Raw genomic sequence first — 141,225 nt, forward strand, 5'->3', positions numbered from 1 at the left:
CAAATTCACCATTTTATTTTCTAAGCCCCAGATTCCTTACCCTCAACCCAGAACTTTTCCCTAAATATTTTCTACTCTGTCACATACCTTTGAAACTTAGTTTACGGCAAAGTAAACCAGAAATACGAGCAAAGGGTTGCGAAATGATTAATGACAGTGCTAGTAATGTTTTTTGATGCAGCAAGAGGATGCATTTATTTAATAGAATCCTAATGTTTTTTGGACTCAAATCAATTTTGTACTAAGCAGATTTTTACTGAACTGTGTCAATATAATTTGGTAACAGCACCTCAAAAGTAAAAACATTCCTTAACGGTCAAAAAAACAAATATAGGAAATATCTGGAGATTTTTAAAAAGTGGAAAAAATGAACAGAGAGCCAAGAAGCTTCTAAGGCACACATCCCCCAGTGTAACACGTGCACGGTAGCTGAACTTCCTTCTCTCTGGCTGAGGCTGGCTCTCCCCCTCAGTCAGCACATGGGCAGGGCTCCTCTGAATGTCACATTGACAGACCTTCTCTGGAGCTAGGCAGATGGGGACCCGTTTCTTTTGTTATTCCATCCTTCTCACTGGCTGTTTCTTTTGTTATTCCATCCTTCTCACTGGCTGCCAGTTTGTGGTGTCGTGGCACACTCCTTGAAGGTGCCTGCAGGAGACCAGGTTTTTTCCCTCATGGAATGCTTCAACTCCAACTCTAAGAGCCCAGGGTTGTGTACATGGCATCTGGGACTTTGGTGACTTCTCCACTCCTTGCCCACTTGACATTTATTCATTCATTCAACTGATATTTATTAAGCCACAGAACTGCCTGGCTCTGTGTTGAGCGCTGGGGATATGATGGTGAGCAGGACCCAAACTCTGCCCTCACACCATCCACAGACAACTAAAACGGCGACTACAACGAAGTGAGATATGTGCTATGAGAAAAACGGGGCTCCTGCAGCTCTCAAGCCAGACTGGAGTGGGGTGTTCAGTGAAGACTTCCTGGAGGGAGAGGCTTCTAAGCTGAGACCTGAAGAAGAAGCTGGTGTTAGCCAGGTGAATGAGGAGGAAAAGAAAAGCGTTCCAGGCAGAAGGAAAAGCATGTGCAAAGAAAACTGAGAGGACAGAAAAGAGCTTGGTGCTTCAAGGAAGCTAAATCGCACAGTCAGGGCATGGGGTGGGGGGCAGGGGTGTTCTTTCTCACTCTAGAGCCACAAGTGACTTAGAGTGAGATGCCCTGATGTAAATCAGAGCCTCGCGGGGTTAGATTATACATGTAAGTCCTAAGTATTTCAGCAGCTCAATGGAAATCAGTTTGAGATTGCCTTTACCGTACAAATGTTTATTGTACATCCCTGATGAATAAGATGCTTGTAAAGAGGATGAGAGGTTCAGGCTGGGGGGAGGGGAGAGCCTGAGGGGAGTATAGTGTCACAGTCTCCAAGGGGAGCTGGGAATAGCAAAGGGGTGCTTGTTTGCAAGCCAGAAGGAGAGCAGAACAGGACCAAACAAAAATCCAATGATCCCTCCTGGGCCTGAGGAAGAAGGCGCAGGGGGAGCTGTATTCAAAATGCTAGGATGTTTATTAATAATCACTATGATTCCAAAAAAACCTGGAAGCAACCTCAAGGTCCCTCCAGAGGAGACTTGTTAAATGAGAAATGCACAGTTCTGAATACTATGCAGACATTCAAAAGACCAAGTCCATATGTGCAGGTATGGAAGGATCTCCAAGATATCTATGGAATGTCTGCTGTGTGCGCTGAGCTAGATGCTAGGGTCACAGCAGTGTAGGAGACAGTGTCTGCCCCCCTGGAGAGATCCTCATCTCCACACCTTTATCTTGGCCCTTTGTTATCTGCCTCACCAGCCTCTCCTCATGTCCCACTTCTCTAGGATCTGCTGTGTCTGAAGACTAGTGGTCTTTGCAGGTCTTTTCCTTGGAACATTGATTCTCTCTCCACCTCTGCCTCCCCAATCTTTTGCCTGACCAAACCCTCCTTGGCCTTGAGGTCCTTGACTTAAGGAGTTGGGATTCAGTGGTGCCAAGAACTGTGTGACACAAGTCTACAACTTTTCTCCCAGTTTGCACCTCTGAAAGGCCTAGTTGTCCCCTGTTGTTCCTTTCATTCCCTCAGTATTTTTGCCGGTTGATTTGTCTAAGCATATTCCAGAATCTTTTTATCAAGTTCTATATGGCATCCTGCTGGTATTTTAATTGGAATGATGTTAAATCTGTAAATTTACATGGGGAAATTTTTTTCATTCTTGCTATATTTGGCTTTCCCATTCAGAAACTTGGTATCACTTTCCATTTATTCACGTCTTTTGTTCTCTATTTGTGGCTTATAATTTTTATATTTATTGAAGTCTCTATATCTAGCACTGTGCTAATACCCAGTGACTTCCTGTGGTGTCTCTTTTTTGATATCACCTCTGGCATGAAATGTGTCATTTTCCTGTATCAGTTCTCCAACACTAACTGAGTGTCCAACAATTCGATTCTGACACCCAGAGTTAGTGCAGACCCCCACAGGTTAAGGGCTTAGTCCCACAAGACTTACCCTCATTCAGATGCCAACTGCAAATAGGGATCCCAGTCTACCCACACTTCTTCCTGGCTGGCTACAAATTTGGGGGTTCCTATAGACTGAATGTTTATATACCCCCCAAAATTCATGTGTTGAAACCTAACCCCCAATGTGACAGTATTAGGAAGTAGGGCTTTGGGAGGTGATTACGTCATAAGGGTAGAACCCTCATGAATAGGATTAGGACTTTTATAAAAGAGGCCTCAGAAGGGCCAGCCCTGTGGCATGGTGATTAAGTTCATGCGCTCCAATTTGGTGGCCTGGGTTCACAGGTTTGGATCCCAGGTGCCAACCTACACCACTTGTCAGCCATGCTGAGGCAGCGACCCACATACAAAATAGAGGAAGATTGGCATGGATGTTAGCTCAAGGCTAGTCTTCCTCAAGCAAAAAAGAGGCAGATTGGCAACAGATGTTAGCTCAGGGAGAATTTTCCTCACCAAAAAAAGAGGCCTCAGAGAGCACCCTCGCCCCTTCCACCATGTGAGGACACAGTGAGAAGATGGCAGTCTATGAACCAGGAAGTGGGCCCTCACCACAACCTGACCATGCTGGCACCTGATCTTGGACTTCCAGCCTCCAGAACTGTGGGGAATAAATTTCTGTTGTTTATTTATTTTTATTTTTTATTATTTTTTTGAGGAAAATTATCCCAGAGCTAACATCTGCTGCCAATCCTCCTCTTTTTGCTGAGGAAGACTGGCCCTGAGCTAACATCTGTGCCCGTCTTCCTCTACTTTCTATGTGGGATGCCTGCCACAGCATGGCTTGAGAAGCAGTGCATAGGTCTGCACCCAGGATCTGAACTGGCAAACCCCAGGCCGCTAAAGCGGAGCATGTGAACTTAACTGCTGCGCCACTAGCCTGGCCCCAAATTTCTGTTGCTTATAAGCCAGCCAGTCTATGGTATTCTGTCATAGCAGCCTGAACAGACTAAGACAGGAGTCATCAGCATGGAGATGGTATTTAAAGTCATAAAAATGGAGACCATGAGAAGTGGCCCGGAGTCTGAGGTCTGGGACACTCCTTCCTTAGAGGTCACGGAGAAGAGGTGGAACAAGCAGATGAAGCTAAGGAGGAGCAGCCAGTGAGATAGGAGAAGACTGGTGGAGTCCTGGGGGTCCTGGAAGCCAAGCGAAGAGCGCACTTCAGAGAGGAGGAGAGCAACTGTGACAAATACATCAATGGAGAGTGCTGAGAACTGGCCACTGGATTTAGCAGCATGGCAGTCACTGGTGACCTTGATAAGCTGTTTTGGTGGAATGAATTGAAGAGAGAATGGGGGTGTCTTAGTCTGTTCAGGCTGCTATAACAAAACACCATATACTGGGTGGCTTGTAAACAACAGAAATTTATTTCTCACGGTTCTGAATTGGAAACAGTGAGTACAGACAACTCTTTGGAGGAGAGCTGAGATGTGGTGGTAGCTAGAGGAGAATGTATAGTCAAGGGAGGCATTTTTTAAAGATGGAGAACATTGCAGCAGGTCTGTACACTGATGGGAACAATCCAGTAGATGGGAAATTGATGATGCAAGAGAGGGAGAAGAGACAATCACGGGAGTGAGAGGAGATGGATTCAGTGCCGAGGATATGGCCTTAGACAGGAGCATGAACGGTTCATGCCTGGTAACTGGAGGGGAGGCAGAGTGTGTGCATACAGAGCGGGGTGGGTGGTTGGGTGGTTGGATGGGTAGAGGTGATGGTGGGAATGAAGAGAACTGCATTAAAAAATAAAGTAGATCTATATGTTGTGACAGGAAAAACGTAGAATCATCCCATTTTGGTAAAAAGAAAGAAAAAAACGATTACAGTATATGCTTTAAAAATAATCTAATTTTAACAGTTGTTATCTTTGAGTTGCAAGATTACCAGAAACTTTCTTTTCCAGATTCTAAATTTCTGCATTGTTTGACCTTTATATGATGAGTACCTATTACTTCTGAAAGTGGAATAAAATAAAGATTATTTTTAACTTTGAAGAATGTTCATCAGAACAAAACATTGTTACAATATTGAAGAATTGGAAACAACTCATGTCCAATGATAAGAGATTGTTTCAAAAAGTTATGGACTGTTAAGCAGCTATTGAAAAATTATGTTGTAGAAGGCTTTTTAAAGACATGGACAAGCAGGTAATGAAAATGATACATACAGTGTAATAGGTGTCATATATATGGTATAGGTATATGATATAGGTATCATACATATATATACATATGCATAGAAAAAAGACTCGATGTATTTAGGGCAAAATATTAAGAATTGTTCTCTCCATACAGTTAATATTTAGAATCTATTCTTTGTGTTTTTCTGTATCTTCTACTGTGTACATATTATTTTTATAATTTTTAATATAAAATGGATGTCAGGAAAGAAAACCAATTGGTTAAAAACTCTGTAAATATTTCCCATATGTAATGGCTGTGACATTGACACTGAGAGCCTCAGTTGGCTGCACGAATTGCATTATTTTACTTTATAGCCTGGTGGTAAAGGGCCCATAAATCCAGGAGGGTTATTTATATGAACTCAGATAGAAAATAGTCACAGAGGCTCTGGCCAGAGCCACCTGGCACCCCTGCTAATTAAATAATATCTTGGAGCTTCTAGGGGGACGTGCCTCCTGGAAGAAACAGATTTTCATGTCCAGCCTTAAGCTCTGACTTTGAGATGCCCAGATGACAAGTTTGGAGGTACCAAGGGTTCAGCTCTTACGGAGAGAGAAGGATAACCCCCTGCCCTGGAGAGAACTGGGCCTCTGCAAACGTGTTTAAAATGGAGGAACTGAGAGACTGAGGCAAAGGGGCAACACTCAAGAACTTCCTCACTGGTGTCCCAGCTGCCGCACTGGGCCCCCTTGGCCCACTGTCCTCAGTGACCCTCTGATCATGTGATCCTCATCTGTAGTCTTTCAGGGCCACTGGTGGCCTCAGGATGAGTCTATGTGTCTTAACCAGGCTCACAAGGCCCTGAAGGTCTGGCTGCTGCCCACCCCTCCAGCCTCATCTCTCCTCCCCCAGATCACTTTTGTGGAGCCAAGCTGTTCTTCCTTCAGCTGTCAACCTCCTTCCAGTCTTCAGGCCTTTGAGTATGCTGTTCCTTCCACCTGAGAAGCTCCCTGAATTTCCCCTTAGCCTAGGTTCCTACTCCTTTAGATTGCTGCTCAAATGTGACTTTCCAGGAAAGCCTTCTCTGCCTCCCAGGCTAGGGCAGTGCCCCCATTAAAAGCTCTCCTACTGGGGCTGGCCCCATGGCACAGCGGCTAAGTTCATACGTTCTGCTTCTTGGCTGCCTGGGGTTTGCTGATTCGGATCCCGGGTGCAGACATGACACCACTTGGCAAAAGCCATGCTGTGGTAGGCGTCCCATGTATAAAGTGGAGGAAGATGGGCATGGATGTTAGCTCAGGGCCAGTCTTCCTCAGCAAAAAGAGGAAGATTGGCAGTAGTTTAGCTGAGGGCTAATCTTCCTCAAAAAAAATAAAAAAATAAAAAAGCTCTCATACCAGCCCCCCTTCCCTGTCATTTCATTTGCCACAACTGTAATCACATCATTGTGTGCATCTTGTTCAATGCCCACCTCCTCCACACACAAAATATAAACTCCATTAGGATGGGAGCCATATCTCACTTTAATGTCCCTAGTGCCTAGATGGGGGCCTTGTACTGAGTAGGTGCTCAATGATATGTGTTGAAACAGTGAATAAGTGACTAAGAGGCAGGGCAGGAACTCTCAATGTTTATCCTCTAAGTGGCCAAAGCACTTAGGCAGGAAAAATTAAATAAGTAATGGAGCGTCTCTTGGGCAAGTGCCAAAGGATGTACATCTCTGTACCTAGCACCTAGCTCAGGGCCTGGCCCTCTGAGTAAAGGCTCAGTGAATGCTGACAGCTGAATAAGCATTACCTCTTCCATCTAGACGTACTCCTCCCTCAGTGGTGATCTCATCCAGTCCCATGGCTTTAAATGTCATCTGTGATCTGATGACTCCCCAAATTATAGCTCTAACCTGGACCTCTTCCCAGAACTCGTATATCCAACTGCATATCTGACACCTCCACTTGGAATGTCTAATAGGCATCTCAAACCTAACATGGCCAAAACAGAAACAAAACTTTTTGGTTCTGTTTTGGCCAGCCTTCCTCAACCCAATCTATTCTTCTCATTGTTTAGGCCACAGGTCTTGGAGTCATGCTTGACTCCTCTCTTTCCCCTGCACCTTGCCTTCAATTAATCAGCAAATCTGTCAGCTCCACCTTCAGAAGATATCAAGACTCCAACCACAGGGCCGGCCCGGTGGCACAGCGGTTAAATTCACATATTCCGCTTTGGCAGCCCAGGGTTCACTGGTTCGGATCCCAGGTGTGGATATGGCACTGCTTGGCTAGCCACGCTGTGGCAGGCGTCCCACATATAAAAAAGTAGATGAAGATGAGCATGGATGTTAGCTCAGGGCCAGTCTTCCTCAGCAAAAAGAGGAGGATTGGCAGCAGATGTTAGCTCCGGCCTAATCTTCCTTAAAAAAAAAAAAAAAGAATCCAGCCACCTCTCATCTTACCTCTGCCTGGTCCAAGCCACCATCACCTCTTGCCTGGACTGTTGCAACAGCCTCTAACTGACTGTCTGCTCCCACCAGCTTCCCCATACCCTATCCTCCACCTGGTAGCCAGGTCATCAAGTCTTGGCTCAAACGGCATCCGCCCAGAGAGGCCTGCCCAGAAACAAGACCTGCCCCCTGCTTTGCCCCCATTCCCCCTGCCCCGGTCACCCTTGGTTCTCTTATTCTACTTAATTTTTATCCATTGCACTTATCAGGGTCTGACATATTTTTGCTTATTATCTTTATTCTCCTACTAGAATATAAATTCCATGAAGAAGGGACTCTGTCTGTTTTGTTCTCTTGTGCATCCCTAATAGGGTTGTGGTCACCAATCACTATGTGTGGGGAAGAGGGGTTTTCCCTCATACCAACAAGTAATGCTCTGGACACCAGCTGAGTGTCCTACAGTTCACCTCAATTCTGCCACTATGTACCCAGAGATAGCATCAGATTCTATAGGTTAAGGGTTCAGTCCTACAAGACTGCCCCACTCACTCCATTTCAGATGCCAGTCACAAGCCCAGCTTGTTACCTGTGCTTCTGATCAACTGTCTATAAATTAGAGGCTCCTCGATGCCCTCCTTGGGTTCAATTAATTTGCTAGAGCAACCCACAGAACTCAGAGAAACATTTTACTTACCAGATCACCAGTTTACTATGAAAGGATATAACTCAGGAACAGCCAGATGGAAGAGATGCATAGGGCAAGGTATGTGAAAGGGCACAGAGCTTCCAGGCCCTCTCCAAGCATGCCAGTCTCCCCACATCTCCACGTGTTCACCAACCTGGAAGTTCTCTGCACCCTGTTCTTTGGAGGTTTTTATGGAGGCTTCATGACGTAGGTATGATTGATTAAGTCACTGGCCATTGGTGATTGAACTCAGTCTCCAGCCCCTCTTCCCTCTCCGGAGGTCAGGGGTGGGACTGAAAGTTCCAACCCTCTAATCACATGATTGGTTCCACTGGCAACCAGCTCCCATCCTTAGAGGCTTTCCAAAAGTCACATTATTAACATAAACCCAGTTGTGGTAGAAAGGGGCTTGTTATGAGTAAAAAACACCCATTTCACCTTAATGGCTCTGAAGGGATTTTAGGAACTGAGGAAAAGAGACTAAATACTATGACAAAAGATGCTCTCCTTGCTCTTATCACTCAGGAAATTCCAAGGGTTTTGGGAGCTGTGTACCAGGAACCAGGACGAAGACCAAATATATATATTTCTTTCTTTTTTTTTTTTTTTTTAAGGAAGATTAGCCCTGAGGTAACATCCACTGCCAATCCTCCTCTTTTTGTTGAGGAAGATTGGCCCTGAGTTAACATCCATGCCCATCTTCCTCTATTTTATAAGTGGGATGCCTGCCACAGCATGGCTTGTTAAGCAGTGTGTAGGTCCGTGTCTGGGATCTGAACCGGCAAACCCTGGGCTGCAGAAGTCTTAACTGCTAGCCACTGGCCTGGCCCCCATAATATATATTGCTTATTATCAATCACAATATCACAATCCTGAGCACCTGGAACAGTGAGTGACACCTAGTTCTCTCTCAAAAATCTTTCAGCAATCGTGAATGAAACTCTGAATGAACTTCTGAGTTCCAAAGAGTCAGGTTTTCTCCTAGTCAGTGATTAAGAGTGGAGATGCCAGAAATTAGATACCAACTACCTGTCCCTTTGTCTGGAGCCCTAGAATAATTGAGATTTAACTCAGGGACACTTTGCATCTAATTAAAGAGTGACACCGAGGTCGCCTAGTGAGTCAAAGGGGACTCAGCTTCTAGAGCAGACTCACGTCCTGCCTCTTTGTCCACATTGGAGGGAGCTTGTTCTATAAGTGTTGGACCTCCCATCCTTGTGTCTGTAAGTAGGCCTGCCTCTCTTGTGGTCTTTACATGGGGCTGTGAGTTTGGCATCTGTCACATTCAGACTCAGTCTAGATTTTTTAGGGCAGTGGCTCTCCAGTGGGGGTGATTTCACCCTCCAGGGGATGTTTGGCGCTGTCTGCAGACATTTTTGATTGACAAGTGGGTATGAGGTGCAATTCGCATCTAGTGGGTAGAAGCTAGGGATGCTGTTAAATATCCTCCAATGCAAAAGATGGGCCCTCACAACAAAAAACTTTCTGGCCTGAAAGCTTAGTGCCAAGGTTGAAAACTCCTGATTTAGGGTAACATGCATGCTCATTGACTTTTGCCATGTGCCAAGTCCTGCACTACATACTTTATATGCAACATCTCAATCTCCAAATTGTCCCTGAGAAGCAAGGACTATTGCAATCCTATCTTTACAAAAGAGAGGTGGACTCGCTTACCAAAGGTCACATGCCTTAGGAGGGGCAGAGTCAGGATGCACACCCTGGCCTCAAAGTCTGTACTTTTAGCCTCTGCTCTGGGTTGCTCTGCCCACTGACTGGGAGCTGAGGCGGGGCCTGCTTGGGCTCTGCATGTGCCTGAATATATCTGCTGCCCCTATGGACAGAAGGCTGAGCAATGAGCCTTCAGAGGTGTCTGTCCACTCAGTTGAGGCTTGGCTATTGGCCAGAGGGGAGATTTTTCTTCCCGAGTTGTCCCAGCCTCTCACCTCACTCTCCCTGCACTGCAGTATAGTACTTGGCTCCAAAGCTCAGTTCCCCTGCCAACCCCAGGCTAGTGCCAGCCCTTCTCTGTGGGGAGGAAGCTTCTGGATTCGGACCTAGGCCTTGTGCACTCTCCCATTGAGCCCCTCCTTTCTGGGGAGCCCCTCCTTTCTTGAATCAACTCTGGGGGTTGCAAGGTCACATTTCACACTTCCTTTCAGATAAGGGAAGGCTGGAGCTGCTAGTTTGGTGACAGAACTCGTGGTCCAAGAAAGGGCTTGAGGTCCCAGAAAATCTTGAAAAGTAATTGCTGGTCAGGGCTGGGAGCAGCGCAATCCTGGGCCAGTGGTGGGGTGGAGGTGGAGCAGGCTGTGGTTATTTCTAGGCTGTTTGCGGGGGGCTAGTGCTCCACGCCTTGCGAGGAATCCCTCAGCCTGCTTACAAACAATTCCAGGGAGTTTTCTGAAGGCCCTGGGAAAATCTGATGGCTAAGGTACAAGGTATTTTGTCCAGAGAAGACCAAGAAAGTCAACGACTAATCTAGGGTCAAGTTTGAAAGGAAGCAATGCTGAATTAGCTTGAAATATCCATCCTTTCATCCATCCATCCATCCATCCATCCATCCATCCATCCATCCAACATATATTTAGGGTACTCTTGCCAGAGGCCAGGGATGTTTAGAGTCTCCAGGAAAATGCATCAGCTCCCTTTGTCTGGGGAAGCGGGACAACTCAGAGGTTCCAACTACTATGTGGGACTGTGGAATCAGACAGACCAGAGCTCAAATTCCAGCTCTATCATTTCCTAGAAGTGTGATTTTAGGCAAGGGATTTTACGTCTCCAAACCTCATTTTCTTCATCTGTGTAATGGAGAGACCAGCTGTTCTTGAAATCCCCCTCATAGAGTTGTGAGAGGTCAGTGAGATCATGTGTCCCAAATGCCTGGCACACGGTAAGGTCTCAGTACACAACAGCAATAGCTACCTTTTTTTGGAACTTGGCTAGGTCTTTAGATGCATTGTTTAATATAATCCTTCCCACCACCCTATAATGAAGGAATTATTTCCATTTAAAAATCAAGAACCTGCCCTTCTGAGAGATTAACTAACTAGTAAGAGGTCACACAACTGAGGTTTTTTCCAGGTCTGTCTGATTCTAAAGCCTATGCTCTCAGAAATTGTGCCTCCCCCAATATGATTTCCCGTGGTCAGAATAGGAAATGCATGTTTTCAGGCTCAGAAGGGTTTTCAAGCACATTTAGCCACTAGGAGTGGAATAGATTGAGTTGCCTAGATATGTAATGCTCTGGAACCCCAGATAGGCCAATTCAGTGGGACCTGGTGAAGGAATCTTACATTCATTCCAGGAGCCTGGGGTATTCTAGAGCAATTTCTTTTTCTGCTTTTTCTCCCCAAATCCCCCCAGTATATAGTTGTATATTTTGTTGTGAGTCCTTCTTGTTGTGACATGCGGGACGCCGCCTCAGCATGGCCTGATGAGCAGTGCCGTGTCTGTGTCCAGGATTTGAACCAGTGAAACCCTGGGCCGCCAAAGCGGAGTGCACGAACTTAACCATTCAGCCACGGGGCCGGCCCCTAGAGCAATTGTTCTTTATTTTCCTTGGGTTCTGAACCCCTTTGTGAATCCGATGAAAGCTATAGATCTTCTCCCTGGAAAAATGCCTGTGAGTGCAACACACATTTTATGCATGATTCCAGAGGGCTTGTGAAACCTCTGAAATCCATCCATGGGCCCCCTTTAAGAACCCTCCTCTAAGGGCCAGCCCCGTGGTGCAGCAGTTAAGTTCACAAGTTTCACTTTGGTGGCCCAGGGTTCACTGGTTCGGATCCTGGGTGAGGACCTATGCACCGCTTGTCAAGCCATGCTGTCCCACATATAAAATAGAGGAAGATGGGCACAGATGTTAGCTCAGGGCTAATCTTCCTCAAAAAAAAAAAAAAAAGAACCCTCCTCTAGGGCAGCATTTCTCAAGTGTGGGACACATCAGCAGTTCAGCAGTTCAACGAGATCAGTTCAGCAATATGAGGACAAAACTATATTTATTTCTATTTTATAGTTATCTTCTATTTATGACAAATGAGACGGTTTTCCATTTATGGTGATGATATATCATCAAGGAAATTTAATTAAAGAAGAATATTGAATAAGTAATAGTAAAGATAGGGTGCAGGTATGGCAAAAATCATGAGGATGATTTAGGAAACTTTAGGGTTTCTGCTTGGTGGAGTCTTAGTGAGTTTACTTTAGCGTCATCTGAACTTCCAGAAGATGCTGGAAATGACCTATTCTTGGGCTCTCTAAATCTGATGGGATGGTTCTGATCAACCAAGAACACTACTGAGGGGCCAGCCCTGTGGCCAAGTGGTTAAGTTTGCATGCTCCGCTTTGGTAGCCCCGGGTTTGCTGATTCGGATCCTGGACGCAGATCTATGCACTCCTCTTCAGGCCATGCTGAGGCAGCGTCCCACATAGAAGAGCTAGAATGACCTACAACTAGGATATACAACTATGTACTGGGGCTTTAGGGAGGAAAGAAAAAAGAGGAAGATGGGCAACAGCTCAGGGCCAATCTCTCTCACCAAAAAAAAAAAAAAAAGCTACTAAGTCTCCATTTTCTCCCCTTCCCATAGAATGCCCCTTGTGCCAACAATGAGCTGATAAGCTGAATCTTCCCTGCTGCCAATCAAAACTACACCAGATATTGTCTTCGTGCAGCTCTAAGTGCAGGCATTTTGGGGCTGTACCCATTCATTTATTCAGCATTCATTCAGCAAACACTATGTGCCAAGTGGCAAGCAGAGGACATGCTCCATTTACTCCCAGAAAGTATGAAATCCCTGCCACCCAAGGATAAAGCAATCTGTCTGATGTGATGGAAAGACGGTAGATTTGGAGTCAGACCAGGACCTTAGAAATCAGGCTCCATAACTAAATCACTGTGTATCATGGACACGTCCCTTCTCTTCTATGGTGTTTTTTTTCTGACACCACTGTTTTTTTGTTTGTTTGTTTTTCTAACACCAAATACTTATTTTTCCACACTAATTCTCCATTCTCCAACAACAACTGGATGTCCAACAATTCAATTCACTTCTGACCTTGACTCCCAGAGTTAGTGCAGACTCCACAGGCTAAGGGCTCAGTCCCACAAGACTGCCCCCACTGCAGATGCCAGCTGCAAATGGGGTTCCCAAGCTACTCTCACTTTGCCCAGTTGACTACAAATTTGGGGGTTCCCACCACCACCTCCTCAGTTCCGATAATTATCTGGAATGACTCACAGAACTTAGGAAAGTACTCTACTTACTATTACGGATTTATTATAAAGGATGCAACTCAGGAACAGCCAAATGGGAGAGATGCATAACACAAGGTATCAGGGTGGAGATGGCACAGTTTCTATGACCTCTTTGGGTGCACCACCCTCACAGCACCTCAAGGTTTTGGGCTTTTTATGGAGATTTCATTACGTAGGCATAGCCACTGGTGACTGAACTCGATATCCAGCCCCCTCCCCTCCCAGGAGGTCAGGAGATGGGGGGGATGAGGGAAGGGGACATGGGTGAGGATAGAGGGTTAACAGTTTCAACTCTCTAATCACATGGTTGGTTCCTCTGCCGAACAGCTTTCTAGATATCTGAAGCTACTTAGCCCCCTTCACCCTAAAGAGTCACCTGATTAGCATAAACTCAGGTGTAGTTCATAGGGGTTCATTATGAACAACAAAAGACGCTCTCATCACTCAGGAAATTCCAAGGGTTTTAAGAGCTCTGTGCCAGGAACACTGGATAAAGACCAAGTATATATTTTTTGATTACACTATACCTTCCTTGAGCCTGTCTTCTGGTTATAAAAAGAGGGTATTCAACTGGATAAGAGGTTGCAAACTGGAGGCCGATAGGCCATATCTAGACTGCACTCTGTTTTAAAAAATGAATTTGTAACCAACATTTAAAAATTATGTTTCTCATAGAAATAATCCAGATTTCTGATCTCTCCTGAAAATCAGAAGATCTAGCAACACTAGGTCAGCATTCCCAAATGGCAACATCTGCCTGCACCTTTAAAAGGGCTTTTCTATTTGCCATAGTCCCCACCATTCCCTATTGTACCACCTACCTCGCCTGACTCATTAACGTTACCTCCTGGGCCCCTGTATTTCTAAAGTCCTTTCAAACCCCCAAACCTATGATACTAGAAGGATTAGGTTATTGTCAACTACAAGCTCCTTGAGGATGGGGCTGTAACAAATTCTAGATAGAGATATATATATATATTTTTTTTTTTTTTTTGAGGAAGAGTAGCCCTGAGCTAACTACTGCCGATCCTCCTCTTTCTTTTTTTGCTGAGGAAGACTGGCCCTGAGCTAACATCTGTGCCCATCTTCCTCTACTTTTTTTTATATGTGGGACGCCTACCACAGCATGGTGCTTGCCGAGCAGTGCCATGTCTGCATCCGGGATCCGAACCAGAGAACCCCGGGCCGCCAAGAAGCAGAACACGCGAACTTAACCGCTGCACCACTGGGCCAGCCCTAGATATATATTTCAAGCATCCAAGTGCTGCACAGTACATTTCTCTGATAATTAGGGAATACTTATTGCCTGCCCCACTGTGGGATAAATAGATAGGAAATGAGAAATGATTCTGCAGAAATAAGTGATAAAGGAATGAAAGAGGCAGAAAAGTTTTTGGCACCTAGAAATAATATCTCCAAAGGGTCTTTGGGGGTTAAACATAGGCCAGAAAGTCATGGGTTTCTGATAATGCTCTTTTTTCACATTTAAATAAAATTAGGGTCAAGATCTAGTTTAGATGAGCAGTGAAAACACAGGAGATGCTAAGGAAGGCAGGTGCTACAAATGGAGAAAAACCTATAGGCATTTATCAAACAAAATCCTATTATCTGTTAGAAAACCTTAACATCATCCCATTCCACTCCTTTTCTTCAAAATTGTAAATAAGAAAAAGGCACACTGTCTACTCAACTAAATGTATTAAGGTAGTATTGAAGGGAATGGATTTTTTTTAATTAAGATTTTATTTTTTTCCTTTTTCTCCCCAAAGCCCCCAGGTACATAGTTGCATATTCTTAGTTGTGGGTCCTTCTAGTTGTGGCATGTGGGACGCTGCCTCAGCGTGGTTTGATGAGCAGTGCCATGTCCGTGCCCAGGATTCGAACTGCAGCGGAGCGCGCGAACTTAACCACTCGGCCACGGGGCCAGCCCCTTGAAGGGAATGGATTTAAAGGTCATCCAGACCTGGCACTTACTCGTTTATTAACAGCATGACCTTCTGAAGGTAAATTTCCTAATCTGTACAATGGGGATATAAAATCCGGTATTTTTTAATTCAATGCATGTTTGATTCAATACGTACCATGCGGCAGACACTGAATTAGATGCTGAAGATGCAGCAGTGAACAAGACAGGCAGGGACAGATAGACAATAACCAAGCAAATAAATCCATGAGATAATTCCTCTGAAGGAATAAATAAGGCAAGTACCATGGAGGAAATAAAAGTGTTGTTGTAGAGAGTAATTGAAAGGTGGTGGGAGAGGGCAAGTGGAGATGGGAGTGCAGGGAAGGTGGCATTTGAGCTAAAATCTAAGTGAGCGGACAGCGATGCCAAGAGGGAGAGAGGAGGGAGGGGTCCCAGGCACACTGTTGTGTGGAATAACTGATGAACACAAAGCACTTGGTGGTAAGAAACCACTCAGTAAACAGCTGTTATTCTTATGACCCTATTCACCTTACTCTCAGCTCCTCTGTTTAAATAAGAAGCTGGCCAAATCATAGATCAGAGGGATATATATATATGTATACACACACACACACACACACACACATATATATGAAAAGTAAAGGTCCCCAAGAGATTCAGGATTCAGGTTCTGGCATCACCAGTAGATTCCGCAGCTCTGAGTGGTACACCCAAGTCAGGCAGAAGCACTAATTAGCCTCACTCCTGCTGCCAACCCAACTTCTTCCTCAGGAGCCACATCATACGGAACTAATTTAACTCCTTACACCACCAATCCCGCCATGAGTAACCTGGAACTAGGAAAAGCCTCTGAATTTGATTCAATTGATATGCATATGTTGTACCTGAGCTGCTTCTTATTCCGCCTATTTAAAAAAAATTTTATTGCTTTTCTCCCCAAACCCCCCCAGTACATAGTTGTGTATTTTAGTTGTGGGTTCTTCTAGTTGTGGCATGTGGGACGCTGCCTCAGCGTGGCCTGGCGAGCGGTGCCACGTCTGAGTCCAGGATCTGAACCAGTGAAACCCTGGGCCGTGGCAGTGGAGCATCGGAACTTAACCACTAGGCCACAAGGCCAGCCCCAAGACCCTCTTTTTTAACCACTTAGTGGTTAGCCTCCCTAAGCCAGAGGAAATACCTTTGAGGGATGCCTTTCTATACATCAGGGCACCTCTGCCGAGAGATAAACCCCCAACCAAGAAACTCCTACACAGGAAAGTCTGCCTCATCGGAGCAGGAAGCCCCACCCTGGGCACACACCCAGGATCAGGACTCCCCAATCCACCCAGAGGGCCCTCCACCCCCTTAACTTAAAGGAGGTCTGTATTGCCCAGCAGGGAGACCCCCACTCGGGGATAATCCCTTAATTCATAAGGAAACCTTCTCCCATTCCTGAAGATTCCCCCAATATTTCAGAAGAGGACTGGCTACATAATTTGCGGGGCCCAATGCAAAATGAAAATGTGGATCCCTTGTTAAAAAAAATTAAGAATTTCAAGAATGAGACAGTAGAGCCTGAAGCCAAGCCCCAGGGCCCCTCTACTGAGACTTCAGTGGTCGCTTGCCCCTGAAGCTGCCCTGGCTTCAGAGATACCCTTTCAGTGAAGGGATGGGCCACCTTAGTCAGAATCTGTAAATCCTTCCGACCCGGGGTGGAGGTGGGGGGGTGCGTAAGGCTCCCAACTTCCTAAGACTACCCTTGTTCGAGAACACAGTCTGGGACAACATCCGTAAATTTGAAATCACTTCCCCTGGCTCGGGCAGAAGCTCCCCTCTGAGGCTCTGCCTTGGGGGTCTGTGGGCCTCACCGTCTCTCCGCGTGCGGCCCGTTGCCTGGGCAACCGACGCCGCGAGCGGTGCATTGTGGTCTGCAACAAAATGCAGCAGAAAGATCCTGAGGGAACTATTGAGTCCGTCGACCAATGGAAGAGTCCTGGGAGCTGCGTTGAGCCAATGGGGACGCTCGATGGGGGCGGGGCCGGCGGGAGCAGGGCGGGGCCTAGGCGCTAGGCGGCGGCGGCGGGCTTGGGGCTCCTTAGATGCGCCACGGCCTCGGTAGCGACGGACGCTCCTGCTGGGTCTGAGCCTTGCCAGCCCCTCCCCCAGGAGACCGTCGCAGTCGGCCAGCCCCTGCTCCGCGGTGAGACACTCGAGGGCTCCGGGGGCTTCGCAATTTGGTTTCGTCCCCCGCCGGACTTCCCCCGCTGTTCGGTCCGCGCGGCTCGCGCCTTCTGGGGCGGGGGGCGTCGTCCCAGGGGGGCGTGGGGCGGGCGGGCGGGGCGCCCCGGGGGAGCTGGCGCCTCGCAGGCGCAGCCCGCGCCCCAACTCCTCACTCCTCTTCTGGGCGTCGCCCTGCAGGTAACCATGTGCGACCGAAAGGCCGTGATCAAAAATGCCGACATGTCGGAGGAGATGCAGCAGGACTCGGTGGAGTGTGCTACTCAGGCGCTGGAGAAATACAACATAGAGAAGGACATTGCGGCCCATATTAAGAAGGTGAGGACGGGGCGCGGGCCGTTTGCGCGCAGCCGAGGCGAGTTACAACTTAGTTCTTTCTCTCCCATCCTGCGTCCCCAGAGCGCCTGGCGGAGATCCTTGGGGGCTCGCGAGGCAGCTCCGGGGGATAGAGGTTTCCAGAAAGGACGCAGATGAATTTTGCGCTCTTCTTGGGCAGACCAGACCCTGGGCGCCCGAAGTTGTTTTATTACCCAGGTCTGCGGGGGAAAACGCCACCTAGCAACGGTTTCTAGGATCGGGGAGCAGCGGTTCCCCCTTCTGCAGGATTCCTGCGCTGAGGATCCATCTGGGTGTTCCGGAGGGGGCGCTGCGTGGGTGTTTCCAGCCGGGCCGGAGGGAGATCTTGCCAGCCTTCCAGTGGGGATTTTAATCTGCAGTTGAGGGAAAGTGGGTGGTGGTGGTGGTTGAGGGCTGGGGTGGGGGCTTGGTAAATGGCACTCTGTAGAAACCTGGCAGGACTGCCAACTTCTCCGAGCCTTGTGTTCTGGAAGGGAAGGAAGCTGGCAGCCTAAGCCGTGGGAGGGTTCCAGTTGAGAATGGGAAGATGAAAGACTTAAGATGGAATAGAGATGCCTTTTTTGAGCAACGCAGCAGTGCGTTCGTCTGGCTTGTGAGAATGTTATTCCCCTTAATAGATCTAAAAGACGTTCACGCTGCATACAATATGAGTAGCCAAATTTTGCGTAATTCACAAGAGAGACATGTAAGAATTTTATAGAGAAAGATTAGCTTCGGCTCCTGTCTGTGGTCAGCTAGTGAAGAAATTAACACAGACATTCTAGTCCCCAGAGCCCCTTGGGGTGGGGAAAATAGGGCAAAGTTGTTCCTGCAATTTGCTCTCTTTGTGGACCAGTTAGTAGACAAGCACCATCAGGACAGATGTGGACAGGAGGACTATTGAAATCATAATTAATAAAATTTGACCAGGTGGCTCAGATTTTGCTTCCGGCATTCTTAAAGGAACAGTGGAATACCAAGTATCTTGTCCCCTTAAATTTTGATCCACAATAGTTTAGGTGCTAATTGAGGTTTTGTCCTTTTGGAAGTCTTTCGTTTTCAGTGATACTGGAGTGCAGTTAAGGAATTAGTTATAATGGGGAATTTGGGGCTTAAATATCATTTTCTTGGATTTTGGGGCCTATGATATACAGTAGGAGGATAGTTAGTTTACACATAAGAACATGATAAACTACAGTTGTTGGTCACCTGCTGTCAATGAATAAGATTACAGAAGTTAGGAAGGTGAAATTACCATGATAACAAAGCACCCTGTCTTTGAGGCTGCCCTTTCTGCCCTTTATTTACTTGCCCAGCCCCCATTCCCAGCTTAGCTCAGATTGCACGTATGTTTGCATTAATGCACTATGTAGGCGACTTGGAGCTTGGGAGCATTCTTTCATTCTAAGAATTTGCAGATGCTAACGTTCCTCCTTTCTGCCCCTACAGGCTCTGCTTCTCTAGGAGGCAAACTCTGACTTCTGGTTTAGCACTAAAATTCTAGTGTTTTTTTTTCTTCCCCACCCCTAGGAGTTTGACAAGAAGTACAACCCCACCTGGCACTGCATTGTGGGGAGGAACTTCGGTAGTTACGTGACACATGAAACCAAACACTTCATCTACTTCTACCTGGGCCAAGTGGCCATTCTGCTGTTCAAATCTGGTTAAAAGCATGGACTGTGCCACACACCCAGTGATCCATCCAAAAACAAGGACTGCAGCCTAAATTCCAAATACCAGAGACTGAAATCTTCAGCCTTGCCTAAGGGAACAACCTCAATCTTTGAACCTTTATTGTGTTGTTTTGTACAGGGTATTCTCTGTACTAATTTGTTGTGGTTATAAAACAACTAGCAAAACAGCTTACATTTGTATTTATTTTCTATTCCATACCTCTCTGCCCCATGTTTTTTCTCCTCAAAATCCATTCCTCACAAAAAAAATAAATCTGTTGGAGAAGTGTGTGTTACGATTTGTTCAAATCTAGGGTTCAAGATGGCCTATCGTTTGATCTTGACTAGGTTAGTGGGGCTGAGTCCTTGATGTTTCTGTGGGATATAACAGCCTATTAAGTAGTCTTGAGTCTTTAATTCTTAGCCATCCTGCAACTGTTGTGCATGGAAGAATACTCAGAAGTGCATGTCATGCGTGGCAGAGAAACTTGGATTAAACCTTACTCCTAATCTGACAAATACTATCTTTAAGTGCTCATTTTGTTAAAAGATGTTGCTATAGAATGTTTTGGGCCTTAAGCCTCAGGTGGTGCTGATAAATGTGTACTAGAACTCCTTTAAGCTTTCTATGGCTGTAAATTGGAAGTAAGCTGACAGGGTTGGGCTAATGAGAAATTTGCTGGCCTCTAGGCTATTCCCCCTCCCCTGCCTTGCCTCTAAGGAAACTAAAGATTAAAGGTGATCTTAAAAGGGAAAAAGTTTTTGAGCAGCAGCCCTCCATGTGTTTCTAATAAAAGTCTTTGCAGGAATTTAAACTTGTAAGCCTGCTGTGCTGTGCTTTAACTAGCTGTGGTCAGAAACCCAATTAACAATTAACATGTGAATTGAAGCTTTCATTAAAAGACCCAATTAAAGCCATGGATAAGTAACCTTCATTAAAGGTTTCCTGCTATCAATTTGAGGAAGACAAGTCTTTTCTATAAAGAAAAGCAATATGGCAGACTTGGCTTTTGTAGGTAGAAAGGAAATATTCCAGAGGCTGAAACAACCCTCACACATCTTGGGAAGTTACAAGGTCCTGGCTTTCTAGTTTCCCTATATTTTCAGTGTTCATGCGAGGTAAGGTTTTTTGTTTTTGACTTTGGATTCTAGGAGACACAATTAGGATTTCTGAGCAGCCAGGCTACCGTTAAACAGAGGGTGTGATACGTTTGAACTGATAGATGATGACTCCATCTTAAGAGCAGCATTAGGTCTGTAACGTCTTTGAAGGATTATTTTTCTTTACCAGAACTTGGGGTTTTAGGAGTCCTGGTGAAGTTGAGCTGTTAGGAGTGTGAAAATTTCAGGGTAGAGAGGCAAAAATTGTTTTACTGTTGACTGTGGCAGTTAAAATGGGAGAAGAGTTTTTCCCGTTTTCTGCAGAACTGTGGAACACTAGGCTGCAACTGGGGTGATTTAGGTATGTATTTATATAAGCAGACTGAAAATATTCCCGTAATTCATTTTTTCTCTCTCTCTTTCCCCTCTTTAGTGATCTGGCTCTCTTTCTATTTGAAGCCCAACAGGAATTTGGCCTCCAAAGCTATCAATCTTGTCCAGTTAGCCCTACTAACTGGAGAGACTATCCAAACAGATAGGCTCCAGCACATCCTAGAGCGGATTTCACTCCCCCAACAGCTGGACCTTGGGGGTTCTAATTTGATCAGGCCCATATCTACTGCCAGGAAGTGGCAGCTTTTAACTATTTTATTCTTTGATTCGGATGTAGAAAAACCACATTGCCACGGAGATGGGATTGGGTTGATGGTTTATGAAGTTCTTTCCAATGCCTGCACCTTGTTAATTTCAAAGGCCAAATGGCTCCAGCTGGCTAAAAACAAAATATAAGCTGAAAGTTTTTCTAAGGTTTAGCATTTTATCAGCTGTTGTTGAGACAGTTGTATATAGATGTATCTGGAAGCTTTTCAATGACAGGGCAAGATGTGAGTGAAGGTACATAAATGACCCCTACTGAGCTGGGCCAAGAGGCAGCATATATGAAGCCTTTTCAAATAGCCTTGAACTAAGTTATTGACAGTTAAACTACCAGCCAACTCAGGTTGATTTCTGTTATTTTTTAGGCCCCTCAAAAACCTTAAGCTTCATACATACTCAAAATATTTATGGCATCATTTTAACATCAAATAGTGGACTGTATTAGGGAGACCAGCTCTGCCCAGCTCTGCCCCTGAGTATTGAGGGGGTTAGGCTAGATAAATAGTTTTCAAACTTTTTTTTCGCTATAAAACCTTTCTTTGAGGGCCAGCCCTGTGGCCCAGTGGTTAAAGTTCCGCACGCACTGCTTTGGTGGCCCGGGTTCGCAGGTTCGGATCCTGAGTGCAGACCTACTCCACTCATCAGCCATGCCGTAGAGGCATCCCACATACAAAACAGAGGAAGACTGGCACAGATGGTAGCTTAGGGCTCATCTTCCTCAGCAAAAATGAGAAGGATTGGTGGTCCATGTTAGGGTGAATCTTCCTCACAAAAAAACCCACCTTTTATTCAAATGCAAGCTAACAAGGAAGCTCTATATATGACATGAAAGCAGAAGTTTGCACATTTATTCTTTCAACAAGGATTTGTTGAGTTGTTTTCTTCGTAACAGGCACTGAGAACACAATAGTGGCTTTTGGTAGAAGAGGACTGAATGAATGATGATAAAAATGTATTTCTTTCACCTCCCTCAAGGAAAAATGACAAATGCCACACAAATTGTAAACTCATGTAGTGGTTCGGTGCATAATTCTAGTTGGGATTGTTAGCCCTCTGATTTGGGCCTTGGCTTTTGGCCCCTGACTTAGTCCTGGGCTGAAAGGTGGACTCAGGTACAGCTGGGAAGTTTTCTGATTCAAATCATCATTGGGTTCAAATGATTGATTATCCCTCTGGAAGGCAGCACCAGCAGAGAAGCTACAAAGACACTTTAAAACTGAGCTTTAGCGCTGGTTTTACCTTAACAGCACACTGCACAGCCAAGAAAAATTAGGAGTGGAGCAAAAAATAGAGACCAAATACCTCTGGGAGAAGGCCCGAAGCAGCTCCTAAGGAAAGCTGCAATAAAGTGACAGGAATTTGTTTTTTCCACTTTGAGACTGGTGACATCAGAACATGAGTTCAAGGCACATATCCTTAAGAGGAGATGTTCTGCCGCTGGTCTCACTAGCCAGATTATCCGTCAGCTCCAGGCTTTTGACAGGATGTGACTGGTTCACGCTCAGCTCCAGGATCTTAAAAGAGTTACAGTTTGAAGCCAGAATGAATGGCCACGATGCCTGATGTTAGACTTTCATAGGTCACCTTCTGAAAACCTGCATCTTCTATCATCTCCTTGAACTCCTCCTAAAACACACAGAAAGATAAGCAAGGGTCACCTGCATTTCAGCTTTAGGGCCTCTGTTGTAAGCAACAGAAATTTTGTACCTGAGAGGGGAACTGTCGGATACTCTCTACAAGGTATTGGTAGGACTTCCAGTCTCCTGCGATGACCTCTCCCAGGACAGGAATGACCTGGAAGCTATACAGATCATAAAGCCTAAACAAAAAGGCAAAAGATTAATATTAGAACATGCCCCTTGATAAGAAGTAAGGGCTAAGCCTGGGGTCATAAACTCAGATGCCTGTAGGGGTCAAGCAAGTACCTGAAATGCAGTGTGCCAGGTGCAAGATGAATAGAGAGTGTTGAGGATGTGGTGACGGGTGCAGTTAGGAAGTACCATAAAAGTGGAAGAGGGACAGCTGCTGCTCAGCACTGACTATCGCCATGTGAGAATATAAGCTCACTCAGGGTTGCCATAGATCTGATTTCTCAAGTGAAACTGGAAATCCAGATTTTTATGTAAAATTTCCTGATTTTTAAATATGGACATCTATATCAATTTCTTAAAATACCATGAGTCAAACAAAATACATATGTGGGCTGACTTAGCCTCTGGTTACTGGTTTGAGATGCTTTGGACCTAAGTGTTGTCATTCAGAACTGGCTGATCCTTGACGTGGCACTGTCCCTTGGGGACTCTGGGACTCTGAACAATGAGGTTCATGCTTATAGCTTACTGGCTGTTTTCCATCCATTTTGGGAAACTCTTGGCTAGACAATGAGAATAAAGCCCTGTTAACAATGCCAACCTGGATATGAGGGGATTGTTCACTTGGCTAAACTCCAGACAGAGAAACCGTCCTCCTGGTTTCAGGACCCGGTGGGCTTCCTGGAGTGCCTGAGCAAGACAAGGAACAACAGAACACACTCCTCAGCAGACCTCACTCAGTTCTGTGAGGCGACACAGCTTTAGCTTCTGTGGGCATTTAAAAAACTATCATTTCCCATAGAGCCTTGTTCACTCTCAGTTGGGAAGCATTAACAGTACAAATAACCCTGCAATATCCTAAATTTTTATTTTTTTATTTTATTTATTTTTTTTTGAGGAAGATTAGCCCTGAGCTAACATCTGCTGCCAATCCTCCTCTTTTTGCTGAGGAAGACTGGCCCTGAGCTAACATCGTGCCCATCTTCCTCTACTTTATATGTGGGACGCCTACCACAGCATGGCGTGCCAAGTGGTGCCACGTCCGCACTCGGGATCCGAACCGGCGAACCCCGGGCCGCCGAAGTGGAACGTGTGAACTTAACTGCTGCACTACCGGGCTGGCCCCAATATCCTTAATTTTTTAGGCATTCTGTTGCCCATGAAGAGAAGGCGACTGGGAGTAATCTAAACTGATTCAGATTGGTACAATGCCTGTGGTAGGCAAGTTTAGAATGACTTATTGAAATCACAATGGATATCTTCTTTGACCCAGCAATTTTACTTCAAGGAATCTATCTTAAAGAAATGCTTCCACTGTGGAAATAACATGTATATGGGTTATTCACTACAGCACTATTTGAACAACACAAGATTAGAAACATCTTAACCGTTCAAGAGACGGGTTAAATTATGGAATATATCTATACCAATGGAATCTATGCACCTATTTAAAAAAGGAAGAGCCAGTGCTCTTTATGTACTGACATGGAAAAATCACCAAGATATATTTTTAAGGAAAAAAAGCAATGGGAAAAATGTTTCATATGCTAATATTTGTATAAAAAAAGAAAAGAAAAACATTGAATATGCACAAAACATCTTTGCAAAGATATGCAAGAACTTGATGACTGAAGGGAGAGGAGGCACTGATGGTTGGGACACAACGGGGGGGAGGCAGACTTTCACCTTTTGTACCTTTTGAACTTTGACCCTATTCTGAATTTTTTTTTTAATTAAAAGAAATAATAAACTGGCTACAGACACAGGACAGGTCATAAAAACCAAGCTAAAGAGCATCATAAAGAATGTTGCACCCAAAGCAGAGGAACCAGGTAACTGGAGTCTTCAAGTGCTTTGGACAGAATGGTAAAGTAGAAATAAAGAAGCGCTGCGTCAGATTAAGAGCTGAACATTCCCTTCTCCCTACAGAGGGACCATGACTCCAGCTACCTTCTGCTAAAATAGGGTTTGAGTGCCTTTTTCTGTGCTGGCCTCAGAAATGCCTCTGATCTTCTGCAAACTCCCACGGGGTCAGACGGCTTCATGAGTGAGAGGAAACAGTTGAAATGCCAGAGCAAGGCTGACAGTCTCAAAGATGTAAATGCCACCCTAAGCAACAAAGGCTTCTATGGGGATCTGCTTTGTGGTTTTGGTCTTTTTCAATTTTGTGACTAGGAAAATTGGCAGCTTAAAGGATTGAGGCACCTACGCCTCGAGCAGTCATTCTACTCAAAAGCTGGGCCCAGAGAAGCATCTCTCCTTCCTTCCTCATTCACTGTGGAGCTGCCCCAGGAGAACTAACATCCTGAGAGTCACACAAGCTGAAGATGCAGCTACTCGTACCCGATCAATGTGTGTGACATTGCGGATCCCAAAGGCAATGGTGTAAACATCAAACTTGTCATCATCAAAGGGCAGTTCTTCAGCATCTCCCAATACCCAAGCAAGTCCTGAAAGAGAAAATCAGTTCTGGTCTCAGTCTGGGTAGCAGTCTCTTCTGCATCCAGCAAATTGTCAAACATGAGGAGGGGGTCGTGGGAACCCCTGAATTTGTAGTCAGCCAGGCAGAAGTGTGTGCAGCCTGGACACCCCATTTGCAGCTGGCTTCTGAAGTCTTGTGGCTCTGAGCCCTCAAACCTGTCGAATCTGAGGCCAACTCTGGATAGTAAGAGAATTGAACTGACCTGTTGGACACCTAGTTGGCGTGGGAGAACCGGAAAACTATTTGGTGCGGGGCAAATACCACACATGTGGTATCAGAAAACATCACACACCTGTCTTCTCCATGGGATTCCTGGCCATGGTCTTCACAGTGTCCTCCAGTCCTGAGAACTTGAAGCTGGTGTCCTTTAAGTTTAGCAGGAAGTCCTTCCCCCAAGGCTCTCAGAGTAGAACTTGCTGCATACTTAGTTATGCCTCCCTTCAAACAATTTTTATCTAAGTGTTTTGTGTAGAGCACTGTGGTTAAGGGTGGTTAAGGTCCTGGGGTGAGGCTGCCTGGATTCTAATTCCACCTGCACCATTTATTAGCTGTGTAATCTTGAATAAATGACTTTGTCTCAGTTTTCTCATCTGTAAAATGGAGTTAATACTAGTACCTACTTCAGAGGGTCATTAGAAGTATTCTGAGTACAGAATTTAGCACAGTTATATTGGTTCTGTTGGAGTCACAGAGAATCCAAGTGTCTAGGCCCCAAGTGTGGTCATGAATTCAGAAAACACCCAAGGGAGCCCCCCATCAGAGTGACTCTGTCCTCTAAGGATCCTGATTCAGCTTTAACATTATTCACTTGCAGTGAATGAGACATAAAATAGGATATAGAAGGTAGGCTCTATAGAGGAAGGTAAATGAAAATAACCTTCCTGGAAAGCAAATTACTGGTATTTAACAAGAATCTTAAACATAAACATACCCTTTGACCCAGCTATTTGGTTTTTGGGAGGAGGACATTGATGACATCATCTTAATTACTGCTTACTGAGCCCCTGAGGGCAGGGTTTGTGTTACCACTTTACATACATTATATTATCACATCCTCATACCAACTCCCTGAGACAGCTGTCATTATGACCCTCACGTTTCAGGTGAACAAACTTGAGTATCAGAAAGGTTAAAGTAGGGGCTGGCCCTGTGGCCGAGTGGTTAAGTTCCCGCACTCCCCTGTGGCAGCCCAGGGTTTTGGTGGTTCGGATCCTGGGCACCGACGCAGCACCGCACATCAGGCCATGCTGAGGCGGCATCCCACATGCGACAACTAGAAGGACCCACAACTAAAAGTACACAACTATGTGCCGGGGGGGGGCTTTGGGGAGAAAAAGGAAAAATTAAGATCTTCAAAGAAAAAAAAAAGAAAGGTTAAAGTAGCTTGCCCAAGGTCACACCGATGGATTGGAACTCAGGTAGTTTTATCCCAGAGCTTGTGTTTTTAACAGCTATGCTACCTCCTATTACAAGGTGGTTATTATTTTCTCCATTTTATAGATATGGTAACTGAGATCTAGAGAGTTTCAACACTTGTCCAAGGTTATACTGTCAGTAAAAAAATTAATGAACGCATGCAAAAAATTTATAAATAAGGATGTCACAATGTTGTGCTATATGCAAAAATATTAGGAAAAAATGAAAGATCAATTGCTTATTGGTATGTCACATGGTTATGTGAATCATGAAATATCTATATGGGGGAATATCATAAAAAATAATGATTTTTTTTTTGTTTTTTCGGTGAGGAAGATTGGCCCTGAGCTAACATTTGTGCCAATCTTCCTCTATTTTGTATGTGGGACACTGCCACAGCATGGCTTGATGAGAGGTGTGTAGGTCCTTGCAGGAAATCTGAACCTGCAAACCCCGGGCTGCTGACGGGCTGCTGACATGGCGCACAAGAACTTAACTGCTATGCCACCGGGCCAGCCCCAGGAATTTTTAAAGACGTGGAAAATCTCATGATACAATGCTGAATTAAGGCGGGATACTAAACTGTATATACAGGATGTTCTCAATTTTATAAAAGAAAATGATTCGGAAAAACATAGGAAGAAAATACATTACAATATTGAAGGGCATCTCTGGATGTTGAAATTATGGGTAACATTTACTTTCTTCTTAATACATTTCCAAAATTTTGAATTTAGAAATCCAAAATTTCTCTCAAAGCTATCACTTTTATAACCCATCAAATAATCTCTCCTTTTCATTTTTTTTTTAAGATTTTATTTTTCCTTTTTCTCCCAAAGCCCCCTGATACATAGTTGTATATTTTTAGTTGTGGGTCCTTCTAGTTGTGGCATGTGGGATGCCGCCTCAACATGGCCTGATGAGCGGTGCCATGTCCGTGCCCAGGATTCAAACTGGTGAAACCCTGGGCCGCTGTAGCGGAGCACATGAACTTAACCACTCAGCCATGGGGCTGGCCCCTCTTTTCTTTTTTTTTTCTTTTATTAAAGATTTTATTTTTCCTTTTTCTCCCCAAAGCCCCCTGGTACATAGTTGTATATTTTTAGTTGTGGGTCCTTCTAGTTGTGGCATGTGGGATGCTGCCTCAGCATGGCTTGATGGGCGGTGCCATGTCTGCACCCAGGATCTGAACCAGCGAAACCCTGGGCCGCGGTAGCGGAGCGCGCAAACTTAACCACTCGGCCACGGGGCTGGCCCCTCAGATAATCTTTCTAAGGCTGCTGCCCTCAGAACTTATATTTGGGGAGGAAGTGCTACACATAAAACACTAACAGTGCTATACAAAAAAAATGCCTTTACACATTAACTTTTACATTTATTAAATAATTTCTAGGATCCTCCTACTTAGTTTCAACTTTTTTTCCATAATATTTTTTGCAAAGCCATTCTTATTGGAGATTGATAAAGCAAGGAGGAAAGATAAAGAAAACTGTTCTATGCAGCTCTTAATGATTCCTGTGGAGGGGGATTTGTCTTGGCAGTTAGGAGAGCCTGAAGGGCAAGCTATGCTACGAAAGAGATGACTCCAGAAATGGAACCTTACCTATCATTTCTGTCTTCGGTCTCCATTCTTTGTGGCTGAGCACCAGAGAGAAGGGAAACACGTTTTTCAGTAGGAGTAAGGAAACATAAAGCCTTTGTCTGAAAACACTAGTGACTGTCTGCCTTCTGATCAGTGTTGATGGTTAACAAAAGAGCCCTTCATCTTGGGGCCAAGTGGGCTGCAGCTCCTCTAGGCAGCTTGTTCTGGCGGTGGGAGGAGGAGGAGGAAGAAGAATTGAGCTAAAATAACCATGGACGCTCCTGGTGGGGGAAGGGGAGGAGAGAAACGCTGATGCTGACTGAGGGACTTGATCTTCTTTGTTGCATGCCACTGCCTCTCATAGCGGCTGCCTGCAGTGCTTGGCCAGCTTGGGAGAGGGCAGTGCTGTGGTCTGAAAAGTTGGGTAAAGGTGGTGCAGCTGCCAGATCACGACTTCCACTTGAAAAACTTGTGGGTGGGGGAAGTATTTTAGAATATCAAAACAAACAGAAAGCCAAATGTAAAACGTTCGTCTTTAGGCTAGGGCACCACCTGTCCATTTTGAGGTTGCAGTGGGTTCCTAGAGGCTGTTGGGAGTACTGTGGGAGAGGAGTTTGAGTACTGTTTACAGGTGTTTCTTCAACTGTATCAGTTGGGTCCTCTGAGAATCAGATGCTGAGATGGAGGTAGGAGTGCAAAAGGGTTTTTTTTTGGGGGGGGTGGGCACCTGGGAAAGATAAAAGGACGAGGAAGCAAGATGGAGTGGGGAAAGCCTTTAGACCTTGAAGCAGATCTGATAAAGCCTCAGCCTACCCAATAGGGAGCTCAGGAGCAAAGACTGCCTGTTAAAAGAGTCCTGTGTGGGAAATGTCTGGGCCCTGGTAGCCCCCCGGTGCTCAGTCATCTGCTGGGCGCTGCCAGGAAAGAGCCGGGCTCAAAAGCTGAGGCAGAGCCTGAAGGTGCTGAGAGCTGGAGGCTGTCAGCTAACTGCACTTGTTGTATGGCTGAAAGGCAAGTTCGTTCTTTAAGGGCAGGGTACCTGCTTGGCTTCCACATCAATCAAACCATCCTAGTACTGAAAGGGGAATGGAGTGGCTGAACAATAGGACGTTTGGGTCATCGAGGAATTGCTGGGAATTGAAAGCAAACCTTCTGTCTCAGGGTCCAAGAGCTGAGATCCAAAGATTCAGCTCCAATTCGGGATAGGCCATTTAAGCTGTTACTGGGGCTGGCCCTGTGGCACAGTGGTTGAATTTGGTGCGCTCTGCTTCAGTGGCCCAGGTCTGAGGGTTCGGATCCTAGGTGGACCTACACCACTTGTCAGCCATGCTGTGGTGGCAACCCACATATAAAGTAGAGGAAAACTGGCACAGATGTTAGCTCAGGGCTAGTCTTCCTCAAACGAGAAAAAGGAAGATTGGCAACAGATGTCAGCTCAGGGCGACTCTTCCTCAGCAAAAAAACCCAAAAAAACAAAAAGCTGTGTTACTTGAGTAACATACTTAACCTCTCTGGGCTTTGGTTATACCCTTGTCACACAGGGCTGATAATCTAACCCCCTGGGTTGCTGAAATAACGTATATAACAGCACACAAACTGGACTCAGCCACACAAATTACCTTCAACTCCTGCCTGTCTCTAAGTTTTTGAAAACTAGAAAATAAAGCACTTCAACATTTTACATATTCCTTCTTATTTTATAAACACAAACATTTCCTCCACGTCTACCTTCTGTAGGACTTACCAGCTTTGTATCCTTGAGCACGGGCTTTCTGCTTTCCAATCTTTAGCATCTCCTTATTGATATCACAGACCATGACACGGGAACCACCTAAGGAATCCTCTTCATTCTGGTACTTTTTGGCAATCTCTTCCCAGGATAAATTTTGTTGGGCCCTTAGCTGCCTCTTCTGCTTTCTCTGATGCTGTGCCTGAACGTATTTAAGGAACCGGAATGCAATGTCACCTGTAGGAAGCCAACAGGAGGAAAGATGCAAACACAAACACAAAGAAAAAACCCAGCATTTCCTAAACCCAAAAGGAACACCAAAGGTATAGCGGTTGAGGATTGTATGAAAATTGAAGGGACCAGCCCAGTAGCGCAGCAGTTAAGTGCGCATGTTCCACTTCGGCGGCCTGGAGTTGGCCAGCTTGGATCCCGGGTGTGCACATGGCAGCGCTTGACAAGCCATGCTGTGGTAGGCGTCCCACATATAAAGTAGAGGAAGATAGGCACGGATGTTAGCTCAGGGCCAGTCTTCCTCAGCAAAAAGAGGAGGACTGGCAGTAGTTAGCTCAGGGCTAATCTTCCTCCAATAAATAAATAAAGGAGTAACTTTTTTTTAACAGCAACTTTTTTAACCTCTAAGATTCTTTAAAAAAACTTTTTAAAAAAACTGCATAAGTGGGGCTGGCCCCGTGGCCGAGTGGTTAAGTTCGCGCGCTCCGCTGCAGGCGGCCCGGGGTTTCGTTGGTTCGAATCTTGGGCGAGGACATGGCACTGCTCATCAAACCATGCTGAGGCAGCATCCCACATGCCACAACTAGAAAGGACCCACAACGAAGAATACACAACTATGTACTGGGGGGGCTTTGGGGAGAAAAAGGAAAAAAAATAAAATCTTTAAAAAAAAACTGCATAAGTAATGCATGGACACATTCTTACTACAAAAGACTCAATGCCTAAATATATAGAACGAAACATGAAAGTTGCCTTCTCTGTCCACACCATCTCCAGACATAACAAGTGTTAAGAGCTTAGTGTGCAGCCTTCTACTCTTTCTCTAATAGTTTTTATGAAAGTCATATAAGGGTATAGTTGCCAGCAACAATTCCCTGCCCCACCACTTCCCACTGCCAGTGCAATTCCCCAGAGATCATCTTTTCCAACGATTTTAGCTGTTTCTTTTGCTTTACTTACAAATTTATAATATCTGTCCTCCCATCTCCTTATAGATACCTGTGTAACCTGGAGTAATAAACTAATCAGTATTTTATTCTTATTTCATCAACTGCAGACAGTATCTCGTTTTTTTGTTTTTGTTTTTTTTTTTTTGAGGAAGATTAGCCCTGAGCTAACTACTGCCAATCCTCCTCTTTTTGCTGAGGAAGACCGGCCCTGAGCTAACATCCGTGCCCATCTTCCTCTACTTTCTATGTGGGATGCCTACCACAGCATAGCTTGTCAAGCAGTGCCATGTCCGCACCTGGGATCCAAACCTGCGAACCCCAGGCTGCTGAAGCGGAACGTGCAAACTTAACGTCTGTGCCACTGGGCCGGCCCCCTAGACAGTATCTCTTGACTCCCTTTAACCTTCCCTCATATGTACTTTTACTCTGTCACGACTGATAACATTTTATTTCTTCTACCACTGTAATTAAGCCTTCTGTGCTTTGTTGATGGTTTGAGTCTAAAAGCTGAAAATCAAAAGTGTTCATGTTATTGTGACCAGGTAAATACTGTTTGGGCAAAGCCAGTGCTTTCCAGGATCATGTTTCCTTTCTCATAACGCTGTTTCCTTGTCTTTGTTTTTCTTACACTATTTGCAAGAAATATATCCTTAAGTTTTTCCAGTCTCTCCATCCAATTACATATTCTCCAGTCACATTTCAGTATATTGAAATACATTTATATGTATTCATATGAATAACTTAAAAACATAAATGGGGACCATATTATACACATTGTTATATAACTTTTCTTTTTCTTCCCACTTAATGTATCTTTGAGACTTTTCCATCAGTAGTTATAGGTTTTTCTCATTCTTATAGTTACATAATATTTCATAGAACAGGTGTATCTTTATTTAAAGCCATCTTTATTGAGGCAGAAATAGGTTATTTCCAATTTTTCACTATTACTAAAAATGATGCAGTGAGCATGTTTGTAGCTCTGTCTTTTTTTGTCTTTTTTAATATATAGTTACCTTTTTTTAAATGAAGACCGACACCTGAACTAACAACTGTTGCCAGTCTTTTTTTTTTTCCTGCTTTTTCTCCCCAAATCCCCCCAGTACACAGTTGGGTATTTTAGTTGTGGGTCCTTCTAGTTGTGTCATGTGGGACGTCACCTCAGCGTGGCCTGACAAGTGGTGCCATGTCCGCGCCCAGGATATGAACCAGCGAAACCCTGGGCCGCCAAAGTAGAGCACAAGAACTTAACCACACAGCCATGGGGCTGGCCCCTAGAGTTACATTTTATTTTATTTTATTTTTTATTTTAGTTTTTGAGGAAGATTAGCCCTGAGCTAATATCTGCCGCCAATCCTCCTCTTTTTGCTGAGGAAGACTGGCCCTGAGCTAACATCCGTGCCCATCTTCCTCTTAGAGTTACCTTTTAATTACAATTTCTAAATGGGCAGTTGCCAGCATGCGGTAATGCTGCTGGTTATGGTATATCAGAGATGTAGGCAGCTCTGACTGAAACCCTTCTGTAGCTATATATTAGTGCAATATTTTTATTTATTTATTTATTATTTATTTATTTATTTATTGCTGAGAAAGATCCATCCCGAGCTAACATCTGTGCCAATCTTCCTCTATTTTTTAGTTTGTGGGCCACCAGCACAGCATGGCTGCTAACAGAGCAGTGTACGTCTGTGCCAAAGAACTGAACCTGGGCTGCTGAAGCAGAGCACGCTGAACTTAACTGCTAGGCCACTGGGGCTGGCCGTGTGCAAGATTTTTTTAAAACTAGATATCTAGAATTGTAACTGTGGGATCCCAGTCTATAAACATTTTACATTTTGATAGTTTCTGCTAAATTGTCCTCCACTGGGCAAAGTGTCTTATTGCTTTCTGAGCCTCCACTGGGGAGAGGACCACACCAATAAAGCCACACATAAAATGTTTCAAACGTGAAAATTATTCTACTACAATTTATTATTACACATTATTCTATTATATAGATCATCACATCATTACATTATGTTATACATTATTCCAATGTAATTTAACATGAACATTAACCATGTAATGACGTCACCACGGTGCATTTTTTAAGCCCATGATATTTTTCTCTCCAAATGCCTAGTGTGCACCAAGTAACACAGGACCAAGCATAAACACTTGAGCTTTTGATATCTGATTTGATAGTGGATTTGGGAGAAAAGGCTGCTTAGAAAGCTTATATAATAAAAGGCACCCCCTCAAAGAAAGAGGAAAAGTGGGTTAAAGGTTAAACAGAAGGTAAAACAGTTATTAAGAATGTAAAATGCCACTGAAGTGAAAAACCGGTCTTTTGGGGCCGGCCCTGTGGCCAAAGGGTTAAGTTCGCACCCTCTGCTTCAGCGGCCCAGGGTTTCGCCGGTTTGGATCTTGGGCACAGACATGGCACCACTCGTCAGACCATGCTGACACGGCGTCCCACACAGCACAACCAGAGGGACTCACAACTAGAACATACAACTATGTATTGGGGGCTCTGAGGAGAAGGAAAAGAAAATAATAAGACTGGCGGGAGATGATAGCTCAGGTGCCAATTTAAAAAAAAAACAACAAAAAAAGCTGGTCTTTTTACTTTGTAATCCTGTGCATTTTAGAAAAGTGAAGGTTTGGGGCCGGCCCGGTGACACAGCGGTTAAGTTTGCACGTTCCGCTTCTCGGTGGCCCGGGGTTCGTCGGTTCGGATCCCAGGTGCAGACATGGCACCACTTGGTAAGCCATGCTGTGGTAGGTGTCCCACATATAAAGTAGAGGAAGATGGGCACGGATGTTAGCTCAGGGCCAGTCTTCCTCAGCAAAAAGAGGAGGATTGGCCGTAGTTAGCTCAGGGCTAATCTTCCTCAAAAGAAAAAAGAAAAGTAAAGGCATAAAGCTGATATTCTGTGCTTTTGATTGACATTCAGTTAAAAAGAAAAGAGAAACTTTTCTTAGCAGTGTACTGATTTTCAATCAGCATCTTCATCTTAACAGTAGATGAGCAAGCTCATTCCAGTAAGAGACACTAATTTCTGTACAAGGTGCTCGATGGTTCCCGATGGTACTAAACTGGACATTACCTGTGCCTCCAGCAACATCCAGCAGCTGGGTCCCAGGAAATGGGTGCATCTTCCCGAGCAGCAAATCCTTCCAAACACGATGGATACCAAGACTCATCATATCATTCATCACATCATACTTCTTGGCCACACTTTCAAACACCTGATAGACTGACATGGGGGAAATACAACATGATTGTGCTATTAACAAGATTAACTTGGAAAAGTCCTAAATGAAAGAGGAGGAAGCTTTTTTCCCCTGAAATTGCCTGTCTTTGCAAGGCGAAGCCAAGCTATAATGCCTGATACCCAAATCTGTGTCTTAACATTACCTTTTTTTAAAAAAGCTTAAGTTACTTCATGTAGGAAATAAACCTCTTTTCTCCTGTCTTAGTTATCTTTATCTAAGACCACTACCTCATAATAATGCCATCTACATACTTGGTACTAAATAGGTTTCTGCTGCTTAGAGGGTGGGGGTGGTAGTGGGATTATATAGTGGTTATTATAATTAGAGACAACAAAATCCATTAAAAAGACACATGACTAACGGGTGGGAGGACCTCAGCTCATCTCTGCCTGCATCACTGAGAAAAACCTCAGGTGCAATCTGGTGGGCAGATGGATGACAAGATGTGAATCAGAGCCAAGTCACACTGCAGAGGGTCCTCATGAATCTTCTCCATAGGATCAAGGCAGAATGTGGAATCTGGGCTAGCTGGAGAGAGAGGGAATTTACCATCCAAGACACTTCAAACAGAGGCTTCTTTGAATGTCCTTGCAACTCAGTTTCTCTAACCATAAGATGAGAAAATCAGTGCCAGCCCCCTACCTCCCCACCATAAGACTGACTTAGGTGACGAAGGGGAGATGCTTTAAATTCCTCAGATGAAATGTGCTGCATAGATCCAAAACACCACTGTCGTGTGCTGAATCAGCAGACTATAGAGCTCTTCCTTTAACGCAGTCTTGACTATCTATTCTCAACCCTGCGATCTCTAAGCTTGCTTTTTTCTTTTGAATATCTTTTGGGTATTGAGGGACACTAAGGCTCAACCCACTGAGTATAAACACTCCTAGCTTTGCATGGTTCCGATAGGCATCAATTTCATTTACTGTGGTTTAGTTAAATAACATCAGTCTCCCAGCAACACCATTCAAATACAATGGTATATTAACTGTGAGTAATTGCATAAAGCACAAACTTCACTAGCAGTTCTTCAGTCCACAAATCACTATGTAAACAACAGATATGCATCATGATCAGTAACCAGTCACATCACTTCTTGTAGTTGGCAGGTCACTATACATCAGTTATTCAGTTCACACACAGACAGCAAAGCAGGCAGTTGTGTTACCTCCTTATCTCTCAGTTGTAAACCCACGCAGCACTTTACAAAACTGGATAACTGAAAGAGGAAACAGGCCAACGGAAATGACAGTGTAGCAAAGGAATGAAAAGTGATAATGTTGGAAGTGAAATTTGAATAGAACGTCAATGGAGTTAGAGAAACAGCTGATGGTGAGAATGTTGATCCTGCTGCCACTGGGGAGACTCTAGATTTGCAGCCACAAAGACTTCGTGAAGATGAACTTATGGACATAAATGAGGATGTGGTTGTGACAAAAAGGTTGAAGATGTCCCAGAGGAAATGATGCCAACAAAGAATTTCACATTTAAAGCAATTCTTGGAGATATTTCAGAGACATTCAAAGTGAAAGGATAAAATCCTAGAAGCCAACAGAAACTTAGAAAGGAGTATGGCAATTTGCCAACGTGTGGAGAAGATGCTCACTCTTAGCACTACCAGAAGGAGCTGCAACTAGAATATACAACTATGTACTGGGGGGCTGTGGGGAGAAGAAGGAAAAAAAGATGCTCACCCTATTGTAAATTATATGATGAGAAGGTAGCAAACAGTGTTCAAACTATTCTTAGTAAATTTTTTACAAAGGAATAAAACAACTTAATTTCCAATGTTTCTAATTTTTTAACTAGGATTTTAATTAAACATTTAAACTTCAATTTAAACATTCTAATTACACTAATTAAAATCAAACCTAATTTTAAATTACAGTGTGCTAAATACATATTCACTTTACTACTTTTTTCATTTCCCTATACATTTCTAACTACAGCAAGGAGTTTTCGATGTTCGATAATTTTTAAAGGTCATGGAACAATTGTAATTTTTCCTACTGATTATTAAAATCATTGTGCATAATTTCAGCTTGCGTGGTCATTTTTATAGTCCTGCACCACTGTGCAAAGGGAAGACTGCTTATACTTCGATCGTGAATCCCAGTCTGGAAGCCATATTTAGCTCAGGGTGTAACTCCTTCCCTACCCGTCGTCGTGTGAAATGTTGTTTATGCGTTGTAAAGCACAATACAGAGGTTAGGCATTATCATTATTTTGGAAGCAACCCATCTGGATTCAAATCCTAGCTCTGCTACTTATTAGCAGAATCTCAGGCAAGTGATTAATATCTCTTTTTCAACAGTTTCTTCATCTGTAAAATCTGGCTAATAGTTCCCACCTCATAGGGTCCTATTTATAAAAATTAATGTAAAGTATTTTAAAAGGTTTCAGGCCCTCAATAAGTGTTTACTATCTTTTTACTTGGCTCTACTTATTTCACTCCACAAGCAGTTATCAAGCTTCTAATGTACATCAGGGACTGAAGATACAGACACAAATGAGCTATTGTCCTAATCCTAGCTTGCTGGGGATTCACAGTCCACTGAAATAAATGTTAATTTAAACTCAATATTCAAGGAATTACAGCGGAGCTATGTATTTAGTAAGGTTGAGGTGAGAGGTAATACAAAGCAGTAGTCTTCCTTTTCCTCTTAGATGGGAAATTTTATTGTGGCTCTTTCTCTTGTTTCCTGGGTGACCATAGGCCAAGTGAAGGAACCTCTTAGAGCCTCACCTCATCCATCTGTAAAATGGGCATGATATCTTACCCGTTGTAAACGGTACAGTCGCAATTTTAAAATAGTTCTTTTCCTTTCCCATGCCTGTGGCACAGTGCTGGACACAAAGAAACTGCTCAACAATATCTAACATTTACTGAGTAACTAGGAAGTGCCAGGTATTGTTCAAAACGCTTTAATGTATGAAGTAATCTAATGCTCATAAGAACTCTAAGAGAAAGGTTACTATTATTCCTACTTGTAAAATTTGGCAGCTGAGGCACAGAGAAGATAATTTCCTTCTTCCTTTCTATAAAAAATGGCCTGTCGTTTCGTCAAGAGGTGAAGAATGTGCGCTCTGTAGTCAGACTAAACTGGGTCGGAATACTGGTTCCGCCACTTACTAGCTATGTTAAACCGGGCAAGTTCTTGCTTAACCTTTAAATCTCAATTTCCTCATGTATGACATGGGGATAATACCCACCATCAGGAAGTTGAAATGAGAACTGAAAATAATGTCTGCACGGTGCCTGGCTCATCATAAACGCCCAATTGATGGGATTTAGTGATAATTACTCTGCTTAAAAGAGGCGGGGTCTAAGCTCTGCAGGGTCAGGCTGGGGGTAAGTGGAGGTCGGGACTGCACAGGCTATGGCATCGGAGCTAACAGGACGTGAAATCAATCCTTAGTTGGGCAGAAGAAACTAGATCGTAGACGGTCAGATCCCTCCATCCGCCCTCTCGCCCCTTTCACCTTTGCCCCCCTTCTCCTCCTCCGACACAGTCTCAAACCCGAAGTGCGTTTCCGTTGCCCGCTTCTCTTGGGACAAGTGCCGCGCAACTAGCGGGCCCCCGGGCCAGGAGCTACGAAACCCGGGGAGCCTGCAGCACCGCATCACCCGCGACCACCCATGACCGCAGTAGCTCCATAGAACGCAGCTCCCGGAGGCCGCCATCTTGGCAGTCGGGAGACAGCGACGGACAGTACGTCCCGTTGCATCATTAGACGCCCGACGGCAGCCGGTCGGAGACATTATTAGTTGAACGCGTCCTGAACTCTGATGTTACGGAGCTATGCGTAATGTCTGGGATTCAGAGGCTGTTTAGTCTTTGAGTACTACCCGAAATCCCTTCTTCTCTTTCTTCTGAAATTGAGTATAGAATTCACTAGGAATGAGCTGACCTTAGGGAGAGACTCCAATCACCTCTCAGCGGCCAGGTCTCTGAATTTTGCCAACCAATTAGTACAAGTACTAACTCGCAAGATATCGAGTAACTCTTTTGTTCTGGTACAGAAGAGGGAAACTGAGGTACGGTGTGGTTGCAAGGCAAAGATTACAGGGGCAGTTCTCGCAAACCTGGGTGTGTATAATAATCACCTGGTCTTTAAAATGCAGATTCCTGGCTCCACATATCAGAGATTTTGAATCAGTAAATCTGGTATGGGTACTGGGAATCTTCATTTGAACCAGCTTCCCTGGTGATTCTGATGCAGGGAATTCACAGACCATTCTTGAGAAACATATGCTAGACTACTCTAAAAAATAAACATAGGGAATACTGTTCTTTGGTCTTTCCATTTTGTGAACCTAGGAAGTTCATAAATGAGAAGGAAAACTCTGGTATCTATTTAGCAAGTCAAACCAATCACCACTCACTCTCCCTCTCCTGCTGTCACGAAGCTACATTTCTTGTTCCAACTGGCATAGCATGGGTGTTTTACTTCAACCCCAGATTTTCCTGTTCTTTTTTTTGTGGAAAGGGTAACGTAGACCATCTTGCACAAAAAAGGATGGAGGTGGTAAGTTTTGCTTGGATTTATGTGTGTTTCTGCTTTGATTCTCTTTAAATGTATGTTTTCCGTAAATATTTCACAAAGAGAAAGTGCCAAGGACCCTAAGAAACTATTTTGAAAATGAAAAATCTCTTCCTGGCTTAGTGTAGCCTGACAGATGGACACCTACCATTCTCTTTTGGAAGAACTGCAGTGGGATTTCTCTCTTTTATTTTTATCAGTGATAGAAGGAAGGAATGATTCATCCATGTAATCAGAGTCCTCATAGCTTTGTTAAAGGAAATAAAAGTTTATTAAGGAATCTTAGTATATCTTCGACATCTAGTTATGCATTAGAATGGACCTCAGGATTTGGGGCTATTCCTTCTAGACATCAAATTAAGTTTCCAGACCAGCATTGTGTAGCTATTTTCTCATTTCAATATGATTTGTGGGGGGAAAAAACTGGAAAAGGGGAGGCAAGATAAGGACTGGTAGAGGGCATTTTAAGGAAACTTAAAAATATGACTAGTATCGAATTTCCTTTATCCCAGTTAAAACTGTTAATTTCAGGGGCCGACCCGGTGGCGCAGCAGTTAAATTTGCAGATTCCACTTCTCAGTGGCCCGGGGTTCACCAGTTTGGATCCCGGTTGCGGACGTGGCACCGCTTGGCACACCATGCTGTGGTAGGCGTCCCACGTATAAAGTAGAGGAAGATGGGCACGATGTTAGCTCAGGGCCAGGCTTCCTCAGCAAAAAAGAGGAGGACTGGCAGTAGTTAGCTCAGGACTAACTTCCTCAGAAAAAACCCTGTTAATTTCAAGAAATTGATTGGCATATATACTTATTGTTTTGTATACATGTGATGATTAATAAGGAACCAAAAGGGACCCAATTAGGGGAATTCTAGGATTGTGTCTATTTATTTATTTGTTCATACATGACTGCTGAAATTCCATTCATCTTTCTATGCTCAGCTCAAGTGATACCACCTCTGGGAAGCCCTCCTGTACCTCTCGCAACTGTTTGTACTTCTCTCCTTGGAGCCTCTGCTCTGGTCAGCATTTTGTGTTAACTTTATTGTAGTCCATATCATGTTCTTTCATTGTACTTTCTTATTTGCTTAACTAACTTAGGAAACTATGAGTATATTAAAGGCCTTAACGTATTTTGACATTCCTTATGCTCAGCACAGTTCCTGGCATATAATAGGTTTCTAACCAGCTAAGGTTAGTCTGAGAAGAAGAATTATTTGTTCATCTCTTTAACAGTATGTGTATGTGATCCTTCAAATCTCATACTGCTATGGTTAGAAGGAATCATTTATAATTTTCCAAGTACAGATGGATGTGATGTGATTTCTAAAATACATAGTAATTTTCTAAGTCTCAGAGTCCACACTTGTAAAATGGAGGAATGCTTATCTCATATGTATTGAGAACATCACTTATTAGCTATGTGATCGTAGGTAAATGATCTAAGCTTTTTGATGAGTTATGGTGAGGATTAAGTGTCATAATCTATATGAACTGTATAGCACAGTGCCTGTTAATAATAAGCATCCAATGATTATTATTATTAACAATGACTTATATTAAGAAATGACATTAACAATGAAATTAAGTATTGGATGAGGAAGTGCTATAGAGGGATATTAATGTAAGGTATTGTTATTGTCACTATTATTATTATTAGAAGATAGAATAAAGGCCATAAATAAACTGTTATTAATACTAGAATAAAGACCTATAACTTAAATGAATCAAAAAGAAATTCCACAGGTGCTGGCCAGTGGCATAATGATTAATTTCTGGTGCTTGGCTTCTGGGCCTGGGGATTCACAGGTTGGTCCTGGGTGCAGACCTAGCATTACTCATCAAGCCATGCTGTGGCGGCATCCCACATAAAATAGAGGAAGATTGGCACAGATGTTAGTTTAGTAAAGAGGAAGATTGGCAACAAATGTTAGCTCAGCGGCAAGCTTCTTCAAGCAAAAAGAGGAAGATTGGCAACAGATGTTAGCTCAGGGACAATCCTCACAAAAACAAAAAACAAAAAGAAATTCCACAGATATTCCAATATTTGGATGCACTATTACTAGTTGTATATATTATTATTATACATATTATTAGTGAACTAAGATTAAAACCTGGACTACAAGTCCCATCATCCTGTATGTCCTCTCACATGTTGAGGAAAAAGAAAAAAAAAAAAAATCACTGGACCCGGATGTAGGCAGAAAACCACATTTCCCAGGGTGCATCACTCCCACTTCGCCACATATATATATATTCCATCCGGGTTCTTCGAGATGCTGTTTGGCGACTCGTCGCCATTCCCGGAGCAGCTCGGCCTCGGCCTAGAGGCGAGTGTCCGTTGCTGTGTCGGAGACACCCGTCCCCGACACCAAGACAGCCAGCCCTCTCCCCTGCCCCGCGGCGGGAGAGCGTGTCCGGCCGGCCGGCGGGGCTCGCGCACCCTCTCTCGCCTCCCCTTCCCCCGCAGCCTCCGCCCCGCCAGGCCCGGCCCGGACCTCCGAGCCCCGGCCTCCTCCTCCTCCTCGGTCTCCGCCGCCGCCGGGCTCGACAGCCCCGCCTGCCGCTTCTCCTCCCAGTTTGAGAAGCCGAGGAAGGAAACAGGGAAAAATGTCGCCATGAAGGCCGAGAACCGCTGCCGCCGCCGACCCCCGCCGGCCCTGAACGCCATGAGCCTGGGTCCCCGCCGCGCCCGCTCCGCTCCGACCGCCGCCGCCGCCGAGGCCCCCGTTGATGCCGCAGAGCTCCCCCAACGCCGCCGCCACCGCCTCCGACATGGACAAGAACAGCGGCTCCAGCGGCTCCTCCGCCTCTTCGGGCAGCAGCAAAGGGCAACAGCCGCCCCGCTCCGCCTCGGCGGGGCCGGCCGGCGAGTCTAAACCCAAGAGCGGTAAGGGCGGGCTCCCAGGGCGGAGGGCAGGGAGGCGACTGCCTCTCCTGCTGGGGAGAGTCCTGGCGCTGGTGTTTGCTGGGTCAACTAGGGGCAAGCTCTGTTTTCTACTGTGGTTCCTTCCTTTCTCTCCCTGTCCGTGGCTCCAGTTGTTCACGTTTGACGCTTAGGGAGCACTGTGCCTCGTGGTTTACGTGCATCCTTGTATTAATCCTGGAAACAGCTCGGTGAAATAGGTGCTGTTCGTATCCCCATTTTGCGGGTGAGCAAACTGAGGTTCAGAAAAAAGGTAGGGTTTCCCAGCTCGTATGTGCCTCACAGCACGCCTTAAGACCTGCTGTATCTGACTCATCAGGCCACGCTCCTAAAACCACTAAGTTTTTCTACCCTTTAATGTTGAATTAGCACCGGATGCTGTTCAGATTTTAACAGAGAGTGGGGCCCAAGAAGTTTTCAAACTGAAATCTCGTTTAATAACCTGGCCCCAGATCCATCCCTCCGATGAAGAGGACTCGTCGTTGAAAGGCTTTGTCCCTTGTGGAGTAGTGGTTCAGAGCACAGGCTCTGAATTCAGTCATTTTAGGTTTGCCAGATCTTGAGTGGGTGCCTGAATTTCCTTACCTGGAAAGGGGGCGATAACGAGAATTAAATAAATTAACTTAGAAAACAAATGAACTAAGGGCTTAGGAGAGTACCTGATACCTGTTACGCACCAAGTACACATCATGCCTATTTCCCTGTGTAGGGCTAGAGTAGTATCCTTTTCCGGGGAAGATTTTGTCATTTTTGTCATCATGCCATATTAAATTATGACCATCATGATAATAACTGCTGCCATTTATTGAGGGCTTACCCTGTCCGTGTACTGGGCTAGGTTTTACCTCTGTTATCAATACTCCAGTCCCTAACCTGGCCAGCAAGGTCGATTGTTCATCCAAAGAAGGAAAAAACTGAGAGGCCACGAGTTTAGGAGTTGGCAGAGCCTGGAGTTGAATGTTCTCCATTGTACTTCAAAGCCCTCGTACTAATCTCTGCTCTTTTGTATTGTGGTTGAATTAGCAGTAATAGGAGAATGTTTTCAGTGGGAGTGGGGATGTGTGACAGAGAGGGGAACGTTTGGAGTCCCCAAATGTGGAGGTCCAGTTGTTTAAAAGTTAAGATTAAAAACTGTAAGGCTGACTTAAAAACAAAAAGAAAAAAACAACGGTAAGGCTGCCTTGGGTTCAGAGTTTACCTGCTGGATATAGCAAACTTGTTTACCTGGTGTGCCGAGGACTTCTAGAGATTGCTTGTGGAACTCGGGTGGAGACCAGTTGTCTCGATAATAAATGAACACTTTAAATATCTAAGCAGGGGTTAGTGTGGACTCTGAGGCCACGACTGGCAGTATTATGTAGACCTGTTTTGGGGTTTGGCACTTGTGTAGCTTTCTCACAGATCCCTCTAGAGATAGAGGGTGGCCAGTCCTCCTGGCCAGTACTGGAACTGGCTTAGAGTGGTCTGAATATTTCTCAGGGTAGTTGATAAGTAACTTTACTTTTGCACTCTATTCGTAGATGTAACGTTAAAGATTTTGGTCTTCCAGCTCTCTGAGTTTTCAGCTAATTTTTCTGGGGCTCCTGTTGAAGCCACTGATGTATAATCACGAGTCAGATGCCATAAGTATCTTAAGTTTATTCTTTAGTGAGGCAGTACGTGAAAGTTTGCAACAGCTCAAACAAAATAAAACAACAGTAAAACAGAGGCATTTAAAATATTTTACTCATGTTGTCCCTGACTTTGCATATGTTGATTGGTGGAACTAACTATGATTACTCAACAGGATGATAGAGAATTCTGTTGTAATTTGACCAAAGCTAATATTTGTCAGTGTCTATGTTTCAAAGAGACTTATATAGAATAAATATTGTTGGATTTCTTCTGACTAAAGTGATTTTTTTTTTTGACAGTTAAATGGTATGAAATGCTCTTAAAACACTTGTTCACCTTCTTAATTGAAAGCTTCTGAGGAAGGAAATAAAAACGCATGTAAAAGACTTTTGGCTAGGTTTTATGAAATATACAAGTATGCCTTCTGGTAGCAATAATGTTTGTTGTTTTTTGAGGAAGACCAGCCCTCAGCTAACATCCGTGCCCATCTTCCTTGGCTTTATATGTGGGACAGCTGCCACAACATGGGTTCACAAGCCGTGCGTGGGTCCACACCTGGGATCTGAACCAGCGAACCCTGGCCACCAAAGTGGAACGTGTGAACCTCACCGCTGGGCCACTGGGCCAGCCCGGCCCTGGTAGCATTAGTTTTTGTTTAATATGTTTGTTAGAAACCTTGACCATGTTTGTCATTGCCACTGCCTACTTTTCTGGCTACTCCTATGTGTATTCCCTTACCAAAAAGGAAGGATAGGTTTGTAACTAAATACAGAGTTTTTCATCAACCATAATCCACTGCATTTAGGAACAAATTCAAAGGTGTAGTGGTAGAGATTAAAAATGGTTTTGCAAACTCTGGTTATTGGCTAATTTTTAAGATTGAACTGGAGGGTAGCGTATGCTGCCTAAAGAACATTATAGCTAGGACCGGTGCTGCCATAACAGCTATCATTCAGGACCTCTCACACAGTGACTTCTAGATGGTCGCTCTAACAAAAGGATAGACTTACATTCAGCATAATTCCTTAAAAAAGGTTTCTGTAGTATTTCAGAAGCTGACTCCACACTTGATGTACTTGGTTCTGCTTTGATTTGTTGAAAGGGCTTCTTGCATTTCAGAGTACTGAATTGAAGGAGGAACAGGAAGGGTAAGGTGAAAAGACGTAACTTGCCTTTCTTTTGTCAAAGTAACAAGAACAAGAGTTTTTCAATTTTTAAATATTTAATTACCTTTTCTTCTCTCCTTTCCCTTCCTCATGTAAAAAACAAACAAAAAAACCCCTCTGGTTTCTCTTCTCTAAAATCCCTGTACCATAAATGGTCATTTGCTTCCTAGCTGCGTGATTAACATTCTTGAGTCTTTGTTCCTGTGGCTGGCTTAAATTTGCCCTTCATGCACACAGGAATTAGGTAAATTTGGCTACAGGGATTTCTTGATCTTTCTGGCCAGAGCGGCATACCACGGTTTCTTTGCCTTGGCTAATTGCTTCAAACATTCACATAACATTCCTTTTCTTGGATATGTTCCTGCAGCTTTGTTCCAGAAGGGCTAAGATGCAGTTCTAAGAACATTCAACAGTAAATATCCTGGTGATATAGCCCAGGAGAGAGAGGTGGGTTAGGATTTGGAGAAAGTTGTTTAGAAAGAGCAAAGAAAATAAAAAGAGGCAAGAGAGGGGCTAGGCAGTTTATGGGCAAGCGGTGGACCCTGGCCTGGAACCAGCCTCTTGCCCCGTCCCCCTGGGCAGGGGATGGTACTGCTCTGGAGGTTAAGGGAAGGTCAGGTATTATGCAGCAGTTATTTTGAGGTTGGTAATATGAAGCACTATCCTAGCACTCTTCCTCTTGTTCCGGTACCAGAAGCCAGGTTACTAGTGGTAATTGCCTTGAAGAATGCATCTGAGCTGTAAATGGACCTGGAGGTTTTGATGGCTTTGGAAATTGAGGTGACTTGAAGCCTTCAATAAAAACTGCTTAGAGAAGAATTTTGGGGCCTCTTGGCTGGAGTCCTTGGTTTATATGGCTGTCTTGGAAGTCTAGTGGGTGCTCTTGACAGGAATGATTTAGATTAATTAATAATAGGCTTTCACATAATACCAGAAACCATGTACCAACCACTGTGGTAGGCATTTTACAGAAGTTTTCTCTTAATCTCCATGGCCCTGTGAGGAGGGAGAGGAGAGGATTAGCCCTATTTTACAGACAAGAAAACTGAGGCTTAGAAGGGTTAGGGTGATTTGTCCAGTGAATTCTTAAGTCCTAGGCAATATTTATAAATATAGTTGGTATAAATTCACTTAGCAAGCAGGTAACTGGCATGTGCATCATTCCTGATACCACCTCTCTCCCCCTTTCATTCAGAATTACTAATTTCAGCTGGATTCAATTTGTTGTCAGTTGGTTCTGTAGTAAGGCCATATGTCGCCCTTCCGGAGGTGCTTATCAACCACTCTGGACGATGGGTAAGCAACTTGTTTGTGATTACAGCATGAATCAGCAGCAGAAGCTTCTTGGCTGGTATTCTGACCTCTAGGGCTGTGCCACCTGTTAGAGAACTAGAGTTAGAAATGTTGATGATGCCAAAGTATTTCACTCTGGAAAAAAATTATGGCCTTTAATTTGGTAATAGGGTGAAGAGACTGAGATATGCTTGCTGTTATTTGATGGAGACCTTTCTGTTAGAGAAATGTGGAACAACTCAGACTCTGGGTTTAATTTTCAGATCTCTTACTTGTTAACTCTGGGGTCCTGAGTTCTGGATTTGAGCCGTTTAATTAATGGTCTTGTCCATTTCGGAATGTGTCTTGACAGTGGCTCCTGGCAGTTGTTCTCAGCTGTGGCTGTGTATCAGAATCTCCTGAGGACCTTTTGTTTTTTTTAATATTTTATTTATTTATTATTTTTCCTTTTTCTCCCCAAAGCCCCTCAGTACATAGTTGTGTATTTTAGTTGTGGGTCCTTCTAGTTTTGGTGTGTGGGCATGGCCTGATGAGCGGTGCCATGTTCGTGCCCAGGATCCGAACTGGCAAAGCCCTGGGCCGCCGAAGCAGAACTCGTGAACTCAACCACTCAGCCACAGGGCCAGCCCCCCTGAGGACCTGTTTTAAAAGTAGGAATGTGTGGGGCCCTTCTGTAGGGATTCTTTCTGATTCTTTAGGCCTAGGTTGGGCCCTTGGGCCCTGGGCATTCATGGTTTTAAAAATCTCTGCATGTGATTCTCTTGTGCAGCTGGGATTGAGAACCACTGCTCTGAAACTTAAAACTTTCAGCAGAGTATGTTTCTCCCAGGAACTGAACTTGACTTTTTGTCTGTTTTCCAAAATCTAAAGTAGGTGATCTCAGTTATCTCCTATCAGAGAAAGGAGGACAGATTCTACCCCTGAGTTATTCATGTGTATATCCTAAAGTTGTCTATTAAACATCTCAAAAACAGTACTCTAAATTTTATCTCTGGGTCCCAGGCCTGACTGTACCTTCAATCTTTAGGTGCTTGTTGCCTGGGTCTAGAGATAAGAGCCAACCTCTCACTTTAGATGTCTGACATTATACCCTTGGGTAAGTGGAAGACAAGGTGAGGCCGTTGATTTTAGTAACTAAAATCATGAATCCCTGTGTGGTCAGCTGTTGTAATGTGCTTTAGAAATGAGCAGTTCACTGTCCATCAGAGGGCAGTTCTGTAAGCATTATGAAACCATTTCCTTGCCAGTGTGGTAATAAGTGAAGAAATGGAAACAGCCCTCTTGCTGAGTACCAGCTTACTTTCTTGAGCCCTCAAAGTGTAGAATCTGGCTTTATCTAAATCTGCAAATCATTAGGTTCTTGTCTTGAAAGCAACAGTTAGGGTCAAATGCAGGATCATCTGAAACAGTGTTGGGTAATGAGTTTTGGGGAATATGGGTTTTCTGTATATGCCTGTCCTCTTCATAAGACCTGACTTGTTTCATGTAAAGTTAGCTAGGGTTCTGTATCCTTCTGAATTTTCTGTTTATTTGAAATCTTACTATAAACTGTTTATGGGTTGAGGGTAAGGCAGAATTTGCGTGAGATCTGAAGCTTCACTTTCTAATTGTTACTGCTGATGCCATGTTTGACAGTAACTGTTGCTAACTGAAGTAGTAGGTACAAGTCTATTTCTTAAATTCTAACTTCAGATTAAACTCTGGTCACTTTCCCTAAGTAGGATTTAAAGGTAACTGCTAGGAGTGAACCTAGCCTGGTGGTGTTTGTGACCTTCGGTTCTCTGTTTACATTCCCATCATCTCACATGACTATTAGCTTGACTCTCAGGCTGCAGTTTGGTCAGGTTTGGAGAGGATGGCAGCACTCATTTATCCCATGTTGTTGACAAACTGCATGTGAAGTGACTGCTTTCAAAATTTGGACTCTGGTTTATCAGCTCACGTTTCCTTTTCTCTGGAGATATGCTTCACCTTGGATTTATTTAGTCTTCTGTAAAATAAGCTGACCATCTTGTCTAGAAGTAACTTCTTCTAGGTACTTACAGCTTTAAAAATTAGCCAAATAATAAGTATACAGAACAGTAATTTTGTATACTTAAGTCAGAATCTTAGAGGGTGAGGCCTGAGCACAGGAATCCCTTAGAAGCTCATCTGAGTGATTCCTATGAACTGGCAGGATTGAGAACCACTATATTAGGTAAAAGTCAATAGCTCCATTTCCCAAAATTAACTGTCATTAACAGCCTGCTGTGTTGCCTTTCCAGACATGTTTTTATTAATTATATATATATATATATTTTTTTTAATTAATTTTTTTTGAGGAAGATTAGCCCTGAGCTAACTACTGCCAATCCTCCTCTTTTTGCTGAGGAAGACGGGCCCTGAGCTAACATCTGTGCCCATCTTCCTCTACTTCATACGTGGGACGCCTACCACAGCATGGCTTTTGCCAAGCCGTGCCATGTCCTCACCCGGGATCCAAATCGGCGAACCCCAGGCGACCAAGAAGCAGAATGTGCGAACTTAACCGCTGTGCCACAGGGCTGGCCCCAAAGTTATGCATTTTTAAAATAAGCAAAGTTAGGCTGTATTTGGGGGGGAAAACTTTGTAGTTTCTGAGGCTCATGCTGGAATCCTCTTGACTTTGTAAAACATGCCCCCCCTTAAAGTTTGAGTGTGATCCTAATGGATTTTTTCCTTAAAAATTCCCCAACTTCCATTCTCTCTAAATTTTTGCTTGTAAAGCCATTAAACTAGTGTGAAGATTTAATTTGATCAGATTTCCCTGTTGAAATAAGACAAAATGGAGTGAGTGAAGGGACAAGAAAGGTAAATTAGTCTTTTTTTGCTCAAGGCCTAATTTGGGGACCTCTTTCACCTTTAGTTAGTTGTGTATGGTTCTCAGGTTTTATTTTGCCTTTTTTTTTTAAGCTGGTAAACTTTGGCACATGTTAAGTGTGTCTGGTCAGGGTTCTTTGTTCAATTTGGGACAGAATAATCTATGCAGTTCAGCTCCCCAGTAGAAAAAATGGGGCAAAGAATACAAACAAGCTCTTTGCACAAAATACAAATGGTCAACAGACTGAGAAAGTGTTTGTTGCTAGTCATCAGAGAAATTCAAATTTAAAGCAAGAAATTATTCTGAGCCTTCAATTTAAGAAAGTTTATCCAACTCAGTATTATCAAGAAGGTAGTAAACTAGATGTTTTCTCTTATAGTGTTGTTAGAATACAAACAAATTGGTGTAATGGTTCTAGAGAGCAACTTGAGGATGTGTAAAAGGCTTTAATGATCATACTTGATCTGCTAATTTAATTCCACTTTGAGAATTCTGCATAGTCATACACGTAGGCCCCTGGGTAAAGAGGCTCCCAGTACTATTATATTAAATCAGCAAAAAATTAGAAGCCACCTAAATGTACAGCAATAGAGGATTGGTTATATTATGCTGTAAGCATGTGGTATGCAACAGTGCAGCCATTAATCATGCTTTTGAAGACTAGGGTGCATGAAAAAGCTCATGGAGTAATAGATAGAAGACAGTAAATCTTGTATGCCTCATTTTGTGGAAGACCTGTGGCAAGTGTATAAAATAGAGAGTAAAAGGAGATTAAACGCTGTTTATAGGTTCATATTCTTTGGGTCCTGGCAAACTTAGGTTATTCTTCTGGATTTCAAAATTGAACATATGTTCTTATAATTGGAGGAAAAAAGCAAGAAATATTTTTTAAAAGGGTATAACTCATACTAATCTAATATGCTCTTAGAGCTCAACTTCTTTTGTTTTGTCAGTTTTTAGTAGCTTCTCAGTTGGAGCTTGAGAACATACATAAATATTGTTTTTTTGTTTTTATGTCTCTTGAACGTATCTGGTAGGGCCTGGGTCAAGCCGTTGCAGTGTAATAATTTAATGCTGTAATAATTTAAGGAGAATAATTTAAGGAGAATAGTATCTTCTGTCCTGCCTCCAGATAAAATGCTTTTCCCTGATACAGTCGTGCGCCACATAATGACGTGTCAGTCAACGACAGACTGCATATTCAGTGATGGTCCCATAAGAGAGTACCACATAGCCTAGGTGTATGGTAGGCTATACCACACTAGGTTTAGGATATACCGCACTAGGTAGGCTATACCACACTGGGCTAGGTTTGTGTAATATACTCTATGGTATTTGCACAGTGATGAAATTGCCTAATGACACGTTTCTCAGAACATATCCCTGTTGTTAAGCAAAGCATGACTGTATAGATAAGCTGTTCCCTTTCGTATCACTTCGTCTGAATGGACTTTTACAAGACCAGTGGTTAAGCTGTGTAAAAAAGAGACATTAAGAACTGAGAATCTATGTTGTTTGATCTATATTGTATTCATCTTGAGAGAAGGACCCTTTAGGCTTAAAAAAAAATCAAAACAAAACCCACCTACTAGGTGATGTCTTGCCCGAAGCACTAATGCTCTGGCCCAAACCCAGATTTCTTGGAGGCCAGGGAAGGGCCCATTTACCCTTGTTTAAACACAATTTTGTTGGGAGGTGGAGAGCAATTGGCCAAGACTATGTGTCATTTCTTAACTGATTCTTTTGCATTTCTTGCTTTCAGATGGAAAGAACTCAAATGGATCCAAGCGTTATAATCGCAAACGTGAACCTTCCTACCCCAAAAATGAAAATTTCAGCAACCAGTTCCGTCGCTCCAATTCACAGAAAAGCAAAACTTTTAACAAGATGCCTCCTCAAAGGGGCGGCGGCAGCAGCAAACTCTTTAGCTCTTCTTTTAATGGTGGAAGACGAGATGAGGTATGGAAGTTTAGAATGTTCTTTCTAGAACATAAGCATGAGGTCTGCTTTCTGCCCCTCCCCTGTCTGTCAGTAGTTGGGGAGGGAGGGAACAAGAGGTGGAAGAGTAAACAACCAAAGCAGTCTCAAGTAGTTGAGAATTAACAAGGTTTGGAACTTTGCCTCCTTGCTTCCCTTGAAGGTTATGAAAATTTCCTTGGAGGAGGAAGACATCATAATCATGGATTGTGAGAAATTACAGTAAATTTGGGGTACCTTAATTTGCAGAGTGGTTTTATTATCATTCTTGAATTATAGGTACCCTTTGGAATATTTAGGTAATAAGATGACATTAATTAATTAATCACGTTTGCTCTGTAGTATCTAGCAAAATGTAAAATACTATATCCTTAGTCATAGGCACTCTGATTTTAGTAGTCTTAGATATCTTCTGCAAGTGCATAAAGACTTGTACAAAGGAGTCTACTGCAGCATTGTTTGTAGGTGCAAAATTTAGGAAATGACCTGAATGCCATCAACAAAGGACTAGTTAAATAAATTATCCTGCTGTTTTAATGTTCCATACTATGTAACCATTATAAATAAGACAGATTTATTGAATACACTTATGGAAGAATTCATTCATTCACCAGAAATTTACTCCTCACCTACTGTGCACCAGGTACCATAGGAGTTTGGGATACAGCATTGAGTGGAACATTGTTCTTCAGGAGCTTATGTTCTAGTTTGGGGACACAGTAAACAAACTGTTATTTAATCTGATAGTAAGCGCTTATTGAATTAAAAAAAGTAAGACAGAGAAGTAAAGGGGTAGAGAGTAACAGGGAGTGCAGATTTAGAAGGTGGCTAAGGAAAGCTGCTCCGAGGATGAATTTTAAGTAGAGTTCTGAATGAAACAAGAGAGCACACCATACGGTTTTGACAAAAAGTGTCCTAGCCAGAAGGAGTAACAAGTGCAAGGGAGCAGAAGTGGTAATGTTTTTGGTGTGTCTGAGGTAAAGCAGGTAGGCTCCCATGGGTGGAGGAGAAGTAGAAATGAAGCCGAAGAATGGTAAGAGGGGTCAGATCATGTGGGGCTTTGAAGAACGTTGGCTTTTGTTCAGAGAGATGGGAAGCTACTGAGGGGTTTAAGAAGAGAAGTAAGGTAATCTGACTTGGAGTCTTAGAGGGAGGGAGACTAGTTAGGAGGCTATTAAGATGTTCCTGGTGAGAGTGATGGAAGCTTTGGAACAGCCATAGTGATGAGAGGTGATCAGATTTGGGGGGCTGTTTGAAGGTAGAGCCAACAGGATTTTTGAATAGATTAGATGTGAGGTCTGAGCAGAGAAATGAATGACTAATATTTTTGGCAGGAGCCTAATTCAGGTACCATTTGCTGAAATAGGGAAGATTTCAAGAGGCATACAGGGTTTGGGGTGGAGGGGAGGGGATTTGAGGTAAAGCAAGTAGGCTACCATGGGTTGAGAAGTAGAAAATGAAGCCAAAGAACACACTACCATTTGGAATAACCTTTGGAAATGTTATATTTGCATTAGGTGCCTGTTAGATTTCTAAGTAGAGATAGGCTGTTAACTGAATCTGGAGTTCAAGGAGGAGACCCAGGCTGGAGAGCTGTCCGAATGCAGTTAGTGTTTGCCACTGTGGAACTAAGTGAGATCGTTAAGGAGTAAGTGTTGCAAAAAGGGAGTAGATTCAAGGACTGAGCCCCAAGTCCGGATGCTAAGGAACCAGCAAAAAGGGAGAAAGACAACTGAAAACCTTTTGGAGAAAGTGATCAGTTTTGTCCTGTGCAGCTGATAGGCTGAGTAAGATTAGGACTGAAAGTTGACCATTAGATTTGAAAATGTGAAGGTAGCTTGTTGGCTTTGAACTGCTTTGGTGGAGTGGTGAGGACAGACACCTCATTGGCATAGATTTAGAGAGAATGGGAGGATGGGAAGAAGAAACAGCAAGTCTAGACAGTACTTTGTGGTGGCTTTGCTCTAAAGGGGAGCAGAGAGGTAAGGCGGTAGCTTGCAGGAATGTGAGGTCAAGAGAGACTGTAAGGTTAGAGAAATTACAGCGGATCTCTGCTAGTGGGATTGTTCTGGCGAGAGGGAAAACGATGCAGAGGAAAGGGAGAATTGCTGGAACAAGGTCCTTGAGTTGGGATGTAGTGCACAAGTGGAGGAAGTTGGCTTAGATAGGAGCTTTGCCACTTCATCCAAGTAACGAGGAAGGCAGAATACTGCTAGGAGAGTGTAGGAGTCTTTTCTGATTGTTCTTATTGTCTCAGTGAAATATATAAGGTGAGCTGAGAGAGATGGTTTGGAAGCCTGAAGAATGAAGGAATTGTCTGGGTGACAAGGGGAATTATGGAGTACCGAAGCATAATAGGATTGTAGTATGACTGCCAGGCAGCATAAGGGTCTACTTTAGTGAGACTGGTCAGTGTGGTTGTGTTCTTTAGCCATGTTTAAATGCTCTGGTGCTGGTGTGGAATAGGCAGAGAGTTGGATTAATCAGGGGAAGGTTTTGTTGGGTGAGTACAGCTGACAAAGAAAAAGGGGCAATGGACCATAGGAATTAAGTCAAATAAGGAAAGAAAATTTAGGGGGTTGGATCACTGGTTTGGAGATCCCAGTGAGGGTGAAGAATTGTTGGAGTCAGGACTAAAGGGAACAAGCTAGGAAAGGAGTGAGTTGCTCTTTGGATCTAGGGTACACAGAATTAAGATGATGAAAGAGGTGCAGCTATTATCAGCATGGTCTAGACTTGAGAGCGGTGCTGTCCAGTAGAAATGTAAGCCACATATGTAATTTTAGTTTAGTTTAGTTTAATTATTTATTTAATTTACTTTTGGTGAGGAAAATTGGCCCTGAGCTAACATGTCTTGCTAATCTTCCTCTTTTTTGTACGTGGGATGCCGCCACAGCATGACTTGATGAGCAGTGTGTAGGTCCACCCCCAGGATCTGAACCTGTGAACCTTGACCTGCCAAAGTAGAGCATGCGAACTTAACCACTACCCCACCTGGCCAGCCCTGCATGTGTAATTTTAAATTTTCTAGTTGCCCCGTTAAAAAAGTAAACTGGTCAGGGCCAGCCCCATGCCGAGTGGTTAAGTTTGTGCACTCTACTTCGGCAGCCCAGGGTTTTGCCAGTTTGAATCTTGGGCATGGTCGTGGCACCACTCATCAAGCCATGCTGAGGTGGCGTCCCACACGCCACAAGTGGAAGGTCCCACAACTAAAAATACATGATTGTGTACCAGGGAGCTTTGGGAGGAAAAGGAAAAATAAAAATAAAATCTTAAAAAAAATAAATAAATAAACTGGTCACATTATTTGAATATCTTAACATTTTTGACGTAGCATTGTCCACATTTCAAGTGCTCAGTAGCCACATCTGGCTAGTAGTGGCTGCTGTATGGGACAGCACAGCTCTGGACAGTATGCCCCTGGGAATGGGTGGCTGAGGTAGGCTGGAGGGCAGGCTGACAGGAGAAGAGGAGGTCAAGGAACTGAGAGGTCAGTGTGTCGAAAGAAGAATCAGGAATTATGACGAGCAGTATTGGAGAGTGACAGTGGGCCAGCTAGGATAACGAGGTGAAGATAGAAGGTTGAGAATATAGGGCATTTTGTTGAGTGCGCACAAGCTCATATCTAAGTTTGGGGCATTGGAGGTGGAAGACTAGGGATTGCAGAGCCATATGGAGATGAGAGTTGAGGGGATGAGAGAAGGGATGACCTGGAAGTTTTGGGCTTCCTGTGGGTAAGTTACATAAACAGTCGGGGGGTGTTGTCTCCCAAGGTCTGTTAAGATAAAAGGAAATTGTTTAACTGTATCATATGCCACTCTTTGTATTTAATTGTAAAGGTCATATACTATAATTCTCTGTGCATAGAATATGTCAGAGGGTACATTGGTTGCCTCTGGAATAGAGGGTATCTTTCACCATATCCCTTTTTGTGCTCTTTAGATTCTTTACCACATAATGTGCAAGTGCTGCTTAGTAAACTCTAAATTTGACTTAGCAGCAAAAGCCTTAAATTTGCATTTCCTTTGATAATAATTCTTACTATACACTCAAAAAAAAAAATTGTAGGTGCCCAAATAATTGTGCACAGAGATCTGTCCAAAAGTGTGTTTATCACAGCATTATTTTGTAACAGTGGAAAAGCTGTGGACAGTCTGTGTCCTAAGCTAGGGCATTATAGTATACCCATATAAAGTAATGGTATACAGCTATTTAAAATGAGCGATACTAACATTTATGACATGGCAAAGTGTTTATGACGTTAAATGGAAAGTGGGATTAGAAAATACACGGAGTGACTTATAGCAGGTGTCTGTACCCTTTCAATCTGGGAATGTTAAGAGGGCTGAAAAAGCCCCTACATGAGTTGTTCCATCTTGTGGGCAGTGGTATTTCTCGTATGTGATTTCTTGGTACTTTCTAAACTGTTTCTGAATCTACTGATTGGGTTTATTTCTGGACGCAGAGCGAGTCTGCCTACATGTTCTAATTCTGTCAGTTTTAATTAACAATGAATAGTGGTGTGTATCTTAGAAAGGAGGTCTCTGGCAGGATCCTGAAGGCTATAGCAGTTAGCAGTTGCCTCCAGAGTGTAGTTCCACAGACTCACTTTGCCAGAAACAAACCAGAGAACAAGTAGCTAATGAGTGAAGGTGTAGGAGTCCTGTGGGGCTGTCAGAAGATCAACCCAGTCAGTAAGTCTTTGTGCTTGAAGATAGGTAGAGGAGTTCATACTGGCTTTTGTCATTTAATGCTTATTTGCCACTTAGTAGGGCAGACTAAACAGTTTAAGTAATCGTATGTTAAAGGCTCTTTTTCCCCTCCCACTCCCATCAAGATCTGGAGTAGACTTTTGCATGACCCCTTCCTAGAAAGATTGTTTACTTTAAGCCTGTGTTTTATTTAGTTAATATTTTAAGCCATTTAGAAGGAGGCGTTGTGCTGGATTCTGCTATAAATCAGTGTCTTCCTAATCTAAAATGCTCTGATTCATTCTCATTCTCCCTAGGTAGCAGAGGCTCAACGGGCAGAGTTTAGCCCTGCCCAGTTCTCTGGTCCTAAGAAGATCAACCTGAACCACTTGTTGAATTTCACTTTTGAACCCCGTGGCCAGGCGGGTCACTTTGAAGGCACTGGACATGGCAGCTGGGGAAAAAGGAACAAGTGGGGCCATAAGCCTTTTAACAAGGAACTCTTTTTGCAGGCCAAGTGAGTATGGCTCCTGTTAGGAGGAAAGTGAAATTGAGCTGTGGGCAGTTGTGCTGAGAAGAGGCTTCCTTTAAACAAACACTATGGGAGAGAGGCAGAAAGGGAGGTGATCTGGTTCTTTTTCCTTTTTTTCTCTTCTTTTTTTTTTGCAAGTGTTGAAAACCTACTTGCCAAGTGGATATTCTCAGTACTTAAAAGAATAGAATGCATGGGCCAGCCTAGTGGTGTAGTGGTCAAGTTTGTGTGCTTCACTTCAGTGGTCTCGGGTTTGGATCCTGGGCACGGACCTACATACCACTCATCAAGCCATGCCGTGGTGGTGTCCCACATGCAAAATAGAGGAAAATTGGCATGGATGTTAGCTCAGTGACAGTCTTCCTCAAGCAAAAAGAGGAAGATTGGCAACAGATAGAAGCTCAGAGCTAATCTTCCTCACCAAAAAAAAAATATGTATATAATGCTTAAGTAAATAAATTAATGCTAAAATTAAATAAAGCTTTAGTATCATGATGAGGCAGTAAAAGTGTTGGCTTTGGAATTGGACCTAGAAGTGAATCTTGTTTTGGCCTTTGACCTTGAGTAATTTCCCTAACCACTTTGAGATTCAGCTTCTCCTCTGTAAAGGAGGAGAAATAAGGGAGAATTGAATGACAAGTTGGAGTGCTTGGCATGCATTTGCTCAAATACTGGTTCCCTTTTGTTTGCTTTTGTGTGGCATTAGTTACAATGTAAGATTTGACTGTGGGTCTAGACTGAAGTAAGCACTTAGTCCTTCATATTTGAGAACAGTCCTTACTACTGCCTTGAGGACTAGCTGTTTTCTGGGGTTTCTGGGAGTGTAGGAGTAAATCTGCTGGTTGATGGAACCAAAGTCTGGGTTACTTTTAGTTCGGGGGGGCCTGCAGGCAGCTTGGCTGGATTTGGAAACAGAAGAAACAGAGTTCATGGATTTAGACTCCTACCCACTGAGTCTTGGATTCCCTCCAGAGCCAGGGCTCAGAACTGAGGCTGATGTCCTAGTTCAGTGTTATACAAACCATGGCTGCTAATGGCCTGCATTTGATTTCTAAGTGAAGAGATGATGAATTTCCACTGAGGACTTGTTGGTCGATTCTGACAGTCTGCCTTTTCCCTGTCTTCCTCCCTATTTCCAGCTGCCAGTTTGTGGTGTCTGAAGACCAAGACTACACAGCCCATTTTGCTGATCCCGATACCTTAGTCAACTGGGACTTTGTGGAACAAGTGGTGAGTAGCTTAGTTAAGCTTATAAGCAGTTAGTGGGAGAGAGAACTAAAGAAAGGGACTGTGATGACAAAGCCGCTCTTGGCTGGGTTCACTGCTGATACCCTTTTCTACATGGCCTGACTGTAGACTTTTCTGAAGGGATCAGCCCTGGAGCTCATTTTGTGCTCTCTAATTGGCGCTGGCCTGCAGGATTGGGGAGTTGGAGGGCTCTGATCTGAAGGTATAAAAGCAGTGCTATCTACGACTTCTCTCTCCTGGGAAGTAGAAGCAGGGGAATATGTGAGGGACTCTGGTTACCATCCTGACCCAGGGTGGGCTCGTTAGATGGACATGGCTTCATTGGTAGCCTTTGTAGTCATCAGTATCAAATCAGGCCTCATCCTTGTGGCAGGTGAATGAGCCACACTGCTGCACTTCTGTCCAAGGCACTGCTGTATTTGTTTTCTGTTGAAGTTATGAGCTCTGGGTATCCCCTTGCTGCTCCTGGGTTATATGATTTCGAATGATGGGCCCTAAAGCCTGGACTCCTGTTACTGGGAAAATTCATGAAATTCATCTGAGAATGACATAGAAAGCCTATGAAATTTGTTTTATATGCATTGGTTTAAAAAAAAATAGAGACTCTTAAAAAGTAAAAGTCTAATTGACCCCTCCATTGGAAATTACTGGTACGTTACTTCTAGACCCTTTTTATGCCCTTATGTATGTACATGTACATATAAATCTTTTTTTGTAAATGAGATCATAGAGTGATTTGTCATTTTTTTTCTTTAATATAGAATCCTGAAAACCTGTTATGTAGTTGTTTTATTATATTAAGCCATTATTATGGTTACCGTAATGATTTACCTAAGGTGCTATCATACATATACCTGCATTAGTGAACAATTTTATGAAGATGTGTTGAATAGAGGTATACACGGTTGGAAATGGGAGAGGAAAGGCTTTACCTTTGACAATCCCTGGTCAGTTCTGAAAGTTGTGTAACTTGTGGCGGTGATTTGTTTCAGCGCATATGCAGCCATGAAGTGCCGTCTTGCCCAATATGCCTATATCCACCTACTGCAGCCAAGATCACCCGTTGTGGACACATCTTTTGCTGGGCATGCATCCTGCATTATCTTTCACTGAGTGAGAAGACCTGGAGTAAATGTCCTATCTGTTACAGTTCTGTGCATAAGAAGGATCTCAAGAGGTGAGATTGAGACATTTGCTAGATTAGACCCCAGCATGTTAACTCCTTGCCTTGCTGCATCTAAATGTCCACGTTACAGTGTTGTTGCCACAGAGTCGCGTCAGTATGTTGTTGGTGACACCATTACGATGCAGCTGATGAAGAGGGAGAAAGGGGTGTTGGTGGCCTTGCCCAAATCCAAATGGGTGAATGTAGACCATCCTATTCATCTAGGAGGTGAGTTCCATTAATTCTGGGGGTAAGTAATCCTGGGTACGCCCTTTAAGGCTACTGAACATGTCTTTCTAGTGTCATAAATGTAGCCTTTGGGCAAGCCAGTTCTAGCATTTCCACATTAGTCGTAGGATTCCTGTACGTTAGGGAAGAGTTTGGTTTACCTCTTGGGTTCAAGTTTGGTTCAGTTATGTATCTTAATTTTTCATATTATAACACTTTGTTGAACAGTGTCTGGCACTGTGCTGGTCTTGGGGATTCTACAGTCAGCCAGTCTTGGCACCTCAGTAGTCTAATAGAAGAGACAGACTGGCATCTAAGCAATTAGGGTATAGAGTGTGACAAGTGCTTACAGTGGAGAAAGGGCAAGGGGTTTCGTTCCCTGTATTTCATGCAGAAATGAGCTTTGGATTAAAGTGGCATTTCAATCTCTGGGGAAAAGAGATTTCTCAATAAATGGTATTGAAACAATCAGGTCTTCATATAGGAAAAAATAAAATTGGATCCTCATCTCATACCATTCATAAAAATCAATTCCAGATGGATTGGAGAATTAAATGTAAAAAGTCCGAAACTTTTAAACTTTTAAAAGAGAACATGGGACGATATCTTTTTGAATCCTTAAGTATGGGTGGATTTTTGAACCAGGCTGAAAACATAGATATCATAAAAGGAAAGAATGATAAATTTGATTTACCAACAATGAAATCTGACAAGATTCCTCAGTCAACAGGTGATAAATAAACTAAAGGAAGATTTACACATTTAAAACTAAAGATTAAAATTCAGGACATACAGATGTTCTGTAGATTAGATTAACAACCTAGTAGAAGAAAGGGCTAAGCATGTGACAGAGCATTTCTCAGAAGAGGATATCGAATAACCTCTAAGTATCTACAGAGATTTAACTTTGCCAAGAGTTATGCAAATCAAAATGCCCATCAGATTGATGCAATAAAAAAAAAAAATTGGTAACACTGGGTTCCTGCAGCGGTTGGGGAAATGAGTACTCTTGTTTTTGTGGGAAATGTAAATCAATATAGCCTGTTAGGGGAGCAATTTGGTAGTATTTAACAGATTCACAACCTTTGATCCAGCATTTATACTTAAATATCGTAAAGAAACCATTTGTATCAAGGAACATGTGTAAGGGTTTTCTGTTACAATGTAATAGAAATTGGCAATAACCTAAGTGTTCCCTAAAGAACTTAGTTATTAGAGGATATCATACTTTGGAACACTACATAGAAAGTAAACATGAGATAGATCTCTGTATTAACGTTTTGAAAGATTTTAAGACACATTGAGTGAAAAATAAACTGTAGAACAAAATTCACAGTTATCATTTATGGAAAAGCCTTTATTTCTGTGAACATGGGTATATAAACGAATAGAAAAAGGTTTGAAGGATACATGTTCAAATTTGTAAATGGTTATCTCTGGGTGGCTGCTAGGATGATAGGGTGGGAATACATAGGGCCTTTCAAGGGGTCTCAAAAGATAAGATTGTTTAAAACTTTTTCAAAAGTATAGAAAATATGGGGGAACAGAAGGAAAGGAAGTAAATCATCCATGATCCTTTTACCAAGAGGTACTCCAAAATGTTAAATATTGTATATACAAATGTATATTTTTGTTAGATTGGGGTTAAGTTTTCTAGTCTGCCATCTGCTTTTTTTCCCATATAATGTGGGTATTTCTCCATGTCACTAAAGCTCCCTTCTTAGAAAACTTTTTTAATGTCAACAAAATTCTCTTTAATGAGTATACCATCATGTCATTAATCATTTCTTTATTGTTGGACTTATGGTTGGTTGCAGGTTGTCTGATATTACAGACAATGCTGTAATTAATGAACATTGACTAAATTTTCGGCTGTATCTTTGGTTTTCTTAGGATAGATTCTGTGTATTATGGGGTCAGAGTTATGAACCTTAAAGTCATTGCTAAATTATTTTCTAGGCAATCATACTAAATCAGTCCATGTTCACCTTAGGAACAAAGCTGTGTATGAAAGCTCCTGTTGAGCCGCGCCATTGCCAGCTTTGACTGTTGCGTTTCTGTAATCTTGCTGGCTTTCTTGTAGATGAACAGCACAGCCAGTACTCCAAGTTGCTGCTGGCCTCTAAGGAGCAGGTGCTGCGCCGGGTCGTTCAGGAAGAGAAAGTAGCACTTGAGCAGCAGCTGGCAGAGGAGAAGCACACTCCCGAGTCCTGCTTTATTGAGGCAGCTATCCAGGAGCTCAAGGTGAGAGGATGCACTGGAAACGGGGCGAAATGGTGGGGACTGGTTACTTCAACCCCACGTTTAAGACAATAAGCAGGGAATGGCTCAAATAGCCAATTTTGCTCTGGGCTTTGGTGATGGGAGGGAAGGGCTGACCTAGTAGTTTTTAAAGCACTCTTTGAAACTGAAAGGAACAAGTTAAGATGATCTTATAACTAATAGTCACACTGGAGTTTCTTAGGTTAGGCAAGATAGGTTTTTTTGTGTTCCAGGAAAACACTTGGATTTATTTTTAGAGATGTTTTGTTTGAGGGACATTGTGGAGAAAGTATTACGGCTTACCCAGCAGGCCCTATCAATACCTGCTGAGGCTCTTGGAGCAGCAAGAATTACCCAAATACAGATTCCCTGTGTCCCGTATCCTGCAACAGGGATTTGCAAGCTTTAACAAGCATCAGAATGACTGCTTGTTGGGCTCCATCCTGAGAGATTGATTAAGCAGGTCTGGGCTCAGTAGGCTCGATAATTTGCAATATAACAAGTTCCAGGGTGCTTCTGATGCTGCTCATCCCCAAACTACATTCTGAGAATCACTGATCTGCATCAGAACAGTGGAAGCCCTCATTTATTGAGTGATTGGTATGTGACAGGCCCTGTGCTAACATACTGTACTTAGATTTATCTCACTTTCATATCCTGCTGTGGTAGATAATAACTGTTCCCTTTTCAGGGATGAGGAAGTGGAATCATGGGTTAGGTAATTTGGTTGAGGACACACAACTAATAAGAGGTGAAGCTGGTATTTAAATTTCTATCTCTGACTCCTAAGTCGTCCTTGGGCAGGGTCCTATGTGTTTAGCTCGTATTTTCTTTCGGCAGTGCAGAGTATTTGTTCAAATGCATTTCAGGTAGAAGAAAAGCTACACAGAAGTAGAGCTGTCCAGGTTGATTTGGGAGTTGGCCAAACCCTTGCCTCCTGCCCTGGGGCTCTCTCTGGGCATAGTTTGTAAAAACTAGAAGACTAGTTCTCTGTTCTTGGATTTCTGTTCAGGAAGCTTTTGTGTAGTGTTGTCATTGTCAGAGAGTCTAAGCAGAATACCATCCCACTTCAGTACTAGGTGCTTTTTGCTTCCTGTTTCCCTTAAAGATTGAGTATTTTAAGTACTTAAACCCTTTCCATTGCGTCTTGTTGCCTTTTAACTTTTGCTCCTGTTGAGAGAATAAGCTATTGTAAGCCCTTGCCTTTCAAACTAAGTGTGTTTCTGGAAACAACTTTCTCTGCTCTTCTTTCTGGTGGTCTAGACTCGGGAAGAGGCTCTGTCAGGATCCGCTGAAAGCAGAGGGGAGGTGACTGGTGTTGTGGCTGCTCTGGAACAACTGGTGCTGATGGCTCCCTTGGCAAAGGAGTCTGTTTTTCAACCTAGGAAGGTTAGTGTGTCCCTGTTACAGACTAAACTGCTCTCGTTCCTCAAATGCTGCTGTTGAGCTGGTCGGCTCTGTTGTGAGATCTGAACTTTCTTGGGAGAAGGGACTATATTTCCTGTGTGTGTGTTTGTTCTTTCCTCAGGGGTGTTAAATCAGTAAATGTGACAGCTAAGATAAACATCCAGAGGGCTTGGTTCCTGTGCCTACCTTTGCCACATGTACTTTCTGTTGACCTAGAATTTGTCCCAACAGGGCGTGCTAGAGTATCTATCTGCTTTTGATGAAGAAACCACCGAAGTTTGCTCCTTGGGCTCTCCTTCTCGCCCTCTTGCTCTCCCTCTGGTAGAGGAAGAGGAAGCAATGTCTGAACTAGAGCCTGAGGGGTTGTCAGAGGCCTGTGATGACTCGGAGTTAGCAGATGACACCCTTGGCGAGGGGACCATTTGTACTGAGTCCAGCCAGCAGGAGCCCATCACCAAGCCAGGCTTCACACACATGAGCTGCTCTCCTTGTTACTACTTTTACCAAGGTGAGGGTTCTTCAGAAGGAAGGCTGGGTTGCTACAGAGATGTTTCAGAGAGATAACTTGGCTCTCTAGGCAGAAGGAGATGTTGGCATTAGATTTTGGGCCCTTGAATCTGTTGTGCCTCTTGGCTTGGGGAGGGAGAGGCAGGCATAGCTATAAGGAGGGCCCTGTCTTTGAGGACTGGCCAAGATGCTGTATGATAGAGCCATTTGTCTTCAGCGGAGGACGGGCAGCACATGTTCCTGCACCCTGTGAATGTGCGCTGCCTGGTGCGGGAGTATGGCAGCCTGGAGCAGAGCCCTGAGAAGATCTCGGCCACGGTGGTGGAGATCGCTGGGTACTCCATGTCTGAGGTAAGGGCCTTCGTTTAGAGGTGGAGGGTCGGGGAGTGGCATTAACCTAATCTCTTTGAGGTGGGCCCAGCCAACCCAAATCCACAAACCTTCAAGTCCCTTAGTTTTTGTATTTTTAAGTCTATTTTTGTCAGTGATGGTGCCCACGAATTTTCTGAAAGTTAAATGGTGCTCCCTTCCCATGCTAGGGTTCCGTTAAGTCAGTGACCGCTGCTCTCTGCTTTGCAAGTTCACTTAATGTGGTTTGGGAGTGTAGGTATCTCCTATTTCTGTTGAAGATGAGTTTGTTTTTATTTCTCTTTCTCCTTATTGCTTGAGAAGACCGTCCAAGAAAACAAGAAGTCCTTTGAGGTTTTAAGCTAGCTTACACAAGCTTGAGATGCATTTTTGGCTTAGCAGATACCTGTGAATTATTGTCTGATAATTTACATATGTGAATTTTTGCCCTTTGAGAGTTATCCCTGTATTGATCATAAATTTGTTATCAGCCTCAAATTTATAGACTTTCTGAGTGCTATAAACTTTTCGTAAAACATAGAAAAACAATAGAAAAGAAAATTAAACTTAAATTGATGGGCTTCATTTTTTACTGTTTTAGGCCAGACTTCATTCAGTAGGGAAATCTGTTTTATCTGCCTTCTCAGTTATCATTAATTCTGTCAGTGGTTCCCAGATTTTTGGCCAACAAATAACTCGTTATCGTCCCCTCAGTCATGGACCCCAGAAAGTCAGAAACAACTGATCAGCTTTAGATTATTTACTACCAGACTTGATTCATTCATTTGCAGCACAAACCAAAAAACTGCTTGTTCTACCTTATTGAAGGTTAATTGACAATTTCCATTTGGCTTTTCAAAATGGTGATGATGTGAGCACTACTCTTTGAGCCCTAGTGCTGTCTGTGAGGGTGTGTACACAGTTGGATATGGGGTGGGAATCTGCTCTCAGAGTTAGGCCTGGTCTTAGTTGAGTGTTGCTCCCTTTTCCACTGTAGGATGTTCGACAGCGTCACAGATATCTCTCTCACTTGCCACTCACCTGTGAGTTCAGCATCTGTGAACTGGCTCTGCAGCCTCCTCTGGTCTCTAAGGAAACCCTGGAGATATTCTCAGGTGAGAATGCCCCTACTTTGCTTCTCTTTATAAGTGAGGTTCAGGGATTCTTGTGGCTAGAAACCCAGTGTGGGAGGCATTATGGAGCTGTGTCATTAGTCTCAGTGTCTCCTGATACACTCCATCCATTCATCCTGTCCACCTGGGCCCACTTGTATAGCTACGGCCACATAAGTCACATTAGTCAACTGGGAGGGGTTAATGGTCAGGTTGTCTGCCCCCTCACAATCTGACCAACCTGCAGATGACATTGAGAAGAGGAAGCGTCAGCGCCAGAAGAAGGCTCGGGAGGAACGCCGCCGAGAGCGCAGAATTGAGATGGAGGAGAACAAGAAACAGGGCAAGTGTAAGTTCAGGAACTTGCGTTTTTGACTAGTTCGGCTGTGCATCATTGTAGAGGGGCTCAGTGCCCAGGCCCAGGAGCCAGACTGCTTGGGTTCCTATCTCAGCTCCTCCTCTTAAATGTGAATTGTAAGAGTACCTCCTTCATAGACTTACCTGAGAATTAAGTGAGTTAATGCGGGTCATTGTAAGGAGTAAGATTAAATTCATCTTTGGCATAGTGGGTGAAAAAACCTGTCCTGAGGAAGGGAATAGGAGATCAGCTGAGTGGTGGGGATAATTGTCCCACGTGCTCTCAGGATGGATCATCAACCACACCTTTGACTCTCAAAGGGACATCTATACACAGCAAGTCTGCCAAGAGAGTCTGAGATAGTAGAAACCTTGAAAAACTAGGAAATATATGCAGGAAGTTAGATTTAAGAGCTCTTTCATACTAATAATCACAGGGTTTTTTGATCTGGTTCTCCAGCATAAGCTTCATTGAACCCAGGAGATTAGTGTGACATGAGGGCCTAGTTACCCTCCAGAAAAAAGGAATTGAGTCTTTGGCTAGGGAAAGGACTTAGCTATTTTTCACTCCATATTGTATGGTAGACATGAATTTTACTTCTCCACCTGGGATAAGTATATAGCTGGGGTCCCAATGCTGTGTAGCTTTTTGGCACGAGTCTTAAAAGTTTGAGAAAATTGGTGTTTCAGGAACAGGTCTTTTTTGTTTTAATTTTTTTTATTATGGAAGTATTCAAACACAGGTATATAGAACAGAATAATTTACCCCCATGTTTATCACCCAGCTTCAATTACAAATTATTAGAACAAGGCTTTTATATTAAAGTCATATTATAAAATGACAGTTATTATAAATTTGGGTTTTAAAACTTCTGTCTACATCCTTCAAACCCCAGGGGATTCATATTGGCTGTCCTCAACTGTTAGAAAAGATTTGAGAAGTTCTGTAGGTGGGCCTACTGTTCTCTTTCTTTTGCAGACCCAGAAGTCCACATTCCCTTAGAGAATCTACAGCAGTTTCCTGCCTTCAATTCCTATACCTGCTCCTCCGATTCTGCTTTGGGTCCCACCAGCACCGAGGGCCATGGGGCCCTCTCCATTTCTCCTCTTAGCAGAAGTCCGGGTTCCCAAGCAGGTAAATACAGTTGAGATTTAAAGAATGAAGTCGGTCATCAGCCACAGATCTACCCTAGCGTCTGAATTTACATCCCTTCTACTCGGCAAGGTGGGGTCTTTAGGTGATTAACCTTACTTCGGGTAGTTTATATATTCCTGAGGTACATCAAATTCTTGCCATTTGCTTCACCTTTCTTATTGGCTGTATTGACTACTTTATGGCCTGCCAGCTTCTAAAAACTCAAGGCAGCTCATATGGCAGATGGTTGAACCTAGATTCTTCCCTGCAACCCAGCTGTCTTACTTCTAGTTTTTACTTTTACTCCCCCTGTATGCTTAAGCATCTTTGTATGTGTCTCCTTATTGTAGCATTATTTATAATAGCAAGGAAAAAAGACACAGCCTGCAAAGTCTACTGGTAGGGAAATGGCTAAATTATAGCATTTATGCTATAAAATACTTTACATGTATTGAAGAAAGACATAGCTCTCTTCATGAACTAATAGGTAGATCTTTAAGATAAAGGAAGTTGTAGAACAAGACAAAACATGATACCATTTGTGGGTTTAAAAAAACACAAAGGGGCTGGCCCAGTGGCATAGTGGTTGAGTTTGTGTGCTCTGCTTTGGTAGCGTGGGGTTCTTGGATTCAGATCCTGTGCGTGGACCCCATTGCTCGTCAAGCCACACTGTGGCAGTGTCCCACATACAAAATAGAGGAAGATTGGCACAGATGTTAGCTCAGGTGCCAATCTTTAAAAAAAAAAAAAAAGACTGAGAGGTGGTTCAAAGGGGTCTTTAGACTTTTAAAAATGTGGGGTTTTTTTAAGATTGGCACCTAAGCTAACAACTGTTGCCAATCTTTTTAAAATTTTTTTCCTGCTTTTTCTCCCCCAGTGCCCTCAGTACATAGTTGTATATTTTAGTTGTGGGTTCTTCCAGTTGTGGCATGTGAGATGCTGCCTCAGTGTGGCCTGATGAGCGGTGCCATGTCTGCACCCAAGATCCAAACCAGTGAAACCCTGGGCTGCTGAAACGGAGTGCGCGAACTTAACCACTTGACCACGAGGCCGACCCCAGAAAATGCTTTTTCTTATATAAAGAGAATGTATTAATGTGTTATGAAATGAATGCTTAAGAGTTACTGTAATTTCAGAGAGCTATCTTGTCTGATCTCATCCAGATGGCAGATGGTTTTTGATACTTAAAGTTTATTTCACTGTCAGGCATTTTAAACAAAATGTCCAAGATCAGAATATGTAAAACTTTTGGTGATCCTTGTGATGATCATATGCCTATCACTTTGCAGATTAGGAGCCTGAGGCTAAGGCAAGCACTTAGTGGCTGGGACGGGGAGTATTACCTGTATCTTGAGGGCTGCACCACCTATATGCTCTTCAGTTTAACTAAGAAGAGAGCTGCTGGACAAAGGAATATGAGCAGAACATGGACATTGTGATACAAAGATTGTGTTTTCATGTACTAGCTTTTCTGAACGCATATGGGCTTTAATGTTGTTTGGGCAAGAGCACTTGGATGGTCCTAGGAATGAGGTACTAAGCAGCCCTGGCTGCCTAGGGCCTGCTACTGGGAGAGTGAATAGGCTTCTCCCTCCCAGCAGTGGTCAGGGCAGTAGGTAGACCAATCTGCGGAAATGTTCAATGCTAGGTCAGAAAGAATGGAGAAGACTATTACCTAGGCAGTATCAGGGAAAAGCTTACTTCTTCATGCTGGGTTTTGTTGATGTGTGTTTTGGATTCTACCTGAATATTCCCAGATTGTAGATATCTGCTGGCTGGAACATAAGGCTGACCTGATTAAATTTATATCTTTTCTTGGAGCTTTTTCATCCACATAAAACCAGTCCATGGCAGTCCAATACCTAGGCCTTGAGAGCCAGCTCATGTGTGAAGGGTTTTTTTATTGTGAGAATAGATTCTGCCATGCCTTCTAGTATTGTTGTAACCACTAAACTTTTCTCTCCGTATATATATAATAGGCCACGTTCTTGGCCTTGTAAGAATGTGGCAGAGTTGAAGTTGGATCAAGGTTTGTTTTTTGAAGTGGGGTTGGTAATTATCCAGACCTGGTTCAGGGTTCATGTCTCCTTTCTTGTTAAGAGGATACTAACTCTTTGGAATTTGTATAATGAGGTTTCTCGTTCCCTTTCAGACTTTCTGCTGACCCCTCTGTCACCCACTGCCAGTCAGGGCAGTTCTTCATTCTGCGTTGGCAGTCTGGAAGAAGACTCTCCCTTCCCTTCCTTTGCCCAGGTAAATCCTTTGCTTGTGAAGCAGCCTAAGGGTATTTACCATGAACTCTGCTGCTTGTTCTTTCTGGAAATCCCTCTGTTGGAGGAGGAGAGACTTAGCAGCTAATGTTGCACTGACTATAATAATCATGGAAGGCCTCCTTAAGAGGGAACATGGATTTAGTCTCAGATATTACCATAGATTTACAAGGAAAGAGGCCAAGAGTAACTGAGGGAGAAGCAGAGTTTTAACTATTTAACAAATCATGAGATACTTGTGTACTGAGGGGCTGGGAGTATATCAATCAATTTTAACTGTTCCCTGGTTCTAGGACCTGTGTTTCAAGCGGCATGTAACATGTGATAAACCATTCCTCTTCACTGAGGGAAGGGAAAGGTTGTCTTGGTTATCCTGTAACTAGCCAAACCAGCTTTTTTGGGGAGCTGGGGCGGGGAACACTAGGCTAGTGAGACTTGATGTCAAATCACTTTATTAATGTTTTAAAGAACCAGCAAACACTCACCATTCCTGCGTTCAGATAACTGAGGAAGATGGACAGCTTGACCGCACCCCCATAAGAAGTCAGTATTAACTTCTTTGGGGCTAATTTGGAATTATTAGCTTAACAGTCCTTTAGAGCAGTTGATAATGGATGTTTCTCACATACAAATGGCAGTTTGTACTGAGAAATAAGCAGGAATTGAACTTTGGTAAGAGAGTCCTGAAGTCAAGGAGGATGAAATAATTGAGAGCAATCCTGAAAATTAACTGCTAGGCTTCAGTGGTTATAAGCAAGTGGCTCTCAGGAGTTATGTCAAATGCTTAAGTTGTTTTTTAACTAGGTTTTATTGCCATTTTTTTTTTCAACTTTATATTTTGAAACACTTCCAACTTTAAAGAGTTGAAAGAATAGTATAATGAACACTCATACCTTTCACCTAGATTCGCCAGTTGTTACTATTTTGCTATATTTGCTTTCTTTTTGTATTTTTTTGCTATGTTGAAAATAAGTTACAGACCTCATGAATGACACTTCACCACTAAATACTTGAGATACATGCCCCCAAAATGACATTCTTCTATATAACCACATTTATCATTATCACATCAAAGAAATACAACTGATTCAGTAATATCTACTATGGTACATATTTCTGTTTCCCCATTTGTCCCAGTGTCCTGTATGTTCAGTCAGATTCAGTCACAGGTTACTCACTGCATTTTGTTGTCAAAGTCTCTTTAGTCTCCTTTGATCCATAACCGTTCCTTTCGCCTCCGTTTTTTTTTTGTTTTTCCCCCCATGGCATTGATATTTTTGTAGCATCCCATCCAGGTGCTTTATAGAATGTCCTGCAGTTTGCATTTGTCTGTTTTTTCATGAGTGGATTCAAGTTAAACATTTAAACGTTTGGTGGCAAGAATAAAATATATATATTTTAATGATGTTTTAAGAGGAAGATGATTCAGATGCCATACTGTATTTGGACCCCAAACTCCCAGGGAGATCATCAAAGTGGGACGTGATGAAGAAAAGTTATTCCATGAAATCATTGTCTGCCAATCCAGCTGATCTTAAATGATACGCAAGCCTCACTTTGGGACACATACTTTAGGTCAAGACATTCGTACTTGAATCTTGTGAGGCTTGTCTCTTTGTATTTTTCCAGGAATAAAATCCACCTTGCTTTGAGTTGGCAATGACGTGTGTGGCAGATCAGAGTCATAGTGGCCCTCAACAATTACAGAGCTGGCCTTGGCCAAGTGAGATGAAAAAATTCCTCGGGCAGAAAGGATTGCTCTGAGTTTACTATACTTGCGGGAATGTGGTCTATGGCTGGATCTAAAAGTTAAGGAGTTACTGAAAAAGCAGAGACTGTAAAGGCAGTGAAGGCTGTTGGAGCAGTTTCAGGATAAATTGTCCTTTTCATGGCCTTAAATAACTGAAGTTCAATTGCCAAGTGGTTTGTTTTAAAATCGGAGAGTACTGCACACTGCTTACTCCAAGAGGTTGATGTTTTTAGGGGTCCTAAGAAGAGCAGGAAAATTTATTAGAAGCAGGGAATGACACAAAGTCAGGATTCCCAACTTGAGAGTCTGAATAAGAACCTCTTATTCCTTCTTGGCAATATTTACTTGTTTCTTAAGGAACAAAACAGCTTCTGGTTTCCCACCTTGTGAGTTTCACTGCCAGTTGCATTGGTCAAGATATAGAGGACATGACCAAAACAGTGTGTTAAGGAGAAAATACCTAGAAAATCTTTTTTCAAGAGGTGGTAGTTGGTTCTTTGGCCCCCTAACCAGTTAGCATCAAGGTAGGAGTCTCGAAAAGAAATTGGACCAGTTACTTAAAATTCTTTTTTCCCCCCTTTCCCACTTTGGCAGATGCTGAGGGTCGGAAAAGCAAAAGCAGATGTGTGGCCCAAAACTGCTCCAAAGAAAGGTGAGGTTGGACCTGTGGTGAAGGGGGAATTGACCCCTTTCAGAAAGTAAAAGCCTCTAGAGTTGTTTCTAGAATTGTAATACTGGTGTTTTTTAGATGAAAACAGCTTAATTCCTCCTGCCCCTGTGGACAGCGATGGGGAGAGTGATAACTCGGACCGTGTTCCTGTGCCCAGCTTCCAGAATTCCTTCAGCCAAGCTATTGAAGCAGCCTTCATGAAGCTGGACACGCCAGCTACTTCGGATCCCCTCTCTGGTAAAGGCAAAACAGTGGAGTGCTCAGCTCAGGGTTGTCATTCCCAACTGGATCCAGTGGCAGACATCACTAATCAGTCGGGCACTTTCCCTCTGAGCCTCTAGGCTCACACTCTCGTGTCAACTAACATTCCATTTGGTATATCAGGACCTTTTTGCCACCCCAGATTAATTATTGAGGCCTGGATGTGAAATTCTGAGGAACAACTCACACAGTGGTGGAGGGTAGATTTTAGAATACTGGGTTGGTAAAGGGTGGCTAATAGAAGGAAAAGTCAAGCTCAAAGCCCACCCCTACTCTGGTATTCATTAGACAAGGATAACACTAACATTTATGGTGTGCTTTCCTATGTGCCTAGCATTGTGCTAATTTTATTCTCTCAATAACCCTATTAAATGGGTGTAACTCTTACATTACTGATGAGGAACGGGAGGTCTAGGGGCATAAAGTGACTTGCCTAGAAATAAACACCTAGGGGCTGGCCTGGTGGTGTAGTGGTTAAGTTCAAGTGCTCCACATCGACAGCCTGGGGTTTGGAGGTTTGGTTCCTGGGCGCAGACCTAGCACCACTCATCTTAGCACGCTGTGGCAGCATCCCACATAAGATAGAGGAAGATTGGCACAGATGTTAGTGCAGTGACAGTCTTCCTCACATGCACACAAAATTTTTTTAAAAGATTTAAAAACACACACAGTTGGGCCCCGCCCCATGGCCAAGTGGTTGGGTTCACGTGCTCTACTGCGGCGGCCCAGGGTTTCGCTGGTTCGGATCCTGGGTGCCGACATGGCACTGCTCGTCAGGCCCTGGTGAGGTGGCGTCCCACATGCCACAACTAGAAGGACCTGCAACTAGGATATACAACTATGTACTGGGGGGATTTGGGTATCTCCCCAGAAGATAGCTCAAGCAGAAAAAAAAGCACACACACACACACAGCTGGCGGATGCAAGGACTGGTGTTGGAGTCTAGTAGGCAGTCTAATTCCACAGCCTGCGCTCTCAGCTGCCACTCTCTCACTAATGAAAGCTGGTTGGGGACAAGGGGATAGCATTCTAACCTGAGCGCCCTTTCTGTTTCCATTTAGAAGAGAAAGGAGGAAAGAAGAGAAAAAAACAGAAACAGAAGCTCCTGTTCAGCACCTCAGTCGTCCACACCAAGTGACACTACTGGCCCAGGCTACCTTCTCCATTTGGTTTTCTTTTTTCCGTGCTTTTGTTTTGCTGCTGTAATTTTTAAGTATTTGAGTTTGGACAGATTAGCTCTGGGGGGAGGGGGTTTCCACAGTGTGAGGGGGAACCAAGAAAATTTTAAATACAGTGTATTTTCCAGCTTCCTGTCTTTACACCAAAATAAAGTATTGACACTCACAAGAGATCTCTTCCTGCCAAGGTTTTTAGTTCATTGCCAGGTTAGTCTTTATGACCCATTATTTTTTCTCAACCCAAAATAAGTCTGAGTCTCTTTGACATCCCTTGGAGCAGCCCAAACCAGAGTGGCATAGCAGCACTTCTCTGCTGTGACATCACATGTCAGGGCATCATGGTTTCAGCATACCCACCAGTTTGTCATGTAAAAATAGCTGAATCTTTTCTATCTGTGCAGTTCTCCTCTTGTTAAAGAAACAGAGGGATGGGAGTAAAATGAATTTAGGACAGTTAGAGTTGCCATTTTTCTTCTGACAAATGGCCGGGCTGTGGTGCCAGACCTGGGTTGCACTTGCAGGTGTGATGGAGGGTTTTGCCTCTCGAACGTGGCTTGTTTGGCAAGGAAAGCTGTAACTGTCATTGACTGCGGAAGCCCTGGGACCTGGCAACCTTTAGATCAAGCTTGTTTCAAGTGACAGTGGCCTGAGTTGTATGAGCAGAGGAGTCTGGCACACCTGGAGGCAGAGCAGGGCAGGTTTGAAAGCAGTGGGGTTGCCCACCACCTCCCTGTTGTTTAGAGCTGTCTTATGCCCTGGTTCAAGCTGAATTTGAGTGATGTGAATTCTTTTGCTGCTTAATAAAGTGACCTCTAGGTGTAATAGAATGTGAAGGCAAATAGTTGCAATAAAGCACCTGCACAAGCAATGTGAGCTTTCTGGTTTTTTAAAGTTCATTATAGGTCAGCTAGACATGCTTTTTTTTTTTTTTTTTGAGGAAAATTAGCCCTGAGCTAACATCTGCCACCAATCCTCCTTTTTGTTGAGGAAGACTGGCCCTGAGCTAACATCCGTGCCCATGTTCCTTTACTTTATATGTGGGACGCCTGCTACAGCACGGCTTGACAAGTGGTGTGTAGGTCCGGGCCCAGGAATCTGAACTGGCAAACTCCAGGCCACCGAAGCAGAGCATGCGAACTTAACTGCTGTACCAGTGGGCCGGCCCTCTAGACATACTTCTTAAATAGGTTAAAGTAACAGCTACTTTGAGCTTGAGCAATTCTGCTGTCATGGAGTAATGTCTTTCCTAGTGTCAGACCTAAAGGGTCTTGGGCTGGCTTAGCATTAACCTGCCATTCTTAAAAGGGAGAGGTTCAGAAGTCCTGGGTCAAGAACTCCTGGGTGGGTGAGGGTGTTCTAGCCCACAAAGGGGCACGTTGAAGCAAAAAATCACAAATCTTTCTGTTGTATGTGTAAGGGACTTTGAGTGACATCCATTTTATTATGGAGAAAACAGATCTGAGAAATGTCATTAGTAGGCAGATCAAAACTGACCACAAGTCTCTCGTCCCTCCTAATCCCTGTGAGTGTGGCAGTCTCACGTGTCCTCAGGTGTAAGGCAATAGGGAAGGGTGGAACTGCAGAAAACTACCAGAAGTTGGCAGCTGCTACTCAGCTTTGTAATAATGACGTCAGGTGAGGCCAGGTTCCCCCCCACCCCCCCAAGAAAAGTGCAAGAACTGCATTTTTGGTCAAGTTATCTGATTAAGTATTGGCAAGGAATAGGGTATTTTTAAGGCCCTTTGGGTCAGTAATGAGACCAGCTGAGTTTGACTCATACTTCTGCTCTAAATGACCTAGTTTGCTTAGGGCCCATCCTAGGGGCTGCTGTTACAGGGCCTCAGATGGGAGGGTTTGCATCCACTACCACATAGGGAGCCAGTCTCCCCACTGAGGCCAGGAGTAGAGGGGGAAAGAGACTTGGGCAAGCTTGAACTTAAGTTTGCTAAATGCTATGGAAGCCAGATGCATTTATTAAATCTGCTCTTGGCCAGGCAATAAGAATACAAAGATGTCTGTAACTATAGGGGCTTCACAACCTGCAGAACCCCTTAACCAGGAATGCTAGGTAAGGGTGACCTCACTTTGTTGTAAGTGAGTAAGTCCTCCATCTTGAGCTGGTAACTTGGCCTGTGTTTGCTAGTCATCAGCTTGGAGAACTGTAGAAGATGCCGCTGCCTCCCAGAGTGTCCTCCTCCAACTGGGTCCTGAGGCTTGAGCACTATGCAGCCTGCAGAGGTTCACTCCATTGCGTCAGCAGCCTCCTCACCGCCACCATCTGAAAGCTCCTCCTCACCCGACTCCTCCTCTAGTAAACAGCTTCTTGTGACAGACTTCTGGATAACTTCCCGCTCTCCTGGAGAAAGGCAGACAGCAAAGGCAGGGATGAAAGATACCTTTGGGAGCGACCCCTTCCTCAGCTGGAAGGTCAGGTCAGTCACTGCTCAGTGGGCACTGGGCTGGTGCTGCTTACCTTCATCAGTGCAGTGTTGCAACAAGATCAACAGCTGTCTCCGGTTGTACTGAATCAGGAACTTCTGACATGTTCTAATTGTACCTGGCACATGAAAGAGCTTTGTGGTCAACAGCTTGTGAAAGGTGTCTGCCTCAAAGACTTTCAGAGCTAGGGGAAAGTATCTTGTTTGTGGCAGGCTAGCAGGAAGATGACCCCCCCCGCCCCGTTAAGACTGAACTCTGAACCTGTTACCTATTGAAAATCAGCAGCCATACCATATGCATCCCTACCTCCCACGTGTAAGGTGTTGAGAAAACACGGGTAACGGTGACCTTTGTTCTCCAAGTATGTGATGAAGGGGAGAGCTGACCACACAAGCTGGTAGAATTCCTTCCGGCATCGAAGTAGCACTATTCCAGTATAGGCATTGAGGTATCGCACTACAGCAGAAAAAAAATCATTTGGAGAAACGATTCTCAAGAGCAGGTTAAAAACTTTAGTGTAACTGAGGGCCTACTATGTGCCAGAAAATGTTCAAGGCAATGCCACTTGGGATGCATCAGTGAGTAAAATCAGATTCCTGAAAGAAAAAAAATTTTAGGACAGACGTTCGTTTATGGAAGGGATTAACAACACCCAGTGCCTTACACACCACTCAGAATTGGTGAATGAATTTAGAATTTTAAATACTCTTCTAATTCACTGACTAGTTAATAAATGGGGGTGGGGGTGGGGGTGGAATCCATCTTCCTCAGAAAACCCTTGGCTGAAAAACAGGTGGTTCCACTGCATCTGGGCTCTGTAGGCTCCTGCAACAGCCAACCGAGTCTCACCTAGCCTAGGAAAGTTGTGCTTATGTGCATTTAATTCTCCAGGACTCCGCTTCAAGCACATGGTCAAAGAGGGAACCACTTTAGATAGTGTGGCTGTAGGGAGGGCCCTCTTCATTTTTTTTCAGGAAGATGAGCCCTGAGCTAACATCCGTGCCCATCGTCCTCTACTTTATATGTGGGACGCCTACCACAGCATGGCTTGCGAAGCGGTACCATGTCCGAACCGGGATCCAAACCATCAAACCTCGGGCCACCGAAGTGGAACATGCGCACTTCACCGCTGCGCCACCACCGGCCCCTTCTTCCTGATTTCTATACACACAATTCTATGTTCTGTACTTTTCTGGCCCTATTAAGGGCTTTTCAGGGCTAATTCTGACAACATGGTTTTTCCATGTGATGTCAATGTAACCAGCCAAATAACACCCGGAACTATACACGGCTCCCCTGATTTAATTCTAACCATCATATTAAATTCAATTGCAGTCGCCAATATACACATGCCAAATAAGTACAGGCGATTCTTGCCTAAAGTTTCATTGCCTTATGCTCTTATATCTCCGCCTAATTTCGGATCGTCCAGACCTCGGGCTCGGGGTCCCAGACGCCCCAAAAGGACGATATAGAGGATGATGCATCGGGCTTAGATGCTACGTCGCTCGTGCCCCTTCTTCCCCTCAACCCCTCCGGCCTCTGCTCCCTCCAAATCCCGCCGTCCGCCCGGTTCCCTAGCACCCCCGCACCGGCGAAGCCAATGGAACTGGCGGCAGCGCCGAAAGTCCCGTGCACGCGGGCGATCGTGTCCCGTACGAGGCTGCCCAGCACTCGGTCTTCTAGGCTCAGGCGGCAGCGGGGGTCGTCAGACACCACTTCACAGAGCAGGTACCTGCAGCGGGCGAGAAGAAGGTGAGCGCGGGGCCCGGGCCGCAGGGACCGGGCAAAGGATGCCTACCTGTGTTTGAACCGCACCATGGCTGCCTCCTCGCCAGCCGCCCCGACGCGCAAACCGGATGTCTGCGTTCCCACCGGTGGCCAATGGGAAGTTAGCCTCCGCAAGTCTTGCAGCCACTCAGACAGGGAGGTAGGATAGGTGGGCGGAGCTAGAGTATTGAGAGGCCAAGCCCAGTGTCAGTCTCCTTCAAGCTCCGCCTCCCTCTGCGTTTGCAGAGCGCCTGCGTTCTGCTGAGACTGTCTGATTTAGTCGTTTCGGAACTCGGCTTCGCGATCCGCTGGCTTGTAGCTGTGATGGGTGGTTCTGCTCCACGCCTGAGTTTGCAGTACTGTGTAGGATGCAGCCACTGCATTCGAGGGTCTCGGGACGTTTATTTTCTATTACCTTGCCATGCAGTTGTGTATGCATTTCTATTCTCTCCCCAAGCTGGACGGTGGAACTTTTGAGGGCAAGAACTTGCACTTACAGGCCAGGAATTGACACGGAAATGGGACCTCTGTTTTGAAGTTGGAGCTCGCTTTAATTTTTCCATATAACCAAATATGTTGTCACTGTTTTGGCTTTTCAACAATCTTATGGACGGATGTATTGTCTCGTTTTTTGTTTGCAAAAACAATCTGTGGTCGTTATATTTTCCAACTTTTTAACAGAAAAGCACAAAGAAGCAAATGAAAATGTTATAATCCCAGCACCGAGAGAGAATAATTTATCATGCAGGGGGTGTTCTTCTGTCATTTTCCCTTTGAGCCAGTGGTTCTCAAAGTGAGATCCAGGGACCACTGGGTTTCCTGAGACCCTTTTAGGGAGTCCTCAATGTCAAAATTACTTCCATAATAATAGTAAGATGTTATTTGCCTTTTCCCCCTCTCTCAGAGTGGACAGTAAAGTTTTCCAGAGGCTACAATGACATGCGCTGACATTATTGCTCTGACGGCTAATGGAATTTGTGTATTGTGTCTTAAACATTTCTCAGTTTTAATATCCTTGGTAAGTATCGATACATCCCACAAAACCAAAAGCTCTTTGGGATTCTCAATAATTTGAGTATAAAGGGGTCCTAAGACAAAGAGAAAAGTTTGAGATGAGAACTGCTGCCTTAGGTTAAATTATATTTTTCCTTTTATTTTCTTTTTAAGAATAGGATCATACTGTTTAGTACTCTTTTTTTTTCTGCTTGAATATTTTTTTAAATTTTTTTTAAAGAGTTTGTTTTTTTCCTTTTGCTCCCCAAAGCCCCCCAGTACATAGTTGTATATTCTTCGTTGTGGGTCCTTCTAGTTGTGGCATGTGGGACGCTGCCTCGGCGTGGTTTGATGAGCGGTGCCATGCCCGCGCCCAGGATGCAAACTAACAAACACTGGGCTGCCTGCAGCGCAGCGCGCGAACTTAACCACTCAGCCACGGGACCAGCCCCTTAAATATCTTTTTAAAAAACTGTCTGGGCTAGCCCGGTGATGCAGCCATTAAGCAGGCATGATCTGCTTCGGTGGCCTGGGGTTTGCCGGTTCGGAACCCGGGTGCGGACATGGCACAGCTTGTCAAGCCATCCTGTGGCAGGCGTCCCACATAGAAAGTAGAGAAAGATGGGCACCGATGTTAGCTCAGGGCCAGTCTTCCTCAGAAAAAAGAGGAGGATTGGCAGCAGATGTTAGCTCAGGGCTAATCTTCCTCAAAAAACCCCCAAAACTGTCTAATTGAGGTATAACACACATAAAGTGCGTATTAACTGTACAACTCAATGAATTTTTACGTATGTGTAGACTTGTGTAACCATCGCCCAGATTAGGACATAGAGCATTTCCAGCACCCAAGAAGGGTCCCACGCCCGTCCTCTTCCCAGTCAAAAACCTTCCCGGAAGTAACCTCTGTTCTGCCGTCTATCATGATAGATTAGCTTTGCCTGTTCTTGAACTTTATATTATATAAATATCCAACAGCATGTTTTTGTGTGTATGTGTCTGGCTCCTTTTGCTCAACGTGTCTGTAAGATTCATTCTTCTTGTTTGTATTTTACATCAAATGTTCTGTAGTTGTTTTTCAGCTGCACAGAATCGCACTGTTTGGCTGTACCATTGCTAAATTGGTCAATTTTCCCATGATGGACGTTTAAATTAGTTCCAGATTTTCTTGTTATACCCAGCACTTTGATGCACAGCCTTGTAACTAGGTCTTTATACCCGTCCGTGACTCTGTAGAACTGTCGTGGGCTTGGCTGGTCCTGTAAGGTCCATGGAGGGAGGCGGATTTCACAACTGATTATTTGCAAGATTATTTGGGATGAGTTCTCACTTTTTCCATCTCTCACTCCTCGCCACCTTAAAGGAGGGATGCTGAGGAAGGAAGGGGAGGCAGGAGAGCAGTGGCCCTGCTGAGGGACCAGTGTCTGCTTTTCCTTCCCCCCCCACCCCAGAATAACCGTTATCCTAAAACGGATAGTGAGCGTCCTCCTTTGGTCAGCAGGGGGCGTCAGAGGCCCGTTGTGCGTGGAGAAAGACACCGCTTCAGAGCACCCCCTCCCGGCTCCCGTCTCTAAAACAACGCCCCGAAGACTTCCCAGCCTTCAACTCGCTTAATCCCAATACCCCACCCATTTTACAGATGCCCTTGGAGCTCAGACCACAGTCACACATCCAGTAAGGAGCAGGATCAGAATTCTAACCCAAAGCCGGCTGACTCCAGTGTCTTCGCCCTCGTCTGCTCGGCTCACGTCCTGTGCACGGTTTCGCTTGCCCACTTCGTGTAAGATGCAGACTACAGACGTCGGTTCGAATCACCTGTCCCTCATTTTCCAGCCACGTGGAAATGGGGGGTTAACTCACCTCTAGATCTCAGTTTGCTCATCTGTGCAATAAGATAATAATGTTTCCTTCCTCATGGGTGGAATTGAGATTTAAACGAGATAACGTGGTCAAAACGCCTGGCAGTGAGTGCACCGTAAACGCTGTGTTGAATGAATGATTGACTCCTCCTCCCAGGCATAGCCCCGGGAGGAAGCACACCCAGGCGGTCCCCGCGCCACCGGGGCCCAGACAGCGCCATCGCCTGGCGGGCGGCGTCGGCGGTGCAGCCCGCTCCCCGCGGTAATTAGCCAGTGCCGGCTCCGGCTGCGCCAGCCGCTAATTACACGTCTCCTAATGAGGCCGGCGGCTGTTTGCAATCACCCGGGTCCCCGCCGCGCGGCGCGGGAGGCCGCGGGGGAACCCGCCCGCCGGGGCGTGGAGGGCGGCGGCCTCCTCCTGGGCTGCGAGATCCGCTTGGCGGAGACGGCTGCGCGCCCGGGCCGTGGCCGCCCCCGGAACGCCGGGCTGGCAGGGGCGGGGGCGAGGTGCCACCGTCAGTCACCTCGATTCTCTCCGCAGCCGTGCCACAGAGCCATTATTATCCCCGCTTTACAGGCGAGGAAGGGGACTGAGGCTCGGAGAGGCGAACTCAGGCGCACAGCTCACGCTGGAATAGCCTCGTGGGGATCTCGCTTCGTGGGGATCTCTGCGACCCCGAGCCTGTCCCTTAACCGCTCAGGTGCTGCTGGGATCAGGGGGGTGCTCTCTGATGCTCTTACTCCAGGGACTTCTCTGAGGAGTAGGTTTCAGATCAGATACATGCAGGACGGCGGAGGAGGCTTGGGAAACTTCCCCTCTTCCCACATGAGAGTTCCTACCCTCAGTTTGCCCTTTTGGATCAGACACAAAACCGAATTAAAACTTCCTTGGAAACATAAATCACAACCCGTTCGCAGCCTGGGAAATCTGGAGCACTCCCTAGGAGGTGGTTGGGGTAACTGTGTACCTCCTTCTGGGGTCTTCTGTGGTGGGGGCCAGAGGAGCCGCCTTTATTCTCCATCTTTATCTTCTGGGCTACCATTTATTAGGCTCTCAGTATATGCGAGGCCCTGTACTACACACTTTATGTGCTTGACTTCATGTAGTCCTCACAACAACCCAGAAGGGTAGGTCCCATTACTCTCTGACGCTCAGAAAGGAAAATGACTTACCCAAATTCCCACGGTAATTTCCTCAAAGGACCTTTTGTCCTATCCCAAAACCTGTACTCTTAACCCCTTGCTCTCTACCTCTTCCGGGATGTCTGGGACCTAGAAGGATGTTCAAAGAAGGCAAACCCAATTGGGGTGCCATCCTGTAGTGCCTTTGGCATCCAAGGGGTCCCTATCCAAGACTGGATGCTGCCGTGGCGGATGATGGCAAAGGCAAATTGTATCTGCTTCAGCGTTTTGTAAGCAGCCGGTGCTCGTTAGGGGCTCCTGCTCCTCTAATCCAATCAACCAATTCCCTGTAAAAGCCTTATAGAGACAATCTGGATAAAATTAAACCCTCCATCTGCCTGGCCAAGGGCCCGGGGAGCTGCTGCGTCCTCCAGGTTTCTGGGGCAGACATGGTCCTCCCTGGACCTCGGAGACGGAACACCACATCTCGCTCCTCCTTGTCCACTGCCTTTCGGACCTCTTCCCTCTTCCCTGCCTGCTGTGAGGATTTGCCCATCCGAAAGCTAATTGAAATTACAAGGGCACTACTGTTTGACCCAGCAATTTCTCTGCCAGGAATTTATCCCACAGAGATTCTTGCTCTTGTGCCAAATGACAGGTGAAGAAGGACGTGTCTTGCAGCATTGTTTGTGATTGCAAAAGGCTACCTCAGTGTCTGTCAGACGGGATCCACTGTCTATTTTTTGAACAAGCATGTGCCAGAGAATGTTCTAAACACTTGACATAGATTGACTCATTTAATCCTCACAACTACCCTATAAAGTAGGTGCTTAATTTTATTAACCCCATTTTACAGATGAGGAAACTGAGGCTCACGGAGACCAAGTAGCTTGGCCAAGCTTCACATAGCTAGTAAGCAGAAGAGCCAGGATTCGAACCAGGCAGTCCATGTCCCTAATCACCATCCTACACAGCTTCTCTGTCTTTCTGTGCTGTGGAAAATTTCCAAAAGGTAACACAAAAGCTGTTGATGGTGGTTACTTCTGGGGACAGGAATTAAAGGTGTGAAGTAGGAGGGGGAACCCATTGTTTGCTGTGTCCTCTTTTGTACCATATTATTTTACCATGTGTATATGTTAGTTTCACAATTTAGAGGAGTTACTGAGCCCCAGTCCCCGAAGTATATTATTACTAATCCTTACCTCAGTCCTGGAAATGGCTACTATCATCATCCCCATTTTGCAGGTGAGGAAGCTGAGCTCACCAAGGTAATCTGGTTGGGCCACGTGACGGAATGGCAAAGGAGGGGAGACTCTCAAGCCAGCGCTCATTCTCCTGATTTATATTAGCCTCCTGGGCTTGGAAAGTTCAAAGGGGAGAAAAGTGATTAAAAGCATAGTCTCCAGAGCCAGCTCACCTGGGTTCAAGTCCTGACTCAGCCACTCACCAGCTGTGTGACCTTGGGCCACTCACTTCCCCTCTCTGAACCTCAGTTTCCTCTCTGTGAGGATTAAATGACTTACTTCCATGTCAAGTGCTTAGAACAGGGCCTGTCTCATCATGAGTGCTCAAGAAATGTTAGGTATTTTTATATCATTGTCCTGAAAGTTATCTTCACCAATTTCAAGCTCAGTTCCTTCTCCCGGCTCATGGGTCCAGCTGTGGCTTCTCCAGGCCTCTCCTCAAAGGGCAAGGCCCAGCCATGATGGGCTCCAGCCTCCAGCAGAAGTCCTCTGGGCTCGGTTCTCCTGGGTCGTCCCAGGGTGGTGGCTGTGATCAGAACTTGATCGCGTTACCAGAGCCGAAAAAAGGGGCAGAGCCGCGGGGCTGGTGTGGCCCAGATCCAGGGCGAGGCTGCGACGGGCAGCCTCCCAGTTCGGGATGTTCCCAGCGCCTTCCCACCGCTCCTGCTCGGAGGGAGAAGGGCCTCAAAATAGCTGTTGCTTCCCCAGCACGGCGCTAGGCCAGGGACAGGAATAGACATCTGGGGGTGGCCGCCTCAGCTTCCCTCAGGGGCCCTGGGGGGGCTGGGAATAAGCAGAGGCCAGACTCCCCCCAGTGCAGGGGAGATGGGGAGAGTGTAGTTGTCAATATGTGGTGACCCACCTGCGACGGTCCAGCCCAGGGAAAGTGCTGCCCCAGCTGGGGCTGGCCGGTCAGTTGGTCGCCAGCACTGAGCAGATACTGGCCAGGCCTGGATTCTTAGACCAACAGGAAGTGCCCTTCAACACTGGCTCCCACAATCCTCTCTTGGCAGGTGGGGAAACTGAGGCCCGGAGGGAGGTTCACATGCTTGATATCACAAAGCTGGTTAAAAGCCAAGCTGACAGGAGAGGCAGGCCTTGGGGCTTTGAAAGGCAGCGAGGGGTGGAGGTTGAAGGGTTAAAGGACTCAGACTGTCTGGGTTCAAATCCAGCCTCTACTACTTGTGACCAGCCCGCTCTCGGACCTCAATTTTGTTACCTGTAAATTGGGCACAGTAACAGTATCTACCTCCTTTAGTAGTTGTGAAGATCGAATGAGTAATACTTGTTTGCTGTTATGATTGCTGTTGTTTTCCCATCAGATTCCTCACTCATTTGTTCCTAAGGCATTGGCCAAACACCTGCCACGTGCCAGGCACAGTGCGAGGCCTAGGTCAGTGTAGCTCACAGTGTGGCCAGAAGAAACCAGCTGACATTTCAAGGAGCCTGCCATAGGCTAACTATGGTGCTAAGCATTTTTACCTACATTATCTCATTTAGTCCTCATAAAAACCTGTGAAGAGCCATTATCATGCCCTATTTTACAGATGAGGGGAGGGAGGCTCAAAGAGGTGAAGTCACTCCTCCAGGGTCACACAGCCTAGAGGTAGCAGAGCCAGGATTTGAAACCTGGGCTGCCTGCCTGCGTAACTCATACAAGTAACCACTGCATGAACTGTCTCTTTACTGGGGAGATGGACAAGTCGTTCAGTTGGTGCAGTCCGGGGGTGTTGGGCACATGGGGGAGGGCTCCACTCGCCCAGTATTAACATTTATCACCCCAGCCCCCACACACCAGACCCATGTCAGACTGCTGGTGGTCCCAGCCCACACTACTGAATTCCCACCTCTGTTCCCTTGGGGTTCCCTGAGTCCCTACTATGTGCTAGGCTCTGAGAACACAAAGAAGACCCTGAAATTGCTCACGGTATGGTGAGGAGCTAGGTTGCTAAGATGGCAAGAGCAATTCAGGGGCAGCTGCTGTGACGAGGGTAAGAATGGGGGCAAGAAGAGGTACCTAACTCAGCCTGGGAGGTGAGGGAAGGCTTCCTGGAGGTGGCGATGTCTGAGCTGAGTCCCAAAGGAGAAAAAGAGTTGGCCAGGAGAAGAGAGAGGCGGTAGGAAAGAGTGTTTTCGGCAGAGGGACAGTTTGTGCTGAGAGCAAGTGCTGAGTTCCGGGAACTGTGAGTCGTAGGGTAGAGGAGTGGGTGAGCGGTACTGGGGCTGTAGAGATGGTGGGGACCGGTCATTCAGGGTCTCGCTGCCCACGCTTAGGGGCCTGGATACTATCTGGAGGGCCGAGAGAATGAGATCAGGGGTCAGAAGTTTCCCTCTGGCTTCAGGGGAGGATGGATCTCAGGAGGCTGGACCGCCTGTGGGGAGGCCGGGGAGGAGGCCGCTGCCCGCAGGGAGCAGAGGGACTTGGATTAGGGTGTTGGAGGCCAGGGGAGAGGAATGGGCGACTTGGTGAAGGTTTTAGAGGTAGAATTGGTTGTGTATTGCTGTGTAATAAATCACCCCAAAACCTTGTGGCTTAAAATGACACCTTATTTTTTATGATTCTGTGGGGTGACAGAGTAGTTCTGCTTCATGCGGTGTCAGCTGGGGCTCTGGGGTGGCTGGAAGGTTCTAAATTGGCCTCATCCACACGGCTGGCAGTCCGTGCTGGTTGGGAGCTCAACTGGGGCTGTTGGCTGGGGGGCCTCAGGTCACCTCCGTGTGGCCCTACCACGGGCCTTGGGCTTCTCAAAGCATAGCAGCTGGCTTCCAAGAAGCAGAAGCTGCCATGTTTTTAAGGCCTGGGCTCAGAAGTCCCAGCACATCACTTCTGCTGCATCCTAATGGTCAAAGCCAGTCCCAAGACCAGCCTGATTCAAGGAGAGGGGAAATAAGCACTACCTCTCATTATTATTATTATTTGTCCTTTTTTTTTTTTTTGAGGAAGATTAGCCCTGAGCCAACATCTGCCAATCCTCCTCTTTTTTTTTTTTTTTTGCTGAGGAAGACTGGCTCTGAGCCAACATCCGAGCCCATCTTCCTCTACTTTACATGTGGGACGCCTACCACAGCATGGGTTGCCAAGTGGTGCTATATCCACACCTGGGATCCGAACCAGCGAACCCCGGGCTGCCGAAGGGGAATGTGCGAACTTAACCGCTGTGCCACTGCGCCGGCCCCTGACATATTATTATATGTTCAATTCAGTGGCATTTAGTGCATTCACAATGCTGTGCAACCAACACCTCTCCTTAATTTCAACTTTTTAATTGCCTCGTAAGAACACCTTGTCCCCACTAAGCTGTTCCTCCCTATTTGCCCTCTCCCCAGCAACTTGCTTTCTATCCCTATGGATTTGACTATTCCAGATATTTCCTGTAAAAGGAATCCTACAATATGTGACCCTTTGTGTCTGGCTTCTTTCACTGAGCATAATGTTTCTGAGGTTCAGCCAAGTCATATCATGTATCAGTACTTCGTTCCTTTTTATTGCTGAATAATATTCTATGGTATGGATAGTCCATAATTTGTTTATTCACTCATCTGTTGATGGACATTTGTTCCATCTCTGTGAATAGTGCTGCTGTGAACATTGGTGGGTAAGTATCTGAGTCCTTGTTTTCAATTCTTTTGAGTAGACACCTAGGAATGGAATTGTTGGGTCAAGTGGTACTCTATGTTTCACTTTTTGAGGAACTACCAACCTGTTTTCCACAGTGGCTGTACCATTTTACACTCCCCCCAGCAATGGATGAGGGTTCCTATTTCCCTGCATCCTTGCCAACAATTGTTATTCTCTGCTTTTTGTTTTGTTTTGTTCAAAGTAAAGCTAGCCTAGTGGGTGTGAGGTGGTATCTCATTATGGTTTTGATTTGCATTTACTTAATGACCAGGGATGTTGAACATCTCTTCACGTGCTTTTTGGCCATTTGTATATCTTCTTTGGAGAAATGTACTTTGCCCATTTTTGGGTTGGGTTGTTATCTTTTTGTTGTTTAGTCGTCAGAGTTATTTACATATTTTGGATACCAAACCCTTATCAGATGTATGATTTGCAAATCATTCTATAGTTGTCTCCCATTCTATAGTTGTCTTTTCACTTTCTTGATAATGTCCTCTGACACACAAAAGTTTTTACTTTTCATGCAGTCCCATTTACCTATTTTTTCTTTTGTGGCTTGTGTTTTTGGTGTCAAATCTAAGAATCCATTGCCAAATCTGAGATCATGAAGATTTACCCCTATGTTTTCTTCTTAATTGTTTTATAGTTTTAGCTCTTATATTTAGGTATTGACCCATTTGGAGTTAATTTTTGTATATGGAGTAAGGTAGGGCTCCAACTTCATTCCTTTGCATATGGTTAAGCTCTATCTCTTTTTTTCTTTTTTCTTTTGGTGAGGAAGAATAGCCCTGAGCTAACATCTGCTGCCAATCCTCCTCTTTTTGCTGAGAAAGATTGTCCCTGTGCTAAACATCTGTGCCCATCTTCCTGTATTTTAAGTGTGGGATGCCTGCCACAGCATGGCTTGATAAGTGGTGCGTAGGTCCGCAGTGGGATCCAAACCTGCGAACCCCAGGCAGCTGAAGCCCAGCATGTGAACTTAACTACTACCCCACCCAGTGGCCCCGAGCTCTACCTCTCGACTGGGGGTCAGCATGCCTTTACAGGGAGGGGAGCGATTGCTGGGGACCATCTTTGGAGACAGTCCGATACAGCAGGTCTTGGTGATGGGTTGGCTGTGAGGTGCTGAGGGGGAGGGGTGAGGCGAAGGCAGGCAGGGTGACATCCACATTTCTGGATTGAGTCATTGGACAGATGGGGAAGCCTGGGGGAGGAACAACACTTAGGCGAAGGGAAGAAAGACTCCGTCCAGGACATGCTGCGTTTGAGTTCCCTTAGGCACCCAGGCACTGAGAGCATTGGGAATCAAATAAATGATCAATGAAATATGAAAAGGCACTAAGGTTTTCATTCATTCAACAAAGTTACGAAATACCTAACATTAATACTAGGTAACATTTACGTGGCGCTAACTGTGGGCCAGGCACTTTGCACTTTGTAAAAATGGAGCTGTAATGTACATACAGTAGAACGCACAAATCTAGGGTGTGCGGTTCATTGAATTTTATATCTACCGCCTCCCAGGCGAAGATGTGGAACATTTCCAGCCCCCAGAAAGCTCCCTCCCAGGCGCGTCATATTTAATTCTCGCAATGACCCTATGAGGTAAGTGTTATTATGATTCCCATTTTTCAGATGGGAAAACCGACACAGTGAGGTGAAGCCACTCTCCCAAGACCACACAGGGGTGGAATCTGGATTCTAACTCAGGCCTATAGGACTAGACGAGGCTGAGGAACATCCAGCTCCCTCACTCGGCGGAGACAGGACTCAGGCCTGGGGCAGGCGGGCTGCGGGGGGTGGGGGGCGGGGTGGGGGGTGTCCCTGAGGGCAGGAGGTAGCCTCTGCTGGAGGGTGGGAAGCCCTCATTTGTGGCTCCTTGGGGAGCGCAGGGCCAGGGCGCGAGCGGATTTACGCCCAGGAGGAAGGAATGAGAGGAGCCCTTCCGGTCCCATCCGTCACGGAGGTGGCCGCCTGGGGGCGGTGCCGGCCAGGATAAACAGCGGGCAGGTGGCCCAGCTGGGGCCCTGTCCCAGCAAGAGGCCCTGGGGGGAAGTTCAGCTTTGCCTAGAGCTAATGGGCCTGCAGCGAGGAGAGGAGGGGGTGCCACGCCTGTCACAACCTCTTTCAACCGCGCTTCCTCCGCATCCCTCTGGGAGGATGCGGGAGCGTCCCTGCGCTCCCACCCTCCCTCCACGTGTCTGCCCCGAACCCCTCTGACCTCTTCTCCTGTCGCTCTGCTCCGCTAAAACTAGCCGCCTTGCTTTTCTTCCAACATGTCAAGCTCCTACCGGCCTCAGGGCCTTTGCACTCAATGTTGCCTCCATCTGGAACCTTCTGCCTCCTGGACTTCCCATGGCTGGCGTCTTATCATGTGTCTCGGCTCAGATGTCACCTCTTTAGAATGCTCTTGCCTGAATGAATTACCCTATTTAATGCTTTCCCCACCAGCCAGCACAATGGAGCCAGATGGCGTGGGTTTGAATCTCAGTTCTGCTGCTTCCTAGCTGTGTAGCATTGGGCAAGTTACTTAATCTCTCTGTGCTGGTTTCCTCAGCTGTAGAAAAGGATGTGTCACAACCTCATAGGGTTGTAGTAAGGATGAAATTATTTAACATCTGTTAACAATGCTTGGCCATAGTAGATGCTTTATAAGTATCTGCTATTATTCACGTAGCACTCATTCTGTTCTGAAATTATCCTGGCTATTGGTTTGTTTACTTGGTTTTTCCATTTCCCCCAATTAGAATGTGAGCCCCATGAAGACAGTAGTTTCCTCTATGTTGTTCACTGCTGTATCCCCAGTAACTAGAACAGTGCCTGGCCCACAGTGCTAAACATTATTTGAATAATCAAATGGATGCATAAACGAGGCTGCTAGATTATTCTGCTTGCACCTCCCCAAACATGCATGTTCGCTCTCAGTTCCTGCCTTTGAGTTTGCTGTTCCCTCTGCTGGAACCATCCCCCAGAGAAAGGGAGGGGAACAGTGAAGGAAAGACAGCCTCTCTTAACCCCCTCCTCACTGCCTCCTGCACCCACGGGAGAGCCGTGAGCGAGAATCTAGACTCTCTGGGTCTAGAATCACCCCTTTGTTCTGCAACAGGGGAAACTGAGGCCCAGAGAAGGGAAAGGACGCGGCCAAGGTCTCACACCCAGTCAAGGGCAACATTCACCCCACTGGACCCCACATGTCTCTCCTGGAGGCTGATTACAACATCCCCACTCCGTCCGCCTCCCTGAGTGGGGCATGGGGAGAGGGGGTGGGTGAGGGGCTGAGCCCTCCACGCTGCCCAGCCGAGGAGGGCCAGGGCACCAGGCCTAGTGAATGGACGTGTTTCTAACCTGGACTGACCCGAGTGGGGTTCCTGACACTTCCACTTATTAACCATGTGGCCTTGGGCTCTCCGAGCCTCAGTTTACTCTCCTGTAAGACGAGGAGATGGAGACCTACCCTCCCAGGTTGCTGGGAAGATTCCTATTAAAAACGCCCATGCATCGATCACTTATTCTCAACTACCCTATGGGGCAGGTATGAATTTTATCCCCAATTTTCCAGATAGGGAAACTGAGGCTCAGACGGGGAGAAAAAGTGGCTTGTCTAAGATCACAGCCAGCAAGGAATGGAGCAGGGACTCAAATCCAGGCAGGCTGACTTCAGGGCTCACATTCTTGGCCATGTGCTACAGCACTGGGCACACAGTAGGCACTCAGGAGATGGAAGCTACTGGTACCCCTCAACTGAGGCCATAGGAAGACCTCACTTTCATGTTGGCACCATCTTCCAGGAAAACAGCCCCATGCTGCAAACCACATCTTCTGTTAATTTTCCTCTGCTTCAGTCCCCGCTTGGAGACACAGGGCTCTCAGCAAGCTCCCTCTGATGGAGTCTTGGATTATCCCTGCCTTGATTAGTTCCAGAGTCTCCTGGCAGAACCAGGAGTTATTTTGGGGCCTTGATGGCTCCCTCTGGCTGCCTCTGACCCCTGCTCCCAGTTGCAAAGACCTCTCCCTTCAGCTGCACGGTTCGTTAGACACATCCCTACCCCTCCCTTTCTGCCCCCTGCAGCTCTCAGCTCAGACTCAAGCCCCGCACCTGCTCTCTGCTCCCCTCCACCCTGCCCCACAGCCGCTTCTGCCTTCCCACTATTTTGTAGGGGCTGGGGATGCAACTGTTTTCTAATCCTGGGCCCCTGACTTTGCCTCAGAGCAATGACCCTCCCTCCAATTTCAGGAGTTTTCCAGACTTCAGCAAAATCTCACACACCATTTGGACGCAAATATTTTTGGCCTGTGATCCCACTGCCTGTTCCTGTTGGCATCCGGTCTCCGATGTCACTCAGCCCGGGGCGGGTGTGGCTCAAAAATTCCTAAGGATAAGTTGCATGGGATGTATATCTTACCACAATTAAAAAAATTCCCAAGGGGACACAGGACGCCCCCCTTCCTCCACCACCATGTCATGTCACAGTGCGTGGGGCTGACGTCACAGGGACGGGGCGTGGGTTCTGCTGTAGCTGTCTGTTCTCTCTGCTCCTGGCTCTCCCTTCCAGCTCTGCGCTCTGCCAGGGCCGCCCGCAGGCAGGCCTTGCTTGCTTTTCAAAAATAACTCCTGAGTCTCTCACTGAGGTGGGGGGCTGCTTCCTTGCTGTCCCGGGCTGTGTGTTAATCCTCCCAAGGCAAGACTTCCTGAAGCCCATTCTGGGCTGGGCTGCGGGGCTGGTCATCAGTTGCCTAGCTGAAGTAGTTCAGATGCTGACATCCTGTCTTAGCACCTATGACCTTCAACAAAGTAGGGCAAATGGGTCCTACCTGGTGCCCAGTAAGTCCTTCATTCATTCGTTCATTCATTGATTCAGACATTCTATTAGGGCCTGTTACCTGCAGAACACACCTCTGGGTGGCCTCTGTTGCTTTTCCTTTCGTTTCTGAGTTATCTCCCTGCTTCTCTTTGCATTTCTACTTCCTTCTCTAAAGGAGGGGATCTTAACCAGGGTGGCCGATCGGTCCCAGAAGGAAACAGATGGCATGCTCAGATTGGGTAATTCGAGGAAGGTTGAATAAGGGGACTATTTAGGTGTGAGCAGGGTGTAGGGAAACACAGGGATAGCGCAGTCCTGGGCTGGTTACCGTGGCAGAACTGTGACCTCCCTGGGCCTGGAGAGCTGGGGGAAGGAACAGTTCCCACTACCCAAGGAGCTGTGTGGAGAGAGCCACCTTAAGAGAAACTGTGACTTTCTGTTGAGGGACACAGGCAGACTAGGCACCTGGCAGGGAGGGAGCAGAGGGAAAAATATCCTCGCCTCACTCTTCCTTCTCCTTTCCATCTCCTCCAGGGGGCGCCCCATGGGCCAAACATGATTAGAAGGGAAAAGATAAGGGAGACTGTTGAGTCTGAACAGGTCAGTCTCCTTGGGCACAGAGCAGGTGGAAAAGGTTGGTTCTAGGCAGACAAATGGAGGACAAATAGCTTATCGCCTGTTAATGGTAACAACAGCAGTAATAGTAGGTGACATGGTAAAGCTCAATAAATGTCAGCTATCATTAGTGCTCCTATTAGTTATTTACTGCTGCATTACAAATTACCCCAAAACTTAGTGACTTGAAACAGTAAACATTTATTAGCTGACACAGTCTCTGTGGATCAAGAATTGGGAGCAGCTCAGGGGCCAACCAGGTGTCGCAGCAGTTAACTTCGCACGTTCCACTTCGGCAGCCTGGGGTTCGCCAGTTCGGATCCCGGGTGCAGACGTGGCACCGCTTGTCAAGCCATGCTGTGGCAGGCGTCCCACATATAAAGTAGAGGAAGATGGCATGGATGTTAGCTCAGGGCCAGTCTTCCTCAGCAAAAAGAGGAGGATTGTCAGCAGGTGCTAGCTCAGGGCTAATCCTCCCCCCCCCCAAAAAAAAAAAGAGAAAAGAAAAGAATTGGGAGCAGCTCAGCTGCGTGGTTCCGGCTCAGAATCTCTCCTGAGGTTGCGGTCAAGCTGTCAGCCCGTCGTCTAAAGGCCTGACGGGGACTGAAGGATCCGCCAGCTCCCTCCCAGGGCTGGCGAGCTGGTGCTGGCTGTTGGCAGGAGGCTTCCGTTCCTCGCCATCCAGACCTCTCCAGAGGGCTGCGTGAGAGCCATCACGTGGTGGCTGGCTTCCCCCAGGAAGAGTGATCCAAGAGCAGAATCCCCAATGTGTTTTCTGACTTAGTCTCAAAAACCACAGACCACAATTTCGACAACATCCTGTAGGTGACACAGCTCAGCCGAGTCAACACGGACGGAGCAATGCAGGGGCAGCAATCCGAGGAGGCAGGAACCACCGGAGGTCATCTTGGAGGGTGGCTACCACAGTTCCCAATATATTTGGTCACTTGATCCTTTCAAAAACCCTATGAGGCTATCGAAACAAAAAATCCTATGAAGGAAATATTATTATTATTATTGTCACTTTTCTGTTGAGGAAATAGAAGCATGGAAAAGTGAAGTAACATGCCCAAGATTACACCACTAGTAAGTAAGTCGCAAAGCCAGGAATTGAATCCAGATGAAGTATTTTTTTAATCCATTTTATTGGGCTATAATTTACATACACTAAAAAACACTTCAATGGAGATACAGAACATTTTCATCCTCTGAAATTTTCCCTCGTGCCCTCTGCAGTCAATCCTCTGGGGCCCTGCTTCAGGCAATCGCTGATCTGCTTTCTATCACTATAGGTTGTTTTGTCTGTTCTGGAACTTCATGTAAATGAAACCATACGGCATGTTTTCTGTCGTCACTGGCTTCTTTTGTTGAACAAAAAAGTTTATGAGGGGCCGACCCTGTGGCGTAGTGGTTAAGTTCACGTGCTGCAGTTCACTGGCCCGGGGTTCGCTGGTTAGGATCCTGGGCGTAGCCCTAGCACCATTTGCCAAGCCATGCTGAGGCTGTGTCCCACATAGAAGAACTAGAAGGGCATACAACTAGGATATACAACTATGTTGTGGGGCTTTGGGGAGAAAAAAAAGAGGAACATTGGCAACAGATGTTAGCTCAGGGCCAATCTTCCTCACCAAAAAGCATACGTTAAAAAGAAAAGTTTACGAGGTTCATCTATATCGTTACATGTATTGGGAATTCCTTTTTTTATTGCTGAGTAGTATTCCACTGCGTAGATAGAGCATACATTTTTAATCCAATTCTCCTATTCCGTGACATTTGGGTTGTTTCCAGTTTGGGGCTATTTACAGCCGCTATGAACTTCATGTGGAAGTCTTTGTATAGACATTTGTTTTCATTTATCTCAGGTAAATAGCTAGGAGCGGAATTGCTAGATCATATGGTAAGTGTATATTTAATTTCATAAGAAACTGCCAAACTTTTCTAATGTAATCATACCATTTTATACTCCTACCAGCAGTGTATGTGAGTTCTAGTTGCTCCATATCCTTACCAACATTTTGAATCATTAGTCTTGTTAATTATAGCCATTCTAATCTGTGTGTAGTAGTATCTTATTGTGGTTTCAATTTGTACTTCCCTGTCAACTAAAGATACTGAGCATCTTTTCATATGTATATTGACCATTTTTATGTGTTCTTTCAGATAGTATTTGTTCAATTATTTTGCCTATTATTTACTGGGTTGTCTCATTTAGTTGTATGAGTTCTTTATATATTCTGAATACGAGTTCTTTGTCAGACACACGGACACACACAAACACAATGGATATTTTCTCTCAGTCTATGGTTAACGGTTTTATTTTTTAATAGTTCTTCTGTTCTTTTGAAGAACAGAAGCTTAAAATTTTGATGAAGTCCTATTTATCAATTAATTATTTTTATTGTTTGTGCTTTTGTGTGTCCTGAAAAATCTTTGCCTACCCCTAGGTGACAAAGGTCTTCTCTGATGTTTTCTTTTAGAAGTTTTATAGTTTTAGTTTTTACATTTAGGCCTCTGATCTGTTTCGAGTTAGTTTTTGTGTATGGTGTGAGGCAGGGATCACAGTTCACTTTTTTTTTCTGTGCAGATATATTCCAGCGCCAGCTTCCTGTCTTCATTGACTCATCTTAGCACCCTCGTCAAAAATCAATTGACTGTATGTGTGTGGATCTATTTTTGGCCTTTATTCTGTTTCATTGATCTATATGTCTATCCTCATGTTAATACCACACCGTCTTGACTACTGCAAATTTATAGTAATTCTTGAACTCAGGCAGCACTAAGTGCTGCAACTTTGTTCCTGTTTTTCAAAATTGTTTTGGCTGGTCTAGTTTGTTTGCATTTCTAAATACATTTTAGAATCTACTTGATAATTTCAACCACAACCAAAAACACCTGCTGGAATTTTGATCAGGATTGAATTGAATCTGTAGATCAGTATGAGGAGAAGTGACATTTTATGCAGGAGTGTGGTCTATCTCTCCATTTATTTAGGTCTTTAATTCCTCTCAGTAAGGTCTTGTAGTTTTCAGAGTACAGAGATCTGTACTCTGCCAGCCCCCTGTCAGTACATTTTTATACACTGATCTTGTATCCTTTGATCTTACTACATAAAATAATTTGTTCTAATAGTTTTGTTTGTTTTGTAAACTCCTTAGGACTTTCTACATAAACAATCACATACGAATAAAGACAATTTAACTTCATCTTTTCTCCTTTTTTTGTGTGTGTGTTATTGTCCTGGCTAGGACCTCCAGTATAATGTTGCAGCGAAGTGATGAGAGCAGATATTCTTGCCTTGTTCCAAATAGCAGGCAGGAAAGTGTTTAGACTTTCAATGTTAAATACGTTAGCTTGGGGCCAGCCTGGTGGCGCAGTAGTTAAGTTTGCATGTTCTGCTTCAGCGGCTCGGGGTTCGCTGGTTCGGATCCTCGGTGCAGACATGGCACCGCTTGGTAAGCCATGCTGTGGTGGGCGTCCCCCATATAAAGTAGAGGAAGATGGGCACGGATCTTAGCTGAGGGCCAGGCTTCCTCAGCAAAAAGAGGAGGATTGGCAGATGTTAGCTCAGGGCTAAGATTCCTCAAAAAAAAAAAAAAAAAAAGGTTAGCTGTAGGTATTTTGAAGCTGCCCTTTATTTTATTATTTTTTTTAAAGATTGGCACAGGCTAACGTCTGTTGCCAATCTTCTTTTCTTCTTCTTCTTTCCCCCAAACCCACTAGTACATAGTTGTATATTCTAGTTGTAGGTCCTTCTGGCTCTGCTATGTGGGACACCACCTCAGCAGGGCTTGATGAGCGGTGCTAGATCTGCACCCAGGATCCGAACCGGCAAAACTCTGGGCCACCAAGGTGGAGTGCATGATCTTAGCCACTGGGTCACGGGGCCAGCCTCCAAAGCTGCCCTTTAATAGGGTGAGGAAATTCCCTTCTATTCCTACTCTGCTCAAGTTTGTTTGTTTTTGTTTTTATTTATTTATTTTTATTTTATTTTTGAGGAAGATCAGCCCTGAGCCAACATCTGTTGCCAATCCTCTTCTTTTTCCTGAGGAAGACTGGCCCTGAGCTAACATCCGCGGCCATCTTCCTCTACTTTATATGTGGGATGCCTGCCACAGCATGGCTTGCCAAGTAGTGCCATGTCCACACCGGGGATCCGAACCGGCGAACCCCGGGCCACTGAAGGGGGAACATGCAAACTTAACTGCTGTGCCACCCACCAGCCCCCTGTTTTTGTTTTTAAATCATTACCAGGTGTTAGTTTTATCAAGTGTTTTTTTACATCCATTAACATGACCATGAAGTGAAACTCAGATATATTCTTTTTTTTAAAAATTGAGGTGAGATTCACATAACATACAATTAACCATTTCAAAGTGAACAATTCAGTGGCAGGGCACAACCACTACATCTATCCAGTTCTAAAATATATGTATCACCCAAAAAGGAAACTCTGTATCCATCAAGCAGTTATTCCCCATTCCTCCACCCCACAGACCCTGGCAACCCCCAATTTGTCTTCTGTCTCTATGGATTTACATATTCTGGACACTTCATGTAAATGGAGTCATACAATATGTGGCTTTTCACGTCTGGCTTCTTTCACTTAGCTAACATTTTTGAGGTTGATCGACATTGTAGCATGTATCAGTATTTTATTCCTTTTTATGGCTAAATAATAGTCCATCATTGTATGGACATACCACAATTTCTTTACCCCTATATATTCTTAATCACTATTCTATGCTGTCTCTCCATGTGCCAAGTGCTGCTTTTAGCTCTGCCAATACAGCAGAGAACAAAGAACTGGCCTTGCCCAAATGGAGCTTAAGTCTCTTTTGGAAATTGGTACTGTGTGTGGCAGTTATGTATGTTTATCTCTGATCACAGTGGGGGCTCTGTGAGGGCCTGCTCATTTGTCTCCATATCCCCAGTGTCGAGCCCAGTGCTGTTAGCTGAATACATGAGTTTTAATCTGAGAAGGCTTCATGGAGGAAGCAGCTTTTGAGTGGAGCTTGAAGTTTGAGGAGTTAAACAGTTTCCTTTAGCCTACAGTGATTAATGCCAACAGCCACTGTTGATCAAGCATACACTATGTGCCAGGCACTGTAACGAGCATGTTAACTTCCCTGGGGGCAGCCAGCCAGTGAGGGACAGAGGAGAGTCTGGATTTGAACCCAGACTCACAGGCTTAATGACTGCCTTATACTTCCTCTTCAAGCCTAGTTCCAGGTTAGGGTTGGGGTCTTTCTTCTCCATATTCTCTGTCCCCTGTCTCTCTTCTTCTGGGGACATCTGGATGGGACTAAAGAGTGACAGAATGATGGGCAAAGCTTGGACTTGGTACACCCTAAGTCTTGAGAAGGACTCTTCAGCTCCTACCCTTCTGGGTCCTTCTGACTTAGCGAGACCTGGGCTCTGGGGGACAGCACCTTCCATCCTTCACAGCCCCCTTTCTCCCCGTGTCCCCTCTCCCCCTCTTCCTTCTTAGCCCCTCTAGCTCATTGGGTTGTGCTGGAATCTGTGGGGAAAGGAGCAGGATTTCGGCTAAATATAAACCAGGCTGTTCCAGTTTCCAAATAGAACAAAGGAGCAGGGTGTTAAGTTGATTTTTATAAATAAAGAGAGAGGGAGTGAGAGAATATTTTTTCGAGATGTTTAATAAAATCGCCTTGTGAGAGGCAGGAAAATCACTGGGCTGCGGTGGGAGGGTTTGGAGGAGAAAGGAGGGGAGAGGATGGGGAATGCTTCCTCCTTGCTGCTGCGATACTTGGTGATGTCCTTGTCCTTCTCCCTGGACCAGGCAGAGACAGTGGGGCAGAGGCAGTGAAGAGGCAGAGGAGGGACATGAGGGTCCCGGGGAGCAGGAGGAGAGGAAGGCTCATAATCATAATAGTTACTGCGTATTGAGCGCCCACTGCATGTCAGGTCCTGTGCTAGATTCATGCATCATCTCACCAAATGCGCCCAAGCGTGTGAGGCTGGGGATTCTTGTCATTGGGTGCTCTGTGATCTAGCCCCTGCCTACCTCTTGAATCTCTCCCCTTGGCTCGCTCCACTCCCACCACACCAGCTCCACACACCAAACTGACTCCCTTCTCAAGTCCTGTGTACCTGCTCTTCCCTCCACCTCCGGGTCTCACAACTGGTATCTTCTCATCATTCAGGTCTCAGAATAAACATCGCCTTCTCCCTGACCACCTCATTTAAAAGACAGCTCACCCCGACCCCCACTCCAGTTATGATCGCATTACCTTTTTCATTTTCTTCATTAACATTTCACTTGTCATTATTTGCTTGCTTATTGTGTCTCTCTTCTCCCTCCACCAAAATGAGAGCCCCACGCAGGCAGAGGTTCTGTCTCTCTCATCCACTGCAACAGCATCAAGGTCTACAGCAGAGCCTGGCACATGGTAGACATTGCTAAATATGCATTTGCTAAACGGATGGATAAGCGAGTGAGGCTCGGAGAGGTGAAGTGACTTGCCCAAGGTTACACAGCTAGGAAGACAGAGCCAAGAGGGAGCCCAGATCTGCCTGACCCCCAAATGTATACCCTTTCTACTATTTTATAAGGCTGGCAGCACGGTGGAGGAGGGGAGTTAAGGGGATCTCTCTGGAACCTAGGGGTTTCAGGGGATGATCAGACACAACCCCGAAGGATCTAGGTAGTGGGGGGAGGTGGCCAATGAAGCCAAATTGTCACCATCACCTTCATCCTTAAACAATGTGTGTAACATACAAAAAACAATAAATGGACAGATCTTTTGGGAAGCCATTAGGTAGAGGGAGTTTTACTCAACAACACCCAAAGGAGAGCTGGTCCAGTCTAGGCTTTGGGGAGGTGGCAGAAGGCTTCTCATCTCAGGAGGTGGAAGCCACAGGAAGCAGAGACATTCTGCACCCTCAGCCACCTGCCACCCTTCTTTCCCTCGTCCCCACTCCCCTCCAAGGCAGCGGCACGTCAGGCGTGGATGGGCTGGAGCAAGAGGCTGCACATGCCCCCCGGGCCTGAGGGAAGGGTTTATGCCTTTCTGCTCATATCTGATTCCGCCTACCAGGTACTGTATGGCTTGGAAAAGTCCAGCTCCCTGCAAGCCTCAGTTTCTTCCTGTCTAAGATGGAGATGGTGAAATTTGCTTGGTTATGAAGAGCAGAGATACTGCATTATATGTCAGGAACCATACATCCAATACATGATGGATGTTCAGGAGAATAGATGAAAGCTGTCATTTTCTTATTTACTATAACTTCTTCGGGTTATAATCTAATTGGGCACAGGGACTGTCACTCCATTAATTGAACAGCTACTATATGCACGAAGTAGGTACTATTGTTGTTATAATCATCATAATATCACAATAGTATTATTGTAATACTATTATTATTATGAATGAGGAAATGGGGCTCCCAGCAGTGAAAGTGAAGGTGACTTGCCCAAGGTCACATAGCCAGGCAGTAGCAGAGCTGGGCCTGAAATCCAGGGATGCCCAAGTGCTCATCTTGGGCTTTTAAATAGTATGCAATCCTGTCTCTCAGAACTAATGAATGAGTGGGATTTCTGGCGCGCCAGGAGGTAGAGCCTGGGATAAGGGGGAAGTGGCAGGGCCAGAGAGGGTCATGGTGAGAAGCAGAGGCTTGGCCTTGATTAAGAGGTCAGCATGGGAGCCCGGGGTAGAGTGGGGGGGTGGGGAGTGCTGCTGCAGTCTGGGGGGCTGTGGCTCTGCGCTTCTGACTCATTCAGACGGAGCAGCTCGATTTCCAGCCGTAGGAGATGCTATTTATAACCTGCAGGTTCTAGCAGCCTCCCAAGCACGAGCACGGAGACCAGCAGCTACCTAGGGCCCTTCTCCCTGGGCTGCAGGGCGAGGAGGGGAAGGCAAGTGGTGGAGGAAGGCCACGCTGAGCCTCCTTCCTCCTTCCTCTGGACTCTCCAATTAGCACAAAATACATGCTTAAGTGCCCCGTGGATCACTCTGGGGGTGTCTAGCTTGTCATCAGCAGAGTGCCTGGCACCTAAGAGGCTTGAATGAGTGAATGAGTGAACGAATGAATGACTAGCAGTAGCTTCAGACTTTTTTTATCGGGTCAGATCATGTCATTTCTCTGCCCCAAACTCTCCAATGGTTTTCCATCTCATCTGGAGTAAAGCCAAAGTCCTTACAGTGGCCTACAAAGTTCAGACTCCATCTGGCTCCTGCTCCTTCTGGCTCCCTCCCACCTGCACTCTTCACTCCAGTGGCCTCTTTGCTTCTCCTGGGAACAACACGAGGTACATTCCTGCCTTGGGGCCTCTGCTCTGTTTCCTCCTCCTGGGACACTCTTCCCCCAGATACTGGCACGTCTTCCTCCCTCACGTACTTTAGGTCTTTGCTTAAATGCCACCTTCTCAGTGAGGCCTTCACTAACCATTCTACTTAAAATTACACCCATTCAGTACATTCCTTATTCCCTTTATCTGCTTAGCTTTTCCCCATGGCACTTGCCATTATCTAACATACTACAGGTATTACTCATTTATCATCTTATTGTCTGTCTCTCTCTACGAGAATGTCAGCTCTGGGAGGACAGCAATTTTTGTCTGTTTTGATCATTGCTGTATGCTGTATCTCTAGTGGCTAAAGCAGTGCCTGGCACATAGATAGCACTCAAAAAATATTTGTTGACTGCATGAATTCACTGGGATTTTCAGACTTGCTGTGTGACCTTGGACAGCTAACCTCACCTCTCTGGGCCTCAGTCTGTTGGACTCAGAGGCCTCCCAGTTTGGACAGTCCTGGGGCTCTCTCCCTTCATTCTGGCTCCTGAGAAATTTTTTTCAGTACATTTGCTAGAAGGAGAGCTGGCCCAGGCCTGGCTTGATATTTTCCTCCCCGATTAGACTTCTCTGTGCAGAGTGTTTAAGCCTGCGAGCAGAGATGTGCCAACACTCTTGTATCTATGTTTAGGGGCTCCGAGCAGATGCATTCGTGTGAATGAGCCTCTACATGTGTTTGGGAACCTGCCTGAGATGGGACATTCCAGCAAAATGTCAGCACCTATCCTAGTTCTGTCTTCCTGCTTCTTTTTGTTCTCAATGGAGCAAAAAGAATTTTCCAAGGGCATGGCAGACCCTTCTCCAGTTAACTGATGGAAACATCCACTTCTCTGGAGACGCAAGGGAGGAGGTTGTTGGCTGTGAAGCCTCGTACCTGTAACAGCTGTTTCCACTTCCCCAGGAGCCAGCTGTGAGAAACCCACAGCAGAGCTGCCCACCTTCCAACAAGGGAAGCCCGGAGGAGAACTGCGGGCTCCAGTGGGGATGCCAGGCCCATTTTTAGATCTCATCTGTTCTTAATGGAAAATGGGTCCAAACTTGTCCAAGTTTCTAGAACAATCCCTGGCAGGTCTCTCTCCCTCATCTGCTCAGGTCTTTGCTCAAATGCCAACTTCTCACTGAGGCCTTCCCTGACTCTTCCATTTAAACTTGCACCCATGCAATGCTCTTTATTCCCTTCCTCTGCTTCATTTTTCTCCATGGCACTGCCATCACCTAACATACTACATGTATTATTAATGGGCTTTGAAATTTATCAGCATGTTTACACACCATCTCATCTAATGCCATGAGCTCTTCTGTTCTGGCACACCACAGGCCTACCCAGCATCTGGTGGGCTTCACTACATCTTTGTTAGAAGACAATTTTCTTCAGCAATGGAAGGCAGGCAATATTGTCATTTTATGGATGATGAAACGGAGGCTCGGCCAGCCCCATGGCAGCAGTGGCTATTGCACTTTGGCAGCCTGGGGGTTTGCTGGTTTGGATCCCGGGTGCAGACATGGCACCGCTTGGCATGCCATGCTGTGGTTGGCGTCCCACACATAAAGTAGAAGAAGATGGGCACGGATGTTAGCTCAGGGCCAGTCTTCCTCAGCAAAAAGAGGAGGATTGGGGGCAGATGTTAGCTTAGGACTAATCTTCCTCAAATAAAAAAAAAGTGAAACGGAGGCTCAGCAGTGACATGACTTGCCCAAAGTCACACAGCCAGGATATGAAGCCAGGGACACAAGCGGCTCAGATTACTGGGGAAGGAGAGAGGGAACTCTCTCCCAGTAGTGACCCCTCTTTGGGAAAACAAACTTTACTTCTGAAGGATGAGCAAGGGCCTAAGAGAGCCTGGGCATTTGGGAGCCAGAGAAACCTGGGTTTCTCTGCCAGGACTGTCACTACCTGGGCCTTTGGACCAGCCCCCAAACCCACAGAAGCCTCACTTTCTCCATCTGTAAAATAGACACACCAATCGCTACTACACAAGGACGTTGAGAGTACTCAGGGAGTTAATTCAGTCCAATGCCTACCCCAGGGGACGCTCAATGCATCCCGAACCTCCACTAACTTCTCTGGATCCCTAGAACGCCTCTCCCAACCCTTGGCCGCCTTCTGCCCTCAGGTGGGCCACGTTCAACCACAGCCGCAACATCCGGGCTAGGGGGGAGAGATCACGTGACGAGCAATCCTTCGCGCATGCGCAGCCTCCACTAGTTCTGTGGCTACGGCCGCACGCTTTGCAAAGTGTGAGGCTCGAGGTTTCCTATGCTCCTGTTGGGACGCTTGGGACTGTCGTGAGCTCCAGGTCCTGGAGCGCCTGGGTTTAGGCTTGAGGAGAAGAGAGAAAGCGAAGACCTTCTGGAACTTCAAATGAGGTTCTTTTGGCCTTTCCATTTTTTTTTTAAAGATTTTTTTTTTTTTCCTTTTTCCCCCAAACCCCCCCCCCCCCCCACCCTGCTCCCGCCATACATACTTTTGTATTTTTAGTTGTGGGTCCTTCTAGTTGTGGCATGAGGGATGTTGCCCCAGCATGGCCCGGTGAGAGGTGCCATGCCCGCAACCCAGGATCTGAACCGGTGAAACCCTCGGCCGCAGAAGCAGAGCGTGTGAACCCAACCACTCAGCCACGGGGCTAGCCCCTGGCCTTTCCATTTTTAAGAGGCTTTCCTGGGCCCCTGGGACCAAAGGACACTCAAGCAGAGAACTGGTGGAAACCATCAGGCGGGGCAGCCGTCCTGGGTAACCCTTTCCCATTTGTTCAGACAGGCAGCAGGCGTGTTCAGCCCTTCGTTGTTGTTTGGTGGGAGGGATACAGGGACACGGCCCAGCTGACATTCCCTGGGAAGTGTAAACGGAGCAGGAACCGCAGGGATGAACCTGAGTTAGTCTGGAGAGAAGCGGAGGGGAAGACCTGCAGGCAGATCTGGGAACGGAGTGCAAAGGCCTTCAAAAGGGAAGAAGCCTGGATGGTCGAGAGAGCTGAGGCGGGAATGGTGGCTGTGCAAAGAATTCTGGACTCTGTCCTAAGAGCAGTGGGAAGGCCCTGAAGCTGGGGAATAATGTGATCTTTATAGTCCTGCACTGAATAGTATTTTGGTCTTGCTTTCTCATTCAAAAATGCGGATTTTGAATTCCACACCTGCCATACTAATTTTTTTTTCTTTTTAACTTTTCAGAAGTCGAAAATAAGGGAAGGATGGAATATGTATCTACCTCCAGGATTAAATGTGCTAACAGATGCAAACTGCTCAGCATTCTATTTGTGATCTATAGATGGCAGTTCCCTTGCCTTTCCTCTCAATTCCATTCCACAATTTCTGCTGTTCCAGGAGCACCGAAGGAGACCAATCCTCCCCACAGACTAAAGATAAATTTCATTTGAAGTACTCTGGATAGATGAAAAATCTGGATTGTTTCAAGAGATCGCAGGGTGATTATTTTACAAAGTTATTATTCAAATAGCAAGCTCCCCATGATCATACCACATATTATTTGATTTATGGAAATACAGCTTGTATTCAGCTTGTTAGGAGCACATATATTGCATAAAATAAGACCAAGTTTCACAAAGTCAGAGTCCATGTCTGTGTTGTTCCTCACTGGCCACATGGTAGGCTTTTGAATATTTGTGTGATTGATTTAAATACTGGAATTTGTTTTCTGCTAAATCTCAAGTCAGGGGCATCAGTTCTGCAGTTCTTTCTTTGTAGCTGTTAGCATGAATTTTGATGGCATGAAAAAGCTTGTTCTCTGAATTATATTTAGCTCATACAAACTCTACTGCACAATTATGTTGTAAAGAGGAATTAGGTTTTATCTTTAAGTTGTTATTATAGCCTTGTGAAAAGGTGAACATTGAGAATAACTATAAAGTAGTAGTGTATTGTAATATTACTTTTGCTACCCCTTTTTTTTAAACTGTGGTGCATGGCCTGGAACAGACTGACACGTGGTAGGTGTATCCGTCAGGGTCTGTATAAAAAACAGATGGCACACTCAAATTAGATAATTAGAGGAGCGTTTAATAAAGGGACTATTTACGAAGGTTTGGGTAGGGTGTAGGGAAACCAGAGGGATAGTGTGGTACCCAGGGGGCTAGTAATAGCTGGGATCTTTACCATTCCTAGATCTGAAAGTGAAGGGAGGGAGAAGTTACAGAACCCAGAAAGAGAGTTCTGCCTTGAGAAGGAGCAGTGACCTTTTATCAAAAGACAAAACCAACCTCAGGCGTTGTGGGGCAGGGAGGGAACTGGGGGAATAAGTACTTCAGCCTCACTCTCCCTCTGCCCTCCAATCTTCGGCTGCTGCTTCCCATTGGCTGTACCAAGATGGAAACTAGAGGGCAAAGGAGTGAGTCGATGATGTAGTCCATATGGGTCAGCACCCCAGGGCAAAGAGCAGGATGGATGGAAAAGCGGATCAGGAGGGGCAAATGGAAAATATCTGGTACAGTAGGCTTCATTTCCATGTTGAATAAAGACTTATATAAATCTTAGTATCTTAGTGAAACCTTTAGGAATGGCTCTATGGCAGTAGGTTCGCGGTTATCATTTGTTCATTCTTCAGACCAACTGAACATATTATAAAAAGTATTGTGCTGGGCATTTTGAGAGAAGCTCAGCAATGGCAAAAGAATCTCAGAAATGCAATGAGCTCTCCTTCCTGAGGCGTGTATTTTTAAGAATACATCCTCACTCTATCAAAACACTTGTTTAGAGCTCTGAATAGTAAACATGACCCCACAGGTCTCAAAATTAGATGCTGCTTCCCGAGAAGCAAGAGAGTTCAGTTCAGGCAAAGACCCAGGTTCTGAATCCTGTGGCTGACAACTGGCAGTTAATGTTTCTTGCCATGTTGGTACCTTTTAGGTAGGAGCTGAACAGTCATTTTTCAGGCAAGGGGACCAGACTAGGATTTATCAGTGCATCTCTGGAAATTGGACTTGCTCTTATGAATGGAGTCGATTGTGGTCTCACATTTTCTGAGTCTGTGAAATCATTCCCCTCTTTAACGAGGTCCTCTTGGAAGAGGAGGGAACGGGTCTCCTTTAGTGACATGACTCTGACAAGCAAATCAATTCGTTCCATTTGTTTCCTCTTTGCAAACAGCAATCCTCGAGCGTTACATAATCTAATCTTCATGCCTCGCTGGTTTGTTCTGTCCTCCTGAGGAATTGGCAGATGGTGCCAGTGCGGAGACCCGCGCACACGCCTCGCAAGCCTCATGGTAACAGGAGAGTTGCTCACAGTGTCTGTCTCTTTGCTGTGGGGTCCCTTGCTGGCATTTGTTTCCCTGGATCCGCTTGCTCTTTAGCATTCCTCAGGCACCACTGGCTTTTTGCCTTGGGCTCTCATTCCAAGATTAATTGGAAATGCTGAAAGCAGATAAAAAGAGAACAGAAAGTGAAGTTGAAAGGGCAGAGAATTTGCCGGATCTTTTCTAAAAGCCCTCCTCCATTGAAGGTTGAGTGTCTTTGGAGATTTTAGCTCCAGACCTTCGACTTCCTCATCCAGCCTGGTCCCCATAAACATCCTTGTTGCTGGGTTACATATAGCCGAGGGACAGGGCTGGCTGTGTCAGAGCTGGGAGAGGAGAGATCTGCTTGCTGAGGCCTCTGAATTTCTCTCTCTTACAGTGAGTTGCATACCTGCAGGAAGGATTGTTCCCCACACAGGGAGGGCAGTTGCCTGAAATCCTCCTTCAGGTCAGTGATGTCATCCTTGCTAAAGGAAAATTATCTGAGACCTGTGTAAGGTGAGGAGCCTCCAGGCAGGGCCCTGTCAGCCAGAACCACAATGTCTAGATGTCTGGGCAAAGACACTGCCTATACATCTCATCTAAAAACCCGGAAGTGGCAGCTTCCTAGGAAGCAGAGGCTTCTTGGACATCCCATGGTGGGTATAGTTCCACTAATGCTTAGGACCGGAAATCAGCTGACATGCTCTGGGATTGCCTTTCAATTGTTAAAATACTGAAATATAGTTGTATCTTTGAGCTCCCAAGTGCCTCTCATCCCTGTGCTAATACTTTAGTCCGTTGAGAGGGTCTTATTTTAGGTAGTTTCATGAGTAGCTCTACCTTTCCATGCAGCACCGTGTGCTTCCTTTGCCAAACCCACTTTGTTTCCAACTGTGCAGTACCAGGAGGTCTGCTTGGTGTAGGACCAGGCACAACTCCAAGTGCCACAGATGTAACCGCCCTGCTCACAGACTGCACTGTTGGCTGACTCTGATTTTGGATGGAACCTCCAGGCAATTAAAACATAGAACCCTCCTGCCTGTGGCAAAAACATGCCCGGTTCTTAAAGGTCACATGTCCCTTTATGCTGGCTGGTCACTCAGGATCCAGGTTGTATATACATACAGCAGAAATGATCTGTCTGAAGGAGACAAGCAAAACAAACCAGATAGAATCGTCTTTCAATTCCATTTCCCCGCACTGAGTCCAAGCATAGGGGACTAATTTCCATAAATAACATTAGCTTTCTTTTAAGTTGTTATTCATTCACTAAACATTAGGTGAGCACCTACTATGCTATTACGTGTCAGTCACTGTGCTAGGTGCTGGATATCCAGTAGTGAATAAAACAGACCCTGTCTCTGCTTTCATGGAACACACAGTCTAGTGGGGAAGACTGATACTGAAGGAGGCCACCGTGGTTAGAGTGTCATTAGGTCATCTGAACATGGGTTGCATTTCAGCTAATGGAAACTGCATGGATGTCATGGTGACTTCCGGTGTGTTGTATACTGTATTTCCACTGCTGGAGGGCAGGGTGTGGGGCATCAGTATTAAAGGAGTAATGCATGGCGGGGAGGGGGTGGTCATCACTTCCTGCATCCAGTCCAGATCTCAGAGAGGCTGAGAACTGCTCTGGATTGGGGAGAGAAAGGGAAGAATATTCTGAATGAGAAGGATGATGATGGGATGTTCTAATATTTGGAGATCAGATATGCTGTTCTTAAAAGAAGATGGTAACTTCTGACCAATCAGTCATCTGTAGGGGATAGAATTTCCCTCATCTATGCTTTTTCTCTCCTTTGCCCTTGAAACCAGGACACAAATAGAGACATAAGTTGCTAGCTAGGATGAGGGGTACAAACTGTACCCACAAAACCATGGATCGTTAATGGCCTACACAGGAATCAGCTCATGACCACCTCACTGTCAGAGCCTCTTACCAACTGAGTTCAGTCGCCACTATTTTAAAATCGTAATTATGTCCCTAAGACAGCCTAGTAGTTGTTTCTTCTTGTCAGCATTAATCATTTTTGCTCTGTCCTGTTTGATTTTTCTTTTTATTGAGTTATAATTTATACAGAGTGAAACGTACAGTCTTAAGTGGACAGTTCATGTGCGTGAATATATTCTTGTAACCCACATCCCTTTTCATTTTATTTTAAAAATCTTGGAATCCTCTTAAGTGATGAACATTTGGGTCCAAAGGCAGATTTCTGGAAAGGAATCCCCTATTCAGTCCACTGACTGCCCTCTCCCCCCTACAAAAAACTTCTCATCCAGTCCTTTCATGAGTTCCCCAATCACCACAGGGGATTTAAAGCCATAAGAACATTTTGTAATCCCAGCTTTCTGAAGCCTCACAGAGAGATTTTGTTATCTGAAAACAAGGGAGAGATTAAGTGCGGAATTTGATTCTGACAACCCCAGAAAGGAATGAGCCAGACGAGAAAAGACGTGAAGAATGAATTCAAGCACCGCTGTGCACACGCTCCACAACCTTTTTCAAGACTCTAAACATGACATACAGTCCCGGGCAGGAAAGAGCAGTTTTTAGAGGAGTTTGCTACAGGGACATGAGCTTATCAAACTGAGGTATGTTAAATGAGAGATCTGGGTACATTTTAAGAACTTTGCCCTTAACCTTGCCTTGCTCCTTCTGAATGGATTCTCTTAGAAATGAGAGATCAAGACAGCGAAATACACTGTTCTCTCTGGACTGACATCATGGTCCCAGACCCATCTTCTCTCCTTAACTGCCCTTGTGTGCTAGGGTGTCTTGCCAGCATTCTTCTTTTGCATAACTTTCACCACGGGTTATACAACATGTAATTATTTAATAATCACGATTTGTACAACACTTAAAGACGAGTGAGAAGCTTTATGTGAAAATGCTTTGAAAGCTATGAAGGTATAAATAATCCAAAAGGATTATTTAAAAATTATTTCTACGTGGCAGGATACTTTGCAGTAACCATATTCCCATTATATCTCACAATCAGTGAGGCAAGCTATTCTCATTTTGCACATCCAGAACTTTGCATGTCATAACGATGGTGTTTCTGAACTATTTCCTGAATCTGACCCAGCCTCTGCCTTTAGTCCTTATTTCCTCCCCACCAAACTTGAAATCCATAAAGAAATGCATGATGTTCACTTACTTCCTGCTCTATTCCCAATGCCTAGCACATGATAGGCACTCAAGCATTTTTGTTAAATGAATGAACCTAATTTCCCAATTAGTCTTGCCTTTAGTGTCCTTCTAATCTACTCCACAATGCATCAGCCTTATCTCCAAAAACACAGTTCTGCTAATGTCCTGTATACACTCATAAAACCTTCAAGGACTCTCTATATCATCTATAGAATAAAGGACAGACTCCTGAATATCACATTCAAGATCCTTCAGTCTAGTTCAGACTGGCCTTCCAGCCCTTGTCCCTGCCCACCCCACCCCTCCAAACACGCTGTGCTGGTTCACACTCCCAAGCCTTCAGCTAAGCTGTCTCTGCTGCCTGGAGTGACCTTCCTTTTATCTTTCTTATGCATCTGGTGGAATCTTACTTCTTCAACATGCAGCCCAAATGTCACCTTCTCTGGCACCTTCTCCACTCCCCTAAAGGTTCTGCTTTGGTGCTCCCATATAACCTTCCTTGTCATTCCGTTATTGCATGTTTCCCATTATATTATAGTGGGTTTTATCTTCCTTTTTTTTTTTTTTAAATTCTTTGAGAGCAGGGACTGAATCTTACCGTAATTCTTTAACCATCTCCCGAATCTGACTACTTTTTACCACCTGCCCCACTAACACTAGTCCAAGCCACTATCCTCTCTCACCTGTTCCATGCGACAGCACCTGACTGGCTCCATGTTGCCACACTGCCATCCAACAGTGAACTTGCTGCCAAGCAGCCAATGATCCTTTAACGATGTAAACAGCCATGTGCCACTCCTCTACCACAAACCTGCTAGTGGTTTCTCTTCACATTTAGAAAAAACCCAGCACCCTTGACTCTGGCCCCTGCCTTCCTCTCCAGTTTCATCTGGATCACTCTCCCCCTGCACACTCCAGTCCTACTTGTGTCTTTGCTTCTGTTTGAATATGCCAAGCTGTTCCCTCCTCAGGACTTCTGAACTGTCGCCCCTCTGCCAGGAAAGCTCTTCCCCCACATATTTCCATGGCTTTCTCCCTTACATCATTGGGGGTCTCTGCTCAAAAGTCCCCTCCTCAGAGAGGCCTTCCCTAATCACCGTCTCAAAGGGCACCCTCCTCTCTCTCACCTGCTTTATTTCTCCTCCTGGCACTAAATACCACAAATTTGTCACCATTGATTTTCCATGCATTTATATAGTTGTTTATTTGTGGCTGAGGAAAGAGACTTTGTTTTGTTCTCCACAATGTCCCTGGTTCCTAGAACAGTGCCTGATAAATAACAGGCACTCAAATATTTGTTGGATAAATGGATGAATCTTTGTTTCCCAGGTGCCTAACACAGTACTTGGTTCTAGAAAGGTCTGTTAAGTGAATGACCAAATTCACAAATTTTACAAATGAAATGGCATCTGGCGTATATCCAGGATTATCCAGGATCTGAGCACAAGTCTTTCATCCATTGGCTCCATGAACATAATCTTGATTTCTTTTCTTTACTCTAATATCATAGGTGATGTAACCAGGTTCTTCACTTTTTCAGAAACTGATGGAGGTCTTGCCCAAGAATATTTAGGGAATTTCAGAAAGATAAGCAAGAGTGGCCCAGGGATTTAGAATACCCTTCAGCCCATTGTCTCTCATCGGCTCCTAAGGGATTCTGACAAGGTACTTTATCTTCTGTGATTTATGCAGAATGTACATTGTGGTTAATCTTGCTGAACACTGATTATTCTGAGGGCTGGAAAGGTAGGATTGAATGACCCCAAACTCTGAGAGGGTGGACCCCTTCATGTCCCAGTGGACATGGCATGAGGCTCCAGGGCTGCTGCACCCCCGCCTACCCTGGGATTTGTGCTTGAGGCACCTGAGTGGCTTTGATATGGCAATTCAGTCCCTTATAGTAGATAGGAGCCAGGGCACAATTTGCCATACTTCACTCGTTCCCTTTGGCCTCTGGGCAGTTGCTTTCCCTGCCTAGCCTGTTTTTCTTAATACCTTGCATATGGGTATGTAAAAAAAGCAGTGTAGAGAAGGGCGGACCCTTGGCATGAGTGAGGTGTAGCATATTGGCAATCTGTCCATCTATCCTTCTGTTGAGGCTAAGTGGTGACCAGACTTTCCCTGTTCTCATGCATGGATGGCATCAGGGCCAGAGACCAGAACAAGGAGAGCCTGGGAAGTTTACACCCAACCCTGCTACAAGTCTTAACCATCCCATTACTAAGCAAGAGTGGTAGGTGGGGCCTTATAAGGTGCAGAGGGAAGAGAACTAGTTTAAGTGTCCTGTTCCAAGCACACAGTGAGGCCTTTTACGTGCATGGTGTCGTTGGATGGGACCAAGAAGTTACTTGGGATTATTATCTGCATTTTACGGAAAAAGAAAACAAGATTCAGAAAGGTTGATGACACTTGCCCAAGTTACCCAGATGGTAAGTGGCAGAGCTGGGATTTGAGATTCAAACCAGGCCTATGCGACTCCCTAGCTGCCTACCAAGAACAGGAATTTCTCTAACATCTAGAAGGGCATAAAGGTGAGAGGGGGGACAAGAGCTAGAGGGGCAGCAAATGGGTCCTACCTGAGACTTGATCATCACCAGGCCCTGCAAAGTCCAGGTTATACAGATGCCACGTGGCTTCTGTTGTGAGAACTGAAAATTCTGTGGCTGGTTTACCAGGGTCATCCTGGTCCCATTCCATGGTTCTGGGAGTCGATGAAGAGCTCCGCAGAGTGAAGCCTTTCCTTCCCGCGATGTCCTTCCATGCCATTCTGGTTCGGCGTCTGTACGTAGTGGTGTCATAGAGCCTTCATCTTTTAGTTTACTGCACCTCTCTCGTCCTCATTTCCAAAGTTGTACCCCCTGGGGAGTGCACCCCGCCTGCATTTCTGGTGGTTCCGGCGGTTCCAGGGCACTGTGGGAGCCTCCAGGCGTGTTAAGGGGCACTGCCGGTGCTGTCAAGGTCTGGGCATCTTTGGGCCCTTCGCCGAGCCCCTTCCCTTGCGCTCCCGGCATTGCGCCGCAGCGCCCCCTCCGCCGCCAGGGGCCGCCCGGAAGCGGGGCTCCTCGAGCGCGGGGCGGGGCAAGGGGCGGGGCGCGGCGGTACCTGGGCCGCCGGGGAGCCGGGGGTGGGCTCTCCGGGGACAGCCGGCGGCCCCCCCAGATCCGCACTGCCAGCCGCCGGGGAGCTCCGGGCTCCGGGCGTAGAGGCTGCGCTGTCACATGGGCGGCGGCGACGGGGCCGCATTTAAGCGGCCGGGGGACGGCGCCCGCCTCCAGCGCGTCCTCGGGCTTGGCTCCCGCCGGGCGCCCCGCTCTCTGCCCGCCGGGGGCCCCGCGCCGCGCCGCACCGCGCCGCCCCCGCCGGGCCATGCGAGCGCGGGCCCCGCCGCGATGAGCTCGCACATCGCCAAAAGCGAGTCCAAGACGTCGCTGCTGAAGGCGGCGGCAGCGAGCGGGGGCAGCCGGGTTCCCCGCCACGGCCCTGCCCGGGAGCCAGTGCTGCCCAGCCGCCGGCTGCCCGGCACCTGCCCGGGCACGCCGCCGCCGTCCGGGGACCCCAGTTCGCGGAGGCCCCTGTGCCGGCCCGCGCCGCGAGAGGAGGGCGCGCGAGGGAGCCGGCGCGGGCTCCCCCAGGCGCACTGCAGGCCCCGGGAGGCGCTGCCGGCCGCGGCGTCCCGACCTTCGCCGCCGTCGCCGCTGCCGCCGGCCCGCGGGCGGGATGGGGAGGAACGGGGGCTGTCCCCGGCGCTCGGCCTCCGGGGCTCGCTGCGAGCCCCGGGTCGCGGGGACTCCGCTCCAGCCGCCGCGTCTGAGGCAGACCCGTTCCTCCACCAGCTGCGCCCTATGCTCAGCTCCGCCTTCGGCCAGGTAAGGGCCGCGCCTCCCTCCCGCGCTCCCGGGAAAGGCGCTCGGGACCCTGCCGCGGCCGCGCGCCCACAGCCCTCCTCCTGCTGCCCGCGGCCCCCCGGGTCACGCTCCCCTAGTCCTCCCGCAGCCCGGCGCCCTTGCCAGCGCTTCTCCTCCCCCGTGCCTGATTCAGCACCCTGTGCGCTGTCCACGCCCCGGGCCTCTTCTGGGCCGGTTGCCACCGCACAGCCTCCCTCCACCTGCCAGCTCGGGAAGGGAGCGACCGCCACAAACCGCCCGCAGATTTGTGGGGGTCAAGGAGGGGCGCTCCGAGCAGGTGGCGCCAAACCCACTCCTCTGGCCCCTGACCAAGACCGCCAGTGAGCGACCCAAGACAGCAAGGAGTTTGGAGTCTGGGGGTCAAGAGTCGGGGGGACTTTGGGGCACACAGCCTTGCTTGGGGATGAAGGACCCTAGCCATTGCCTGTGGTGGCCCCCAAAAGCTGGGAAAAGTTAGGAGAGCTAGAGGGAGACTCAAAAATATGAGAAAAGAGAAGTGTCTGGGTAGGCATGGAGGGGCTGTACAGATCTAGGGCTCGAACTGGAACTTTGGGGTGTGTTAAGGAGGTTGTCACTCCAGGGATGCATTAGGATAGCAGTTGGGCAGTTGTTAAGTTGTAGGACATGGAATAACAGCCTAGCCTGAATTGGTGTGCATTCTAGGGTCAGAAAGGTCACTAAAGTGTCACCAGTGGCTCCTTTTGCTTCTTCTAGACCCTTCTCTCAAGGATCCCTGGCAGCTGGGAATCTGCCCTTTAATCTAGGTCTACAGTTTGGGGGTGGGCTGCTGTGGAGAGAGATTCAGCAGAAAGCGACCTGTGAACTCCTGAGCAAAGCCAGGATTTCCTCTAGTTCTGAGTCTGTAATGAAGTCAAGCTCAATGGCACAGCGTTGAGACAGTTCTCGGGCAGCCGAGGAGGGGTGTAATGCATAGGTCTGATCAGAGTGTTTGCGTGGTGTGTAGGGGAAGAGGGTGGCCTGAGCGTTTCTGTGCTGGGATGTAGCGTAAAGAAGCTGTTTCAAGCTCCTGGCTTGCCATGCTGGATCAGAATTCCAAGGAGGCTGTGTGTATTTTGCTTCAGATCTGCACATTTCTTTTCAAAATAGTACTCCGCAGCGGCTGATGCTGGCGGAGGTCTGACATGAAGGCAGCTGCACATGGATTCGGGTTGCACGGGGCTGCTGTGGTGGTGTGATAGGGCAGCGGTGTGTGGCTTTGTTCCTGCAGGGAGCCCTCGTTAGCTGAGTTAGCTGGAAACAGTTCTGCAGAGTAGAGATTTGGACCAGGGCTGTTAGAGTTAGTGCCATGATGTGTTGAGGGAGTAGTTCCCTGCAGTGGCTTATATATTAGTGAGGAAGTGTAGGGTGTGAGGGGAGGAGTGGTCTGTGCAGTGGGTCTGGGTTGCAAAAGGAATACTGTGTTGTTGAATCAGTGACATTTATTCACCATTTATCAAATATTTTTTGAGAACCTACTTTGCCCAGGCATTTGCTGGGCACTAGGGAGACAACAGTGAAGAAGATAGCCGGGGTTCTGGCTATTTTGGAGTTTGTACTCTAGCAGTTTGGAAGGGTAGGTCATTTGCCCAGAATCACACACTTTCTGGTTATTCAGTTTGCTGGTGATCTGACTTCGTTCCTGGAAAAAGAGCCCTTTCTTTCCAGTCTCGTAGAATTTTTCTGCATGGGCCCTTTGTGAGCTCAGAGCATTCCAGCTACCTGCTTGTCTTCATCCTTCCGTTTCTCAGTCATTAAATGAGGAATATTCTCCAGCTCAGTGTTCTGAAATGTCACCAGGGTCACCTGAGCCAGGAAGAGCTGGAAGGTCCCATCAAATATTTACTACCTCCTTCTGGAAGCTCTTGCCTCTGGAGCTACAGAATTTTTTTTTTTTTTTTTTTTAAAGCTCAGCGCATTCAGTTTGGGCTTCCTGCTGACAGCTGTAAGGCATCTGCCTGAACAACAGTAACAACAACAACAAAACCCGGCCTGGGTCTTCTGTGCCAATGTCTCCAGTCTCCTGCAACAGAAGGGAATGAATCTTTCCTTCCCTTCTCTCTGCATTGAGATTTCTGTCCATAGAGACAGGGTCGGACCGAGAGAAGGGAAATAGGGTTCTGAAGGCAGAAACTTCCAGATAAGATCTGCTTAGGGCAAAGTATAGCCCTGAGGAAGTATATTTTTCGTGTCTTCCAAGTTCCTTTTTTTTTTTTTTTTACCTGAAGTGAATCACTTAACCTCAATAAGCCTCTGTTTCTTTATTTGCAAAACAGGGATAATCACAGTGCCTTGATGGGTTTTTGGGAGATTAAATGAGATATGGAGACGGGCACTGAGCTTGGCCCAGTGTGTGGCCCAGAGCAAGGGCTCTATCAATGTTAGTTATTATTATTATTGTTATTATTGTTGATTACCAAGGGCTGCGTCAGATCTTCTTCGTTCCATTTGTAATGGAGTCAGGAGGAGCCAGGGTGCAAATTGACACTGAAGGTGTCAAGATAGATTCCTACATTAGGGGAACAGGAATTAGGATTCTTCCGGTGACCTCACCGAGCATCATCACTGCCTGCAGGGAGATGGTGTGGTTTTGAGGCTAAGGCATGGAATGGTGGCGTGGGAGATGCTAGAGCTGCAGGTTCCAGTCCCAGCTCTGTCACTTCCTCTTGCTGTGACCTTGGGGCTGTTATTTTCTCTCTCTATCTGGGTTTCTTCATCCAGAAATGAGATTGACAAAAACTACCTTCCAGAGCTGTTATGAGGGTAACATAAGGTTAAGGATGTCAAATGGCCTGACTCGTTGTGGGTGGTGGAAAAAGGGCAGCCTTCATTAATGTTGTTATTATTAATAGAGTAATCGTCTGAATGAGGGCCTGCCGGAGGTAATTTGAAAGCTGACTCTGAGCCAGGTGAGGAAGGCATTAAAGGAAGGAGCTGAATGACAAAGGACCTTCCCTAATAGCCTCTTTGTGGCTAGCTAAGGACATGCCACCCAGCTGCTCAGAAGTTAACTCAAAATAGGCATGACTTAAGGCAACTCTTGGCATTGGGTCTTGGAAAACTATTTTAAGAAAAGTCTTTCTGCTCCTTACCCTAAGTTCAGGAAGAAGTACCCCTTGGAGAAGAGGCAAATGCGAATAAAACCCACAGCTCTGACGCGTCCTTTCCCTTTTTCTAGCTATAGAGACATCTCTTCTGATTTCGGTAGGCTAGCCCCATTCCAATACTGCTTTGCACATAACGGGATGGCAGTACAGACATCGATGGTTTTTGACTTACGATTTTATAATGGTGCAAAAACAACACACATTCAGTAGAAACCATACTTTGAATTTTGATCTTTTCCCAGGCTAGTGATATGCAGTACAATACTCTCTTTTGATGCTGGGCAGTGGCAGCAAGTGCACCTCCCATTCAGCCCCACCATCACCAGCGTAAACAACCAGTACACTGACAACCATTCTGTACCAGAGAACCATGCTGTTTTTCACTTTCATACAGTATTCAATAAATTACATGAGACATTCAACACTTTATTATAAAATAGGTTTTGTGTTAGATAATTTTGCCCAACTGTAGCCAATGTAAGCGTTCTGAGCACATTTAAGGTGGGCTAGGCTAAACTGTGATGTTTGGTAGGTTAACTGTATTAAAAGCATTTTCTTTCTTTTTTTTTAAAGATTGGCACCTGAGCCAACATCTGTTGCCCATCTTTTTTTTTCTCCCTTCTTCTCCTTCCCAAAGCCCCCCAGTACATAGTTGTATATTCTAGTTGTAGGTCCTTCTGGTTGTGCTATGTGGGATGCTGCCTCAGCATGGCCTGATGAGCAGTGCCACGTCTGCACCCAGGATCCGAACTGGTAAAACCCTGGGCCGCCAAAGCAGAGTGCACGAACTTAACCACTTGGCCACGAACTTAACCACTTGGCCACGGGGCAGGGCCCCAAAGCATTTTCAGTGTATGATATTTTCCACCATCATAAGTCGAGGAAGATCTCTATTTAATGAGTGAATGAATGACTGGTATCTCCAGCCTCTGGACTTCAGAGGTTTCTTAGTTCCTATAGTTGAGATGGGAGAGAGAGACCGTGATGGTTTGGGTCCTAATGGATTCAACTGCATGAGAGCTGTGTATATTACTCACTCCTGCCCGGCCGAGTCTCTGCCTACTGCTCCCTGAGAGGGCTGGGAGCCCCTATTGCCTTTCCTCTGGGGCCTGGGGAAGGGGAAAGAGCAGGTCTGTTTGTGGTTAACATTAGTCATAGGTGGTAGGAGGGGCTTGGCGTCAGTTGTCAGTTGGTGAGAGTCCTCCAGGACGTCTCCATTTGCCTCTAGCTGTTTTGGGGAAGCCAAAAGGGTACTTGAGACCTCAGTCTAGAGCCCACTAAACAGCTGATGAAGTCTCTTCTCATCGTCTTATCTTCATAGCAACCTGTGAAGGCTGGCATTATCTTCCCCCATTTTTGAGATGACGAAACAGGCTCAAGAGAGGGGAAGCGGCTTGTCCAAAGGTCACCCAGTAAATAAATGACAGGACTGTGACTTGGTCAGCGTCTCTCCAAACAACCTGCCTGTGCCGCACCATGCTGCTGGGTGGGAAGTCACAGAAGTGTGCTTCCTATTTGTCAGAAGCATCCACAAAGCACCTCTCAGGTTACGATCCAGCTTTCCCGAGTATCTTAGCACTGGGCTGCCATCCAAGTTCATATGCTGGCAATGGCTGATCAGGGCCGAAGGCCAGCCTCTCTCCTAATCAGGAATAATCAGCAACGGGTTTACCCTTCTTATCCCTCTGATCCTATTATTCCATTCCAGAACTCAAAGTGCTGCTTCCGGAGGCCCACGGGCTGCTGCCACAGTGAATAGGGATGGGGAGGTGGGGCTGTGTGGTGTGCTTTTCTCCTTAGAGAAGCCCCCACCATTCAGCCCTTTTAAAAATTTTCTGCTAAGAGTCAAGCCCCCTGCCCCCTCCAGATCACCAGTTACTCGTCGCTCAGGACCACCACCACCACCACACCTGCCCAACCCCAAATAGCTTAAGCAAGCTCTGTGTTTGAATCCCTGAATCCCTTGCTGCCCTTAAGCCTCAAGTTAGCATCAGCACCCTCCCCACTAAAGAGGGATGGGATTTCTTCAAAGTGTGTGACTTTTCCGTAGGAGCCTTGTTTTGCTGTCTCCTATGTCTTGTTTCCAAGGACAGAGGCTTATCCCAATGTCAACAAGTGGGTGCTGTGCTCGGAGCTGGCCTGCAGGGGGCAGAAGTCACCAGGTCTGACAATAGGTATCGCACTGAGTGCATGGAGGCCACGCGCAGCCCTTTAAGCCCAGTGCTGGGCAGGGGCGGGGGGCACCTTCTGGGTGCCTGGCACTGCACCAAGCCCTTTGCATGTGCTATTTCATGAACTTCTCACAAGAGCCCTAGAGGGAAGTGTTATTAGAGTACCCATTTTATAAATAAACTGAGGCCCAGAAGGATTGACGTGTCTCAAGTTCACACAGTTGCTAGGCAGCAGGGAAAGATTTGAACCCAAATCTGTCTGACTCTGTATTCCAAGATCTTCACCTCTACATGAGTGGTTCTCAACACTGGCTTCCGGTTAGCATTACCTGGAGTACTAACCAACACCGATGGCCAGAGCTCACCTACATCTGTTAAATCAGAATCTGTGGGGAAGCTCCCCAGTGATTCTGATCTGCAGCCAGCATTGAGAACCTCTGCTTTACACTGTGCTGCCCTTTTGTGCATCCACCCATTCAGTTAATATGAATTGGATTTGTACCTGGAGCCTAACCCTTGTCTGCTCTGGGGTCCCTGGTGAGCCCTAGCTTTTCAAAAGAGTCTACAGATGGTCGGTTTTCTAGATTTGGTCTAAAAGTCTTTCCTGATCCCCCCAGACTAGATCAGATCCCTCTGTGTCATATTCTCAGAGTTTTTATGTTTCTCCCTCAGAGCATTTACCTGAAATGTAATTGCGTTCCTAGCTCTTTAATATCTCCTGCCACCTGCTGGAATGGAAGCTCCCTGAAAGCAGGGGCCGTGTTTATCTTGCTCGTTGCAACATTTCCAGAGCCAAGCACAGTGCCTGGCACATATGGACAAATTGGACAATGATATTTCTTCTTTCCATTTTAATAATTACTTACGGAGTACCTCTTAGGTGCCATGCACTTCCGCACATATGCTTTATGAGCAAGATAGGCGAAGCCTCGTTTTCCGAGGAAACTGAAGCTCTGGAATGTGAGACGTCAGAAGCCAGCAGAGCCAGGACTCAACCCCAGGCCTCCAGATCCTTCCCATTCATCTGAGTCCATCATTCTTCTGCGTGACCCTAACCCCGACTATGGAGATGCTGCCTTCATGCTCTGTTTCCAAGGAACACGTCTTTGAAGAAGGCATTTATGTTGGCTGCTCACTCTTCCCATTCCAGCTCCCCCGGCAACTTCACCCCTTTCCTGCCCTTTAGGCGTCAACAACCCCCCCTCCAGGCTCCTCCCTCTGTCCCCAGGGGCTGCTCCTCCTTCTCCATATCCCGCTCCGGAGGTTTGGTCCAAACAAGGCTGCTGAATAAGTTTCCTGATTAAACCATTCCGTTGTCGTCAGCAGCAGCACAGTCGTCAAGAGCTATCCAGGGACCTCCTTCCTCAGCTCCCTGGGAGTGAGCCTGTGGCTCCTTCTGGGCAGCGTCCCCACCCATCTTCCCTAACGAGAGTTCTGACCAGCCACCAAAACTGGGCAAAAAGTCCCTAGGAGAGGAGCCTCTCTGGACTCAAAGTTCTTTCAGCGACGCATACAAGGGTTCTTGCATCAGGGCCTGGGAGTTCAGCTTCCCAGGCTATCTCTGCTGCCCCCTGCTGGGAGAAGCTGTGTGCAGGGAAGCAGGGACATTTCCTCTCTTGGGTCATCTGGCTCCGGCTGTAGGTCTTGAATGTGACAACTGAGGCTTGAGATGAATTCACATCGAAGCTGGAACCTAGGAGGATGAGGAAGAGCCAGTCACCTAAAAAGTTCCAGTTGTGGGACCTTGAAGACCGCTTTGCAAAGAGTGGCCTCTCTACTCTGCACCCCAAGGAAGCCAGTGAAAGATCCTCACTCAGGATTAGGCAGAGGATTAGGAGAGAAGGTTCATACCCTCGCTCAGGCCCTCTGTGCCAGCACTGCCTCCATCCTGTCCCCCTCAGGGCGGTCTCTTGGCTTCGCTTGGGTCGGAGAGACCTCACACAGCCAAGGGAGCAGAAGGAGCTGTTCACTGCTGTTGGCTCAGTGTGCTTCCGCCCTGGAGGCTCATCCCATTTCAATGACGAGGCAAGTGTGAAAAATGGAGCGTGATGGAGATGTCACAAGATCTCCCGGGCCCTCAACTAGAGCCGCCTGCTCTCAATCCAGCTGCGATTGCCAGGGGGCAATTAGGATGTGCGTGTGCTTGTGTGTGTGTGTGTGTGTGTGTGTGTGTGTGAGAATGCACATACCAGGCTGGGAGCTTGGAGGCACCCTGGCTTGGGGGCCCAAACTAGCCTGCTTCCCCTTCTGGGTCTGCTGGCCTAATTCCCAGCTGCAGCTGCCATTCTGGCCCACCCACCCCCGGACAATCTCCCTGCAGATTTGGCAGTGGGAGAGGGGGGGCTGAGGGAAGGGGGATGAGCCAGAGAGAGGACTCAGCTCTAATCTGATATAGATGATCCAGCAGCCTTCTCCAGCTCGGCTGCCCTCTGCCATCAGCTCTCTGGGTGATTTTTCTCTGTGCCCTGCACTCTCCCCTCCTGCCTTCATCTCCTTAAGAAAGTGCCCAGAAAGTTAAACCCACACACACAAACACACACACAATCCACTTAAAAAAAAAAAAATCAGAGAGCAGGAGCAGGCAGACGAGTAAGAGAGCACGCGCACAAGAGAGAGGGCTCAGATCGGTCCTGGAGGAAGAGCGGCACAGGCAGAGGGAGGCTGGGGTTGGCGGTGACCGGGACTAAGGTCTCTTAGCCCCCAGGAGCCTCCTTCATGGACCCGGGGATCCTGAGAGGGGCTGCCTCAGCTTAGGATGGGCAACTGTGTCAAGTCTCCACTGAGAAATCTCTCAAGGAAGGTATGTTTCTGGAGTTCCCAAGACCTGGGGTAGGGGTTGGGGCATCTTGCCATCTGTCCCAGAGGCTAGGCATGGATGGGAGGGGCATCTGAAGCCTGCTACCTTTGCCAGGGGTTCTGTCTAAAGCTGCTTCCCTGTTCTTACCTCTGGATTCCCTCCTATCACGGTTTTCTATGTCCCAGACTCTGAGCTGAAGTTGGGACTTGGAGCTGCATGGGGAACTGTGTTTTGGAATTTGCACAATATTTAGGAAAGAAACCACGTAGCTCCTGGGCTGTAAAATGAAAAGCATGGCTGTTCAGGATATGAGTAGACAGACCCCCTTGGACCTGGCAGGATCATAGGGGATTGAGCTGGGTTTTGACCCTGCCGCTGCTGGCTCCCTCCCAGCAGTGGGGCTGGGGGTTCCTTCATCTCCTTTGAGGGTCTCTGACCCTCTCTGCTGGTCTCTAAGCCTTCAGAGTTGTGCGTTTTGAAGTAGATCCCATTGCTACTGAAAGGAACCAAGCAGCGTACGCCCTTCTACCCTCGATAATTCTTGAGTCAGGTCAGAGAATCTCAGCTAGGACTGGACTGGTTCAGGGCCCAGCATTGTTTCCACTGAGAAATAGGATGTTGAGCAAAGGTGTCTGCATGTCGCTTCCTACAGGGGATTTATGGCTTATACACCAGGATAAGATTCTTTTGCAGAAATTCCTTTTGGAAAGCAAATAATCACCTCCAAGGCATTTTTCATGCAAGTCTGGGCTTGCCTCTTTAGGGTTTTCCTTCAAGTGGGCTCTGCCTGTATTTCTACCCCTCTGTACTCAGGCCATAGAAGAAACTCATCGATTTTAAAGAAAGAAGGAATAATAGGGATGTTTTCTTCCAATGCTTGCGTTTTCCAGACGAGGAATTTGATTGTCACTTAGGTTAAGTGACTAACCCAAGGTCTCAGGTTAGCTAATGGCCCCTGTGTCCCTAACCCCATCCTACCTCCTCGATCAGTTTGACAGCCTCCCAATTTAGGACATTTCAGGATTTTCTGCTTGTCGTCTTCCTCATTTAGCTAAGCTGCTCACATCAAATTCCTTTTGATCTTCGCTGTTCCTGGGATCTTTCCGAGGGTTGACTGTTTCTTCTGTGCGCCCCACCCCATCATCTGTCATCTCCTTAGGGGAGGCTTTTGCATCGGCAGTGGCCTCCACGCTGTTGCAGAGAAGCAGAAACTAATCTGAATTAGTCTAGAGGGCCACAGGGCGAAAGCCCTTCCCCTGGGTTCTGTCCAGAGCTTGAAAGGTGAACTTAAGAACGAGACTGTCTTTTTGTCCCACCTTATGCATCTTCTACACAGTAGACTGCTTAACAGTCTGACCTCTTGGGTCTCCTCTTTCCAGCCATATGACCTTGGATAAGTTACTTGACCTCTCTGTGCCTCAGTTCCCTTGTCCATCAAGTGGAAATACTAATATCCACCTCCTAAGGTGATTGAGAGCACTAAGTAAAGCGCTATGCACAGTGCCTGGAATATAGTTCTCAATAAATGTTAGCTAGTATTATTGTCATCATAACCATCGTTTTTCCACTCTGGGTTTTCTGAGAAGGGGGATGGAGGAAAAAAGGAAAATAGGAGAGATTTTGAGTCCATGGGATAAGGTAAAAGACCATAAAACTTACTGCAGTCCATTTTGGTTTTTATAGCTATAATAATTGCTTTTTCCTGAATACCTACAATGTATCCAACATCTGTTATCTCATTTGTTCCTTTCCATCAAGTAGTTCTCTTGGCTCTTTTATAGAGAAAGGAGCTGGACTCAGAGATAAGAGCTTTCCTAAGGTCACACAGCTGGCTGGAAGCAGAGCCGAGATTTAAACCCTGGTCTGTATGAATCCAGAGCTGGTATTTTATTTTTGCCTCTGTGAGAGGCTGCCCTTCTCCTTTTCCTGCTGTCATTAACATTATTCATAGATTCCTGAATCTGACCTTCTAGGCCAGCTAGTTCAAATTCCCACTCACAGCAGCAGTCCCCTCTCCCACCTCACCAACTGCTCACTCATTCAATGTCTCCTTGAATATCTTCAGTGAGGGGGAGCTTTGACCTGCCTACTCTTGGCCAGCTTGTGTTGTTAGAAAGCTGTTAGGTCATGAGGCATGCTGGCCCCTCCTGTTGCCATGCCACACTCAGGAGATGTCCCCTCGGTGCCAGGAGACATTGTCAGCCTGTGGGCTGCTGCCCATTTGGCTTCCTAAGTGGTAGTTGGGAAACTGGTAATGGTGAGAGGCGGCCACAGCAGGCTCTGAGCAGGGCAGGACCAGGCTGTCAGGTGCCATCACTGGCCGAGGAGGAACAGCAGCCTCCCGGGGCAACTTGGTGCCAGGCAGTATTATGATCAAGAGAGGCAGTGGAAATTCCCCAGCCACCACTGGTTCATTCTTCGTGGGAGCAAATTCTCCATCGTTCTAATTTCTTTCCTGATTAGCAAATATTCTCCTACTTCCTCTGCCAGCAAAAGTAAATGCCTTCTGGCACCCAGCGTCTCTTAAGTTGCATCATCATCACCATCATCGTCATCCTCGTTGTCATCGTCATTGTCATCACCATGGCAACTCATTTATTCAGCTCTTACCATGCTGTAGGCACTATGCAATAGCTCATTTATTTCTCACAGAATCCTGTGAGTAGACATGAATAGCCCCCTGTACAGAGAAGGAAACTAGAGCACAGAGAAGTGAAGTGACCTGCCCAAGGTCATATAGCAAGCAAGTGGCAGAGCCTGTATTTGTCCCCAAGACTCTTGGATTCCAAAGCCAGGATACTGATGTGCCTCTCAGAGTTCTGTGCAGCCTGCGGCCTCCTCCCTCCTGGGTTGTGCTCACTGTGAGCCAAATGTGCAGGAGTCAGCCAGAAACTAAAAGGCCGATTCTCTATAAACAGCTTCTGAGAGTGCTTCCTGGGCATAAGCCACCGTCTACTGCCGTGCTTCCTCTGAGCCACTCTCCCAGTTGGAAGGTCTCTCTGGTTCTGCCCCTGCTCTAGCCAGGTCCCAGAAGCCTGTGCGAGTGTGGCTGAGGCTCTGAATGTCTTTTGGTCATCAAACCAGACAGAGCCCTTGGTCTATCTGACACCCTCAAGTTCTGAGATCCCGAGATGACCTTATTGCACCCACTGGACTTGGTCCTTCACCTCAGGTCTGAGTTGCTGCTTCCCCTTTGAGGAACCAGAATATTGCTCATCCCTCTCTAGACCTGGAAGAGACTTAGGAAGTGGAAGAGAGGCTAGTGTGTGGCTCCACAGTGGGGGTTTTGGGGGAAGAAGCGTGAGAGGACAAGGTGAGACGGGGCAGGTTGTTTGGTTCTCAGCCTTGGAGGTCAGGCTGCCCCCTGGGTCTTAGCATCTCCTGGGCGTGAGCTTCTTGGAGCTGGAGGAGACTGACAGGAAGAGGAGCAGCAGGATGGAAGGGTAGGGTATGCAGCTCTGGGGTTCTTGGACAAAGACAGCCCTCAGACTCTCAGCTGCCGTCTCCCTCCTTGGGAAGGTTTGGCTCCAATCGCCACACTGAGGGGAGGCATCTGAGTCCTGGGCTGAAGGCAAAGTGCCTGACCTGGATTCTGGGAGAGTCAGGGGGAGGGGCTGGGCATCCTGACGAGGCTGGGGTGGAATAGAATGTTGTGTCTGGATGCTGCTCTTGTCCTAAGGGGACGGTCTGTGGGCAGTGCTGACTTTTTATAGCTGCATGGGAACCGTCAGGGAGGAGGATGGGTTGGCCAGGGCCTGGGAGCATAGCTATATTCGGTAAGCAGAGAGGGCCCCTGCCTCAGCCTTAGAGGTCAGCAGGCTGGGCCAGGCAGGGAGCCAGGGAAGGCGGGAAGGAGGCGAAGGAGAATTGCTGGTGGCAGAGAGGGTCTAGTCTTGAGGCCACAAACTGGGTGGAATCCAACCCACAGATGTGCATTGTTTGGACCACTTGGTGCTTTAAATCAAAAGGTCTGACGACACTGGGCTGGAGTTAAGTCGTGTTGCCCCTTTAGAGGGGACACACAGCATCCATTTTGCCCTGGGCCCCACGTCTTACACCTGCCTGCTTCGTTTATGTTAGCTACGGCACCTGTGTTTGCAACCTCCAATCTAGCAGACTAGCTGAGCCTGCTCTCTGTGCTGCCAGCTCTGATTGCCCCCACTGCCTTCCTGGGGGCAGGGTCAGAAGTCAGTTTGGGAGCTTGGCCCCAGGCATTGCGCTGAGAAGTTGGGAAAGGACATTATTCTGTTAGTCTCTGAATGAACAGCCTCCCTTTGCCTGCTTCTCTCTCTGAGCTTCTGCATGCACACAAGTGTGTGATTCTGGGCACATGTATGTCTCGTGTGTGTGTGTAGGCACGCACATGTGCTACACAGTGGGTATCACCCAGCTCTCCCTGGAGCATCTTTCAGTCAAGGATCAGAGCCTCCATCTGTTGGACCAATCTGATGCCTGCATCTGTGCATCCTGGGAGCTCTCCGAACCCTGCTGCTTGACTCTCAAGGGGCTTTCTCTTGAGGAGAGCCCCTTCTAGGACCAGGAGCCAGGCTGGGGCCAGGAGGACCCTGTTGGGCAGAGAGGTGACGCCCTGCCTCTTTTGTATTTGCTTGGTGCTGGCTGAAGATGCGCCAGGAGGAGAAGACGAGCTACACGGTGGTGCAGACGAGCGAGGAGGGGCTGGCGGCCAGCGGCGAGCTCCCCGGACCGCTCCTGATGCTGGCGCAAAACTGCGCTGTCATGCACAACCTGCTGGGCCCTGCCTGCATTTTCCTCCGCAAGGGCTTCGCTGAGAACAGGCAGCCTGTACGTAAGTTGACCCCAGTGGAGCCACACTCGACTTGGCTTCACAGGGCGTGAGGAGGTGCTGGGAAGAGAGGCTCCGTACACGCAGCCCTTGTCCCCAACAGACACACCTCAAACCCTCAACTTGTGAATCTGACCCCCAAAGTTTCCCACTCTCGGCTGCAAAGCACGGTGAGTCCACATCCACCAGCAAGAAATAATAATAGCAGCTAACATTGTTTTGGGTTTTTTTGAGCACTTACTATGTGCCAGGCACTGTGCTAAGTGCTCTGGTGCATTGCGTCATTTAAGCCTCCGAACAACTCCAAGAGGTGGGTACTATTATCATTCCCATTTTACAGATGAGGAAACTGAGTTGGAGAGGTGACACGCTTAGGGTAACAGCTGGTGGGTGATAGAGGTAGGATTCAAATTCGGGGCGTCTAACTCAAGGGCCCTCCTGTGTTCTGAACAACAGTACTGAATACACAGCACTGTCCAGTAGAACTTTCTATGATGATGGAAACATTCTACAGTCTACGCTGACCAATACTGTAGCCACTAGCCACATGTGGCTATTGAGCACTTGAAATGTGGCTAGTGCAACTGAGGAAGTAAACTATTAACTTAATTCCAATTCAGATTTCAATAGCCGCATGCGGCTACTGTGTTGGACAGCCTCCCACAGGTATCTGAACAGTCACAGAGCGGAGGGTATTAATGACGATGTGACACATACAAACATTTGCAGGTTCCATTTATTGAATGCCACGTGGTAAACACTCTGCTATCTTGTCTCACGGAATGCTCACAAAGGCCCTGTAAGGTGGGTACTGGTATTAACCCATTTTACAGATGAGGAGACTGTGGCTCACAGAGTAACCTGCCCAAGCTCCCACAGCTAGGAAGTAGCAGATGTAAGCTTTGCACTCGAATCTGTTGACTCTAGAGGCCAAGTTCTTCTCCCTGACCACATCGTTCCGTGTGTGCTCCGTTCCCACCTGATCCCCGGTGCAGGCGCTCATGGTTTCCCTGCCACATCGGTGGGCATCCTGGCTCTACCACACTTACCCCTGCCGCTCTGCACTGGGGAGTATGTGCCTCAAGGGCCAGCCACCAGGACTCAGCCAGACCAACTCTGGTCACAGGTTCACTGCAAAGGGGTCCTTGGCTTTCCTGCTCCCTGCCTCCCGCTATATGAGAAGAATGGAGGGGGCTGCAGTGGGGGTCAGCAGGACCCCATTCCTCTGCAGTCCTGCAGAGCTGGGTCCTAGAGAAGCGGGAGGCTGCCTGAGGCCTGAAGGGTGGGAAAGGACTTGTTATGTCCACAAAACACGTCCTAGCGAGGGTACTCTGCATGTGTGTACATGCATATACTCACTTAGTCGCTTTGCTTACTGGGGTACAGGGCATTGCAAAGAACATCTTTCTGGTCACCAAGACCGAAGTCTGACTAGGAATGGGAGTGACAGCCCTTGCATGGTGCACCGTTTTTAAGTGGAAGTCCGTACAACCGTCTCACAGAGACATACACACCTTCTGTGAATCCTACCCTCGGCTAGAAATGCCACCTGCAGGACCCAGCAGCTTGCAGCCGGCTCATTCCAAGCTCATATATGCTCTCAGCACTATCCTGCCTCAGAGAGCCACGTCTGAGCGCCGGGTCCTGTGCACATGTTTGTCTCACAAGATGTTGCTCAGCAGCCCCTTTCTAGAAGATTCTCAGATTTTTCCAGAGTTGAAGTCCCTTGCCCTGGGGCCAGTTTAGAGTGGGGGGCCAGCAGCTGTCTCTTCTGCCCTGGCCCTGTGGGCTAGAACAGCCTGTGTGCACAGCTGAGATGCCTCATGCTCACTGTGGCACGCCTGCGTGTCTGTGTTCATAATAGGTATGCCCACACCTGGTGTGTGCTTCCTCAGGGTGGGCACACCCTCCCCCATGTTCTCCCTGCCCGAAGGCAGACAGCTGTGACATGTGGGAGGATGAGCCCTGTGGACCGGTTTTGGGAGCCTACTAAGCAGGTCCAGCTGGGCAGCCATTTCTCCTGGGCACGCCTGGGCCGACTGGCACCTCACCAGCCAGAGCCTGCCCCCTGCCTCCTCCAGCCTGCCCTTTGGAGACTTCTCTGCCATCTGTTCTGATGCCTAGAGCCCAGGGTCTCCTTGACTCCCCAAGGAGACCTGGGCACTGCTGGAGGCTGGAGACATGTGCTTTGGACGCTGACAGCAGCCAGAGGCACTGGCGGCCCCCAGGGTCCTATGCTGTCCAGTGACAGGGCAAGGTGTAGGATGGGGGTCAAACTGGAGAAGGTGGGGCAGTGCCCAGGAAGCAGGACGCAGCCCTCATCCTGCCTCCACAGCCTGGGCTCCTCCTCCTCTCCCTTCCTCTCAGCTGCCTATCTAGTCCCCGCCTTCTCTCCCCTCAGCCCCTCTCCTCCCATTGCCTTACAGGCCTCCACTCTGTTGTGACCTCCTGCTGACCCTGTTTTATTTGCAGGTTTTTGCCTCTGGACCAGCTTTCTTCCCCAACACGTTCTCGTGTCTGGAATAAGGGGCTAGGGGAGCAGAAGTTCTGTGCCCAGGCTGGATGGGGCTCTTGGGTCCCTGGGCATCTCCCATGCCTATGGGAGATATGAGGCTGCGCCTTCCCCTCAAGGACGTGGTCCAGGCACACCTCTGCTGCAGCCCTGTCACCTCCCACCCAGTGCCTGCTGCCGCTTGGATGGCCCACAGGTTGGGCATTTTGTGACTTCGGGGCCCATCGCAGCTGCTAATAGGAGCCATTCTTTTGTTTCAGGACAGATCACTGCGGCCAGAGGAGATTGAAGGTAAGATCGGCCCCTCAGGGGTAAGGGTTTCTCAGCCATCCAGCAAGGTGAGGGAAGGGAGGTTGGTGGGAAGAGAGGCACACCTCGGCCTCCTGGGGACAGCCGTGGAGCATCCTCTGTGGAGCCAGGTGTCAGAGGAGTGTGCAGTCCTGGGCAGCTCCAGGGTCTGGCTCTCCAAGCTGGTGGGCCCTCGGGCTGCCTTTGCAGGTCCCACTCCCAGCCACGTCCACCTTTGTCCTCTTCCCCAGAACTCCGAGAGGCCTTCAGAGAGTTTGACAAGGACAAGGACGGCTACATCAACTGCCGGGACCTGGGCAACTGCATGCGCACCATGGGCTACATGCCCACCGAAATGGAGCTGATTGAGCTCTCCCAGCAGATCAACATGAACTGTGAGTCCCTCCACGGCCACCTCCTTCCCTTCCCATCCTCAGCCTTGCAGTCCTGTGCAGTCAGACAGGCCTGGGTTCAAGTTCTGGGCCCAGCTCCTTCCAGCTCTGTGACCTGGGGCACAGCACTTACCCTCTCTGAGCCTCACTTTCCTCACCTGTAAAATGTGGGGTGTACTAGGGGGAGTGGAGCACAGGAAGTCAATTAGGGAATATCTGTCACAGCCCGCTACCTGGCACATAGCAAGAGTTGAACAGAGGGATGGATGCTCTTATTATTAGGTTTTTCTCTGTCTTAATTTGGGTTCTCCCAGAAGCAGACCCTGAGACAAGGATTTGAGAGCAAGTAGTTTCCTTGGCAGGTGAAGGAAAGTGTTGGTCAGGCGTAGGGAAGGGAGACAGCGAAGACGAGGAGCCAACAGAGGGTGTTCCGTCAATCAGCTTCCACTGGGAGTGACCGGAGTCTATTTCTGCTGGGGAGCTCAGGGAGTGCATGTCACATGCCCGCCTCAGAACTATCCCCCAGCCGTCACCTCACCGGCTGGGTCTTTCTCCCCCAAACTCCTGTCAGTCCCTGGCTAGAAGCTGTGTTAGCAGGTGTAGGGGGGTCGGTCCTCTAGCGCTCCTACCTACTGAGAGAGCCAGTTGGAAGCTGAGTTTCCATCTGCACGACAAGGGTAAGGCTGGGGGCATGTGGGCCGGGCGCCCGTAACTGCTGCTTCTCTCTCTGCCTTTCTGTGTGTGTGTCTCCATCTCTCTGCCTCTGAAATTCTTTTCCTGTCTCTGTGACCTGGTGTTTCTTTCTCTTATCCATATCTACCTCTATCCTCTTCCTGACTTGTTCCTTTAGTCAACCCCTGGACACTCCTGAGCCATTCTTTGACAAGCCACCCGTCCACGGTCACCTCTTTCATTATTTGGCCTTTGGTTAAGCCTTGGATCTGGCACTGGGCAGGTCAGGGAGGAGTTGGTGGTGCCCTCAGGTGCCTAAGTGGAGATGGGGAATGGTTAGATGGATGACTTAGCCCTTTCTTCTGTCCCCAGTGGGTGGCCATGTGGATTTTGATGACTTTGTGGAGCTAATGGGACCTAAACTCCTGGCGGAGACAGCAGATATGATTGGAGTAAAGGAACTGCGAGATGCTTTCCGAGAGGTGAGTGATGGGCAGTGGACAGGCTGGTAGTGGAGAGGTTGTAATCCCAACCCCAAGATGGCTACTTGAAAAGAAACCTGAATCTGGATCCCAGACCAGGGAAGGAGCTTGGCCAGAGAAGGGTCTCTGAGGAAGGGAGGACAGTGACTCTGGAGAAGGGGCTGAGCCTTGGGATCTGCTTGCGACAGTCTCCATGTTGTAGCCACCTCGCCCTCCTTCCTGCCCTCTCTAGTTTGACACCAATGGTGATGGGGAGATAAGCACCAGTGAGTTGCGAGAAGCCATGAGGAAACTCCTGGGTCATCAGGTGGGACACCGAGACATAGAGGAAATTATCCGAGATGTGGACCTCAATGGAGATGGACGAGTGGACTTTGAAGGTAGGAGGGGCTTGAAAGTGGGAGAGAAACCAAAGCAGTAGTGGCCATCCATGGAGCCCTGCAACTGGGTATCCATCATGCAACCATCAATTCACTTCAACTTCCCATCCCGCTACCCTTCCATCCTCCTACTGCTCCATTCCTGCATCCCTCTAATTCACCTCCCATCCCTACACCCATCCATCCATTTATCCATCCATCTACCTGTCCATCTTTCAATATCTATCTCTCCATCTTTTTTTTTTTTGAGGAAGGGTAGCCCTGAGCTAACATGTGCTGCCAATCCTCCTCTTTTTGCTGAGGAAGACTTGCCCTGAGCCAACGTACGTGCCCATCTTCCTCTATTTTATATGTGGGACGCCTACCACAGCATGGCTTGCCAAGCGGTGCCATGTCTGCACCTGGCATCTGAACTGGCAAACCCCGGGCCGCCAAAGCAGAACGTGTGAACTTAACCGCTGCGCCACCGGGCTGGCCCCTCTATCTCTCCATCTATTCATCCCTCCAGGTGCTTATTTGTCCATTCATCTCTCTCTAAACAATCACTTGTACAACCATTTATCCATGTACTTATCCATCCATGCATCTATTCATTCTTTTTTGCATTCCCTCATGCGTCCATCTACCCATGTACATCTCTCCATCCATACTTCTGTACTTTTGTTCATACATTGACATATCTCTATCCATCTGCCCCTCCTTCTACCCACACTTCCATTGACCTGTCCGTCTGTCTGTACAATCACTTCCCCATCTATATCCATCTACTCATCCATCCATCCATCCCGGTGTCCATCTGCCCCCATCCATCAATCTGTCCACCTACTCATGCATCCAACCATGGTAGGTATTTTCTGGACACCACACTCCTCAACCTGACACTCCAGTCCCCTAAGATCGGACCACAGCTCACCTCCCTAGCTGCAGCTCCTACCATTCCTCGCGTACACTCCACTTTAAAGCCATACCAAAATACTTAACGGTCCGTGAACCAGCTAGGCGCTCACTGGAATATGCTGTTCTTTTTGTCAGGATGCCTTTTCTTCTATCTTCAGTTGGCCTAAATTGTATTCGTCCTTCAAGACCCAGCAGTGGGACCATTTCCTCCAGCACTTTCCCCTGCTTCTCTGGATTGAATTTCTTCTCTGGGCTTTCACAGCATCTCAGGTTCACCCTCGTTCTTCACACTGTCCCCTAATTGCTAGTTACGGTTGTCTCTCCACTTGACTCTGAACTTTTTGAGGACAGGAACCCCATTTTCTTTATCTCTGCGTTTCCTACATAACTCAGTAGCTGGCACATAGCTAATGCTCAGTAAAAGTTTTTAAAAAGCAATCAGTATTAATCATAATACTTATCATTTATTGTACACTTATTATGTACCAGTCACTGTACTGAGTACCTTTACATATATTATCTCATTTAATTCTCACAATGACTCTATGGATTGTGCTGTGATTACCTCATGTTACAGATGAGGAAACTGAGGCTCAGAGAAGTAATATAACTTGCTCGAGATTGCCTAACTATTAGGAGGCAGAGCTGGGTCATAAACCCTGGCCTGGAATCTCAACCACTACATAATACTGTGCACAACGCATTCAAGGCACTATGGGACATAGGGGAAAAATACAGTAAAATATAGACTTTGGACTTCAGGAATTTGCATTCTGAGCAGAAAGACAAATAGACATGTGCCAGAGTGTGAGTGTGTCCAGAACACAAAGGTTAGGAGGCCTTTTCCGGGGAGAAGTTGACCTTCAAGGGAGAAAAGAGTGTGGATAGATGGAGAGAAGGTTCTGGTACCACCAGATCTGAAAATCTCAGGTCATACTGTGTCCAGATAGTGCCCCCTACAGATGACAACCATTCCTAGAAACCCCAGCATCCCCCATTCATTCTGCCAGCATGGATTATACCCTTACTGTGTGCTGAGACCTGATCCCCACCTTGAGGGGCCCAAGACCAGCAAGGAAAACAGAAGCCAACAGTACAGTCCATTCTGTTTTGAGAAAAGAACAGTAGGCTGTGGGGTCCAGAGGGGGGGCCCCTGTACCAAGCTGGAGGGGGGATTAGGAAAGGCTTCCTGGAGGAGGCTATAAATAAGTAGGGCCCTAAGAGATGAGTAGGAGCTACCAGGTGAAAAAGAAGGAAGGGATATTTACCCAAAGGAGCTGAAAAGTTATGCCTGCACAGAAACCTGCACACAGATGTTTATAGCAGCTTTATTTATAATTGCCTAAACTTGGAAGCATCCAAGATATCCTTCAGTAGGAGAATGGATAGATAAACTGTGGTACATGCAGACAGTGGAATATTACTCAGTGCTAAAAAGAAATGAGCGATCAAGCCATGAAAAGACATGGAGGAACCTCTAATGCATATTACGAAGTGAAAGAAGCCAATCTGAAAAGGCTGCGTACTGTATGATTCCAACTCTGTGACGTTCTGGAAAAGGGAACACTATGGCAAGAGTTAAAAGATCACTGGTTGCCTGGGGTTGTGGTGGGAGGAAGGGATGAATTGGGGGAGCAAGAGGATTTTTAGGGCAGTGAAACTACTTCTTATGATACTATCATGGTGAATATATATCATTATACATTTGTCCAAACCCATAGACTGTGCCAGACCAAGAGTGACCCCTAATGTGAATGATGCACTCTGGGTGATGACGTGTCAATGTAGGTTCATCAGTTGTAACAAATGTACCACTCTGGTGGGGAAGGTTGATGGTGGGGAAGGCTGTTTGGGGGGCAAGGGGTATAGTCGTGTGTTGCTTAATAATGGGGATATGTTCTGAGAAATGTATCACTAGGTGATTCTGTCATTGTACGAACATCATAGAGTGTACTTACACAAACCTAGGTATAGCCTAGTACACATAGCTAATGCTACTAATTATAGTTATATGGTACTAGGCCGAGTGGTACTAATCTTATGGGACCACTGTCGCATGTGCAGTCTGTTGTTGACTGAAATGTCGTTAGGCGGTGCGTGACTGTATACGGGAAATCTCTCTACTTTCTGCTCAATTTTGCTGTGAACCGAAAACTGCTCTTAAAAATAAAATCTAGTTTGAAAAAAAAGAAGGCAGAGGGGACAAGCTACAGGAAAACTGAGAGGTGAGAGAGAGAGGGAGAGAGAGAGAGAGAGAGGGCCAGTTTTGCCTGAGGCTCTGAAAAGGAGATCTGTTTAGGGGCTGGCCCCGTGGCCGAGTGGTTAAGTTCGCGCGCACCGCTGCAGGCGGCCCAGTGTTTCGTTGGTTCGAATCCTGGGCACAGACATGGCACTGCTCATCAGACCACGCTGAGGCAGCGTCCCACATGCCACAACTAGAAGGACCCACAACAAAGAATATACAACTATGTACCGGGGGGCTTTGGGGAGAAAAAGGGAAAAAATAAAATCTTTAAAAAAAAAAAAAAAAAAAAAAGGAGACCTGTTTAGCTAGAGCATAGAGATTGCAGGTGAAGGTGAGAGATGAGGCTGAGGATGTCAGCTGGGGCCAGAACAGGGAGGGCCTTGAGGTCATGTCAGGATATTGGATGCTGTCCAGTGGGGAGCGTGGGAGGTTTAAGAGGGGTCAGATATGCAGATTAGAAAGCTTGCTGGCTGCTGTGTAGGAGATGGATTGGAGGGGGCCGAATGGATGTGGGGGACCAGCAGGGAGTCAGGGCAGTGGCAATGGGGAGGGGAACACAGGGAGATTGGGAGGTGGCACCCTGAACTGAGCCCTGACTGCTGCTTTCTCCCCACCTCTCCCGTGCCCTCCCAGAGTTTGTTCGGATGATGTCCCGCTGAGGCCTCGAGGGCCCCTCCAGGACTGCCAAGCTCCCACAGGTGGGGAGAAGAGGAGCCGGGGCACGCCTCAGCCCGCCGTAGCCGCCGAGAGCCCAGGACGTACTGGCGGATGGGGCCTGCCTGCACCGGGGGAGGTGCCCACCCCGGACCCCCACCCCTCCGCACTGTGAAAGACTCACAACTCCTGCAACTGGAAAGGGGGCGCCCGCCAACGAGGAGGCCACAGTGCCAAGCCGGCAGAGGTCACGCCAGGCGCCAAGTGCCATGTACCCAGCCGCTGCTGGCTGGGTGGGCCAGGGAGCTCGCCAGAAGACCCCACACAGCATGTCTGCCCTGGGTCAGAGCCTCTCGCCGTCCTCCTTAGCTCTGTGCCCGTCCCAGCTCGCCTCAGCCCTATCTCAGAACCAATAAAAATATTTCCAAGAGAAAGGCAGCCGTCTTTTCTTTGGTCCTTGGTGGGGGGCGGGGAGGTGGTCTTTGCTCCTTGGGCCTGGTTAGAGGACACATTTCCTGAGTACCAACTGCACGCCCAGGACCGAACACTCCTGCATTCAACATGCATTTATTGAGTATGGTTAGGTACCCAGTCACTTCCACTCTTATCCCAGAAGCCAGAACCTGTGGGATGCAGTGATTTGGCTGGGTATGCAGCTGCCCCAAACAAAAGCAAGTTCTAGAAGAAAAGGAGACTGGATATTGGATAAGCATCTAGCATGGTCTGCCCCACTTCCTGTCTTCCCGGAGCTTTCACACTGGTGTAGGAAGCAGACAGGAAATAATCACATTGATATATGATTACAAACTGTGGTACCACTATTCAGGAAAAATGCAGGGGCCCCGCACTAAGGAGGCCTGGCCTACTCTGGGGAGGTCAGGGGGCCTTCCTGAGGAAGTGATGACAAGGTTTTTTGCCCTGGAGGAAACCCAGTGTATGTAAGAAGATAGATGTAGAAACAGCTGCTATCCTCTCTGCTGAGTGGGAAGCGGGACAGTAGAGTAGTTAGACCCTGGGTTTACTTGCTGTGTGACTTTGGGCTAGTCATGTCCCCTCTCTGAACCTCAGTTTCTTCATATGTAACGTGGGGATAATAAAGGATCACGAAACCCACAGTAAGTGCTCTCAGGGCATCACACTGCACCCCTCCAGCTGCCGCTGTTCACTGCAGTAGAATTGTGCCACGTGGCGATATTAGGATGCATTATAACCACTGTAATTAATTTCAGTAAGTGAAGGGTGGAAGGAGTCCAAAGAAGAAGTTTGAGTCCAGAATCTTTGACAGCCTTGGGGCATAATCGGATGAGTGTGTGGGATGGACCTGTGTACTCCAAGTCAGTGGTTCTTAAACTTTACCCTGCATAAGCATCATCTGGAAGATTTGATAAGTCACAGATCTGCGCCCCACCTCACGGATTCTGATTCAGTGTTTGGGGTGGGGTCCATGAGTTCGCATCTCTAACAAGTTCCCAGGGGATGCTGATGCCTGCCAGCCCAAGGACCATAATTTGAATAACACTGCTGTAAATCCCAGACGCATGGGAGGCAGGTGTGCTTCCAGGCAGCTGGGGGAGGCTGTGAGCTCAAGGCTGGAACTGGGAGGCGGGTGGAGAATCCCCTGCCCATAAGCTGCAGCCGAGGGAGGATCCTTGTTCTCAGACCAGGCAGGCAAGGTGGGAAGGGCTGTGGGCTCCAGCCAGAGGCCTGGGTAATCCCCATGTCCCTGTGGCCAGGGGAGCTGGGAGCTCCAAATTCACTCCAATAATCCAATTCTGAGACTAAGCCCTTGGCTCTGTGCCCCGAGAGCCAGGCCTGCAGCCCTGCCAGCTCCTATGCCCACTTAGCTCTGCCCAGAGACCCCAGATCTACGCTGTTTCAGGAATACAACGGCCTTGGCGGGCCAGAGGAGCAACCTGTAGAAAGAGGGCTTCTGTGGGCATCTCTGTCAGCTGACAGGATGAGCCCCTGGGGGCACCAGAGGGAGAGGGTGGAGATAGGGTGTCAGCCAGGATGCTTCTGTCCCCAGTATCACGGCCTCCTAAGATCATAGACACAGTGGCTGTGATAAAGCAGCTTGAGAACATAGCCAGGCCTCTGATCAGAAGAAGCCTCATGCTCAGGACAAGGGGAGGCCCAGGGGCTGGCCTCTGCCTCCTCCCACGCTGAGACTAGAACTCCTCCCCTTATATTTTGGGTTCCAAGTAAAGTCATTTGAAAAAAAGAGTTCTGCTACCTTCCAAGAACAGAGATACATTTTCCTAGATGAACCCTATCCCAGGCAGGAATTCTTACCGTGACCTGAGCTCGGTGTGTATTGTCTTAGAAGAGCTCTCATTATCTGAAAGGTCTCACACTGAGCCTAGACCTGCCTCCTTGTGTCACTCATTCATGCGTGCATTCACTGATATTTACTGAACACTCACTATGTGCCAAGGTCCCTGTCTCTAGTAGGGGAAGCAGTTAAGAAAACAGACAAGTGGGGCCGGCCAAGTGGCAGAGTGATTAAGTTTGCGCACTCTGCTTCAGCGGCCCAGGGTTTCACCAGTTCAGATCCTGGGCAAGGACCCAGCACTGCTTATCAAGCCATGCTGAGGCAGTGTCCTACATGCCACAACTAGAAGGACCTACAACTAAAATATACACCTATGTACTGGGAGGCTTTGGGGAGAAGAAGAAGAGGAAAAAAAGATGGGTAACAGATGTTAGCTCAGGTGCCAATCTTTAAAATAGAAAACAGACAAGTATAACGTAGTGGCATAAGTGCTGGTCCCTAGGTTACTTACAAGGTTAGCCGATGCGCAGTGAGGGTAGTAAAAGGCACTGGATCCAACCTCGAGGGGTCGGGGTGGGGAGGAAGGGACAGATTTGCTAGGACCTGAAGGAGCAGCAGTGCTTAGTCACAGGAGGTGGGGGAAAGACTGTTTGAGGGAACAGCATGAGCAAAGGCCCGGAGGTAAGGGAGAGCGAGGCTCCTATGGGAAATGAAGCAGGCACACCATCTGCCTAGTGTGCCGGGCTGGAGGGAGGAGCAGAGAGAGATGAGACCCATCAGGGAGGCGAGGCGTGCTCCCACCGCTGACCTTGGAGTGTGGAGAGGCTCAGGCGGGACCTCCGAGGGGCTGCCTTCTTGTGTGAGCCAGGCCCACAGCAGCAGCAACCTTGGAGCCAATGAAAAGCTTGCCTTTGGGGACAGATAGGTCCACAGGGTGGAGCAAATCACAGGGCGGGGCAAATCACAGGGCAGCTGAGGGCCGCCAGGAAGTGTCCATATAGCAATGTGGTTAAGAGCAGGTCTCTGATCAATAGACATTCCGAGCCCCTGACAGAAGAACGCACCCCTCGGGGTCTTGCCAAAAGGATGGAACCTGAGTCCCATCATGCCTCTAGATCCGGTGGGGGATTGGCAGGAAATTCAGAGGACGGAAGAACTGTTGGGTTATACCGTGAGTGTGCCCTCAGCAAAAGCCAGGCTGGGAAACTCCACAGGGGTTCTCCAACAGATAAATCGCAAGGAAAAGAAAGGGACGGAGGGAGAAGTTGTAGATTAAGAGACTTAAAAGGTATCAAGTTAAGAAAAAAATGGGCCTGACCAAATGACGGTGTCTTGGGATGTACACTCGGGCGAAAAAACCGTAAAGAAACACAAGGGAATTATTCCTATAAAAAGTCCAAATAGCGGTTGTTTTTAGAGAGCGGGAGGGAGGGGCTACGTTGGGAGGGGACACAGAGAGGGACTTCTGGGGCGTCGGGCAAAGTTCTGCTTCTCCACCCCTGTGGTGGTTACAAGGGTGTTCGCCTTAAAAGAATTCACTAGGTTGTCCATTTGTTCTATATGTTTTCCTGTGTGTCTTATTTTACAATAAAAAGGTTTCAAAAAAAGTGTGAGCTCAGGAGCCAGCCAGCCGGTTCAAATCCCAGTCCTGCCAGTTATTAGCTGTGTCATCTTGCCTAAGCTCTAAGACTCTCTGGGCCTCAGTTTCCTCATCTGTAAAATGGGGGTGATGTTACAGGGTGCTTGTGAAGATGAAGCAAGTCAGTGTACTCAAAGCCCTTGGAATAGTGCCCGGCACACAGTGAGCATTAAGAAAGTTTTTGCTACTACTATTATTGCGTTGTTATCCCCCATTTTCCTACGCCCCTCTCCCAGGTGTCCTCATGCCTCTAAGATCCTCTCTCGAGGAAAGGGAAGGGACAGTCAGCCTTGGCATTCTCTAATGGCTGTGGCAGAACCTCTCATTGACAGTGACAAGATAATCACAGCTTAGGGCTGGGATCTGGTTCTACGACCAGACAGTGACTGTCCGTACAGCACGATCCTACGAGGTGGCCCTGATGCTGTTGGCTCTGCCTGTGGCTCAGGTTGCAGGGTCAGAGCATCTCCTCACCCCTCTGGAGGTGCCGGCCACCTGCTCCCATTCTCTTGCAGATGCCTGTCTTCCAGAAGAGGACAAAGGGGCTGAATATCACAAACGAGGCATGGGCTTTGGCGGTCACATGAACCTGAGTTCTAATCCCAGCACTGCCACTTCAGGAAGTTAAGGGATGCACGTGTTAAGGGAGTCCCTCTTCCTCTTTGAGCCTTGTTATCTATTATTAACAATAATAATTGCATCTCCCTAGTGGGGTGGTTGTGAGGAAATAATCCATGCGTAATGCTTAGTAGAGGGCCTACCTCAAAGCCTTCACACATGCTATTCCTTCTGCCTAGAATGCTTTTCCCTGCACTCTTTGAATAGTTGGATACTTCTCATTTCTTGGGGCTACCTTAAATGTCTCCTTGACTTCCCTATTGAAAGAACGAAGGAAGGAAGCCACTGCGCATTTTATTTATATTCTTCAGAGCATGTATGAAATCTATGGCCTGACATATTATATTACAATATATTTTTATCTGCTTATCGTTTGACACCCCGTGCCCCTCACAGAACGTAAGCTCCATGTTGGTGGAGACCATTTCTACCTTGTTCACTGCAATATCTCCAGTGTCTAGTAGGTATTCAGCAATTATTTATTGAATAAATGAACAAAATCCGTAAACTTATAAATAAGTATATTTGTTCAGCTCTCTACCGTCTGTCTTCCCTGAGTGGCTTGTGAGGGACACAAGTGCAGGGATCTTGTCTGACTTCTCCTCTGCTGTCTCCTGAGCTTGCACTGCTGGTGTGTACTGCACACTCAGTAAATACTTGTCGGATGGATGCGAGCCTGGGGGTGCAGAAGGTGGCAGCCATCTGTGACCATTGCCTTCAGGTGCAAGAAGGGCGCCAGGCCCCACCCCTGGTGGCTTCCTGACCTCGGGTCTTTCTCCCCTCCAGTGTCGGGTCTTTTTGGATTACTTCCTTGTGCGGCAGGGGCCTCAAAGTCGCAGGCAGTGCCATGGAATGGGAAAACAAAGGATTGCGAGTTGGACAGACCTAGATTCTAGCCCTTGATCAATCTTTAACGATCTCTGGGACCTTGAGCCAGTTGGTGAAGCTTCAGTTTCCTCATCCGTTCAAGGGGAGACAACAATGTTTCTGCTGGGAAGGCAGAGCTTTGGTGATCAGATCAGGTAACAGACACGAAAAGCCAACGTGGGTTGAATAGTCCCACACATGTGTGTCGTCACTAGTATTAGCAGCTACAAATGCTTGAAAGAGAACCAAATCCTAGGGTGAAACTGGAGTTCTGGGGAGAGACTGCTGGGAGTCTGTCAACATGTGCTCTCCCCATCTTCCTCAGTAATAAAATTCTCGATTTCTATGTCTTTTTAGAAGCAAGACTACACTTCCCAGCCTGCCTTGCAGCTAGCTGTGGCCTTGTGCCCACGTTCTGGCTAGTGGGATAGAAGCAGGTGTGTGTAATTTCCGGGAAGTGTCCTTAAAAGGAGAGACCTGGCTTCCTTTGCCTTTCTTCCTCCTTCTTGCTAGCTGGAATGGGGCTGTGAAGCTTGGAGCTTGAGCAGCCATCATGGACCATGGAGAAGCAGGCAGTGCTGAGGATGATGGAACAACAAATAGGAGCTGGGTCCCTGACACCTTCCGGAAGCCACCTTAACAGCCCTGGAGTGCCTCACTCCAGAATCCTTTATAAGAGAGAGAGGAAAAACTTCTGCGTCATTCAAGCCATTACTACTTTGAGTTTTTCTGGAACTTGGAACCAAACTTAAATATAACTGATACACTCTCCAAAAAGGCAGAGTTCACACAGGCTAGATGGGGTTTTTTTGGTTGCAGTTTTATAATCTTTCATCATCAGTAACAAACAGCTGCTTTAATGTGTCTTTGCCAGGCAGCTGTTAAAGGGTGGGTGGGAGGATAGCCTTAATACTAACAAAGAAAACTCAAATTAAGCCTTTATGTACAAGCAAATTTAGAGTGCTTTTAAGTATCCAAAGCTACTAATTAGTTTATTGAGGTATTAAACTAATTCTGAATTAACAAATTTGAATAACTAGGAATAGATGAGTTCTATTTATTTATTTATTTATTTTTTGTGAGGAAGATTGGACCTGAGCTAACACCTGTCCCAATCCTCCTCTATTTTGTATGTGGGATGCCACCACAGCGTGGCTTGATGAGTAGTTGTAGGCCCATGCCCAGGATCCGAACCCATGAACCCCAGGCTGCTGAAGCAGATCATGTGAACTTAACCACTACACCACCTGGCTGGCCCCAGGTGAGTTTTATTTTTAATGAACTTGTGTACAACATTTACTGGCTGTGTTGCTGGCATTCTATTAAGCCCTTTACAAATATGAACTAGTTAATTCTCATGGTAACTTTCTGAAATAGAAACTACTATTATCTTCATTTTACAGGTAAGTCTTGGAAACTTCATGAGAAAGAGGAGGGAAATACTTCTTGGAATGCTCTTTTTAGTTCCTGTCTCTGTTAATTCTTTCATTCAACAAATATATACCAAGCACATCCTATATGCCAGATCCTCAGCTGGGTGTCATAGTGATATAAGGACAAAAAGACAGATGAGACAGCTGGTCTCACGGAGCTGACCGTCTTAAGCTGTGCTGTCCAATATGGTAGCCACTAGCCACATATGGGTATTTAAATTTAAATTAATTAAAATTAGATAAATTTAGTTCCCCAGACATACCAGCCGCATTTCACGTGTTCAACAGCCACATGTGGCTTTTGTGGCTCCTGTGCTGGATGGTGCAGATATAGTACATTTCCATCGTGGTAGCAAGTTCTGTTCTAAAGAGACAGCGGACAAGTAAGCTGGTTATTTACAATCCAATGTGAAAGCACTGGCTATCGTATTTCTTCTTGTTGCCTCCCTAACTTGCCCAGCTCTAAGGAAGAGAATGGAAAGGGTAAAGCAGCCGCTGTATTTATGCAGTATTGTTGGGTCTGTATGAAGTTCTTTTCATTCATCATCTCACTCCATCTATACAACTACCCTATTTGACAGAGGAGGAAACTGAGGTTCACAGAGCTTACACCTATAGTTGATAATGAACACTGTCCCTGGTGTTCCTGACTCCGAAAATTACGTCCTTAAGACAAAGAATCTAGGAAATAGCAAGAACAGGTAACACGCATGGAGTGCTTATGACAGCCGGGTAAGGCACTCTCCCAAAATTTGCTTTATATCATCCTCATCCCAACACTACGAGGCTGAAGGTTCTCATCACCTCATTTACAAGCGAGGAAACCGAGGTGCAGAAGGGAAGTGACTTGCCCAAGGCCACTGGTGCAAGGCGCCTGGTTTTTTCGTTCTCATCCTAGCCAACCCTAGGTCTGGCTGGCTTCTTGCCTGTGACTCATATCCTCTGGGGAAGTGAAGAAAAGCCACATCCACGCTCCCTCCCATGAAGTTGGAGATCTAGCCAGGTTTCTCTTGGTTCAAGTTGCCCAAGTTGCCCACCATGGGCTGGTTCCCTGCCTCTCTGGGTGGTTCTGGTCCCCCTGCTGTCTAACCACTAGATGTCCTGGGCTAGAAAACTTGGCTTTGGGACCAGACCACCCACCTCTGAGTCCACAGGCTGGCAGGGCGGGCTGAGCAGAAGGCAGGGCTGGCCCCCACCCCGTCTCTGTGTTTACCTTTTGAACTTTTATTGTGAGCTTATCTTTAAGGGGGAAAAATATTCCATAAGCTTAAAATAGGCAAGACTTAATTAATAGCATGCTTTGTTCTTCTGATCCTTATCTGTACAGGAAGACACACCCCTTTTCAATTTCGTGGGTCAAGGTGAAACAGCCTCTGGGGGCTCACAACAGCTGCTCCATTTTCCACTTTTGAACTCTGATTCTCTTGGCTTTTCCCTCCCCCAGGAGGAAGGGTTTTTCCCAACTCCTCAGCCTGAGAACTTCGCCAAGGCCTTTTCTGTTTGCCAGCATTACATGTTATAATTCTTTCTTCTTAAATGATTAATAGCTACTGTGCATTGAGGACCTCCTCTGTTAAGGGCTCCTAACACCCTTACATGGAGGGGCTTCTAATTATTTCGATTTTACAGATGAGGAAAGTGAGGCTGAGAGAGGAGAAATGACTTTCCCAAGGCCACACAGCTCTAAGAGGCAGACCTAGGCTTTGAATCCAGGGCTCTGTCTCTGGACACCCACAGCTAACACTGATTGAGCACTTCAGCCACGGGCACAAGGGTACACAATGCTAGCTTTGAAATCACGGCCTTTTCATTTTCCTTGTTTATAATGTATCTTTTTATTTCTCACAATCTTGTGAGGTGTGTACAATTCTTCTCTCCATTTCACAGATGAGAAAACCGAGGCTCAGCAAGGTGAATTCAATTACCCAAAGTCTCAGTGATTAACGGTGAAGCTGTGATTTGCACCAAGCTGTGTCTGATCGTTAGCCTGGCTCAGAGGAAAACTGGTAGCTTAGAAGCCACAAA

At 46.4% G+C, this 141,225-nt stretch overlaps 5 protein-coding genes across 6 annotated transcripts; 3 read left to right on the forward strand and 2 right to left on the reverse strand.

Annotated features, from left to right (window-relative positions):
- The first annotated feature begins 17,028 nt into the window (after nucleotides 1-17,028).
- On the forward strand, nucleotides 17,029-19,405 carry DYNLL1 (dynein light chain LC8-type 1). The gene is made up of 3 exons (XM_046641437.1): nucleotides 17,029-17,170; nucleotides 17,389-17,526; nucleotides 19,075-19,405. The coding sequence occupies exons 2-3, from the start codon at nucleotides 17,395-17,397 to the stop codon at nucleotides 19,210-19,212; spliced, it is 270 nt and encodes an 89-aa protein (XP_046497393.1). The 5' UTR covers nucleotides 17,029-17,170; nucleotides 17,389-17,394; the 3' UTR covers nucleotides 19,213-19,405.
- A 2,391-nt stretch (nucleotides 19,406-21,796) lies between these two features.
- COQ5 (coenzyme Q5, methyltransferase) lies at nucleotides 21,797-38,137 on the reverse strand. The gene is made up of 7 exons (XM_046641351.1): nucleotides 37,918-38,137; nucleotides 34,266-34,415; nucleotides 30,011-30,232; nucleotides 25,130-25,236; nucleotides 23,388-23,476; nucleotides 22,683-22,794; nucleotides 21,797-22,601 (listed from the first exon to the last, which is right to left on the reverse strand). The coding sequence occupies exons 1-7, from the start codon at nucleotides 38,117-38,119 to the stop codon at nucleotides 22,500-22,502; spliced, it is 984 nt and encodes a 327-aa protein (XP_046497307.1). The 5' UTR covers nucleotides 38,120-38,137; the 3' UTR covers nucleotides 21,797-22,499.
- A 3,567-nt stretch (nucleotides 38,138-41,704) lies between these two features.
- Nucleotides 41,705-72,083, forward strand: RNF10 (ring finger protein 10). The gene is made up of 17 exons (XM_046639972.1): nucleotides 41,705-41,864; nucleotides 50,575-50,771; nucleotides 55,798-55,997; nucleotides 57,152-57,242; nucleotides 58,253-58,437; nucleotides 58,517-58,653; nucleotides 60,737-60,897; nucleotides 62,179-62,304; nucleotides 62,554-62,830; nucleotides 63,047-63,180; nucleotides 64,175-64,292; nucleotides 64,537-64,638; nucleotides 65,626-65,781; nucleotides 67,934-68,034; nucleotides 70,396-70,453; nucleotides 70,550-70,708; nucleotides 71,794-72,083. Exons 1-17 carry the CDS (start codon nucleotides 41,708-41,710, stop codon nucleotides 71,868-71,870), a joined length of 2,436 nt encoding a protein of 811 aa, XP_046495928.1. The 5' UTR covers nucleotides 41,705-41,707; the 3' UTR covers nucleotides 71,871-72,083.
- Nucleotides 72,084-73,846: 1,763 nt separating this feature from the next.
- POP5 (POP5 homolog, ribonuclease P/MRP subunit) lies at nucleotides 73,847-76,284 on the reverse strand. The gene is made up of 5 exons (XM_046638740.1): nucleotides 76,151-76,284; nucleotides 75,942-76,084; nucleotides 74,656-74,805; nucleotides 74,384-74,467; nucleotides 73,847-74,266 (listed from the first exon to the last, which is right to left on the reverse strand). The coding sequence occupies exons 1-5, from the start codon at nucleotides 76,168-76,170 to the stop codon at nucleotides 74,151-74,153; spliced, it is 513 nt and encodes a 170-aa protein (XP_046494696.1). The 5' UTR covers nucleotides 76,171-76,284; the 3' UTR covers nucleotides 73,847-74,150.
- A 33,865-nt stretch (nucleotides 76,285-110,149) lies between these two features.
- CABP1 (calcium binding protein 1) lies at nucleotides 110,150-132,794 on the forward strand. Of its 2 annotated transcripts, XM_046641490.1 has the most exons (7): nucleotides 110,150-110,934; nucleotides 123,669-123,848; nucleotides 126,622-126,652; nucleotides 126,901-127,044; nucleotides 128,086-128,195; nucleotides 128,428-128,575; nucleotides 132,351-132,794. In XM_046641490.1, the coding sequence occupies exons 1-7, from the start codon at nucleotides 110,287-110,289 to the stop codon at nucleotides 132,374-132,376; spliced, it is 1,287 nt and encodes a 428-aa protein (XP_046497446.1). In that variant the 5' UTR covers nucleotides 110,150-110,286; the 3' UTR covers nucleotides 132,377-132,794. The 2 variants fall into 2 exon arrangements, with proteins under 2 accessions (XP_046497446.1, XP_046497447.1); XM_046641491.1 differs by lacking the exon at nucleotides 123,669-123,848.
- The last annotated feature ends 8,431 nt before the right edge of the window (nucleotides 132,795-141,225 follow it).

The sequence above is a fragment of the Equus quagga genome, chromosome 15, assembly GCF_021613505.1.
Source record: "Equus quagga isolate Etosha38 chromosome 15, UCLA_HA_Equagga_1.0, whole genome shotgun sequence".
NCBI lineage: Eukaryota > Metazoa > Chordata > Mammalia > Perissodactyla > Equidae > Equus > Equus quagga.

Bases quoted from the DNA above. Each gene is read 5' to 3' on its own strand.
- RNF10 (XM_046639972.1), top strand. From the start codon at position 41,708: ATGCCGCAGAGCTCCCCCAACGCCGCCGCCACCGCCTCCGACATGGAC. The intron at 60,898-62,178 runs GTGAGAGGATGC...CTGGTGGTCTAG, and splicing joins CAGCTATCCAGGAGCTCAAG to ACTCGGGAAGAGGCTCTGTC. The intron at 65,782-67,933 runs GTAAATACAGTT...GTTCCCTTTCAG, and splicing joins AAGTCCGGGTTCCCAAGCAG to ACTTTCTGCTGACCCCTCTG.
- DYNLL1 (XM_046641437.1), top strand. From the start codon at position 17,395: ATGTGCGACCGAAAGGCCGTGATCAAAAATGCCGACATGTCGGAGGAG. The intron at 17,527-19,074 runs GTGAGGACGGGG...CCCCACCCCTAG, and splicing joins TTGCGGCCCATATTAAGAAG to GAGTTTGACAAGAAGTACAA.
- POP5 (XM_046638740.1), bottom strand. From the start codon at position 76,170: ATGGTGCGGTTCAAACACAG. The intron at 76,085-76,150 runs GTAGGCATCCTT...CGCCCGCTGCAG, and splicing joins ATGGTGCGGTTCAAACACAG to GTACCTGCTCTGTGAAGTGG. The intron at 74,267-74,383 runs GTAAGCAGCACC...GCCTTTCTCCAG, and splicing joins GCAACACTGCACTGATGAAG to GAGAGCGGGAAGTTATCCAG.
- COQ5 (XM_046641351.1), bottom strand. From the start codon at position 38,119: ATGGCGGCCTCCGGGAGCTGCGTTCTATGGAGCTACTGCGGTCATGGG. The intron at 34,416-37,917 runs GTGAAAGGGGCG...CCCCCATGTCAG, and splicing joins GGAGGAGAAGGGGGGCAAAG to TCTATCAGGTGTTTGAAAGT. The intron at 30,233-34,265 runs GTAATGTCCAGT...GGCTTCCTACAG, and splicing joins GGATGTTGCTGGAGGCACAG to GTGACATTGCATTCCGGTTC.
- CABP1 (XM_046641490.1), top strand. From the start codon at position 110,287: ATGGGCGGCGGCGACGGGGCCGCATTTAAGCGGCCGGGGGACGGCGCC. The intron at 126,653-126,900 runs GTAAGATCGGCC...CCTCTTCCCCAG, and splicing joins GCGGCCAGAGGAGATTGAAG to AACTCCGAGAGGCCTTCAGA. The intron at 127,045-128,085 runs GTGAGTCCCTCC...TTCTGTCCCCAG, and splicing joins CCAGCAGATCAACATGAACT to TGGGTGGCCATGTGGATTTT.